Source organism: Podarcis pityusensis (genome assembly GCF_964106645.2).
Source record: "Podarcis pityusensis genome assembly, chromosome: 3".
NCBI classification, from domain to species: Eukaryota; Metazoa; Chordata; class Lepidosauria; order Squamata; family Lacertidae; genus Podarcis; species Podarcis pityusensis.
In genome coordinates, this window is record NC_138026.1 from 111088321 (window position 1) to 111214195 (window position 125875).

At 45.7% G+C, this 125875-nt stretch overlaps 2 protein-coding genes across 5 annotated transcripts; both read left to right on the forward strand.

Moving 5' to 3' along the window:
- Positions 1-16769: 16769 nt before the first annotated feature.
- ACYP2 (acylphosphatase 2) lies at positions 16770-91859 on the forward strand. 4 transcript variants are annotated; one of them, XR_013984809.1, is made up of 6 exons: positions 16859-17086; positions 20470-20486; positions 22500-22609; positions 54995-55045; positions 59159-59288; positions 90498-90600. XR_013984809.1 is itself a non-coding variant. In XM_081001232.1 (5 exons), exons 1-5 carry the CDS (start codon positions 17035-17037, stop codon positions 90509-90511), a joined length of 441 nt encoding a protein of 146 aa, XP_080857358.1. In that variant the 5' UTR covers positions 16770-17034; the 3' UTR covers positions 90512-91859. The 4 variants fall into 4 exon arrangements, 3 of the variants coding, with proteins under 3 accessions (XP_080857358.1, XP_080857360.1, XP_080857359.1); XM_081001232.1 differs by lacking the exons at positions 54995-55045; positions 59159-59288 and adding an exon at positions 86339-86586 and having other exon boundaries at positions 16770-17086; positions 90498-91859; XM_081001234.1 differs by lacking the exons at positions 54995-55045; positions 59159-59288; positions 90498-90600 and adding an exon at positions 24109-24458 and having other exon boundaries at positions 16861-17086.
- Positions 91860-104682: 12823 nt separating this feature from the next.
- On the forward strand, positions 104683-120766 carry CIMIP6 (ciliary microtubule inner protein 6). Its single transcript, XM_081001138.1, is given in 6 exon segments — positions 104683-104872; positions 110055-110268; positions 111778-111934; positions 116738-116853; positions 120150-120335; positions 120337-120766. Coding segments are annotated over 6 exon segments (978 nt in total). The 5' UTR covers positions 104683-104816; the 3' UTR covers positions 120586-120766.
- The last annotated feature ends 5109 nt before the right edge of the window (positions 120767-125875 follow it).

A 125875-nucleotide genomic window follows, 5' to 3' on the forward strand; every position in this document is an offset into this window, starting at 1 on the left:
AACAACTGAATACATAAAAAGAAACTGGTCACCTCAAATTAGTTATCCACCACAGGGTTTGAGCAAGAAAATACTGTCTGTTTGGTTCCACTGGAGAAAATAAAACGACCCCCCCCCCCAAAAAAAATAAACAATGTATAAATCTGTTTCATGGCAACTATTCCATGGAAATCTGCCTGAATACCTAACATTACTGACCGGTCCCAGAATTCTTAATGTTTTCATCTAGGACTTCGTGTTTCTTTCACCTTTGCAAGTAAGTTTTTTTGCTTGAATATTTGCATTAAAAAGTTAGACTCTCTTCTCTCTCTCACTCTCTTTTCTTAAATAGTGCTTCTGCCAGATTGACCCAGTGTGACAAAGAGTATGTGGGAGTGTACGTGCTCACCCTTTTCTCTGCATCTTGCATACAAATATGGTATTAATGGCTGCAAAAACCGTCATTCTCTTCTGTGTGGAAACTAAAGCAGCACGATAATTTTTCTAATTGCAAATTTTGCTGACAGAATTACTCAAACTGAATGGCACAACGGGGGTGAAATATCTATGAATCATCCCTTGAAATTGCATTTTCAGAAGAGCTGAATTAACCAAAGTAAGATTGTTAAAAATGAAAATAAGGGTTTGTTGAAAATCTGGCCGTGGGTGTGGAATAAGAGAGGCTGTTAAAACACGGAGCCTGATCCTACCAACGTTTACTCATCAGTATGTCCCACTGTGTTCAACGGAGCTTACTACAAAGTAAGCAAAGCTAGGATTGCATCCTGAGACCTCTTTTTAAAATATATAAATGTAATGATTTTCAGTGCTCTTAAGCAGGATGCAGGCATCCCAAAACACAATCTACCTAAGCAATTAAGGTTGATTCACATTTCAGTTAAAGTCTCGTTGTTGTTATTATTATTATTATTTTATTTATAGTTTTCCATTTTACAACAAATACTACATTTCCCACATCGGATTCCAATATTCATGAAATAAGATAAAGTCTCATCCACCTGACAAGGTGAAGTCCACCTGGAAAGTCACAATGATCACAGGAAAACAGTCAAAAATTCAAGAGAGGCTGGCTTTGAGAAAGTAGGAAGGAAGTAGTGATAAACAATGCAATGTAATGGCAAATCTTGTCTCAGATGCAAATTTCTAGCTGGTCTCATGCAATATGGAGAACAACAATATTGGTATATCTGTGTTGTAGTCAGACACAGGTCAGCATGGAAGAGGCAGAGCACCATTGTTAGTTAAGTTAATTCTTTATTCCAGGAAATGAACATACAACTCAGAAACACTTCCCAGTAGGTCTTGCCCCTATGGAGCAGTTGCCAGGGCTGAAAGTCCCTGCCTTCAACCCTTTCTAAGGCTCCTCCTCTCCTGAATGCTTCCCAAGCAGGTGTATCTACGCACCTCTGGTCTCTGTTCTGCCAAGCATATAGAAAAAGAGCTGTTTAAGATACTACGTAAGAAGAAATAGCAGTAATTTAGATAGGTTCAAAGCTTCAATGAACATTTTCAGCCATTTAATCAGAACAGCAAAGAACTTCATGCCATAGCACAGGGATTGGCCTCGTGAAGCCAAATGTGTCACAACAGCTCCAATACCACACATGCATCATTTGTGTTGGCCCGGTGTTATGTACTGAGTTGAATAGGATCCAAAGCAGTCTGACTGGTCCTAGAACAATAGGATCCAAAATGCAGCAGTCTGATTGGTTCTAGAACAATAGGATTCAAAATGCAGCAGTCTGATTGGTCCTAGAACAATGCAGCAGTATGATTGGTCCGCAGAAGCCACCCAATCCAGCTCCAGCTGGAAGTGAATCCGCAACCTGATTGGCCTACAGGACAATCCAGGAAATAGCCAATCACGTGCGGCCCATTGTGTAAATAATGTATATAAAGCAGGTATTTGGGGGGACTTTCATTCCTCACTACTATGAGCTGAATAAAGAGCATGAAATCCACACTTGACTCCCGAGTATATTTCACCCAGATATGTCTCCGAGTCATTCTGAGACTTCAGAGGCACTCTTCAGTTGCAAAGTATCCTAAGTTTTGAAAAAGAGTCTGTTTTGTGCCTGGGAAACCCAGGTTTCATGTTGCCGCTGAGCAGGTAGTCTTGGGCAACTTGCATTCAGTTTAACCTAAAATGAGGCTCAAATGAGATTAGGAAATATTATAACCTGCCGTGTTCCTTGAGGGCAGGACAGGAAAGAAAATCTAATTAAAATGAGCATGAGCACATCTTGGTTATTCAGCTTCAGGTCTGAATGTACTTGTTGCAATCACGTCGGCCTTGTTAACTTTCAGTGTGTAACCACTGAGGGTTGTATGCAAGTATATGCTGTTGTCGTGTTAGTTATTACACTTAGCTGCTCACTGCTTCCCTTTCCCATCGTTTACAAGCATTTTTGGTGATGTATGAAAATAGACAAGCCATAGGCTGAATTTTCAGAGGCACTCAGTTTTTTCAGAGGCACAATTTTTCATAGGTGATTTTCAGTTGCACTCAGTCCTCACACCCCTCATTTAGGATTTTATTTAAAGAGGAAAAGTCTTTTCTTTACAGTTTAGCAGGGACCAGTTCAGCAAGATTTTGTTGGCCTGAACGCCAAAGGCGCACAGATAATATACACCTTCTCTCCTTACTGCAGCTGAGTGTGGGAAGAACCTGAAAGTATTAATCACTTGGAATCCCTCTGGTTATTGTTAATACTTCTGCCAATCTATTGCATTGGCAAATTCCTTTACATATCACAGTGTTTAATAACACCTTTTCTATAAGAATGGGGTGGGACAGGTGAGAGAAAGAAGCCAGACAGCTGAAGAGACACACAATTTAATATGACAATAACAGGCTGAAGAGAGATTAAACATTTTAGGCGAAATCATAACAGGTTTTTCACCAGTGGTGTGACAACATCCTCTCCCCTCATAGGATGCTTTTAACAAGCCAGACTATTGGTCTGTCAGTGTTGTGGTAGCAGTTTTCCAAGGATTCAGACAAGTGTCTCTCTCTGAGCCAGCCTTGTGGGTAGATGCTGGGGAACTGAGCCTGGTGGGGGACTGAGGGGTTGAGAAATGTCCCTATTTTCATCTGAGGAATGTTGGATGGTGTGCTATCTTATGGAGTGCATGCATATCTGCTCTTATGCTGCCCTTCTAAAATGAAAAAAGAAAAGCCTGATAAGTAAAACAAAATGTTTTTAGCAAGCAACAGAGAAATAGATACCTACTGTTTATCATGAAGCATCCCCCCCCCTTTTTTTTAAATGCTGCTTCCGAGTAGCTTTGCACCCACCTTGAGTGTTTCTGCCTAGCTGGAATGCATTTCTGAACTCTAATGCGGCACATTGCTTGTCTGGATAGAGAGGTGTGTCTGAATGTAGAAACTAGCCTGCTGTAAATTACACCTGTAGCTCCACACACTTTTGCTTCTGGACCCACCCACCCCGTCATACGGCCCTTTAAAGATTGCCCAGATGGGAATGTGGCCCTCAGTTTGGAAGAAAAAAACTTTCTATCCCTGCTCTAAAACACTGGTCTTCAGCTTTCCCTTCCTTTCTCTTGGCAAAAATAAATAAATAAAAATCCTTCCAGTAGCACCTTAGGTAAAGGTAAAGGTAAAGGGACCCCTGACCATTAGGTCCAGTCGTGGCCGACTCTGGGGTTGCGGCGCTAATCTTGCTTTACTGGATGAGGGAGCCAGCGTACAGCTTCCGGGTCATGTGGCCAGCATGACTAAGCCACTTCTGGCGAACCAGAGCAGTGCATGGAAACACGGTTTACCTTCCCGCCGGAGTGGTACCTATTTATCTACTTGCACTTTGATGTGATTTCGAACTGCTAGGTTGGCAGGAGCAGGGACCGAGCAACAGGAGCTCACCCCGTTTTGAACCGCCGACCTTCTGATCGGCAAGTCCTAGGCTCTGTGGTTTAACCCACAGCGCCACCCAGAGACCAAATAAGTTTGTTATTGGTATGAGCTTTTGTGTGCTATCTGAAGAAGTGTGCATGCACATGAAAGCTCATACCAATAACAAACTTAGTTGGTCTCTAAGGTGCTACTGGAAGGAATTTTTTGTTGTTGTTGTTTCGACTACGGCAGACCAACACGGCTACCTACCTTTCTCTTGGCAGATCAAGATGAGTAGATGACAGCAAAGGCTGCAAGGTTTTTAGCTGGGGCAATCAGAGTAAGATCCACTATTTGATGGCTGATTCAGGACCCTAAACTAAAATTTATATAATCAACTTTTTATTTCTGTTGTTTGTATATCGCATTGTTCTTTTGTTGCTATGGCCAATGGCTGACACAAATAAAGTTTCATTCATTCATTCACTGGTCTTCAGCCGATGGTTCAGATCCTACAACTATGTGACCCACCATCATGACTCTTGCCAGATATATTGATTTTATTTTTTAAGGCAATAGCTCCCATTATGCATTCTCAAGCTGAAGGTCTAAAAATGTTGAAAATCAGTGCTCTAAGGTTCATTAAAAATAAGCTGCACTAAGTACTATAACAATCACCTTGTTTTTACAAGGTGGGAACTGTCTGTTGCGTTACAGTCTGTCAACAAAAGTGGTTATTTGGTGGTGGGGAAACAGAACTTATCCCACCCTAAAAAAAAAATCACTAGCATATTACATTATTAGTGCAAAGTGAAAAATCAGCAGTACTGTTCTGGGGGGCGATGCAGCTTAAAATGGATGACAGCAACAGGTGCAGCTCAGCAGTGTTCAGTTGCAAGTTTAGACAAGGACATACTACAGAAATTTAGGTCAAAAGCTGCTGTCAATATAAGGCTAAGGCTGCAATCTTAAGTATACTGGTTTGGAAGAATAAAGCAGGGCATATTTAGGATCAGATGACTGCAGGTTTTTTTTCTTTTCAGAGGGTGCAACGGAAAGATTTTCAGAGGTTGCTAAGGGGTGGGTTTGTACTGAAGGTTGGTTTAGGATTGAAGTCAACGTGTTTGAAAAGGTAGGCAAATGAGGAAGATTCAGGACAGGCAAAAGAAAATAATGTCACACAGCGCATAGTTAAACTCTGGAATTTGCCCCCGCAAGAGGCAAGGATGGCCAGCTTGTATGGCTTTAAAAGAGGATTAAACAAATTATTATTATTATTATTATTATTATTATTATTATTATTAAAATTTGTATACCGCCCATCAACTGTAGATCTCAGGGTGGTTCACAACATACAATATAAAAAAGACAAAATACATAATAAAAGTAAGAACGAAAACAAATCCGTAACACCCCCTCCCACAACACATTTAAAAGGGCAATGGATGTAAATCAGCCAAGGGCTTAGTTGAAGAGGAACATTTTTGCCTGGTGCCTAAAGATATATACTGCATTTTTTTTTTTATTTGTCCTGGGAGCGTCTTTAAACCTCTTTTGTTGTCCACAAGTATTTCCTTTCCTCCACAGTCACTTATGGACACACCATTCAGACCTTGTTCTTGGAAGACAATCTTACTCAGCTACGAGTGACAGCCAAAGAAGAAGAATAAAGATTTATAATGAAGGCGCCAGGCAAGCCTCCCTGGAGAGAGCATTCCACAAAAGGGGAGCCACTGCAGAAAAGGCCTGTTGTCATGCTGCCACCCTCCAGACCTCTCATGGAGAAGGCACACAAAGAAGGGCCTCAGAGGATGATCTCAGGGTCCACGCAGATTCATATGGAGAGATATGGTCTTTGAGGTATTGTGGTCCAGAGCCAGATAAGGCTATCAGTGTCTATAAACCCTGATGGCTTTGTTTCTACCTACACTGTGTAGCAGGAACCCCCCCCCCCCAAAATCATTCAGTTTGTACAAACTTCACTCACACTCACACACTACATACGCTACGCTTCTTTTATAAATTCATAGAAAATCAACCATACATCGGATTTGCACTGTTCCACTTTTATTTTACTCCATGAAGGAAAGACTACAAAATGGGGAAGGTTTGATACAGGGCAGCCATAATCCCTTCACCATCCCAGGACATCCACAGGAGCCCTGCCCAGTTGCTATGCCAACCCTGATGGTCCTAGACAGAAGACAATCAAGATCACAAAGAACTTGCATATGGGAGTGGATTCAGCATGGACTGGAACAAAGGACAATGATCAGATCTTCCCTCTGGGGGCAGGAAACTGCCAACTCCCCTTTGTCTCCTGGAAGTGACTCATGGGGAGGGGGAAAGGAGGAACCAGCCAGGTGACAGGACACTCAGGTTACCACCACAACTCCTCCCTCAACCCCTCCTTTCTGTGATGTATGCATGATGTTTCTGGGGGTGGGCTTGACCTACAGGATGGGAATTTCAAAAGTTTTTATAAGGTCTTGCACACCATTTTTCTGTGTCTTTCCTCTCTCCTGCAAGTGAGGGGAGCACCCTGTTGCAACAGTTCAATAAAGGCCAAGCCTACAGGCTGCTGTTTTGCTCCAAATAAAAAAAATCCTTCCAGTAGCACCTTTAAGACCAACTAAGTTAGTTCTTGGTATGAGCTTTCGTGTGCAAGCACACTTCTTCAGATACACTGAAACAGAAGTTGCCAGATCCTTCTATATAGTGAGAAGGTGGGGAGGGGTATTACTCAGAAGGGTGGTGGGAATGGGAGATTGGCAGATAGCTGAGATGAGCCTGCTGACGACTCTTAACGACTGTAATAGGTCTTACAGGAAAAGGCAAGGGGTGAGAAGGTGAGAAATGGCTTAGTCATGTATAATGGGATAAGAATCCAATGTCTTTGTTCAAACCAGGTCTCTCCATGGTTTTAAGTTTGGTAATGAGTTGCAATTCAGCAGCTTCTCTTTCCAGTCTATTTCTGAAATTCCTTTGTAGTAAAACAGCTACTTTGAGATCTTGTATAGAATGTCCTGGGAGATTGAAGTGTTCTCCTACTGGTTTCTCTGTTTTGTGATTCTTGATGTCAGATTTGCTCCAAGTTATCCTGGTTGGTGTCTTTACTTTTTGTCCAAGGGAGCCCTCGGATTTTTCTGGTAACAACTGTCAGAGGCAATGTGCTTCTGAATACCAGTTGCTGGAAACCACAGGAGGGGAGAGTGCTCTTGTGCCCAGATCCTGCTTTCTGTAGGTACCTAGCTGGCCCGATCCAGCAGGATCTTCCTATGTGGAACTGAAAATCACCATGGTTGACACCTCTCCCTGCCTCTTTATTTGTTAATCCTACCTTAAATGAACAATTTAAAATTTCATAAACAAACACAGGTTGCAATATTTTAACAGGCATTTCGGAAACTGGTTATAAAAACACCATAATTTAATAACACAGGGAGAGGCTGCTGGATCAGACCAATGCCCCATCTAGTCCAGACCATGTATTCTTCTGTTGTGTAGGAATACAGTGGTACCTCGGGTTACATACGCTTCAGGTTACACTCTCCACTAACCCAGAAATAGTGTTTCAGGTTAAGAACTTTGCTTCAGGATAAGAACAGAAATTGGGCTCCGGTGGCGTGGCAGCAGCAGGAGGCCCCATTAGCTAAAGTGGTGCTTCAGGTTAAGAACAGTTTCAGGTTAAGAACGGACCTCCGGAACGAATTAAGTACTTAACCTGAGGTACCACTGTAGTGCAAATTTTGTTGATTTACTCCTTTCACATTCATACCCTCATGCAAGATCATCATGTCCCTTCCTTGGTTGTTGTGGTTTTCCTAAACTAAAAAACCCCACCTTAGGCTCCCCACCCATATTAACACTTGCATTCCATACATCAATATGTTAATTCATATCTTGTCATATGGAAGATGATACAAGCCCTGGATAAGTATCCTTGTGCCTTTTCCAGCTCTGTGATACCATTTTTTAAAAAAAAAAAGTGCCTAGAACTATCCACACAATTCCAAAGGTGACCATATATTTATTTTTTTTAATTGGCATTCTTATATTTCCCATTAATTTTCAATACTTTTAATAATACGTAATTCCTAGCATGGATTTTGCCACATCCGCTATTGAAACACAGTGCTCTGAGTTATCCACTGTTCTCAAGACCTCTTCCCTGACATTTCACAGCCATTTCAGACCCCATCAGTTTTTATGTGATTCCCCATATGCATCAATTTGCAGTTACCGACACTGGAATCTCATTTGCCATTTTGTTGCCGAATAATCGAGGCTAGAGAGAGCCTTCTGGAGCTTTTCATCATTAAAATGGCAGCCAGGGCTCGAGATCCGAAAGTGTGAGCCTCATTGGCTAGATAAACCTAACTTACACACGTTTCTATGGCCACCTCATTTCCATATTCTCTTTGACCCTGGGTATCATGCAGCTGTATGCCAGAGATGTATACTTTTCTATTGCACGGAACTACTATTTTATGCTTTGAATTTACAAGCATGATTGCTATCTTCAGACAGTATAAACAGAAAGCAAGTATTTTCAGAAATGCCTCAAGCTCTGCTGTTAACAATAATGCAGAGCTCTGAATAGTTTAAGAGCAGTTTTTGAATTGATGAAGCTGAATGTTTCGGAAACCTATTATTGCTGGGGGCACCACATTTTTTGTTTAAAAAAGGAAATGGTTTAAATTCCCCCCTCTTCTCCCAACAAGCTTCTACTAAGCCACTGGGAAAATGGCAATACCTTCAATGATAAATATTTCACAGGCTATGAATCAGTACGAAATCCATCTGTCAAGTTTTCACCACATCTTGGTTGCCGTTGGCATGAAAAAGGCGTCGTTGGTTCCTCCAGACTCTTATAATGGAGAGCTTCACATCCTGAGCTGAAAATCCCATCTGCAGAGCTTGCAACCCTAACTTCTTCCTTCTTGTTAAGTGGGAGGAATACCGATTGATAGTATTCGAAATAGCACGGCCACCTGGCATTTCCTGGCATTCAAGCTGGAGAACAAACGGAGCGCTCCAAATCTGAGAACTGTGAAGGAAACACAACCCTCCCATTGAAGAGAATTTCCAGCGCTGCTGGTTATCAGCAGGGCAAAACTGTCCACACATTTCTGCCCTCGACAGCTTGCTGCTTTAGCTCAACTCACACCAGAGCCATCAATGCCACCTTCCATTTAGGAAGTTTTTCAACCAGCCTACAAGATGTGATGATTCTGAGCTGCATTCTAGGCAAACACCTTCTTTTCATTAATAATTCCTATTACAGCGACTAGGAAATAAACACCTTCTACCAACATCTCATCTCAGGGATGATTCACACCCTGGCTGGCACTTTCTTGATCTCCTGCCCTCGGGCAGAAGATATAGAAGCATGATTAGTCGCACCAACAGGGTAAAGAACAGCTTCTATCCGTGGGCTGTTAGGCTGCTGAATGAAAAGATAACAACAGGGCAACTGACTTTCGGTGGGTGTGCGTCAGTAAACGAGGGGAATTAAGACTAAGAGAGCTGAGTGGGGGGTGCTCGTGTAATCTCACTGTATACAGTGGTACCTTGGGTTACATACGCTTCAGGTTACATACGCTTCAGGTTACACACTCCACTAAGCCAGAAATAGTGCTTCAGGTTAAGAACTTTGCTTCAGGATAAGAACAGAAATTGGGCTCTGGCGGCACGGCGGCAGCAGGAGGCCCCATTAGCTGAAGTGGTGCTTCAGGTTAAGAACAGTTTCAGGTTAAGTACGGACCTCCGGAACGAATTAAGTACTTAACCCGAGGTACCACTGTATACGTTGTACAAGTGACAATAAAGTATTTCAATTTCAAATTTCTTTGCATGCTACAATTCCAGGACTCGCAAGGAATTAACACTCAACCGTGCCCAGGGATCAGACTGCAAATTACTTGATATTACTTTCCACCTACGGTTATCTTGTCATACTTTCAATTGGAAGGCTTCCTCTAAAATGCTATTTTGGCAAGCCTCCTGAGTGCTAGTGCCTCTAGCCCCCGAAACTAATTTTAACATATCACAAAATCAACCTAGGAAGGTAGGCATGAGTAAATTCAAATACACCATGAGCCAGAATCATTTATCCATTATTCTCTCCTTGATAAGGAAATGTCAATTACACCTATCTTTCAATAGCCACCCATCTGGATAGTACCAATAGTGACAATGTGCCTGTGTGCCATCTTCCTTTAGCAGTGAACCAAGCTGTTCCTTTGAGACGCATTTCCCCCTCCCTCTCGATATCTCTACAAGTACAATGGGAAGCCAGATTGCACAGCTTGAGCTGATTCTGTAACCATCCCTGTACATACATAGATGGTCCGCTCTATGGAAGACACAAGATCTACCCACCCGGAAAGAATGGCAGATGAAGGTGATGGACTACATGGAAGTGGCGGAAATGACTGGCAGAATCCGAGACCAGGGAGAAGAGTTGGTGGAAGACGATTGGAAGAAATTTAAAGTTTATTTACAGAAACATTGTAAAATTAAGGAATGTTAGAAGGATGTTGGAATGAAGTAATGTGGTTTTAGCAGAAATGCTATAAAGGATTAAGAAAAAATAGATTGCTAAATGGTGAAAGGAGGGAAAGTAAAGTTACATTATATTAAGATAAAATAGAGGACAAAAACTGGAAAAGATGGAAAGGACTTGCTGAAATAGCTAGTTGAACTAGAATACAAAAAAGGGAGGTGTGAGGAGGTCAAGGAAATAAGCAAATGAAAGATAAGTTATGGGAAGATTCATTGTATTTTTTTCTTTTTTCTTTCTTTTCTTTTTTCTTTTTTATTGTGATGTGATGTTTTGTCTTTCTTTAATATGCTGTTTTTAATTTCTTCTTTTTGTAACCTTTTAAAATTTAATAAATATTTTTTTTTTATAAAAAAAAACATAGATAGTCCACTCTGGGCCTTTGTGCATCCACACCAAAAGAACCTCTTTCCAGAGTGCTGTGAGAATAAGCACCACTTCATTCTGGTAGACCGAAGCCAGCAATTAGCCTGCAAAAATCTGGTGAGTCTGCTAGTCTGTAAACCACCACCTACTCATTAGTTTGCTGCATCTTTGGTAGCTCAGTCAGCAGAGCATAAGACTCTTAATATCAGGGTTGTGGGTTTGAGCCCCACGTTGGGCAAAAGATTCCTGCATTGCAGGGGGTTGGATCAGGGATGTCCAACCAGTTAAATTTTGGGAAATGATATACAATGAACTGAAAAAAAAAAGTTTAAAATGACATTTGTAAAAAAAACCAGAAGCATTTTTGTTAGGGATTGTAGGACAAGACCTGCCAAGAAAAACAAAGAATTTATTTATGTATGCTACAACAGCGGCAAGAATCTTGATAGCACAAGGATGGATGAATGAAGAAATCCCAACAAAAGAAAAATTGATGAGCTATGTAGAGTTGGCGGGACAAGGACAACTGTGACTTTAAGGAAGAATGGGAGCTTTTTACAAATTATCTAAAAAGACAGCAAAATGAACTGGACTCCTTGGCAGGTTTTGAATAAACATACACAAATTTATTGGCTGATAACATGATAGATAGATAAGGTAAGGATACGTATAACTTTATAACATGCAGAGAATAATATGTGTAGAGAAATCAGAGAGGGAAGAGAAATCAGCTGAGGGAAGTCCCTGGTGGGAGGGGGGAGGGAGGGAGGGAGGGATGGAAGGGGGGTAGGAAAAAGGGAGGAAATAATGTATGAGATTATACGGTTTGATAATTTGTTATGCTGAAATTGTTTAATTTTTTTTAAAAAAGGGATGTCTAACCAGTAGATTGTGATCTACTGGTAGATCCCCAGCTGATTCTGGTAGATCGCGGGGACCTTATCATGTACAAAAAATTATGGGAAAAAGCTAAAAAAACTCTGTGCAATCCTCCCCCCCCCAAAAAGCTGAACAATTCTGGGCAATCCACACACCCCCATGCACACTCCTCCTCCCTCCAATGACAATGGGTAGATCACTGCCAGTTTTTTTATACTGGGAGTAGATCGCAGTCTCTTGGGAGTTGATCCTACCTGGACTAGATGATGACCCTCATGGTCCCTTCCAACTCTGTTGTTGTTTAGTTGTTTAGTCATGTCCGACTCTTCGTGACCCCATGGACCAGAGCACTCCAGGCACTCCTGTCTTCCATTGCCTCCCGCAGTTTGGTCAAACTCATGCTGGTAGCTTCGAGAACACTGTCCCACCATCTCATCCTCTGTCGCCCCCTTCTCCTTGTGCCCTCAATCTTTCCCAACATCAGGGTCTTTTCCAGGGAGTCTTCTCATGAGGTGGCCAAAGTATTGGAGCCTCAGCTTCAGGATCTGTCCTTCCAGTGAGCACTCAGGGCTGATTTCCTTCAGAATGGATAGGTTTGATCTTCTTGCAGTCCATGGGACTCTCAAGAGTCTCCTCCATTCAAAAGCATCAATTCTTCGGCGATCAGCCTTCTTTATGGTCCAGCTCTCACTTCCATACATCACTACTGGGAAAACCATAGCTTTAACTATACGGACCTTTGTTGGCAAGGTGATGTCTCTGCTTTTTAGGATGCTATCTAGGTTTGTCATTGCTTTTCTCCCAAGAAGCAGGTGTCTTTTAATTTCACGACTGCTGTCACCATCTGCAGTGATCATGGAGCCCAAGAAAGTAAAATCTCTCACTGCCCTTCCAACTCTACAATTCTATTATCTCTGGAATGCAAGCATGTGGTCAACAACACTGTGGCTGAATGGGGACTAATTCAGCTACAGGCCAGTCAATGCACAGAAATGTGATTCTAGTCCTCATGGTTACAAAAACAAAACAAAACTCTGAAAAGCCTGCAAACAGTGACCATATGATCTAAAGACCTGGAAGTGAAAAGGATTGACAAGCAATGTCCTTTGACTGTGTTGCATTTCACATTTCTATTGTAAGCTGCACTGTGAGGGTTTGCCCTGAAAATGCGGTTGCAGCTAAAGTAAAATAAAGGTTCACTTAAAAGCCAATAACACCTAAATAAAATGTCATTTGTTCCATTGGTGTCAGACACACAATATTTCAACTTTTGGAGCTGCTGTCCTATGGAAGTGAATGCATTACATGAAACGCAAATTGTGGTCTGAAATTTTCTGTCAATCACAGAATCCACTCAGCAAGATTTGGTTGAAATGCCTGCTGGGAAGAGTGCTAATGCCTCACAATCTTGAGCTGCTAATGAGAGTTTCTTTTGTTGCTTCTAGGAAGAAACACAGGGCTCATGTCGTTAATGAAAACGCATTAAATAGCGTCAATCTTTTGCACTGGCAACCCACCACTACTGAAAGCCACGACTGGGGCAACCCACACACTTTCCTGTTGCTTTCGTTCTTTCAGGAGTCCCATGTTTCCCACCTGGTTTGTCATCACAGTGTGAAAAGAGCAACAATTAATCCCCCCATTTCCTAGGAAACAACAGTTCTACCAAGTACCAATTCTGATGGCTTTAAATAACCCCAAACGTTGAGTCTTTGGGAATCCAATCTGCAGCAGAACTGCAAACTTTACAAAAGTTTTAGTTCCTTTCTGGATTTATGATCCAGATTGGAGTGTGGAATTCATGACTTTTTAGTTAAGATTTTAAAAGATGCTTTAAAGGTTTGATCACTTTAACAAAAAGTCCCTTCTCATAACATCAGAAGTCAACATCTCTTCTCAAAGTATCCTGTTGACTGTGACACCCCACAAGGAAGGCATTGAGGAACATAGTTGCCTGATTCCACATGGTGTGTCAAGGGGGAGAAACGGAGCCATTTAATCTACACCTTTTAGAGTTGCTTCCCATAAGCTCAGCAATGTGCTAGATATTTGAACCCGTACAAACCTGAGACAATGATAACTTTATCTGATTCGGATACCGTGACAGAACCCAGGCGTACCTTTCTCCCAAGTGTCACCTCGGACAAATAGGATGTTGATGGACAAAGTCTGTCTTTGTCTCTGATGATGGAAACTCTGCTTACCATCTTCCAATGATAGAAAAACCCAGGAGCAGCCCATTCATTCTAAATATCAGGAAGAACTTTCTGACAGTAAGAGCTTTTTGACCAACTCCCTCAGGAGGTTGTGGACTCTCCTTCATCGGAGGTTTTTAAAGCAGCGGTTGGATGCCCATCTGTCTTGAATGCTGTACTTGAGATTCCTGCACTGAAGGGGGTTGGACTAGATCAGGCTTCCTAAAACTTGGCCCTCCAGATGTTTTGAAACTACAACTCCCATCATCCCTGACCACTAGTCCTGCTAGCTAGGGAGCATGGGAGTTGTAGGCCAAAAACATCTGGAGGGCAGAGGTTGAGGAAGCCTGAATTAGATTATTCCCATGGTCCCTTCCAACTTCAATTCCATGATTCTAGGAAATTAGGTTAGGCTCAAATGGTCCATTATTATTATGCTAATTGAATATCTACGTACCTTGGTTGTCGAACAGAATCCATTCCGGAAGTCCGTTCGACTTCCAAAAACGTTCGACAACCAAGGCTTCCTGCACTCAATCGGAAGCAGCGTCAGACGTTCGGCTTCCAAAGAACGTTTGCAAAACAGAACTCTCACTTCCAGGTTTGCAGCGTTCAGGAGCCAAAACGTTTGAGTCGTGAGTTGTTCCGAGATCCAAGGTATGACTGTACACAGTTCTTGCTGCCTATACAGTGGTACCTCGGGTTAAGTACTTAATTCGTTCTGGAGGGCCGTACTTAACCTGAAACTGTTCTTAACCTGAAGCACCACTTTAGCTAATGGGGCCTCCCGCTGCCACCGCGCCGCCATCGTGTGATTTCTGTTCTCATCCTGAAGCAAAGTTCTTAACCCGAGATACTATTTCTGGGTTAGCGGAGTCTGAAACCTGAAGCGTATGTAACCTGAGGTACCACTGTATTGGGTAGTTTTGTCTTCCAATGGCAGAACCCAGGCATAGCCCGTAGGAGAGGGGTGAGGAACCTGTGCCCCTTCAGAGTCTGTTGGGCTGCAACTCCCATTATCCCTGACTATTGGCAATACTGGCCAGGGCTGATAGAAGGAGGTTGCTGGAGTGTTTTGCCTGTTACAACCCCTCCCCTTAGCCCAGGCATGGCCAAACTTGGCCTTCCAGATGTTTTGAGACTACAACTCCCATCATCTCTAGCTAACAGGACCAGCGGTCAAGGATGATGGGAACTGTAGTCCCAAAACATCTGGAGGGCCGAGTTTGCCTATGCCTGCCTTAGCCTATTGCTCTGGCAGTGTGCATATTGTAGCCCTCCATTGCTCTTGAGACTGTTCTGCTTCATATCCCTTTAATTCAGACACAGGCAAATTCGCCCTCCAGATGATTTGGGACTACAACTCCCATCATCCCTGACCACTGGTCATGTTAGCTAGGGATGATGGGAGTTGTAGTCCCAAAACATCTGGAGGGCCAAGTTTGCCGATGCCTGCCTTAAATTCCTCCTCTGTGTCCAACTCAAAATCAAAATCACCTTTGAAAAAATGGGTCCCATGTACCAGTTGAGCTGAAGGGGATGGTTTCTGTTCCTTTAAAGCTGTCAGTTGCTCCTCTAAAATTTGTGCACGGTTTGACTTGCAATGCATTCCTGGCAAGGGGCAGCAACCAACAAAGCATTTTCCAACCATTCTACACCAGCCATATCTGGATCTCCCTGCATAATATTATTTTGTACTCACAAAAAAACCAAACTGAGAGTTTACCCTGCATGTGCTTCAGGAAGAAAACTGACCTTTGTTGGTTGGGAATTTAGTACAGTATGCAAAGTGCGACCTTTGAGTCCCCAGGATGCCTAGAATACTCTTTGGGTGTTAGTTAAGGTTATTTATTTGGTATTGCTTCTAAATTTATCTGATGTTCTCCGCTTCCTCTCAACTCAGCTCTGATTTCTGCTAGAAACATTCCCTAATTTTATCTTCAGATAGTACCTGATTAAATAATGTCAACTAATCATATGCCTTTCTTAAATTAGTCAATTAAATCTGCATACATTGGTGTGTGTTTGTGTGTGTGGCATTTTCAGAATTAAGGAAAACACATCCTTTTTTAAATGCTGGGAATTATGTAGCAAAGCATTTTCTCCTGCATATGAGAGAGAAGGGCAAGTCCCCCACATTGTGTATACTTTTTAAAATTCTTATTTTAAAAAAGCAACAGCTGCCAAATTAGTTGGGTGCTATTCTGGTTAACTGGATTATTCATCCATTACTTCCTTACTACTTCCTTACCTAGTATCCAAGACCCTACTAAGGATGAGGTAGCTTATGCCAACCGTGACTGAGCTAGCCCTCTTCCCAGGTTCCATAGCGGATTATTCTGTATAGCCTTCTCCACGATTTTTCCCAACCCTCTTTTAACGCCATCCAAGTTGCTGGCCATCCCTGCCTCCTGTGGGAGTGAGTTTCATAGTCCAACTATTATTATTATTATTAAAAATAATAACCTGGCACTGAAAATAACAGAGGTGGTGTCAGTCAAAGCTGCCCTGGGAACACAGATGTGGCCAGGATTTTTTGGGGTTGGGGGGAGGCTTTATGCTTTTTTTGCGGAGGGGGGCAGAACCTCAATTAGTTAAGTATTTTTATTTATTTTTATCAATAAAAATCCCTGCCCCCACCGGGCTACGCCCATGCACGGGAAATTATCTTATATGCTCGGTACGGGAAAGGTTTTCAAAGCAGGGGTCGGAAAGGGCAGTGCTCTCCATCAAGTGGCAGGGAGTTCCAAAGGGCAGGCGCCGGCAACGCTAAACCAAGCGGCCGGGTTCTTTCGCAGAATGCGGAGCGGGAGTGAACGCGGTATCCCTGTCGCAAGGGGCCCAGCCTGTATCCCTTCCCCCCTGGGCCACCTCCCATCCCTCCAGCAGAGAGCTTAGGGAGAAGTTTACGCCTCTCCCGACTTCCTTTCTCCTCAGAGACAGAAAGGGATGCCGGTGGCGGCTGCGCTCCCGGACTAGGCGGGCGGTCGCTATCCCGCGAAGCTTGAGCCTCCCGACTTTCCGTCGCGACCTCCGCCAGCTGAGGCTGCTGGAGCCGCTCTCGCGTCTTCTCCTCGGCGCTCTCGCTGCCCTTTCCCCACCGGTGACGCTGCGCGGCGGGGGGGCGGCGGGTTGGTCTCCGGTGCCGGGTCTGGCGGTTGGACGCTTCCCTCACCATGTCTCGGGTCCTCAAGTCGGTGGATTACGAAGTGTTCGGCCGGGTGCAGGGTGATTATTTTGATTATTATTGTTGTTATTAATAATAATAAAGGCGGGGGAGGGGGAGTGTATTCGAATTACCAGGAGAAGAGAGGGGAAAGGGAGAGAGGGCGCATGCGCGAGGTTCCCTCAGGCTGTGGAAGCTTGCCGAGAGGGGGCGCGAGAAAGGGAGCGAACTCGCATGCGCGAGTACCGTCGCCTGAGGCGCACGTGTGGTTTACGGGCAACGTTCGGAGTGCCTTACGCGAGCCAGAAGTGGAGCTTTCCCCCCCCGCCACGCAGGGACTCTGCTGCGCATGCGCAACGTGCAGAGAAAGCGAAAACGTGCAAGGTTGTTGCGTTGGGTATCTTAACGTCCATTGATTTCGGATTATGAGAATTCCACCCCCTCCCCCACGCACGCACATACACTTTCTTTCTCCTTCTTCGTTTGCTGGTTTCAGGAGGAGCATTTCCCTCCCCCCCAGCCTAAGACTGCAACTGTTATTATTTTAAATGGCTTAATAGGGTGGTTGTTGCTGTTGCTGTTATTAAGGAGAGGAAATGCAAGAACCTCTGCCACAAAGAACCCTTCAGCGCGTATTTCGTCAGTGAATAACGTTGCACACTGCCTGGTTGGCTAATTTTAAGTGTTGGTGCTGACCTTTAAAGCCCTAAACGGCCTCAGTCCAGTACAGTGGTACCTCGGGATGCGAACGGGATTCGTTCCGGAGCCCCGTTCACATCTGGAATAAAACGTAAGACGCAACTGTGCGTGCGCGGGTCGCGTTTCGCCGCTTCCACGCATGCGTGTGACGTCATTTTGACCGTCTGTGCAAGTGGCTCCGTTGCTTCCGGGTCGCCACAGAGCGCAACCCGAAAATACTTATCCTGAAGAGTATTTATCCCGAGGTATGACTGTATATCTGTATATCTGAAGGAGCGTCTCCACCCCCAACGTTCTACCTGGACACTGAGGTCCAGGCGCTAAGGGCCTTCTGGCGGTTCCCTCACTGCAAGAAGCCAAGCTACAGGGAACTAGGCAGAGAGCCTTCTCGGTAGTGGCACCCGCCCTGTGGAACGCCCTCCTAGCAGATGTCAAAGAGAAAAACAACTGCCAGACTTTTAGAAGACATCTGTAGGCAGCCCTGTTTAGGGAAGCTTTTAATGTTTGATGCATTACTGTATTTTAATATTTTTTTGGAAGCTGCCCAGAGTGGCTGGGGAAGCCCAGCCAGATGGGTGGGGTATAAATAATAAATTATTATTATTATTATTAACATTGGTAATGAATAAGGGAGAAGCAGAGTAACAAAATGGATCAAAGGGGGGAGGGAGATTAAAGACGAGGTGTAAACAGGAGCTGTTGTGCCTGTAGATTAAAGACATGTTTACTCACAAGCAAATCCTATTGAGTTTAAATAGGTTTGCTCCCCCATTAGTGGATTTAGGATTACACAATCCTATAGATGCCCACTCTGAAGTAAGCCTCATTGAGTTCAATGGGACACTCCCAGTCAGTGTGCATAGGATTGCATTCTAAGGGTGGCACCAGATGATAAGGGCATTTCACCGTTGTGGAGCCACTACTGAAAATTTATTTACTTTTATGTTTCTTACATTTAAATTCTGCCTTTCTTCCATCATGGAACCTCCCAAGGCATGTGGTTCTCAGGCAGTCTCCCATCCAGGGACAGAACAGATCTGAACCTACGGTACTTTGCTTCAAAGTGGTGGAGATTATACACTGGGAAGACATGGGAAAAATTATCTTCTGTATATAGGATCCATAGCTTAAAGGGTGCCAGGATAGAGAGTGTGTGACTAGATGTGAAGAGAATCCATAACATAGAAGTTAAGAATGTATGTACAATGACTTTGGATCCACCATGTATAAAACAAATACAGTGGTGCCTCGCAAGACGAAATTAATCCGTTCCGCGAGTGTCTTCGTCTAGCGGTTTTCTCGTCTTGCGAAGCAACCCTATTAGCGGATTAGCGCTATTAGCGGTTTAGCGGCTATTAAAGGCTTAGCGGCTTAGCAGCTTAGAAAAAAGGGGGGAAAGCGAAAAAAAAATCTCAAGACTCGCAAGACATTTTCGTCTTGCAAAGCAAGCCCATAGGGAAATTCGTCCTGCGAAGCAACTCAAAAACGGAAAACCCTTTCATCTAGCGGGTTTTCCGTCTTGCGAGGCATTCGTCTTGCGGGGCACCACTGTACTGTAACTTTATATTATAAGATGTTGCAACTTCATTGTTAAATTTATTTGCTTACATAATTCAGCTCATACTGTATATATGAGTTGGAAACCCAATCCTAATCAAGTTTACTGTGACACAGTTCATCGCGTTACATTCAGCAGAGTTTCCTGCATTGCAAGTATCCTTAAATTTGCAGCTTTCATCCACAGGTGCTCAACCAAAATAAATATGGTGTAAGATACAAGGAATGGTAACCAGTTTCATACACTGGGCAAGATACATCTAAAGAGATATTTAATCCCATTGATTTCACTGGGAAACAAAGAATATGCCATTTAAAGTAATGGGTCTGTCTGTTCCCTCGTGCTAATTGGCAGCAGGAAGCAGGATAATCAGGGAGGAGAATGGAAAAAGTGAATGCAACAGCACCAGGTAGTGGACAAAAATAATTGTGGCTGTTATGTTTCCTGCATGGTACTGACTCCATCCTTTTCCCCCAGCTGCAGAAAACAGGCTAGTCAAAAGAAAATCTTTAAAAATGACATTCTCTGGTCTCAGTTCAGCTCTTGTTGCATATAACTATTCAATTATGTTTATTTTATATATCCTGGCTCAATGAGACTTTCAGGGCAGCTGGTACACACACACACATACACAAATCACAAATAAAACCACACAAATGCTGACAAAAATATATTCTATAAGATTCTTGTAAAAACAAACATTTATTGACTTATTTCATTTTAGATTTACATACATGTCGCACAAACAACTTCAGCAAGTAAGCTCATTAATTCTTACCAACCCAGCAAGTAAAATAACCAGCGAACTTTTAAATAATATAAAACAACTGCAACAAAACCTATAAAAGTAGATAAAAATGCCCCCTGCATACGGCTGTGTATCTTCATGAAATTCAGACACATTCATAAAGATCAGTGGCACACAGCTGAGCTTCATGATGGAAACACACACCCATTTCTACAGCAAATCTATATCTCGCTTGCTACATCAGAGGACATAGGAGTTATTAATAATCATCTGATAATTTGCAAATAGTTATATCGAGCACAACAAAAACTTTGTGGCAAACATGCACCACTTACTATCAATGTTTCTGGCATCCTGTTTCCTGAATATACTAAAATGTTGCTGTACTAGTTTGAATAAAAACATTTATTTATTTTAATGTTCTTTTTATTCTTTCCTAGGTGTCTGTTTCAGAATGGTAAGACAACATGAAGTACATCAATCTTTCATCGCTACTGTTATCATATTTCTAAGAATAAAAATAAGGCCTGTGGCCTGTACAGAGACCCCAACAGTCTATAATGCCAAGTTTTCAAAGCTAATCTGAACAGTTAAGTATTGTGTGTCTGTGGTATGTGTTTTAACGGAGATCCTTTTTTATAAAATGCAGTAGAACCCTGATTTTATGAAAACTAGTTGTATGAACAATACATTTATGAGCCATCTTACTCAACCAGATGAGAAAAAAGCACCACGGTACGTGTGCATGAACTTTAACTTTGTGCAAAGGTCTCATAGACTTAAAAGTTTTTGCCCCTTGATCTTCCCGTGGCCCATACTCTCAAACATACAGCATGGAAAGATTGCGTATGAGCAACACGCCGTTTTTTACAGTGACCAAGAAACGCAAGCGAACTGTGCTCACTTTCCAAAGCAAAATAGAGATTGTGGAAAGGTTGGAGAAAGGCGAAACAGCAACAGTGTTGGCGGAGGAGTTTGGAATTGGGAAGTCCACAATTTCGCAACTCAAGAAAAACAAAGACACTCTCCTGCATTTTGTCTCAACAATGGGGAGCGAAAATGGCAAAAAGAAGCGGAAGACGATGAAATGCGCAAAGAACTCAACGTTGGAAGATGCTCTCTATGCTTGGTTTTCCCACATGAGAAATATTGGGGAGCCGGTCTCAGGCCCACTTCTATGTGAAAAGGCCTTAGAAATGAACAGGAAATTGAATGGCAACCCTGACTTCAAGGCTAGCTCAGGATGGCTGGCGCGGTTCAAGTCTCGCCACGGGATTCATCATCTCGGTGTTCATCATGAGAAGCTTTCTGCTGATCAGCCAGCCACTCAGTGCCTCAAAAAAGAATTTACAGATTTCAAAACAGAGGAGGACTCTGACGCCGAGAGCATTTACAACACTGTTGTTGTTCCTGGACCCTCACATTCGGAAGCTTACAACGCATTAGAAATAGCTCTGCAGTGGCTGGAAGATCAAGAAGAAAGTGATGTGGTACAGCTCCTGTTTTTGAAAAGCCTGAGAGATTTGGCTGCAAAGAAGATAGCGAATTCTCTCAAACAAAAATAAGATCGGAACTTTTGGCAGCAAGAAAAGACAATAATAAAAACTTGATTCTTGACATAGTCCAATGATAGATCTGTTGCTGTTGATAATGCACTGTATGAATGACTGAAAAATAAATCAGTAAGCATTTCAGTTTGTCTTTCTCACTCAAAGCACTGTAGCTGCTGTAATGCTCAAAAGCACAGTTTTCTGAACTTTATTTTATGAACTCCTATCTCCTCAATTAGTTCATAAAATCAGGTTCTACTGTAAATGTGGACACATGTTCCTGTTAAAATACAATGCCCTTGAAAACTATACAAGGCTCTATTCCTCTATTGCCTCTATTCAAAGCTTGTGGAGGACCAGTGGTCAGGGATGATGGGAATTGTAGTCCCAAAACATCTGGAGGGCCGAGTTTGCTTGTGCCTGATCTTACATCTGTGTTTAATAAGCCAGATACGAAGCAGCCTTTTGGTTTTGTACACAACTCCTTTGCTCTCTTGGTTGCACACCTGGATGCAAAGCAAAGATTGCTTGCTCACCATAGTTTCCTGTTTTGCTGAACCAGGAAACTATGGTGGGCAGTTTCTACACAAGCCAGGAACCTAAATCATCATTTAAAAAGTTGGTTTTTGAATCATGGCTTGTTTCACAGCCAGTAACCATAATTTCTTGGTTTGGATGAAACGGGAAACTCTTGAGACTTCTACACGGCATCCAGACATTCTGCAAAGCGAGATACGACTTTTGCGGGCTGTAACTCCATGTCTGTTGGTCCTCTTGAATCCTTAGGAAAGAAATTGTGCAGAAAGAAATGTGATGTTTTAAGGCTGAGCAGAATTATATGATTTCAGATACTGCATAAAATCTGTGTATCTTCTTCTTCTTTCCACCCCCCCCCCCCGTTACCCACAACCCTCAACCAGTATACAGAAGATAAAGCTAGGAAAATGGGAGTAGTTGGCTGGGTTAAAAATACCAGACAAGGGACGGTTACTGGCCAGGTACAGGGTCCAGAAGATAAAGTACAGGAGATGTAAGTACAGTGTTTCCTGAAATGTGTGCTGTGCTGGCTTCACTAACTTGCAGGATTGGTTAAAACGCTTCTGCCGATTAACAAAATGGTTTGGGGAAATGATATTGAAGCTCTAAACTGGACTTCCTCCAGGTCTTAAATGAAACAATTTGCTCACTTGGACTTATATTGAACCTTGCGTTAAGTAAGTAGTTTGGTCAAGCCAAGGATGTCTGTTAGCACAGTGGAGCTCCTCCAGTCCATGGCACCCCCTGTATCAGCTCTGGGGATCCTCTGGATCAGATTTGGGGATGGCGAGAAGAGGGAGAATGTTCCCATTGTGCTAGTGGTAATCTGCACACATGAAACTATTACGTTGGATACTGCCCTAGATGTGTAAATTACAGAGATTGGCTCTGTTGTCACTTCCAGATGACCAGCTTATTAAGCATTCACCCTAATTCATTTGCACGAAGTGTGTAGAGGAAATTAGACAACATTGGCTGTTTATCGAGCATTCATTCTGATGGGTTTTTTGGGGAGGTTTTCCAGCATTGCGTCAAATAATTATTACCCCATACTTTTCAGTGCATTTCCCTGTCACACTTCTTATTGCAAATGTCTGATTTGATTTGATTTTATTATTTATCACATTTATATACCACTTTTATCTTCCAAAAATCTCAGGGCAGTGCACATGATTCTCTTCCCCATTTCATCCTCACAAAAACCCTGTGAGGTAGGTTAGGCTAAGAGATGGTGACTGGGTCATTTGCTTCATGGCCGAGTGGGGATTTGAAGCCTGCTCACCCAGTGTTGTGCAAGAGCTCCATATCTGCCTTAATTGTACCACCTGGATTTGCTGGCATATGACTGAATCCCGCCTGAAAATAGCAATGGCTTACAAGCGTCCAGAGACAGAACAGTCTCTCGCCAAATGGTTTCCTATTAAGGGAACCAGCAAAATTGCTGCAGCTGTGGCTTCCGTTTATGGAGGTGACATGTGACTTCTGAGGACACCCACCTTCCTAAACTATCTGAAGTGTGCCCAAGCCCTCCAGAAGGAGGGGCTGTTCATAGAAGACCACCTTAGGGCTTCCATTTGCTAGCCACTGTTAAGGATTCCTATTAAGAGTCCTCCTTCCTTTGATATATGGGACGCGGGTGGCGCTGTGGGTTAAACCACATAGCCTAGAACTTGCCAATCAGAAGGACGGCGGTTCGAATCCCATGACGGGGTGAGCTCCTGTTGCTCGGTCCCTGCTCCTGCCAACCTAACCGTTCGAAAGCACATCAGAGTGCAAGTAGATAAATAGGTACCGCTCCGGTGGGAAGGTAAACAGCGTTTTCGTGCGCTGCTCTGGTTCGCCAGAAGTGGCTTAGTCATGCTGGCCACATGACCCGGAAGCTGTACGCCGGCTCCCTCGGCCAATAAAGCGAAATGAGCGCCACAACCCCAGAGTCGGTCACAACTGGACCTAATGGTCAGGGGTCCCTTTACCTTTTCCTTTGTTATATAGCTGTTTCCAGCTTTCTAAAGCCCAGGAGATGGGGATCTGTGGACAACCAGCCCGTGTCTCTTGGCCCCAAGCAAAGGATGGCATTCAAGGTGGAGTTGGGGTCCGCTGAGATCCCTTTTGGTTTGGGAGCTTGCTGATGACATCGTAGGCAAGCACATGTGATCTTTGATGAGAAGCTTGGACGCAATCAGCTCCACACACACCCATTTGGCCATACATCATCAGTAGCCCCAGTCGTGCCTATGGGTTAAGCCTAAGCTATAGGAGTCAGAAGAAACAATGTGCGGAGCTTTTTCATTGGAAAATATTGCAAAGCTGTTTGAAGAATGAACTGAATCTGCACCATAGGGAGAGCAGGGGTTCCATAGAGTTCTGAATTTCATAGAGTTGTTTTTGCAAATAGCCTGATGCTTTCCAGATATTTAGACTGCAACTCCCATCAACCGAGATACACATCTGTGTGATTATTTTGCATGATTTGTCCTGCAGTTTTTACTATGGATCATTGTTTACTTTGGTTGTGATAATTAATCTAGTGGGTCAAGGAACTGTGCTTGGCACAGAAGTTCCAGCCCCGAACACTGACAATTTTATTCACACACCCCTCTGACCTCATTCATCAGCTGCTGCTCACACTTTTGAACAAATCTTCAGAAAATGAGAGATAGAAACTTGGTGGGTTTTTATTAAGTTGCACCCCAAACCACATTCTGAATTTCTGCATATTCATGGCATACATGCATTCATTATATAGCAGGCATAGTCAATATGGTGTCCTCGAGAGAATATGTGACTCCAACTCCCATCATCCACAGCCAGCATGGCCAGTGTTCAGGAGTGGTGGGAGTTGTAGTCCAACAACATCAAGATGGTTCTATATGGCTATCCCCAGAGAACATCCTGGATGGCCTGGGATGGATCCTGAATAACTTGAGCAGTCCTGCTGGAAGGTGAGGGTGCAGTCCCTTTTGTTGCCGGTTCCTCTTATAACGGTGTAAAAACAGAACTCCAAACGTGGCCAGGTGCCAAGACGAAAAGGGTGAGGGCAGAGGGTGGAGACTTGTTAGTCTAGTACTTGGAAGGAAGAAGACGAGAGTACTGAGTAATGCTGGGGAAACGGAATGCAATAAATCAAAGGCATTCTAATTCTGTTGTGTAAGGCTGATTAGAGGCAATTAGTTTGGTAGAAATGCTGTGTTTCTGCCAAGATTGCTGATCGTTTCGCATAATACGTGATGGGGCTGTTAATTTATGTGTTGTTTTAATTTCGAGATAGGAATGTCATATTTTTTTTTGGTCTGGGGACGCAGATACAGAGCCAGGGATACGGTGCTTTAAAAAAAGGTGGCGGAGCAGCTTTTGAACTGATTGCATGGGGGAAGTTGAGAGGAGCTGATTCAGAACAAATCATCAGGTTGAGGGGGGAAATATTTATGATTGTTCAGGTGTGGGTGAGGTAGAACGAGACACTTAGAGGGCAGGAGCACACAGCAGCAATTCGGAGAGCCAAAGCTCTGTAAGGTAAAATGCATGTATCAAACACATTTGGAGAAAGGCCCTATTTATGTGTTGATGTGCGAATGCTTGAAACTTCCAAGCCAAGATGCTTGAGTTCGAGGGTTGGGTCTTAAGAGAAGTCATAGATAGAGTCGGCATAAAGGAAACTTGGTGGATTGGAGAGAACCAGTAGGACACGGTTATCTCTGAATATAAACTGCATAGGAAGGGACAGAGAAGGGCATTCTGGAGGTGCTGTTGCTCTGTATGTCAAAGAGGAAGTTTGAAACCCCACAGAATCGCTGTGGGTGGTGATACCAGGATCCAAGAATAATTGAGCACTGGAGGAGGCATGTTGTCCTGGCTGAAACGCTCAGGGTCACCTCGAGATGGAGAATGAAAACGAAGAAGCATCCTAAAGAGGAAATGCTGGAGTAATGGTTGAACTTCAGTTCCCTTCAGCAACCCTGGACTTATAAGTGGCACCCAGAAGCTGATGCAAGCTGTAGGTGTTGTTAAACCGATACTGAGCACAGCACTATCTGATTTAACGGATATGTATAGAATCGTAACTGTAGAGTTGGAAGGGACCTTGATGGTTATCTAGTTCAACCCTCTGCAATGCAGGAATGTAAATGGACAGTTGCCGAGAAAATGCGAGAATGTTGATCTTCTAACAAAAATACGTACCTTGTCTCAAAGATCAGCCTCTGAGGACTGGAAAGCGATTTGGGGGATCCAGGAACTTATAGTTTGTTTAGCGTAACACCTGTTTTAGGAAAACTCATGGGAAGTATTATCGAACATAAAATTAGAAAGCTTATGGATAAACAAGTCTTGCTGAAGCTGAGCTAGTATGGCTTCTCAAAGGACCTAACTTTCTGAGCTCTAGGTGGAGCTGTTTGATGGGTAATGGTAACATGCACTACACTTCTCATTGATGTTCACCTATTTTTAGCTGCCTCCTGAGACAATCTCTTCTTTCCCTGCAACATGGGATCTTTCCTCCTACTGCGTCTTAATAGTCCCTGTGTTGCCAATCAAAAAGGGCCATAGCTCTGGTAGAGCATCTGCTTTGCTTGCATTAGTTCCCAATTTCAATCTTTGGGTAAAAAAAGGTAAAGGTAAAGGACTCCTGGATGGTTAAGTCCAGTCAAAGGCGACTATAGGGTTGCGGCGCTCATCTCGCTTTCAGGCCGAGGGAGCCGATATTTGTCGACAGACAGTTTTCCAGGTCATGTGGCCAGCGTGAGTAAACCGCTTCTGGCACAATGGAACACTGTGACAGGAACCAGAGCGCACGGAAACACCATTTACCTTCCCGCCACAGTGGTACCTATTTATCTACTTGCACTGGTATGCTTTCGAAATGCTAGGTTGGCAGGAGCTGGGACAGGGCAAGGGGAGCTCACCCCGTCGTGGGGATTCGAACTGCCGACCTCCTAATGGGCAAGCCCAAGAGGCTCAGTGGTTTAGACCACAGTGCCACCCGCATCCCCTTATCTCCAGGTGGGAGTAGGAGAGAAGCCGGCCTCAAATCCTGGAGAAGCTCTGCCACTCAGTGTAGACAGTACTGAGCTAGTTGGACCAATGGTCTGACCAAGCAGCTTCCTAAGAGAAGCAGCAGTTATTAGTGCCCCTTTTATTTTCATTGATTGTGGGGAGATAATCATGGTAAATACATCACCAAAGCAGAATGCTGTCACAAGCAATACAATGTGCACTTTTCTGCTCCTCCTTTTTCTTAGGGGCAGGGCATTTCAGAAGGGATGTCCTTTATAGAGCAAGGAGAGGATACTGGACTCTTGCATCACCAAAATGCCACCTGTTTCATGTCCTTTATTATTGCTATTTTTAAGAGCGCACGTCAAGCCAGCACACAGAAAGACACGGCCGTTCTTTAAAGCATAGCCCACATTAATGCATCCAAATGCCAATGGCTTGTCCTTAGAAAAGGGGTGAGGAAATGTCTCCGTCCCGAGGGCCACATTCTCTTATGGGCAACATTCCGAGAGCCACATGCCCTTGAGGGCCAGGGGCAAAAGTGGGCGGGGCATTGAATGCAAACTTCACTTTGGTACAGTAGGTTTGTTTTGACACCCACCCATCCTTCTCTGTCCTCCATCCAGGGAAGCAAGAGGCATGATATGAGCTCAAGGATACATTCCAGCCCGGCAAAAGTACTCAAGGAAGATGCAAAGCAGGGATGGGGAAGGGGCATAGCTGTCAACCGTCCCTTATTTGGCGGGAAACTCCCTTATCCCAGCGCCGTGTCCCGCTGCTGTCCCTTATTGATGATGTCCCTTAAATTTCCCGGATTTCAAAGGAAGCAGCTCCTCTCCCTCCCTCCCTCCCTGCCGACCAGGGAGGAGGGAGGCTCCAACTGTGTTGCTTGGCTGCGTTGCTCACCCAATAAAGAGTCTAAGAACGACTGGGGGGTGGAGCTTGCATGCCTTGTGCCAATCAAATTGGCCGCGTTGCCTGGGGACTCGCCTTTGCTCAGCGCTTCCCATCAGAGAGGTGACGGTGGTTTTCCTTGCTGCATCCCCTTTGCTGGGTTGCTGCGCTGTGGGAACCACTGCTTGAGGCTTCGTTTGGCTGCTGGCTGGGCTTTCTGCCTTTGGCTGGGAGGGGCTCAGAAGTTGAACCTCCCTGTGCTCTGAAAATCCCTTATTTTGGCTGCTGATCCCTTATTTTCAAGGCTGCTGGTCCCTTATTTTCAAATCTGTAAGTTGACAGCTATGGGAAGGGGTATGGCTCCGGAGAGTGTGTGGCCTGGGGAGATTCCTTGTTTGGTCCCCAGGCCTGAGGTTCCCCATCCGTATCCACAGTCCCCAAAGGCTAAACTGAACAAGCACATCTGCAGTGAATGTTGAAAAGGTCATGGCTGCAGGTGGAACCATCAGTAGGGCCTGTCCAGCAGATCTCAAGGCATGGCTTGGCAAATAGTGGAAGAGGTGCTTGTGACGTTAACATATGAGAGTGCTGGAGGTGAATTAGTTAAACAAGTTATCCAATCAGAACCCAGGGAGTGGAGTCAGAGGGAATATAAAACCAGCTCTGGGAGGGGCGAAAGGGGAGTTCGTTGGGAGTTGGGTGGTTGGTTGGAGTGGGAGTGAATTGGGATAGAGTCTGTGGGTAGGCTGAGTTAGTGTAGTGAAATAAGCTGAGTCAGGAACAGTTAGGGGCTAGGAAGACAAGTAAATATCTGAGAGGTGGTTTAGTGAGTGAGAGCAGGTAGCGGAATTTATAGGTCTGGATAGGCACCCCATGATTGTAATTGACCAATACCGTTTATGAAACCACACGCTTGTTAAACTGCAATAAATAAACAGAAGTTTATATTCCAATTTAACCCTGGCTGGACTCAGTATTGTCCCAGGTAGGACCTGGGTGGTGGCAGCAAGAAATAAAGTGGTGGCACAGGGATCAATAGATGGTGAAACGTCCGGGGACCCTGTGTGATCGCCACAGTGCTTACTTATATATACCCTCATTCTCTTTGAGCTCAGCCCTCACACAGGGAGGTAGAGAGAGATGCTCAGCTGCTGGTAGGCACCAGCCATCAAAGTCATTGAACGATCGTTCTCTGTGGCGCAATGAGTCGGTGCATCTGGCTGTTAAACCAGAAGGTTGGTGGTTCAAGCCCACCCAAGGATGGCTGTGGGCAGGATTCCTGCATTGCAAGGGGTTGGACTAGATGACCCTGGGGTCCTTTCCAACTCTACAGTTCTATGATTCTGTGATCCTCTCCAAGGTATTAGAGCTCACTAAGGAAACCTCTTTAGCTATTAGACTTTGAGACATCCTTTCCATGAAGTTTTAAAAGTCAATTCAAGTGCTTTGCAGTCTTGGGTCCCCAGACACTGCTAGACTACAACTCCCATTATCCTTGACTATTGGCTAGACTGGTTAAGGATGATGGGGTTTGTAGTCCAACAACAGCTAGGGACCTGTGGTTGACGAAACCGATTTTATCACTGTTCATTTAACTGCTTCAAAATATTTCAGGGCAAAAACTGAGAAGACTCCTGTTTGGTTGATTTTTGCTTTTTGTTTTGGAGAGGCACAAATGGTGAGGCGTTCATAGCTGTGCTTTTTGATCTGTAGTCCAAAAAAGAAGCTGTTCCAATTGTTGCTATAGTAACCTGCCATGATACGACAGGCCTTCCTTTTTTGGTGCGGAGCTTGTTCCACGTTTACGTTGCAGCATAATTCTCATTTCCAGAGCAGGAGGTAGGAAGCTTGCTGGAGGTGGAGGTAAATTTATTTTCCAGAGCAAGGACAAAATGTAAATTTAGAAGCGATTGAAAAAGGCTGTTCTTTGTTCCTGCCAGGGGCTATAAGTAGTAACCGTGTTCCTAAAGGGTATCATGGCTGATGGAAAATTTGAAGAGGGAGCTGGCAATTGATGAATATTGCACCTCAGCTGAATTAACACCATTGGGATTTTCAATAATAATTCCAGCAGGGTTGCAAACTGACCAGGAAAGAAATGGCCTGGCCTGTGCTTTGTCTGCACTCTCTTAGTACCTTGGTCTGAAAAAAGCAGGTGAAGCATTCATGCAGAAAAGCATCACTACCTTCTAAAGCAGGCTTCCTCAACCTCGGCCCTCCGGATGTTTTGAGACTACAATTCCCATCATCCCTGACCACTGGTCCTGCTAGCTAGGGATCATGGGAGTTGTAGGCCAAAAACATATGGAGGGCCGAGGTTGAGGAAGCCTGTTCTAAAGTCTGTGGAGCAAGCTGCTGCTAAAGGTACAGGAACAGCATCCAGGAAAAAAAAGTTGGCAATGCTAGATTTCTGTTTTGGTCATGTCCCACTGTACCAGAGCCTTGGAAAGAGGAGGCTTGAGGCTTAAGAAACCAAACCAGCTGCTGAATGTCTGTCCAGCTACTGTGCCTTTAATAGCAACTTGATCCGCAGATACGGGAAAGTTATGATGCTTATCTGCAAGCCATGACAAGGTTCACCTGGTGATTGATTAAGCCACTGTTAAAGACAGAAGAGAATATTCAAGCTTGGTCAGACTATAGACCCATCTCATCAAGCATCCGGTGTCCAGTTGTGGCCAACCAGATGTTTTGTGGGAAATCATCTGCTGACAAGGCCACAGGCATGCCCTTCCATCAGTTGCCCCATCAGTGAGGTGGAAAAGCACCCACTTCAGCCACCAGTGCTGCACTCCCACAGAGAAACTGGGAGGCTTGGTGTCCAATCCTGACATCCACTGAAATATGCATGTGTTGAAGGGGCTGTGTTCAATGTGGGAGACACTGAGGCAGTGCACCCTGGGCAAGAAGACTTATGCACTGTGTATTCAAGGGGGGAATATATACGAAGACTTTATGTGGGCGCCATAGGAGATACTGGCAGGCACACTGGCACCAGTGGGCACCACGTTGACAACCTACTGCCCCAAGGCAACCAATCAGCATGTAAGGATGTCTTGCCCTGAATCTACTGTTCAACCATTCCATCGGCTGATTCCAAATTCCAGTAATTTGATGCAGCAAACGTTCTGGTCGATGCTTATCCTTACTGCTTCATTTGTTGCTTGAGTTGAACTGACTACTGATCTGTTTCCAGGTTCAGTTCAAGGACCCTGAAAGCCCTGAATGGATTTGGATCAGGCTATCCAAATGACCGGGGACGCGGGTGGCGCTGTGGGTTAAACCACAGAGCCTAGGACTTGCTGATCAGAAGGTTGGCGGTTCGAATCCCCACGACGGGGTGAGCTCCCGTTGCTCGGTCCCTGCTCCTGCCAACCTAGCAGTTCGAAAGCATAAAGCGCAAATAGATAAATAGGTACCACTCCAGCGGGAAGGTAAACGGCGTATCCGTGTGCTGCTGTGGTTCGCCAGAAGCGGCTTAGTCATGCTGGCTACATGACCTGGAAGCTGTACGCCGGCTCCCTCGGCCAATAAAGCGAGATGAGCGCCGCAACCCCAGAGTCGGCCATGACTGGACCTAATGGTCAGGGGTCCCTTTACCTTTACCTTATCCAAATGACCGTCTCCTTCCCTATGATCCTATGCACCCTTGTAAGATCTGCTGGGAAAGCACTGTTATGTGTCCTGAGGACTGTAAATGACATTAGAATGCAATAAGAAATTGGATGAATGGTGGAGGTTTTCCGGGAGCTTTTTTAAAAGAAAATTGCAAGTGTGGTTTGGATCAGGACCTTTGCCCCTGCAGTGCCCTCCTCCCACAGTGGCTGCATGCTCTTAACCCAGGCATAGGCAAACTCCGGCCCTCCAGATGTTTGGGACTACAATTCCCATCACCCCTAGCTAACAGGAGCAGTGGTCAGGGATGATGGGAATTGTAGTCCCAAACATCTGGGGGGGGGGGTGTGGAGTTTGCCTGTGCAGTGCAGGAAAGCAAAGCTGACAATTTTGAGTTCTTCTCTAGAGTTTCATACAAACCAGCATCCACACACAGACACACAATTTCTTTTAGAATTTTTGCAAGCCCTGGTTGATCATGTGCATTGCTTGCAGAAGGGCCTAGGTCAGCTATACCCAACTGGGTGCCCTTCAGGTGTTTTGGACTACATATCCCATCAGCTCAAGCTGTGTTAGGGTTGATGGAAGTTATGGTGCAAAACATTTGGAGGGTACCAAGTTGGGAAGGCTTCCATAGGTTCATTAGTCCCCAGAATCTCTTGGATCAAGCAATAGTCAATGATGAAAGATTTCTTCCTGAGACTGACCCTTAAAGAGCTGCTACCAGCCAGAGTAGACAATGCTAGCCTAGATGAACAAATAGTACCCCCAGGCAAAAGTCATCTTTCTATGTTCCCGTTTTCTTAAACTTTGTCTGATATTGTTTGCACCCAATTTGAAGGCCTGTGTACCCATTTTAAATGCTGGCAATTAAAATAATCAACATATATTAACGATTCTCTCCAAATTCATGGAAACCAAATTCCCACGGAGCTGCTGTCCCTCATTTGTATGAATGTGACAAAATTCTTTCTGCCAGCTGAAGGCTTAATACAATCTCTTAATTAGGATTTTGCAGACCGTCTCCTTGCAGAAGCTGAATCATGACATTTTCTTGGCTCTTAAAGGTCATTTTGCATGGAAATGCCACAAGCTTTGCTAGCTAGCTAGCAATTGTATATTAGTCCATCCTCCCCCCCCCCCCCACTTTCTAATGCGTTCACAGCAGAGTTGTGGAGTTTATGCTCTTAGGTGCGTCCCAAAAGCCATTATTAACTATTCCAAAATCTGTAATTAACTTCCATAATTTTAACGAATGTTACTTCCAGCTCACCTTCCATATTAATCTTTTTCTACAGCATCTCACACCCAATTTTGGACATACACCTCTTCAGGGAGCATGTCCATATTAATACTGGCAACAAACAGCCCAATCTAGCCCAAAGAGTTATGTCTCGTTGATTTCCATGGGAGAATTAAGCAACTGTTTTAAGGCTGCAGTCCCTGTACCCAGGTACTTTGGTGTAAGCCATAGAGAACTCAACAGGAGTTACTTCTATGCACCCTGGCCTACAAGAAGCCCACTTTGCAGCACTCTTTGTAGACAAAGTTGCTCGGATCCGCTCTGACTTGAGTGCTGTAGTTGAATCAGGTCCTGTGGATGTATCTTGCTGTTGCTTGTCCTGTGATGATGAAAGCATTTCAGTTTGTGGACCCTGAGGATGTGGGCAGCATCCTTAGAGAGGCGAGAGCCACCATGTCTGTGCTATAACCTTGCCCATCCCGTGAGGTAGGTTCGACTGGGAGTCAGTGACAGGCCAAAGCTCACCCGGTGAGCTTCAGGACTGAGCGGAAATTTGAACCCTGGTCTCCCAGGTCCTAAGTCCAACCCTCTAACCCAGAGCTTTCCAAACTTTTCATGTTGATGACATACTTTTTAGACATGCATCATTTTGCAACACAGTAATTCCATTGTACTAGCAAACCAGAGGTTCAACTAACCCCTTTCCAGCCCCAGGAGGCGCATGGGGAGCGTTCGCGCGACACACCTACACCCTGTAGCCGACACACAGTTTGGAAAGCTGTGCTCTAACCACTATAGAACACTATCTTTCATCTCTCTCTCTCTCTCTCTCTCTCTCTCTGTGTGTGTGTGTGTGTGTGTTGTGTTTCCCAGATTCCCCGCAGGCTCCTACGGAATGCTCACCTATCCTTCCCTCTGTTATGTACTGAGTTGAATAGGATCCAAATTGCAGCTGTCTGATTGGTCCTGGAACAATAGGCTTCAGAATGCAGCAGTCTGATTGGTCCTAGAACAATAGGATCCAGAATGCAGCAGTCTGATTGGTCCTAGAACAATAGGACCCAGAATGCTGTAGTCTGATTGGTCCACAGGAGCCACCCAATCCAACTGCAGGTGGAAGCGAAGCCGCAACCTGATTGGCCTACAGGAGAATTCCGGAATTAGCCAATCACGTGGGGCCCATTGTGTAATAATGTATATAAAGCAGACATTCTGGGGGAACTTGCATTCCTCACTACTATGAGCTGAATAAAGAGCATGAAATCCACACTCGACTCCGAGTATATTTCACCTCTCTATTCATTTTCATCCCTGTGCCCTCAGAAGGCCTCCGTTTCAATCTTTCCACCCCCACCCCCACGTCGCTGGGAGGATCAGGCGCAGGCTGCCCTGGCAATGAACTCCCCCCCCCCCATTATTATTCCATCAGTTGTTTTTGGCTCCAGGCTCTCCGTCCCACTCCCTTTGAGAAAGCGCGAAGGAGAAAAGAGGAAAGGAGGAGACCGATGGCAACAGCACGAAGGAGGCCAGGGAGAAGCACTCAGGAGTCAAGAGCCCGAGCCGCTTGGCATGCAGAGCGCGCTGGCAGTGTCAGGGCATGAATTAAAGCCCACTATAGTCGAAGGCTCTTCAATGCACTCGTGCGTTAGTCAGTTTGCTCCCTGTGTCAGCACTTTCCCCAGCTTGGAGTGCCTTTGTGTTCTTTAGCTGAGCTATAGAAGCTGCCCTTTAAAGGGAAGAACATGAAAGGGGCCCCAATACATCCATGGCAGCTGCTCTGCATACAGAAAGCCCTGGTTTAATCCCTGTCCTCTCCAGATGAAGTGGATTTTGGATAGCCGGGTTACTAATAATAATAATTTATTTATTTATTTATACCCCGCCCATCTGGCTGAGTTTCCCCAGCCACTCTGAGCGGCTCCCAATCAAGTTTTAAAAACAGTACAGCGTTAAATATTAAAAACTTCCCTAAACAGGGCTGCCTTCAGTTGTCTTTTAAAAGTAAAATAGTTGTTTATTTCCTTGACATCTGAAGGGAGGGCGTTCCACAGGGCAGGGGCCACTGCCCAGAAGGCCCTCTGCCTGGTTCCCTGTAACCTCACTTCTTGCATCGAGGGAACCGCCAGAATGCCCTCGGTGCTGGACCTCAGTGTCCGGGCTGGATGATGGGGGTGGAGACGTTCCTTCAGGTATACAGGACCGAGGCCGTTTAGGGCTATTAAAGATCAGTACCAACACTTTGAATTGTGCTCGGAAACGTACTGGGAGCCAATGCAGATCTCTCAGAACCGGTGTTATCTGGTCCCGGCGGCCACTCCCAGTCACCAGTCTAGCTGCCACATTCTGGATTAATTGCAGTTTCCGGGTCACCTTCAAAGGTAGCCCCACGTAGAGCGCGTTGCAGTAGTCCAAGCGGGAGATAACTAGAGCATGCACCACTCTGGCAAGACAGTCTGCGGGCAGGCAGGGTCTCAGCCTGCGTACCAGGTGGAGCTGGTAGACAGCTGCCCTGGATACAGAATTGACCTGCGCCTCCATGGACAGCAGTGAGTCCAAAATGACTCCCAGGCTGCGCACCTGGTCCTTCAGGGGCACAGTTACCCCATTCAGGACCAGGGAATCCCCCACACCCGCCCGCCCCCTGTCCCCCCAAAACAGTACTTCAACCTCAATCTGTTAGCCGCCATCCATCCTCCAACCACCTCCAGGCACTCACACAGGACCTTCACCACCTTCAAATGCTGTCTGTGCAGTAGCAAGGAGAAATGAAGCCGTTTGGACCCGTGGTCTTGTTTAGGGGATGGACGAATCCTATCAATTTTTGTTTTGCCTAAGTGGCTCATTATTCCAGCCTTTAATTCAGTTTGCAACATTCCCTCGCTCCCTCCCCTTTACGCCTTCCCTCCCACGTAAGTTGAATATCTATGTCTGATCTTAAGCTTAAGCGCTCTCAACAGAAATGGACATGCTACTTTGAGGAAGAACTGCATTTCCCCAGCAGCAAAGTCATTGCATCCAGCGGAAATGCTGTTCCCCTTGCACCATGGGCACTTCCTGTAGAGGAGACACCTGGAAGCTGTACAGCAAATCATTAACAACACATTTACTGAAAAAAGAATGAATGAATGATCAGATGACGGGAGAACTAATTAGGAAAGCGATTCACAAGACTATGAATTTAATTATTTTCTAACATTTATATCCCACGTGGCATGGAACCCAAGTCGGTATGCATGTGCTTGCCAGGTAGTCGCCTATCCAGGCACTGACCAGATCCTGACCTGCTTAACTCCAGGAAAGTGATGGCCTCGTGTGTCTTCAGACTATACTCTGTTTCTGCAGTTACCAAGATCCAAAGATCTACATTAGACAAATTTATGGACTTAGGTTTATTGAGTGTGATTTTTTAAAAATTTTGATTCAGAAAGACTACAACATCATATCTAAATATGCTTTTCAAATTTCCCCAACAATCTTCTTATTCTTCTTTGGCAATCACTTGTAGCCGAGTAAGATTGTCTTCCATAAACACAGTTTTAACAGTGAGTCTGTAAGTGACTATGGAGGCCAATTCTGGATCCACACATCCTTCCCATTGGTTTCTGGGTGGGAGTTCATCATGGTAATAATAATAATAATAATAATAATAATAATAATAATATGTGTGGATTTGCCAAGTGTGCCTTCCTCGTAGCATGTTTCTCCCTTGCGTCCTGAGTTCAAGTGTCTTCAAAGCCCATGACACCTTTGGTAAAGGCTGTTGGAGTGCTTGCAGGCAAGTGTTTCCCAATTGTTGGTGTTTATACTACTATTATTATTCTTTTAGATTTGCCTTGAGACAGTCCTTAAACCTCTTGTTGACCACCAGCATTATGCTTTCCATTTTTAAGTTTGGAATAGAGTAGTTGCGTTGGAAGACGATAATCAGGCATCCACACAACATGACCTGTCCAATGAAGTTGATGTTAAAGAATCATTGCTTCAACACTGGTGATCTTTGCTTCTTCCAGTACACTGGCATTAGTTCATCTGCCTTCCCAAGTGTTGTGTAAAACTTTTAGGAGACACCATTGATGGAATCTTTCGAGGAGTTGGAGATGGCGTTTATAAGTGGTCCACATTTCACAAGCATACAGTAAGGTTGGTGGTACAATAGCTTTGTAAACAAGCATTTTGGTTTCCCAGCGAACGTCCCAGTCCTCAAACACTCTGCACTTCAATTGGGAGAAAGCTGCACCCACAGAGCTCAGGTGATGCTGGATTTCAGATGTGGAAGCTATCATACTGGGCTGGAAAGAACATTACCAACATCTCCTTAACCGCAACTCCCCAACAGTGGTTTGTGAGGAAAGCTGCTTCTTCCAAAAACTGAAGTCCAAGTTCTTCCGTGAACAAAGGGTGTACCATTTTTCAATGTTTGCCAGTATTCCAAGAGTGGGGAAATCCAGCTCACCCACTTCCAGCATGGAGCGCTCAACAAATTATCCCCCCGAGGGAAGGCTGCCCTGGACGAGTGAAAAAGAAAGGTCTCCCACTCCCAAGTTCACAATTCGTACTGAAAAGTACAAACCATGCTAAACCCTTGATTTCATATGTGGGGAATGTTCGCTCGTTAATTTCTTTTGTTCCCTAAGCAGTCATCCTTGGTGAAGAGGAAGCGAATGTTTTATCTTACATGTGTCCTATGGCTTCTTTCCAGTGAGTTGGCTTCAGTTCTCAGGCAGGTCTGAAAATCCTCACTTCCTGTGCTCTCTGCTTTCCGAGCCACCAGGACAATTTTCCTAGAATCGTTACCTCTGGGAAATGAAACAGAGCCTTCCTTAGATTGGCAAGCGATGGAGGGTGGAGCAAATTCTTTTCAAATGTCCTCTTCTAAGAAAGCGAAACTCTCAGGGACTTCAAGTTGTGCCAACTGGGATTAATTGTCTGAATGATTTACAGTGTGAGGTGGAGTTCCTATCAGTAAGGGTCCACTCCTTGAACAGGGTGGGCCTCTAGCTGTCTGTTCTACCCTAAAAAAAAGAAAGAAAGAAACAATGAGAGAGTTTTTGGACTTAAAATTTCTGGAAGAAATCCTGAAACAATTCACTCTCTGCAATGAAGTCCTTCGTATTATTGCTTCATTGTCCATTCTTCCTCTTAGAGTCAAATCTTCCACAAATAATATTTGTACTCAGAGTGGCTTGCAGAAAATAAAAGATGGCGTCCAACTCCCCCCTACTGTCAGTGCAAGGAATTTTGCCTGTGCAATAAGACTTCCTCCCTTCTCCTCCTTGTGTGCATGCACTGTGCCTTTTCCAAATCTGCTCCGGGGGGTCCGAGTAATCTCCCAAACAGATTTAAGGGGTGAAATATACTCGGAATCGAGTGTGGATTTCGTGCTCTTTATTCAGCTCATAGTAGCGAGGAATGAAAGTTCCCCCAAAATATCTGCTTTATATTCATTATTTACACAATGGGCCACACGTGATTGGCTAATTCTGGGATTTCTCCTGTAGGCCAATCAGGTTGCAGATTCACTTCCACCTGGAGCTGGATTGGGTGGCTCCTGCGGACCAATCATACTGCTGCATTGTTCTAGGACCAATCAGACTGCTGCATTCTGAATCCTATTGTTCTAGGACCAACCAGACTGCTGCATTTTGGATCCTATTCAACTCAGTACATAACAAGGATTATGCAGTAGGAAAAGAGGGAAGAAAGACCCATTGTGGTAGTATAAATCCTTCCACTGATGAAGCTTACTTTGCACTATACAGTGGTACCTTGGTTTAAGAACTTAATTCGTTCTGGAGGTCCGTTCTTAACCTGAAACTGTTCTTAACCTGAGGTACCACTTTAGCTAATGGGGCCTCCTGCTGCCGCCCCACCGCTGCCGCATGATTTCTGTTCTCATCCTGAAGCAAAGTTCTTAACCCGAGGTACTATTTCTGGGTTAGCGGAGTCTGTAACCTGAAGCATCTGTAACCTGAGATACCACTGTAGTTCATAAACAGGGCTGTTCGTAAACCGAGGCACCACTGTATGTGCTTAGAAGTAACACTATTATACATGAAAATATAATATTATTTTAAAAACAGCTTTAAAATGGGTTTTTTGTATTATTCAATAAGTCATAGGTACAGTACAGCAACAATGCATACTGGGGTAAAGCGTTCAGAAAAAAGCAGACCTTAGTGAAAATAATGTAGAAAAGTGCATTATATATTAGGGAGAACCAGTTCTATCGTAGCACCCACCTGACAGGTACCGGAACTGAGTTCTGATGAGTTCCAGCTGAATAAAAAAGCTCTGGGGAGAACTGTTTTGCAAAGAAAACAAGCACGTTAGGCAAAATTCCATACAAAAATGTGTACGTAAGGAAAAAAATTGTAGTTAATTGATGAATTTCCACGAGTAATTAAGAAAAAGCAAATTGATGTGGAGAACTGAACTTAAGTGTGGGGAAAGGAGATATGGGAAGGAACCAAAATCGACAGAATCATCCATCCCTACTATACATCCATATTTTTTTTATTTTTAGTACAGCTCATTGATTTAAAGATTGCAGTTCAGTCCGCAGCTCTTCAAAAGAAGCTAGGGTCAGCACAAGATACATTTCTGCTTGAGGGAAAGAGCAAGTTGGTGCCCCCCTCCAGTCCAGAAAAATACTGGACTGATATTGGAATCTTACCTCAGTAATGGCAGTCAGGTAGCCAAATCTGAGGGCAACAGCTTGGGATGGGTGGGTTATGGGAGGTATTGTTTTTTTGCTAATACGTTATGTATTTTGTTTTTATTCTGCATTTTTGTGTTTTAAACTGGTGACCTTCAGATGAAAGGTAGTATATTAAATGAATGAATGAATGAGGGGTGCAGGACAGACCATGTAACATAAACACATCTCTGTCCAACAATAGGGCATGACTTAAGTGGTTAAGATACCTGAAAGCGGCCCTGTTTAGGGAAGTTTTTAATGTTTGATCATGTTTTTCCTATTCTTCTGGGAGCCACCTAGAGTAGCTGGGGAAACCCAGCCAGATGGGTGGGGTATAAATAAGAAAATTATTACTATTATTATTACTATTGTTGCTGTTAAGTAGGAACACCTGGGAGACTATCCCTGCTGCCTCCCAGCATTTGCCGCCTGAGGCAGTTGCCTCACTTTGCCTGGTGCTAGGGCCGGCCCCATAAATAGAATTGTAGAATCATTCATCAGAGGATTACTTACATGATTTGCACACGCTAATTGCTTTGACTGAAGGGGATCCAGTTCTTTTCACCTCAGACTGCAACTGCTCACATGCCCTATAAATCAACCTTTCCAATAAAAGCCACTGTCAGTGTGAATAACACTGGCCTTTAGGGCACCATAAAACATGTCACACTATCTAAAAAGATACGGATTCTTTTCTGTTAGGTTCCTTCTGGGGATGCAGGTAGGAGCAGGACGAAATCCTTTGTATTCCTGCCCAACTTGTATATGAAAGTTTGCACGTGTGGTGTTGCAGATAAAGATGACAGCCAAGGCCTAATCTTTCATAATAAATATTTAGCACTGTTAACAGTGCTATTTGTGGCTTCTGCCAAATGATAAAAGAATGGCATTAGAATCCATTGTGCTTTGCTTTCTCCATTTTATCCTCACGCCAACCCTGTGAGGTAGGTTAGGCAGAGAGATACCAAATGGCTCAAGGTCACTCAGTAGGCTCAGTGGGGATTTGAACGCTCGCCTCCCCAGGTCTTCCACATCATATCCCATCACCCCAACTGCTGCACCACAGTAATAAAATTAAGCATTTCTTCTGTGCTAGATCAGCTGGTGTTAATTGATCTCCATATTGCATTTGCTATGTTTCTAGATGCCCATCAACCAAGTTCCCTGAATGGTCTGCAACAATCAATTAAACAGGCAAATCCAATCCAATCATTAAAACTTTATTAGTGCAACAAATAACAACAATAACAACAACATAGAACCTAACATAAAACAACATGAAATTTAAGTGTAATGACATCAGCTCTCTGTTCACATCTGCCTTTGAGAGAGGGAGATGAATTTCAAGGAAGGAAGGAAGCTGGGCAACCATAAAATTAATATAGTGGCTAAGAAGGAGGCTTGGACTGTGACAGGCTTGCCAAAGTGAGATCTTGGAGAAGATGTGATTTGCACAGCTCCATTTATTAGCCACTACTGTTTGTGGTGGGTGGCGCTGTGGTCTAAACCACTGAGCCTAGGGCTTGCCGATCAGAAGGTTGGCGGTTCGAATCCCCGTGACGGGGTGAGCTCCTGTTGCTCGGTCCCTGCTCCTGCCAACCTAGCAGTTCAAAAGCACATCAAAGTGCAAGTAGATAAATAAGTACCGCTCCGGCGGGAAGGTAAACGGCGTTTCCGTGCGCTGCTCTGTTTCGCCAGAAGCGGCTTAGCCATGCTGGCCACATGACCCGGAAAAACTGTCTGCGGACAAACGAGATAAGTGTTGCAACCCCAAAGTCGTTTGCGACTGGACTTAACTGTCTGGGGTCCTTTACCTTTACCTTTTTACTGTTTGCTAGCAGATCTTCCAGGTTCACACTGTTTAAAGATGGTCAGTGAACAGCAACCATGTCCCCAGATATAAAGGGAAAGGAATACCATCACTAGGTATTTGTAATCGTCCACCATTAGATAAACATCTACCTTGGCTGGGGCTGTCATTCAAAACATCTGGAGGGCGCTAGGTTGGCAAAGTTTGGATATATATTATCGCACCAGAAGTAGTGATGGCCACCATCTTGGGATGGCTTTCAAAAAGGATTAGTGTGGTGTAGTGATTAGGAGCGGTGGATTCGTAATCTGGGGAACCGGGTTTGCGTCTCCGCTCCTCCACATGCAGCTGCTGGGTGACCTTGGGCTAGTCACACTTCTCTGAAGTCTCTCAGCCTCACTCACCTCACAGAGTGTTTGTTGTGGGGGAGGAAGGGAAAGGAGAATGTTAGCCGCTTTGGGACTCCTTAGGGTAGTGATAAAGCGGGATATCTAATCCAAACTCCTCTTCTTCTTCTTCTTGCGGATAGGGCTACCAGCCACCACGACTGTGTTTTCCCTCTTCTGTTGGAGTCAGTGTGGTTCTGAAAACCAGTTGCTGGGGGCGTAGCTGGGAAGAGTACTATGGTGCTTGTGGGCTTCCCACGGACATCTGATTGGCCACTGTGTGAAAAGGACGGCGAAGCAGATGGGCTGTTGACCTGACTTTGCTGGCGAGAGGGAGACGGTGTAGCATTGTGGCTAGGACATTCATCCTTCCGCTTCCAATGTGTTATCTCTGACATTCTGAGTTAACAACTTCTCTCGGAAGTTAGCATTTAAAGGGCACGGCTGTAAATAGCAGCTCGGTCTTCAGTGGGTGGGCATGTTACTCATCCATACCAGGGAACTCCCAAACCCATCTGTGAAAGCGTCAGCTGCAAGCAGCTTCCTTTCTCAGATCATCCTTATTCTTTCCTCTAGCATTTGAAGAAGTGTTTGACATCTGCCCTCCCTAGGAGAATGCATATTCTTGCAACACGTAATCTTGGGGGATTCCTGGTTTTTCACTGGTTCCTCATTCTGTTGGATCACAAGTCTTGTTGTTGTTGTTGTTTAGTCGTGTCCGACTCTTCGTGACCCCATGGACCAGAGCACACCAGGCACTCCTGTCTTCCACTGCCTCCTGCAGTTTTGTCAAACTCATTTTAGTAGCTTCGAGAACACTGTCCAACCATCTCGTCCTCTGTCGTCCCCTTCTCCTTGTGCCCTCCATCTTTCCCAACATCAGGGTCTTTTCCAGGGAGTCTTCTCTTCTCATGAGGTGACCAAAGTATTGGAGCCTCAGCTTCACGATCTGTCCTTCCAGTGAGCACTCAGGGCTGATTTCCTTCAGAATGGAGAGGTTTGGTCTTCTTGCAGTCCATGGGACTCTCAAGAGTCTCCTCCAGCACCATAATTCAAAAGCATCAATTCTTTGGCGATCAGCCTTCTTTATGGTCCAGCTCTCACTTCCATACATCCCTACTGGGAAAACCATAGCTTTAACTATACGGACCTTTGTTGGCAAGGTGATGTCTCTGCTTTTTAAGATGCTGTCTTAGCCTGCTGATAATGCAAATATTATATCATTCAGCTTTTGCTACGAAAGCATGCATAATCCCAGCAGCAGAGAGAAGTTCATCCAAGGACGGTTGACGTTACACAAAGTCAGCATCAAACCAAGTGTCATAATTGGTGTTCTTAGCAGTCAGAACCGATAGGTAGCTTGATGGGAGATGCAATAAGTGGAGAGCTACTCACCTCAAAAGCTGTGTGTTACCTCCTCTGTCAGAGACAGTATGTCTCTGTGTACAAGTTGTTGGGGATCGCAATTGGAGAGAGTGATCTCATGCTCAGATATAAGCTTTCAAGTTGGTTGGTCACTGTGAGAGCAGAGTACTGGACGAGGTGAGTTCGACCTAATTCAGCTGGGTTCTTCATGCATTCTTATGCTTATGGGAGGAAAAACATGGTGTACAATCTAATGCTCATTGCTGGAGCTAGGCAAACATAGCTTGGAAACAGCAGTAAAATTAATTGCTTGTCCTCAGAACGCTGAAATATTTTTTTCTCTCAGGCCTCGGTCTCCATCTTAGTCCGCCCACAGGCCTCCTGTTTCCCATTACTATTGTCAATTTCACATTTAGCTATGGGAATGAAAGCCACACGCCGTAGTAAACATTCTTTTAAAATCACACAGCCAGTTCCTGTAATTTCATGGCTCTTAAGGCTGAGGATCATTCTTATATAGATAGTTTCTCTCTCTATTTAAAGGTGAGACAGATTTATGGATGATTCAAAAAGGTATTAGGAACAGGCAAATCTGCCGATTTTGGTTTCAGTCAGTTCCTCATTTTTCCAATCTAAAATCCAGATTTTTACATCAGGGCGTGACTCCCCTCTCCCAAGTCCTTATGAAAATTCATCAACATTTTAGTATTAATTTCTCCTACTGTGCACATTCGTATGTCGCTTCCCTTAAACCCCCCTAATATAATGAGTTTTTGGTATGTTTTCTCTAATATATGCCTTTTTGTGCATGCTTTATTCTAGCATATGCATTTTGGTACACATAACTTGGCCCAAGAACTGCATTACAAAATTCAGAGAAGTGTGAATTTCAAAGTATGGCTGTGTTTTTGTTCTGCTGCTGTTCCAGAAAGTGTGAATTAGGTAGATTTGCATTAATTGTCAACTGAATCAAATTTCCCCCCATCACTAATAGTTATTAGCCCCAATAGCTACATGGAACAAAGCACATGGAAAAACCTGCATGGGCCCTGACCTGACTGAGAGCCTGGAAGCGTTGGGGCCTCCTGGTCCTATATTGGTTCCCAGCCTGAACTTCTACCATTGCTGAAACAATAGTTCTCTTCCTGACTCCAAGCTCCAGCCTTCCTTTCTGGCCTGGGAATAGGAAGGGCAATGATAACGAAGGATGAATGTGAGCCAGTTAATTTATTTAGATGTTATTGTGTTTGGGGGACTTCATTATATGAGATAGACATATACAGAACACGATGTAACATACAACATGGTCCCGAGAAATGAAAAGTCAACCCCTGCAGATCTATAACTCCTGATTTGTATAATAACTCCTGCCGTACAAATAATAGAATTGTAGAGTTGGGAGGGACCTCAAGCGTCATCTAGTAGAACCCTCTACAACTCAGGAATCACAGCTAACACATCCATGATGGATGGCCATCCAACCTCTGCTTTGAAACCTCCAAGGAAGGCGAGCCCACAAGCTCCTGTGGGAGACTGTTCCACTGTTGAACAGCTCTTACTATCAGAAAGTTCGTCCTGATGTCTAGTTGTAATCTCCTTTCTTGTTACTTGAAGCCATTGATTCAAGTCCTACTCTCGAGAGCAGGAGAAAACAAGCATGCTCCATCTTCCATGTGACAGCCCTTGAGATATTTGGAGATGGCAATCATATCACATCACAGTCTCCTTTTTTCCAGGCAAAATATACCCACCTCCTTCAACCTTTCCTCATAAGGCTTGATTTCCAGATCCTTGATAATCTTGGTTGCCCTCTTCTGTACACGTTCCAGCTTGTGAATATCCTTCTTAAATTGTGGTGCCCAGAATTGGACACAGTACTCCAGGCGTGGTCTGACCAAGGCAGAATGTTGTTGTTGTTGTTGTTGTTTAGTCGTTTAGTCGTGTCCGACTCTTCGTGACCCCATGGACCAGAGCACACCAGGCACTCCTGTCTTCCACTGCCTCCCGCAGTTTGGTCAAATTCCTGCTGGTAGCTTCGAGAACACCATCCAACCATCTCATCCTCTGTCATCCCCTTCTCCTTGTGCCCTCCATCTTTCCCAACATCAGGGTCTTTTCCAGGGAGTCTTCTCTTCTCATGAGGTGGCCAAAATATTGTAGCCTCAGCTTCACGATCTGTCCTTCCAGTGAGCACTCAGGGCTGATTTCCTTCAGAATGGAGAGGTTTGATCTTCTTGCAGTCCATGGGACTCTCAAGAGTCTCCTCCAGCACCATAATTCAAAAGCATCAATTCTTCGGCGATCAGCCTTCTTTATGGTCCAGCTCTCACTTCCAAGGCAGAATAGAGTGTTACTATTACTTCCCTTGATCTGGACATTATTATTATTAATAATAATAATAATAATAATTATTATTATTATTATTATTATTATTATTATTATTATTATTTTATACCCCAGCCACTTTGGATGGCTTACAGGACAAAGAAATTGTAAAACATAAAAAAATTCCTGATACAGGGTTGCCTTCAGATGTCTTCTAGTCAGAAATTTTTATATTTCCTTGATATCTGATGGGAGGGCGTTCCACAGGGCGGGTGCCACTACCGAGAAGGCCCTCTGCCTGGTTCCCGGTAACCTCGCTTCTCGCAGTGAGGGAACTGCCAGAAGGCCCTCGGAGCTGGACCCCAGTGTCTGGGCTGACCGATGGGGGTGGAGATGCTCCTTCAGGTACACTGGGCCGAGGCCGTTTAGAGCTTTAAAGGTCAGCACCAACACTTTGAATTGTGCTCAGAAACATACTGGGAGCCAATGTAGGTCTTCCAGTACCAGTGTTCTATGATCTTGGTGGCCAACCCTAGTCACCAGTCTAGCTGCCGCATCCTGGATTAGTTGTAGTTGATGCAGCCTAGAGTAGCATTAGCTTTTTTTGCTGCTGTATCACAATGTTGACTCATGTTAAGCTTATGGTCCACAAGGACCTATGGTGCCACCTCATACTGTAGATATTTATGGTCGTTTGGCTTCAAAAAGGAGATTGTAGAGCTGGGAAAACTTCAGGAAAAAAGGCAACCCAAATGTTCAAGGGGGTGGAGCAGCTCCCCCACGAGAAAAGATTGCAGCATTTGGGACTTTGTAAAAAGGCAAGGAAAAGGCGACATGATAGAAGTTTATGAAATGATGTGCCTTGAATGGAGAAATTGGATAGAAAACCGTCCTCACCCCACCCCCAAATCATCAGAACTTGTGGTGGGCATCCAACGAAGCTGAATTTTGGAAGATTCAGGACAGAGAAAAGGAAATACTTTTTCACACAGCTTATAGTTAAATTACATACGTCGCTGCCAGAGGAAGCTGCGACGGCCGCCAACTCAGATGGCTTTAAATGAGGATTGGACAAATTAATAGAAGATAAGGCTCGCGGGTGGCGCTGTGGGTTAAACCACAGAGCCTACGACTTGCCGATCAGAAGGTTGGCGGTTCGAATCCCCGCAACGGGGTGAGCTCCCATTGTTCGGTCCCAGCGTCTGCCAACCTAGCAGTTCAAAAGCACAAAGTGCAAGTAGATAAATAGGTACCACTCCGGCAGGAAGGTAAATGGCATTTCCGCGCACTGCTCTGGTTTGCCAGAAGCGGCTTAGTCATGCTGGCCACATGACCCGGAAGCTGTCTGTGGACAAATGCCGTCTCCCTCGGCCAATAAAGCGAGATGAGCGCCGCAACCCCAGAGTCGGTCACGACTGGACCTAATGGTCAGGGGTCCCTTTACCTTTACCTTTAAGGCTGTCCATACACTGCAACCTTGAGGCCTCTGTTCTACCTCCACTGCTGTAGGCACCTTGCCTCTGAATATCAGATGTTGGAAATGTCATGCGTTGTTTCAGTTAGGTTCTGCTTGCAGGCTTACCATTGGCATCTAGTTGGCCACTGCAAACTATATGGGCATTTTGGCGTGATAAAGCAGACCTCCTCTTCCTTTTTCTGTTAGGCTTCCTTTGGCGATGGATATAGCCTTTACAACGCCACTTTGGATGCAGTGACACGAGTCACTGCCAGAACTACCATAGCTAATGCAGATTTATGGGCTCGAGACAGTGCTCTCACTCAGTTCCCCTTAGGACACTCCAGTCCTACCAGCTTAAATGTCTGCTGGGGAATAGCTAACAAAGAGGCTCACTTAAAGCTGCCGGAGCCTCTACCCCCCCCCTTCCACTGCCCCTCCGACACAAAGGCTCTCAAGAGTGCATGGGAGTTATTTAGATAATAAATGGCTTGTAGCTTCATTGCAAAGAAGAGGGACAGTGTGTTCGGAGCGAAGATTCTTGGGGAGGGCTCTGGAGTAATGGTGTGAAAGAAGAAAGGAACACACACACAACAAATGGAAGGCGCCAAATTATTAATCGTTATTGATCAGGTGTTAAGTGGCAGCTTGGCGTGACAAAGAGAGCACGGGCTATTTAACAAATAGATGTTATCTGGCCATTGCAAGGGTGGGCAAAGGGAGGAGTGTGTGGTAATTAGCAGCATGCAGCCAGGCATCAACAGGCTCTACAAGGCTTGTAGCCAGGGTGGGGCCAGTGGATGTGAAGCATTGCTTCACCCACCCCACCTATGCCAGGAAGACTTCATCTTTGTGAGGTCTACTTTGTTGTCGTTGTTTTCTCAAGCCACAAGAGCCGCCAAACAGCCAGGCACAAAAGACATGCAATTAGACATCTGCACACATCCAAACCTACCCAAACTCTGAGATCAGCTCCAGAGCTTCCTGTTTCATGGCCCATCACTAGCAAGGGTACTAGGCCCAGGATTTATTTTGTTGGTGGCACCACAGTTGTGGAGTTCTTCACCCAGTTTGATCTCTTTGCACATTTAGACTACAGTGGAACCTCAGTTGTCGAATGTAATCCGTTCCAGAAGACTGTTCGACTTCCAAAACGTTAGACAACCTAGGTGCAGTTGCTGGTTGGCAAAATCCATTGAAAAAATTGAGAAACGTGTCTTGGAAGCTGTTCGATTTCTGAAGATTGTACGAAAATAGAAGCATTCACTTCTGGGTTATTGGCATTCGGGTTCCAAATTGTTTGGCTTCCAAAGCATTCGACAACCGAGGTTCCACTGTACCAGTGAATACATTTGTTGCACAAGGATCACAGAATTGTAGAGCTGGAAGGGGCCATAATCTACTCACTGGATTGAGTTCCATTCCAGACATGGGTCAAATAAACAAACAGTGGCAGTCTCTGCTCCTATTTCCATTCTCATCAGAATTCTCCAACAGCCCTACCCACAATAACAGGCAGCATAAAGAGAGTCAGAGCTGACAGGTCTATGAGTAGATTTCCCCCCCTGTTTGTTTTTTAAGGCAGCGGCATAAATGCATAAAACAGTTATTTATGCCAATGTTGGTAAGGGTCATAAAAATGCATAGGAAGTCTGCCTATAAAAGTTATCCAAAAAAAAACAAAAAAAAAAAAACCCCAAGAAGCGCCAACCCAGATATCGGTTGCTGTTAATCAGGGTTCGGATTCTTCAGCTTGGAAACAAATTATGATGGTGAAGGTGCCGCTAATTTTATCAAGCAGCAGTCTGACTTCATGTGAATCCACAGGAGCAAACTTGTATTTTGAAACAGTTCTTGTTGTGTTGCGTCACTGTCACCTGAGTAGAAGTAATCTTGGAGATTTCCACATCCCCAGGATTTGATCCACTGATGGAATCAGATGTAAATAAAGCACCCGATATACATTTCAAATGCGTGTGGTGGGGCTACGACACCCAATGCTATCTCAGCAGGTCATAACTGAGGAAAGTTCAAGGTCTCTTATAGTTCTCCTTGGCCATAAAAGCCAGTGCGTTGTAGGGAACATGTTCTTTGCTTGCATGTAGCAAGCCCAGAATCAAACTCCTGCTTTGAGTAATCTTCTATTGAGCAGGGTCAGTCCAAGACATTTGGCAGCCTGGGGCAAAGGAGAAGGTGATGCTCCCCTAAAGTCCATCCATGTTCAAAGGCTAACTAAACTTGCAGGTGACTTAGTGGAGGCTGGTGCTCATTGGCATTGGTAGGGCAGAAGTCAAAGAGGTCAATTGCAGGTGGAGCCAACTCTTTCTGGTTTTGTCCCCATCCTCCTGTTAGGATTTTACATAACCAATGCTGGTTAGTGTGATTAGTATAAATCACATGAGATGTCTGAGAAGAGTGTGGGAACGGAAGACTATCTTATCTCTTCCGTCTGAGAGTGTTATTGGACTGTACTTTTGCTTTTGCGGTGTGCTTTCTATTTCTGCCAGAGTTTGGAGAACACAGACGTGATTATGGACTCTCTGTATATATTGTGAATAAAATGTAGTTTAGATCTATGGATGTCTCTATCTTCTTGCTGTGTGATGCCAGAAGACCTGTGTGCACTTTTCATATGAGAAGTGTCTCAGAGGGGCACTCTGGAGTGAAGGGACATTGCCATTCCAGAGACGAGCCTACTGGGAGACGCTCAGAGGTACTGGGGTTCTGCCGTCCCCTCCAGGAGCTTTTGCCAACACCTCCCTGATGAGTTCTACAAAGTCAACATGGAGGAGGCTAACAGGCAGTGCTCTACCTCTAGGCTGGTTGTAAGTAAGGAGAGAGGCTGGGAATGAGTGCTGACTGGGGGTCAACAGCATTGCTTCCACATAGCAGCTGCTGGAAACCCCAGGAGGCAAGAGTGTTCTTGTGCCTGAATCCTGCTTTGCTGGTTTCCCATGGACATCTGGTTGGCCGCAGGATGCTGGACCAGAAGGGCCTTTGACCTGATCCAACAGGCAGTTCAGGTTCTCCATAGCACCTGAGGTTAGCAGGTAGGCTACAATCAGTTCATTGACCTCGGCTGCTACCAATAAACCTCCCCACCCGCCCCACTACACATGAAAGCTTCAGCAAGAAGCAGCTGATTTTAATGCGCCAAAGAGCCTGTTGGATATTCAATCAGCCGCTGAATGGCTGTACCAGTGGGGTGGATCCAAGCTGTTTCTCCCAGGCTCTGAGGTATGGAGACAGTGGGGAGGGATCACATCATTTCCCCCATTCCCCCTGCTCTGCCACTGCATGAAGACTCATTTTTTTTCATGTCGTAGCCAGCTTGGATCCTTTCTCTCCCAGGAGAGGAAAAGGGAAGGTTAAATGCTATAAGTAAACATAGGATAGAAAATGCTAGGAGCTTGAAGCAGCCCCTGATAATATAAAGCAGAAGTACTTGCCTTGATCTCTGCTTCTGAACTATTTTCTTTTTACATTAAAAAGGGCGGGTTTTCTAGTATGTATCACATAAAACTTAATAGTTCTATATTCCTACACTAGATGTCACTGTACCAGCATAGGCTGCTGGATGATAACAGACTTCATATTCTAGATCCTTCTTTCGTCCGTTGGGTTGATTTTCGGTTCCTCCCCTTCATATTGGTTTGGGGCTTCTGAAGAGCCTTGCGGAGTGAAGACCAAGCATGAGTCTTTGATTTGAAGCTCATCTGTGACCAACATCACCATTTTCTGCACATTACTTGCCTGGGCCAGCTGCAATTGAGTGCTTCAAGTTTCAGCATGTTCTTGAGGGATCTGCCTCTTTGGCTGTGTGGACTTACCGAGTGCTTGGACCAAGTGAATGGGATGGTGCATCATTCTATTTCAAACAGGGGCTGAATGTGCCCCCCCCTCTGGTCTTTATCTGGCCCCCAGCACTCTCCCCAGGCCATAATTTGTTGTTGTTGTTTAGTCATTTAGTCGTGTCCAACTCTTTGTGACCCCATGGACCAGAGCACGCCAGGCACTCCTGTCTTCCACTGCCTCCCGCAGTTTGGTCAGACTCATGTTTGTAGCTTCAAGAACATTGTCCAACCATCTCGTCCTCTGTCGTCCCCTTCTCCTTGTGCCCTCCATCTTTCCCAACATCAGGGTCTTTTCCAGGGAGTCTTCTCATCTCATGAGGTGGCCAAAGTATTGGAGCCTCAGCTTCAGGATCTGTCCTTCCAGTGAACACTCAGGGCTGATTTCCTTCCAAATGGAGAGGTTTGATCTTCTTGCAGTCCATGGGACTCTCAAGAGTCTCCTCCAGCACCATAATTCAAAAGCATCAATTCTTTGGCGATCAGCCTTCTTTATGGTCCAGCTCTCACTTCCATACATCACTACTGGGAAAACCATAGCTTTAACTATACAGACATTTGTTGGCAAGGTGATGTATCTGCTTTTTAAGATGCTGTCTAGGTTTGACATTGCTTTCCTCCCAAGAAGCAGGCGTATTTTAATTTCGTGACTGCTGTCACCATCTGCAGTGATCATGTAGCCCAAGAAAGTAAAATCTCTCACTGCCTCCATTTCTTCCCCTTCTATTTGCCAGGAGGTGATGGGCCCAGTGGCCATGATCTTAGTTTTTTTGATGTTGAGCTTCAGACCATATTTTGCGCTCTCCTCTTTCACCCTCATTAAAAGGTTCTTTAATTCCTCCTCACTTTCTGCCATCAAGGTTGTGTCATCTGCATATCTGAGGTTGTTGTTATTTCTTCCGACAATCTTAATTCTGGCTTGGCATTCATCCAGCCCAGCCTTTCGCAACTCAAGGCCATAATACCTCTTCCAAATCATGCCCCTCTCTATCCCTGCCCTTTGTCCTCCTCAGACCTGTTTGTTTGGCTGGAATATGTCCTTGAAGAAGGAAATCCCTTTAAGTCCGTGAACCAAGGAACTGCTGTTTGCAGCAAGGAGGCGAATGGGGGGGGGGGGTCTTAGGAGAGACTTCAGTCTTCTCACCATCTACAGCTACCCCCTTCCTCCTGCTAGCCTTGCACCTGCTGAGCCTCTCACCACTAGGCAAGCCAGACCCAGCAGCTGAGAGCAGCAGTAGTCTTGTGACCTCTGCACCTCCAGCCAATGTACGTCTTCTGGCTGTAGCTACAAAGCAGAGATGGGGCCCTCACCACTACAGTCGTTGAGTGGCTGATTGAATATCCAACAGGCTCTATGGCACATTAAAAGAATATATCACGGATCAATGTGGAAACAAGACAGATTAGATTTAGGGATGAACACATGCACAGCTGTGACAGAAAATAGACTGAACGGTCCATTCCTACTTTCACCTGAACATGCAGAGGATTCTTATTCACACATATGTTAAGGGGATGGAAGCATTAATTAAAAGGGAAAGAATGGCATGGAACACACCCAGATTTTCAAGCAACCACTTTTATTGAAACCCAACAAACGTGGCAATGATGCTTATTGCCATTGGCTGCATCAGGCACCCCCAAACTCGGTCCTCCAGATGTTTTGGGACTACAACTCCCATCATCCTTAGTTAACAGGACCAGTGGTCAGGGATGATGGGAATTGTAGTCCCCAAAACAGCTGGAGGGCTGAGTTTGGGAATGCCTGGGCAACATAGTCTAGGTATAGGGAACCTTTGGTTCTCCAGATGTTGCTGAACTACAACTCCCTTCAGCCCTAGCAAGTATGGCCAATGGCAGCCCCTAGAGGGCAACAATTCAGCAATATTTGGAGGGCTGGATCCCTACACCTGATATAGATTCCCTGAAGCAGGGTGCATGGTTTTAAGTTAGTAAGGGTCAGGGGTGGGGGAACATGGATAGTCTACAGGTCAAATAATAATAATAATAATAATAATAATAATAATAATAATAATAATAATTTATTATTTATACCCCGCCCATCTGGCTGGGCTTCCCCGGCCACTCTGGGCGGCTTCCAAAAGAATATTAAAATACTATAATACATCAAACATTAAAAGCTTCCCGAAACAGGGCTGCCTTCAGATGTCTTCTAAAAGCCTGGTAGTTGTTGTTCTCTTTGACATCTGGTGGGAGGGTGTTCCACAGGGAAGGCGCCACTATCGAGAAGGCCCTCTGCCTGGTTCCCTGTAACTTGGCTTCTCGCAGTGAGGGAACCGCCAGAAGGCCCTCAGTGCTGGACCTCAGTGTCCGGGTAGAACGATGGGGGTGGAGACGCTCCTTCAGATATACTGGACCAAGGCCGTTTAGGGCTTTAAAGGTCAGCACCAACACTTTGAATTGTGCTCGGAAACGTACTGGGAGCCAATGTAGGTCTTTCAAGACTGGTGTTATGTGGTCTCTGTGGCCGCTCCCAGTCACCAGTCTAGCTGCCGCGTTCTGGATTAGTTGTAGTTTCCGGGTCACCTTCAAAGGTAGCCCCACGTAGAGCGCATTGCAGTAATCCAAGCGGGAGATAACCAGAGCATGCACCACTCTGGCGAGGCAGTCCGCAGGCAGATAGGGTCTCAGCCTGCGTACCAGATGGAGCTGGTAAACAGCTGCCCTGGACACAGATTTGACCTGTGCCTCCATGGACAGCTGTGAGTCCAAAATGACTCCCAGGCTGCGCACCTGGTCCTTCAGGGGCACAGTTACCCCATTCAGGACCAGGGAATCCTCCACACCTGCCCGCCTCCTGTCCCCCAAAAACAGTACTTCTGTCTTGTCAGGATTCAACCTCAAATGAGGTCATGGGCCTCTTCCAGAGGCCACTTCTGGGGGCAGAGGCAAAAGTGGGCAGGGCAACAGATGTGAGCCTCCTCTTTGTACGGTAGGCATATTGTAGCCTTGCAAAAGCCAGAGGTTTCTGCACATGTAGCTCTGGGGAAGGCGGAAGAGGGGCTACCCCAGCAGTTCTCTCAAGCTGTTGATGGTCCATTAAGTGTGTTCCTTGGCCTGAACTTCCAGGCATCCCCATCCCTGTTCTAGGTGATTTAGGTGTTTCCCAGCCTTGGGTCTCCAGCTGTTTTTGGACCACAACTCCAATCATCCCTACTTAGCAAGGCCAGTGGTCAGGGATGATTGGAATTGTAGTTCTAAAACAGCTGGAGACCAAAGGTTGGGAAACTCTGATTAGGTTGTCCAGGTGCTGAACAATGGCATATTCATTGGTTTTGGCCATCCCCGTCAGTCACCAGGCTTTGCTATGTACATGACTATGGAGATGAATGCCTTGTCTATAGGACCTTTTCATTTTTCAAATCTGAAATTTACTCTAGAATATGCTTCTTTGATTGTACACAATGCGTGGCTGGAGAACAGCCTTGCGAAATCTGGAGCAGTGCAAATTTTGACAGGTAGCTGGAGATGGGTTTCAGGTTCCGTATTGTTTCAGAGTGCAAATTAGGCAGGCTTGCCTTTCAATGCAAACTTAATCAAATATCTCCACTCACCTTCCCTCCTAGAGAAAAAACCCATCTCTCCATTTTGAGAGCAGCTTTTGCACTCTAAGCTTGTACAGTTCTCTGCTCCTGCACACTCTTTGAACATGTGCAAAAGCCGAGCAGGAGAATGACAGACTACAGCTCTATGCTGTAACAACTACCTCTTCTCCTCTGTATCTCTTGGCACATGTGTAAAGACTTTTGGTGGAAAGAAAGAGAGGAGAATGTGATTTGCCACATCTTTTTGTGCGTGCCAAAATACTGTCCGATTCCCAGACGTGTCTGGGAAAATCTTGACGTACGGCAACCCTAACATAGGAACCTTGTATGCCTAAACTGTGGGGTCATATTTCAATTTATTTTTATTTATTTCTTTGTCCAAACGACAGGTTGAAAGAGGCATGATAGTTTCCAGAGCGTCTCTTGATTCTTTCAAGGACTTGCCACTCAGCCACCTGCCAGTTTTCTCCTCCTACCTTCTCTCTGTGTTTTTTTTTTTTTTTAAATTCCAAAACATTAGCAGCCTCTAGCAATCACCTTATCAAGGTTTTCCATTATCTGTAGGCACTGGAATGCCTGGAATCCATCGCTGGACTCCACAAGCCCTTCACCACAGTTGGCCTTACTTTACTTGCTTCTCAAATTTAGTTGACTTCCAGTTGTGTTCTGTTACCCTAGGGATTCATGCCATGAAGCCAGGAATGAGTGCTATTTAAATACTAGTGACAAGTGAGTTGCTAATTCCTGATATTTTTGTTGCATGGCTCAGTGTTCAGTATTCGGCAGTCAACTTCGTGTGCAAACAGTGCCTACGTCATTACCGCATAGGGGGATAATTCCTTGTTTTGGCATTTTGTATTGCGGTGGGGCTGCTGCTTATCCTTTCCTTTGCTCTGGGGTCTAAGCTAAGGTTACCAGATTTTTTTCAGTGAATCCGGGGACACTTCAATCAATCAATCAATCAATCAATCAAATACTACACGTTCAGGACGTTGATGCTGCAGCAATGGCGGTGGCAGAGGGGCGGCCGCCGCCTTGACCTCAACCGCCACGTTTCCCCTTCTTCCGAGGCTTCTATCTCCGTTCTCCATGAGCCTGGGCAGCCCCTGAGTTGTTGGTTCTTTGGTGGTGGTAGGGAAGCAGTGTGCAGTGCGTCAGGCATGGAAGGCGGAGAAGGAGGGCCAAGAGTGGCAGCGGCGGTGAGGCTTGGGCACTGCGATGCCTCCCTTCCCATCAGAGCAGCCCCAATCCCATGCCTACTTGCGTGCAAGCAGGAGGGGGCAGGGATCCCTCAGCTGGGAAGGGAGGCTTCCCGTTGCCTAACTGAGAGATCCCTGCCCCCTCCTGCTTGCACACAAGCTCTGATAGGCAGCGTGAAGCCTCCCTTCACAGCTGAGAGATCCCTGCCCCGCTCCTGCTTGCACGCTAGTAGGAGCTGGGAGGCTGCTCTGATAGGCAGCATAAAGCCTCCCTTCACAGCTTAGTTGCTGGGGTCAGGGAAGGTGGAGACAGCCCGGAAGCTGCATCTTAGAGCCTCTGCACCACCATCATATGGGGACTTCCGAGCAGCTCCTGAAGCCAGCCAGAGCCAACTGCTCCGGGCTGCTGAAACTGCCGCTGCTGTGTTTCCCGGGGACATTAGATGAAATCCGGGGACATTCCGGGGATGGAATTTGCTCGGGGACTCATTCGCAAATCCGGGGACTGTCCCCGGGAAACGGGGACATCTGGTAACCCTAGTCTAAGCACATCCCCACTTGCATCAAACAATGCATCCAGCCGGTTCACTGGAACCCAGATGAGTATTGTAATAGAGGGGCAAATGCACTTCTAGATGCAAACTTACACCCATAATAGCTGCATGTGTAGAAGGACATTCTTCCTTCTTCAATGCAGCAATTGTGTTCTATTGATGTTTCCTTACCTTTGCTTCCCAAAAATATTGTTGTCAGTGCTCCCCCCCCCCCAATGTTTAGGGGTATTTTCTTACTCATATTGAAATACTGCCCCTCAATGAGGCCAAACTTAGATTCAAAAAATGTTTAGGGGTATGTGTACCCCTGCGTCCCCCCAGAAAAAAGCACTGATTGTTGTTATTATTCATTTAACTATTTATTAAATCTGCATCCGAAGATCTTTGGGGCGGTTCACAGCATAAAAATACAAAAAATACAAAAATAAAAACATGAAATACATAATAAGAACAAGAACAAAACAACCCCATAACCCCCACTCCTACAAAAAAGGACACAGAATATTAATCAGCCAAAGGCCTGGGCTGAAGAGGAATGTTTTTACCTAAAGCTGTATCATGAACTCACCAGTGAGCCTCCTTAGGGAAAGCTTTGCAAAAACCAGGAGCCCCCACAGAAAAGGCCCATCCGCATGTTGCCACCCTCCCAACCTCATGTAGAGGGGACACACAACAAAGGATCTCAGAAGATGATTGCAGGGCCCAGGTTGGTTCATATAGGGAGAGGCAGCCCTTGAGCTGTTAAAATCTTTATTGGTCAATGCCAGCACTTTGAATTGGGCCCAGACACTAACTGGCAGCCAGTGCAGTCAGGCCGGAATCGGTGTAATACAGTGGTACCTCGGGTTACGTACGCTTCAGGTTACATACGCTTCAGGTTACAGACTCCGCTAATCCAGAAATAGTACCTCGGGTTAAGATCTTTGCTTCAGGATGAAAACAGAAATCGTGCAGCGGCGGCGGCGCAGCAGCAGCAGGAGGCCCCATTAGCTAAAGTGGTGCTTCAGGTTAAGAACAGTTTCAGGTTAAGAACAGACCTCTGGAACGAATTAAGTACGTAACCAGAGGTAACACTGTATGTTCAAACCTTCTTGCCCTGGTGAGCAACCTGGCCACCGGTTTCTGCACCAGCTGAATTTTCTGAAGCATCTTCAGAGGCAGCCGCGGGTATAATGTGTTGCAGTAATCTACCAGACCATAGACAACGAAAGTGAGGCTATCCCTGTCCAGATAGGGGCGTAGCTGGGCCACCAGCCAAAGCTGATGGTAAGCACTCTGTGCCACTGAGACCACCTGACCCTCAAGCGACAGCAAAGGATCCAGGAGTAACCCCCAAGCTACGTACCTGCTCCTTCAGAGGGAGTGTAACCCCATCAAGAGCAGGCAAGCTCCCACCCATCTGGTCCAGGGAACTGCCCACTAGCAGTGCCTCAATCTTATCTGGATTGAGCCTCAGTTTGTGAGCTCTCATGCAGTCCATTACTGAGCCAAGCAATAGTCCAGCACATCCCCTGCCTCACCTGCAGATGTAGAGGAGAAGAAGAGCTCCATGTCATCAGCATGTTGCTGACAATGTACTTCAAAACTCTGGATAACGCCACTCGGTGGTTTCGTATAGATGTTAAACAGCATAGGGGATAACATCAATGAAATATACTCTGAGTCGAGAGTGGATTTCATGCTCTTTATTCAGCTCAATGGTGAGGAGGAATGAAAGTTTCCCCAAAATACAGTGGTACCTCAGGTTAAGTACTTAATTCGTTCCGGAGGTCTGTACTTAACCTGAAACTGTTCTTAACCTGAAGCACCACCTTAGCTAATGGGGCCTCCTGCTGCTGCCGCGCTGCCAGAGCCCGATTTCTGTTCTCATCCTGAAGCAAAGTTCTTAACCTGAAGCACTATTTCTGGGTTAGCGGAGTCTTTAACCTGAAGCGTATGTAACCTGAGGTACCATTGTATCTGCTTTATATACATTATTTATACAATGGGCTGCACATGATTGGCTAATTCCGGGATTCTCCTGTAGGCCAATCAGGTTGTGGATTCACTTCCACCTGGGGCTGGATTGGGTGGCTCCTGCGGACCAATCATACTGCTGCATTGTTCTAGGACCAATCAGACTGCTGCATTGTTCTAGGACCAATCAGACTGCTGCATTCTGGACCCTATTCAACTCAGTACATAACAATCAAATCCTGAGGAACCCCACACTGAAGGCTCCATGGGGCTGAAGAGCACTCCCTAAGCATCGCCCTCTGGAAATGACCATCCAAGTAGGACCGGAACCACTGCAAAGTAGGGCCACCCACCCCTAACTCAGCCCAGTGGCGTAGCGTGGGTTGTCAGCACCCGGAGCAAGGCAAGTAATTTGCGCCCCCTAAACCGTGGATTTTAGTAGGGGCAGAGAGCTGCGAGTGCGAGCGCGCCCCCCCGATGTTGCGCCCGGTGCGGCCGGCCCCCCCTGCACCCCCCACACTACGCCACTGACTCAGCCAATAGTATCAAAAGCCACTGAGAGGTCAAGGAGAATTGACAAGGACACATTTCCCCTGTCTCTCCTGACTGAGGTCACCATACAAGGCAAGGAGTGGTGAGAAGTTCCAGGGGCCAAAAGTCGTCGAGAAAGCGCTAATGACTCAGGTGGTAATTGTTCATGGATGCACAAGCAGAACATAAACAGAGGCAAACAGGATTCCCACCTCCCGCAAGCATCAGATTCCCAGAAAACTGTTTGTACAGAACTCCAAGGCTATGCTTATGGGGTGACTCCACACTAGGTTTTTCAGTTAATTTGCATGTTTGTTTTATTCAGTTTACATTCCATGTTTGTGTATTGCATAGTAAGTGCAAATCAGGTAAAGGTAAAGAGACCCCTGACCATTAGGTCCAGTCATGGCCGACTCTGGGGTTGCAGCACTCATCTCGCTTTATTGGCCGAGGGAGCTGGCATACAGCTTCCGGGTCATGTGGCCAGCATGACTTAGCCGCATCTGGCAAACCAGAGCAGCGCACGGAAACGCCGTTTACCTTACCGCTGGAGTGGTACCTATTTATCTACTTGTACTTTTGACGTGCTTCCGAACTGCCAGGTTGGCAGGAGCAGGGACCGAGCAACAGGAGCTCACCCCGTCACGGGGATTCGAACCGCCGACCTTCTGATTGGCAAGTCCTAGGTTCTGTGGTTTAACCCACAGCGCCACCTGTGTCCCTGCAAATCAGGTAGGTTCACATAAAAAATGTGAATTGACCCGAGTTCCCACCCGCCTCCCTAGCTGCAAGCCGTGGATTTTCACCCAAATGTTCACCAGCTTGCCACATAGTTCTGGCCCCAGATTCACGTGCGCTTATTTTGCTTGTGGAGCGCATGGATGGACTGCGGTGCGTACGTGTGTTCCTTTCCTCTGCAAGATGTATCTCTCCTTCCTGGAATATCTTTTTACGTAATCGCTCGGCGCTTCCGTCCCAAGGACCAATAGCTCTGGGCAAAGTGATGCCTTCGGAGTACTTAACAAGTTTCACACCTAACGAATCCGAACACTTAAGAGAGCCCAAGGGACGCTGCTCTTGACAGTCTTATGGGTGCCCTGAGCTAACCTTGCAAAGGCGTCGGGGGAAGGCGGATGCGCGTGTAAAAAGGGTCAGAACTGAAAGCTTTTTGCCTTGGCAGTTTTAGATGAATGAGGGCTTTCAGTCCGAGATGCGTTCCCCTTCCTCCCTGCCACCTTGAGTGCTGTTCAGAGGAGCACCAGCATGAAACAATAGCACTTCAGAGGACCTCCAGAGAATCCTCTTAAGTATGCTCTGCCTATTCCTTTCCGGCACCGCAGCAGCCATTTCTTCTATCAGACGCGGGAGGGCGAATGAGGGCGTAAGGTCCCCTCACGTGCAAAGTAAGTAAATTGAACTGGGAGTGCGGGGAGAGGTCTGCTTATCCAATGAAAAAAATGCACAGAGCTGCCCTGGCCATGGGAATAAATGGGAAAGCCTGTTCATATAGCAGCTGCATGTGCCCACTAGAGCATCATGCGTCCCAGGTGTGGCGCAACGGATTGAGCACAACAGTCCACTTCCGCATTCAGTTCTTCATTTCATTGGGCATCCCATGTTACTTTAGAAGTGAGAGGAGGGGTCTCGCTCCAAGAACAGAGTAGAAGCTCTGTTCAGTCCACAACTGAAGGTGGATCCATCTATTTCGCTCTTCCCGACGTGTAGAAAAACACATATCTTGGGGGAATGTGTATGATAATCATATATTTGTGAAAATAACGTACAGAAATCATTTATACTGGGCAAAGTTGTCTGTCTTCTGCTTGAAGACCTCCACTGAGCAAGAGCCTATCATTCCTTTAGCTAACTGGACCCAAGGTCAAACTGCTGTTACTATGAAGAGGTTTCTCCTAACGTTCAGCTGAAATGAAAGCAAATGTAAAGGTAAAGGGACCCCTGACCATTAGGTCCAGTCGTGACCAACTCTGGGGTTGCGGCGCTCATCTCGCTTTATTGGCCGAGGAGCCGGCGTACAGCTTCCGGGTCATGTGGCCAGCATGACTAAGCCGCTTGTGGCAAAACCAGAGCAGTGCACGGAAACACCGTTTACCTTCCTGCCGGAGCAGTACCTATTTATCTACTTGCACTTTGCTTTCGAACTGCTAGGTTGGGAGGAGCAGGGACCGAGCAATGGGAGCTCACCCTGTCGTGGGGATTCGAACCGCCAACCTTCTGATCTGCAAGTCCTAGGCTCTGTGGTTTAAACCACAGCGCCACCAACGTCCCGAAAACAAATGTAGTAAATAATTAAAACAGGACATTCTTTGCACTGTAAAAATGATCATTTAGAAAGGAGATTTGATCAGGCATACTTCCAAGCTTTTTTCTCTACAACCTTAAGGTCTGGAAACTTGCGTCTTTTTCAACAAAAAAGAAAACTGGGATCCTAAGGCTGCCAAATTCTGCACTGTTTACCAGATGCCGGACTTGTGTTGTCATTCCGTAGATGCAAATAATAGTCACATGTCTGATTTAAGGCACTGTACTGTGCAAGGGGTCACCTTATGCACGGGTTACGTAGGTGCTGTTTTTATGGAGACCAAAGATCAGCTGGCTGCATTCTGACATGCATTCCTTCTCCTGCTGCTGCCTGCCCTTTTTCCTTCCCTGCCTGGTGAGCATACAGCCTTTCATTCATTCAAAGGTCTAGCTTTAAAAGCCAGATCCGAAGCTTCTTCTTTTAAATTCCAGGACAGCCAGAGTAACCTTTGATTCCACACTTCAGTTTTCAAATGGAAAGACTGCAGGAAGAAGCAGACAAAGGGGGAAAGGGCAGAAACAGACAAACAGAGTGATAAAGGTGGGGTTAGAGAGCCTCCTCTTTTGCTACATTCCACAAGTCCTAAATATTTCCAATTTTTCATAGTTTTCTGTCCCACGAGCTGCAAAGTGATATATTTTTTTTAATAAACCTGGGCTTGCCTTGATTCAATAAAAACTATAGATGCATGCAGTTAAAAGTAAAAAAGTAAAAAATTATTTGCTTTAAATCTCTCTCTACTTCCTGGTGCATTTAAAAATATATTACTTCTAACCGCTTTAGAGAAAAGTAGGAAAGTAGTATCTATTAATATTTAATTGAATCAGATCCTTCCAACTCCCTGCTGCAACCACGTGATTTGCCTTTGTCTTGATAAAGAAGAGTGCTTCCTTTTCGCCGCCATATACATATTTGATTTCTTTGTGCACATAGCTAGATCTAAGCCCAGTTGCCTTACTTAAACTGCGGGTGAGGAACCTTAGATGTCCCTCCCCACGTGTGGTTTACGAATGTCAGGAATCCACTCCCTAGGATCGGAAATGTCTCTAAATTAACTCTCCAAGGGTGCGCTAGCAAATCCTATGATCTGATTGCTTGCACATTTCCTAGGTAAAGTGCTGTTTGCCAGGACAGCTGAGGCAGCTATGTATTATTTAAACATTGACTGAGGAGGAAGGGGAACACACCATCATGCATTAATCAGGATCATGCGTATGAATTTGCTTATTGCCAAGAGAGCTTTGATAGGCGCAAGGAGCCCCCGGACAGTGGGGCAGAGGAAGATCCCTGCTGGGTCAGACAAAAGGCCTATCCGGTCCAGCATCGTGGAACTTTAGAGTTGGAAGGGATCATGAGGGTCATCTAGTCCAACCCCCTGCAATGCAGGAATCATTTGCCCAGCATGGGGCTCGAACCCACAACCCCAGGATTAAAAGTCTCATGCTCTATCAACTGAGCATGTTCCCCGCCATGGCCAAGCAGATGCTTCTGGGAAGTCTACAACCAGGACACCACATCAGTCTCCCTCTCCCATTGTTGTTCTTCAGCACCTGGTACAGTGGTGCCCCACAAGACGAATGCCTTGCAAGACGGAAAACCCGCTAGACGAAAGGGTTTTCCGTTTTGGAGGTGCTTCGCAAAACGAATTTCCTATGGGCTTGCTTCGCAAGACGAAAATGTCTTGCGAGTTCCTGCGGGTTTTTTTTTCCTTTTCCCCCCTTTTCCCCAAGCCGCTAAGCCGCTTAACAGCTGATCCGTTAAGCCACTAAGCCGCTTATCAGCTGATCCGCTAAGCCACTTAACAGCTGATCCGTTAAGCCACTAAGCCGCTTATCAGCTGATCCGCTAAGCCCGCTAAACCGCTAATAGCGCTAATCTGCTAAACTGCTAATGGGCTTGCTTCGCAAGACGAAAAAACTGCAAGACGAAGAGACTCGCGGAACGGATTCTTTTCGTCTTGCGAGGCACCACTGTATTCAGGCTTGTTCCTTCTGGAGGTGATATACAGCCATAATTGCTATAAGTCATAAATAGCCTCATTCCCTGATCCAAAACACTCACCCACATGAAAACAAAGACCACCACAGCCAACCACAAATGAACAACCACACCCTAGGCCAACCCCAACCTCTCTCATCACCAAAGGAACACAAGTGAACAGCAAAGAACCTGCACAAGCAACGCTGACACAAAACCCTACATATATTAAGCAAAATAGAAACATCGCCACCCGACCCCACCCATCTTCCCCCCCACACCTCTTTCCCCCTTTTCTTCCCAATGTCTCAACAAATGAAACTGATTTGCAAAAATGTTACATGGAAAAATATATACAGTGGTACCTCGGGATACATACGCTTCAGGTTACAGACTCCGCTAACCCAGAAATAGTGCTTCAGGTTAAGAACTTTGCTTCAGGATAAAAACAGAAATTGTGCTCCGGCGGCGCGGCAGCAGCGGGAGGCCCCATTAGCTAAAGTGGTGCTTCAGGTTGCAAACAGTTTCAGGTTAAGAACGGACCTTTGGAATGACTTAAGTACTTAACCTGAAGTATCACTGTATATACGAGAGAGACATTGCACACACTTTTGTAAATCAAGAAAATCTTTAATTAAAAAAAAAAAAAGGCTCATTCTGCATGAATCTGTCCGGTCCCCATTTAAAACCACCTGAGCTAGTGGCTGTGGCCACACCTTTCATTAGCAATTTTTTTACTTTCACTATCCATGACATGTGTGGTGTGACATCATCATCATCATCATCATCATCATCATCATATTTTTTATTATACCCCGCCCTCCCCAGCCAAGGCCGGGCTCAGAGCGTCTTACAAGCAATAATAAAAACAAGATGAATGATTACAACTTAAAAACAAAAATAAAATACAACATTAAAATAATGGAACATTAAAATATTAAAATGTAGCGTCATCGCAGGAGGAGAAGGGAAAGAAAAAAGAAAGAGAGGGAGGGAGGGAATCAAATTGGCTCCAAGCCAAAGGCCAGGCGGAACAACTCTGTCTTACAGGCCCTGCGGAAAGAAATCAGATCCTGCAGGGCCCTGTTCTCATGAGGCAGAGAGTTCCACCAGGCCGGAGCCAGTGTTGGAAAGGCCCTGGCTCTGGTTGAGGCTAATCTAACTTCCATCATGATGTCACGTGGCCTCAGAACCTGGTGGCACCGGAAGTCAGGTTCCGAGGTCTCGCAAGACTTCCAGTGCTTTGTGAGGCATCACAAGTTGCGTAGGGGCCCCGTGGTGTAGGTGCTGAGCACCCACAACAAAAATTTTGTGGGTGCTTGGGGCCCTGGGGCCCCCTAGAGATGGTGTCCGCACGCTGTGTGAAGGACTTCCTTTTCCTGTCTTCGTCAGCTGCATTAGATGGCCACAGGCTCTCGTTTCAAGAGAGAGAAACTTCTCTCCATACAGCTTGTCTTCAGAACATAGCTTCCCCATTAATCCCAGTGGAGCCCATGGATCTTCTGAGCATTCAAATCAGGTCTGCCCAATGAATGATGAAGTGCATGCTCACATGAGCTCTCTGTACCCATCAGGATATGCACATTGCAGTGGGTCATTGTGTGGTGTGTGTCTGTTTTGAAGTATGAGCCCAAGCACATGTCAGTTTCTGATTTCAGCTCTAGCTGCAGATACATCAGAGGAACCCCAGGAAATGATGCCTCTTCTCCAGCAGGGACATATGATGGACCATAAGAACAACACTGATCTGGCAGTACGGAGGCAATCAAATATCAACCAGATTGGTAGCCAAGCCGCAACACTGGCAGGTTATCCTTCTGCAGGTAGAGTCAGAAGCCCCTTGTGTTACCTCCAACATTTATTCTGTGAAAATAGGGACATCCGGTGGCGCTGTGGATTAAACCACAGAGCCTAGGACTTTGCGATCAAAAGGTCGGCGGTTCAAATCCCCACAACAGGGTGAGCTCCCATTGCTCGGTCCCTGCTCCTGCCAACCTAGCAGTTCGAAAGCATGTCAAAGTGCAAGTAGATAAATAGGTACCACTCCGGCGGGAAGGTAAACAGCACTTCCATGCGCTGCTCTGGTTCGCCAGAAGCAGCTTAGTCATGCTGGCCACATGACCCGGAAGCTGTACGCCGGCTTCCTCGGCCAGTAAAGTGAGATGAGCACCGCAACCCCAGAGTCGGCCACGACTGGACCTAATGGTCAGGGGTCCCTTTACCTTTACCTTCAAGGAAAAGCGGGACATTCCAGAATTAAATCAGAAACTGTAAATCTGGGATTGTCCCTGGAAAATAGGGACACGTGGATGGTTTCTCTGCCTACAATAACACATTCTGGCAATTTGCAGTGGTGACACTGAAGCCCAGCAGAGTGCAATCCTGACAGGCAACCATAGTGGTACAGAGTTCAAGGCACATGGGTCCTGCTTGCAGAGTCCAAGTTCAAGACCTACAGCATCTTATCACCTGGCCTCCAAGCAGGTGCTCCACTGATACAGGACATTTCCACATGAGCCACTGTGGGGGGAAATGGCAAGCACAGCTCTTCCATAATGTTTGATTCAAGCCGTTCTCTAACCCAGACCCTCAACTTCCCCATTTATTTATTTATTTATTTATTAAAACAATTTTTATTGAATGATTTTATGTTACAAAAAACAATACAGCCATACTACCACTAAATATAATTAAGAAATAAAAATTACATACATCGATATTTAGTTTGTTATTTGTTATTTACCGTCTTATTTCCTCCCAAACATTTCATACAACAACACACATATGTGCAGACACCCACACACCCGCACCCACACACAAAATGATAATAATGAAAGTAAATATTTTTTCCCCTTTTATCTTCCAAAATCTTTTCTTCAACTTTGACTTCCTGTCAAGTCCCTTTGCATATATTTTATCTTACATTTGAATGTACACAAAACAATAGACCTTTCTATATAATTTTTCTAATACATTCTGAAAACATAATAAATCCTTAATTGTTGTCCACCTCCTTTTAGTTCCTTTATCACTCGAATGCTAGCACAGAGTCAAAACTATTATTGTATTTTTGAACGTATCTTCTATAACCATCCCATTTAACTTCCCCATTTATTTTAAGAGAGACTTTAGGGCAGCTCCACCTGTGCAAAAGCGTTTGTGTGAAGTTGTCGCCTCCACCGAAATCTCGCAAGGAGCCTTTTCTGGGTGGGTGAGTCCCATGTCTACTGGGGTCTCTGCAGGGTACGTAAGACATTGCTAGATGAGTGCACAGAAGCTTAAAGAAAATAAATAGGAGAGACTGAATATCTGCAAGTTGGTGAAATCCAAAACGCCCGCCCACACCTTCTTCTTGCTCAAGTGCAATAATTCGTATCAGATTCAGGGTGGAGTTCGATGCAATTTCTCTGCCACAATTTCAGCTGGAAGAACCAAACGCTGCATAAATAAAGGGCCGTTTCTCCCACATGAGTACAAAGGGAAATGATGTAATCGGAGCAGAACCATTTGTACCACAATAGCAGAGGATCTGTCAGCACTCACTCCTATAAACTCTTACTTTTCAGGGGTTTACAGCTAAGCTCAAAAATATTTGGGCTGGATTGTAACTTCCTGTGCTGGGCTGCAAGCCTGAAAAGATTTCTTTTTTGAATTAAATCAGAATCATTTTTATGTTTTTTAAAAAAAATTAAATTGCTTCCCTTCACAAAGAGAACAACAAACAACAAACAAAAATGCTGAAATTGGATCCTAGCCATTCAGTGGGGGGTGGGGGGTGGGATGATGGAGGACCCCTTGCCTGCTGTAGATTTGAAACAAAATGCTTGAATGCATGTCTTATACTTTCAAACATATCGGGGTGAAATCACAATATGCATATTCCTGCTAAGTGATGATGGATTACAGGACTTTGTTGAAATGTCCTGGGCTCTTGTCTCATATCCGTAGGCTTCCTGGGACATAGTGCGTGGCCTTGTGTTGAGTCAGAAGTACAGTACAGTGGTGCCCCGCAAGACGAATGCCTCGCAAGACGGAAAACCCGCTAGACGAAAGGGTTTTCCGTTTTGGAGGTGCTTCGCAAAACGAATTTCCTATGGGCTTGCTTCGCAAGACGAAAATGTCTTGCGAGTTCCTGCGGGGGTTTTTTCCTCCCCCCCCTTTTTCCCAAGCCGCTAAGCCGCTTATCAGCTGATCCGCTAAGCCGCTAAGCCGCTAAGCCACTTAACAGCTGATCGCTAAGCCGCTTATCAGCTGATCCGCTAAGCCGCTTAACAGCTGATCCGTTAAGCCACTAAGCCGCTTATCAGCTGATCCGCTAAGCCGCTAAGCCGATTATCAGCTGATCCGCTAAGCCTGCTAAGCCGCTAATAGCGCTAATCCGCTAAACCGCTAATGGGCTTGCTTCGCAAGACGAAAAAACCGCAAGACGAAGAGACTTGCGGAACGGATTCTTTTCGTCTTGCGAGGCACCACTGTACAGTGGTACCTTGGTTCTCAAACACCTTGGTTGAAATATACTCAGAGTCGAGAGTTGATTTCATGCTCTTTATTCAGCTCATAGTGGTGAGGAGGAATGGAAGTTCCCCCAGAATGTCTGCTTTAAATACATTATTTACACAATGGGCCCCACGTGATTGGCTAATTCCGGGATTCACCTGTAGGCCAAACAGGTTGCGGATTCACTTCCACCTGGAGCTGGATTGGGTGGCTCCTGTGGACCAATCAGACTGCTGCATTTTGGATCCTATTCAACTCAGCACATAACATTGGTACTCGAACAACTTGGAACCCAAACACTGCAAACCTGCAAGTAAATGTTCCGGTTTGTGAACTTTTTTTGGAAGCCGTGCGTGCTCTGTTTTGAGTGCCACGCTTCCATTTTGAGTGCCACACTTCCGTTTTGAGTGTTACGCTGAGGTCTGTCTCTTTTTGCTATTTATTTTGCGTTTTTGTTTTTGAGGCTCTTTTGGTTTTTGTGACTGTGTGGAACCCAGTTCAGCTACTGATTGATTGGTTGTGTGACTGCAGTACATTGTTGATTGCTTTCATTTTATCGATCAATGGTCTCGTTAGATAGTAAAATTCATGTTAAATTGCTGTTTTAGGGGTTGTTTTTAAAAGTCTGCAGCAGATTAATCCGTTTTGCATTACTTTCTATGGGAAAGCACGCCTTGGTTTGGAATGCTTTGGTTTTGGAACGGACTTCCAGAAGTTTGAGAACCAAGGTACCACTGTACATCTTGTTCAGCATTGTCTCCTCTAACCAGCAACTATTCTTCAGGATTTCAGACACAGAATCTTGCCCAGATCTGCTTGGAGATGCCGATGTTTGAAACTGGGACATTCTGTCTAACACTGAGCTATAGGTCTTTCCTTACATCTTTAAACTCACATTCCTGCCAGCACATATGAGTTAACATGTATGTATGTATGTATACATATTCCACCCGTCCTCCCAAAAAAGCCCAGGGCAGCAAAACCCACCTGTGATTTTAAAAATGCAATTACGGAAATAAGAAACGCAATTAAACAATTTAAAACCCATTAAAGACACCTGAAAACAATTGGAATCAAGCGTTTAAAGCAAATTTTAAAAAGAGGTGTCACCAAATCACGTGTCTGTACAGGTCCCCGAAACATAAAGGTTTTCAGCAGGTGGCTAATAGAGTTAAGTGATGGCAGGGAGTTCCAAAGGTAAAGGAATGCCACAGTAAAGGAATATTTCCTTACAAATGTGGAAAACAATGTGTAGAAGTGCAAGTTCCGCAGATCCGATTGGCACGAATGGGGCAAGGCGGTCCCTTAAGCAAATTGGTCTGGTATATGCATCATTGTATGCAATTTTGCATAATATAATGCCTTTATGTATGCTGCCTTCACTAATATAAGAATTATTGTGCACACTTTCCCCCAATGCACACTTTTCCTGCATCCATTTATTTGGTTAAAGGTAAAGGGACCCCTGACCATTAGGTCCAGTCGTGACCGACTCTGGGGTTGCGGCGCTCATCTCGCTTTATTGGCTGAGGGAGCCAGCGTACAGCTTCTGGGTCATGTGGCCAGCATGACTAAGCCGCTTCTGGCAGCACACGTAAACGCCGTTTACCTTCCCGCTGGAGCGGTACCTATTTATCTACTTGCACTTTGACGTGCTTTTGAACTGCTAGGTTGGCAGGAGCAGGGACTGAGCAACGGGAGCTCACCCTGTCGCGGGGATTCGAACCTCCAACCTTCTGATCGGCAAGCCCTAGACTCTGTGGTTTAACCCACAGCGCCACCCGTGTCCCATTTATTTGGTTAGAAGAGTGCAAATTTCAAGGGATAGCTGCGATTCAGTTTGCGCACTGGTTCAGCATGTGCAGATTTGATGCAATTCCTCCCCATCCCTGATCAGAGACGATGGGAGGCGATGCCTCTGAGTTTCTAAAGCCACAGAAATACTCCGGGCCTCCTTCCAGCCCCTGTTGGAAACTGTCCCTGGAAACCGAGCTTGGAGTAGTTAGTCGTGTCCTCCTGCTTGGAGAACGAAAGAGCCAAACGTGATATCACTTATATAATGCGAACAGCCCTTCATCATTTATTTAGCATATAAATAAATAAAGCACAAGGAAATGGCAGAAGCCGCGATGAGTCTGGCGGATTAAACGCGGGCCACCAGACAGTTTCCTTCTTCTTTTTTTGCAGCTTTTCTGACCTGGCTGTTACGACACTTAAGCATCCAGATTTGGTGGCTGAAAGGACCTTTCACCACCTTCAGCTGATCTGTCAGGTGCAACCCTCCCTGGACTGGAAAATCCTGGCCACAGGTTATCGATGCACTCAGGGTTGCCATCTCACCCTCAGGATTGTGGGTGCCCAGCGCTGCTACATGGATGCGTAATGTGACATGCACATGCCTGATGTGTGACATCACACGCAATATGTCCCCTTTTCCCTAGGGAGGGGCGCGGACTTGGAGGCAGAGAGACTGCCTCCATGTACGAGCTCCACCCCCCAGAAAATGGTGCCTTGCTGGCTGGCTGCGGAGGGCGGTGCTGAATTGCTTCTCTCTCGGGGGCAATGCTTTTTTCATTGACTTTGTGGGTGCCCAGCCCCCACATTTACCGTATTTTTCGCTCCATAAGACACACTTTTTTCCTCCTAAAAAGTCAGGGGAAATGTCTGTGCGTCTTATGGAGTGAATGTGTGGTCAATCGCTGGCTCCCTTTCTGGCCCTGCCCCCTTGCCCAGGCCTCCATTGTTGAATGTTCTGCAAGTGACTGGCTGATTAGATTACCTGTCTGGAAACTGCAGAAACGGTTCCCTTCCTTTCCTAAAGAAGCTGCAGAACTGTGAGTTGAACCCCATTTAATACAGGATTTTTTCCCTTTGCAATAAAAGCTCAACAACTTTGAACTGATGCTCAAAAAAGGGTCTTTTCCCCTTTGCAAAAGAAGCTGCACAACTTTGAGCTGATCCTCAAAAAACCGGGGCTTTCCCCCTTTCCCCCTCTAAAAACTATGTGCGTCTTATGGTCGGGTGCATCTTATGGAGCGAAAAATACGGTATATCATTGTGGGTGCCCAAGCACCCACAACCCCTTGGATTTGGCTCCTATGTATGCACTGATAACCTGGAGACTTGATTACTATAACATACTCACAAGAACAGGCTGTTGGCGACATAAGCCGGTGAGGCGTAATGGTTAGAGCGTTGGACCCGGACCTGGGAGACAGGGGTTCGAATCCTCACCTGGGCATGAAGCTCACTGGCTGACTTGGGGCCAGTTGCTCCATCTCAGCCTAACCCAGTGGTGTCGCAAGGGGGGGGCGGTGTGCCCCAGGTGCCATGTCTGGGGGGTGACAAGAAGGCACCCCGCGGGGTGCTCACCCCGCTGCTCCCGGGCGCAGCAGCCAGGCCCAGACAGAAGGGTGGGGGCCATATGGGCCACTTGGCCCGGGCCTCCAATTCCAAAGGGGGCCTCGGTCAGCAAATTTATATTTTCCATCATGTCTCTATATGCAGATACGGTTCAAGCCTTGAAATAAAATTATTTGTCAGCATAAATTTTGTGAAAATTATTTATATACAGTGGTACCTCGGGTTAAGTACTTAATTTGTTCCGGAGGTCTGTTCTTAACCTGAAACTGTTCTTAACCTGAAGCACCACTTTAGCTAATGGGGCCTCCTGCTGCCGCCGCACCGCCGAAGCACAATTTCTGTTCTCATCCTGAAGCAAAGTTCTTAACCCGAAGTACTATTTCTGAATTAGCGGAGTCTGTAACCTGAAGCGTATGTAACCTAAGGTACCGCTGTACTTACTTATTTATAAGGCTTCAGTTATCCCCAGGCTAAAAAAAGGGGGGGCACATTATCTACCTGGCCCGGGCCTTTGCCTGGCTCTGCAAGGCCCTGGTGGTGGCGCAAGCAGCCATCGTGCCACTGCAAGCCGCGAGCGGAGGATCCTGCCACCGTCCGTACAGCACTCAGGCGGCACCAGCGGCAAACCACTATGTACAACGCATGTGCGGTGTCACACGCCTGCACTGTACATAGCGATGCCGCACATGTGCTGTACATAGCAGTTTGCCACCGCTGGCGCCCGAGCGCCGTACGGACGGCAGTGGGATCCCTCCATCGCCACTACAGCCGCAAGCGGAGGATCCCTCTGCTGCTGCGAGCAGAAGATCCCGCCACTGTCCGTATGGTGCTTGGGCGCGCCAGCGGCAAACCTCTTATGTACAACACATGCGCGGCGTCGCACGCATGTGCTGTACGTAGCAACGCCGCACATGTGCCCTATGTAGCGACACCACGCATGTGTCATACGTAGAGACGCCCCACGTGCATCATACGTAGCAGCGCAACGCATGCGCAGCCGGCGGTTTGCCCCGCCCCGGGTGTTAGTTAGCCTTCGTTCGCCCCTGGCCTAACCTACCTTGCAGTGTTGTTGTGAGAATAAAACAGAGCCTTGAGCTTCTTGGAAGAAAAGGCGGGGCACAGATGCAATGCATACAAATAAACAAATAGTTTCCCACTTGCTAAGAAAGCTTCACTGGCTGAAGATCTGCTACCAGGCCAGGTTCAAAATTATTCCGCAAAGTCCTGAATGACTTGGGCTCAAAGTACCTTAAGGACCACGTGGCTCCTCAGTCACAGAGATCTTCTGATGGAGAGCTTCTGGTGGCTCCCTCATGCCCCATAGGAGTGGGTGGCCTTTACCAGCAACCAAGCTTTTAGTATGGCGGCCCCTGCCCTGTGGAACTCCTTGCCAATAGAAGTCAGTGGGAGTCTTCCCTGCTTTTGTTTAGACACCTTTTTCAAACTTGTACTTTTTAGACAAAACCTTTGGAACCTGGTTTATTCTCCCCCCAATAGAATTTATTAAAGTTTGAAAGAAAATATACAAACGTTAATATTAAATACCCAATATCGTTTTGTCATAAAAAACCAATATAAACAAAAATACAAACCCAAGGGGGGCGGAGAGAGAAAAGAGTAAAAGAGAGCGAGAGAAAGAGAGAGAAAACTTCTGATTCTTTGACTGTCAGCCATATACAGACCAATATATAAACCAGTATTTTCTTCAGTCCTCAAACCCAGATATCATAAGTTCATTTTCTTTTTCACACAAAAAAGTCTATAAGGGATTTCTGATCTTTAGTAAATATTAACATTGATTCCCCCCTGCTTAAAGATGTCAGCTTTGCCATCCCAGCTAAGTCCAATAATTTTAACATCCATTCCTCCATGGTAGATAATGATGAATCTTTGGAAATTGTTTATTGACCTGTGACCAACGTTTTTGCTGATGTTATTATTGCAATATTGTGCTTCATGTTGAATATCGCCTTGTTATATTTCCCATGGAAGCGCCAATAATATTTAAATAAAGAACACAAAGAATCAGGGACAGCCAATCGTTCCACGTACTTGGACAATCTCTCCCTTCCTCCTTCCTCTTTGATCTGCACCTCCTTCCTCCTCCGCCTTTTGATCTGATATTCCAAAGTCTGCCCTCCTCCTTGAAGTATAATAACACTCTTCCATCTATGGTACTCACATTCATGCTTTTTTAAAAAAACATTTTCACCAATTAATTTTTATTACTTCTCCAAATTTTTAACGGATTAACAACAAATTGCCGTAATTCAAATTTAACACAAATTTAAAAATTGACTTTCCACCCCCACTTCAAGCTGCTTCTTTCCCCTCCCTCCTTTGCTGCTCACAATAAAATGTTTTATACGATTCATACTGTGATCAAACAGCTTCTTAGAACAACTGGGTGGACCCGGTGTTAATCTTTTATCGCTGAGGCAGCTATCGAGGCAGTTCGTATGTTTCTCGTCTTTGTATCTCCTGCGGCTAAATGTAGGAGCCAGCTGAACAGAAAGTCGTTGCATTTGAAGTGATCTGGAAGTTTGGCTCAAGGCAGGAATAGGCAAAACTGCAGCCATCCAGATGTTGTTGGACTCCTCTGCCCACGCCAGCATCCGGGATGATGTCAGGTCAGGGATGATGGGAGTTGGAGTCCGGCAACATCTGCCAGCCACTTGGTCCTCGTGTCTAATATGTGATGACTCATTCCCATATGCAGGGGTGTCCAGGAGGGCCAGATTTGATGAAGTGAAGGGCCATGAGGGCCGACCAAAGTTGTTAACCTATCCTAAAGGATTTTACTCCAGGAAATATACTGCCACAGGGGCCAGATTAAATCGACTGTCGGGCCGGATTAGGCCCCCGAAATGGACTTTGGACATGCCCGTCATATGGAGTACATTACTTGATGCTTCTGTCATCAAGTGACAACCAGCTGTGCCATTTGGACTGGTGTTATGCTCTATTTGCATGTCAAGGCCCCAAGCCCCTGCTATTTGATGAATAATAAAACACACGGACACCAGTATTTTGGGTTAATGGGATAATTAAGGCCACAACGTTATTGGTAACAGAATGTGAGTGGTGTTGGCTTAGGCACTGGAATTGAACCGACTATATCTGACTCCTGCCCACCATGCAAGTACCGTATTTTTTGCTCTATAAGACTCACTTTTTCCCTCCTAAAAAGTAAAGGGAAATGTGTGTGCGTCTTATGGAGCAAATGCAGGCTGCTCAGCTCTCCCAGAAGCCAGAACAGCAAGAGGGATTGCTGCTTTCACTGCGTAGTGGACCGGCCCCCTGCTGAAAAAGTTTGCTGACCCCTAGGATATAGGCTATCCTATACCCACTTACATGTCATTACGCCACATTGAAATCAATGGAATTTTACAACTATGTTAATCAGATATTATTTATCAGATCAAATAAGGTACTCCAGATATCACTGGCCCTACTTTGTTCTAAACCAAAGACAGGAGACCAGATGGTTGCTGGAATACAGCTTCCATTAACCCCGCCCACTGACTGGGGTTGATGAAAGCTGGAGTCCCAACATTTTCAGGACTGGGTTTCCCATCCCTGATTCAGAATAAGCTTTAGCTATGGTAAACCCCAGGCCAATGGAAGTTTTGTGGGAAATAATAATTGGCCAAGAACTCAAACAAGGGATAATGAATCAGATTCGTTAGTGGCCTTGTTCTTTGTGAGCATTAATGCGCAATTAATCAATATTCCGCTTCCACTCATGCTAGTTGCAATGCTTGGGGGCTGGTTTTTTGTTTGTCTGTTTTGATATAATCGTATACAATTAATGAAGCGCTTTTTTTCTCCAAGTGAAATCTGAATTTAATTGTAAGGCTTTATTGGGAACGATACATGAAGTATTCATTAATTCAAAGAGTCTCTTTTCATTTACATGTGCGGGGATCCTGATTTTTCTTTCTAGGCATTGCTAAAATAATATTTGCTACAGACTGTAAAATGCTACATATTTCTATAGGGAACTGGCTCTCCCTTAGGGCGACATTCCTGCAAAGCACATAATTTATGCTGAAAACTGTGGTAGGATTTGGCAGCTTACAGCTGTAGGCAGGATGGCAGCCTAGGTCTTTAACAAATGCTGTTTGATGTCTTTCATTTAAATGGTAAATCACACAGTGCGGCATTCAGTTTAAGCTTTTACAAAGGAGCGTGGGATGCAGAACGGATCATAATACGTGTGAAATATTCCCCCCTTTCTGCCTTAAATTGTTTTGTAATTCTGGATCGTGAGCATGTTGACCTTCAGGAAAATGCACACTTTGCTGAATGCACAGAAAAGCTGTCTACCGTATTTTTCGCTCTATAGGATGCACTTTTTCGCCTCCAAAAATTAAGGGGAAATGTGTGTGCGTCCTATAGAGCGAATGCAGGCTGCGCGGCTAAGCCCAAAGCCAGAACAGTTCTAGCTTTGGGTTAGCTGTGCAAAGCCTCCGCAGGGCAGCGGGGTGCCTTCATCCCGCTGCCCTGCAGAGGCTTCACGGGCTGCCCCAGAAGCCAGCTTGGGGATGGCTGTGCAAAGCCTCTGCAGGGCAGCGGGGTGCCTTTACCCCGCTGCTCTGCGGAGGCTTCAAAGGCTGCGCTCCGGGGGCTTCAGGCAGCTATCCACAAGCCTTTGGAGCGCAGCAGGAGTTCCCGCTGCGCTCTGAAGGCTTGCGGATAGCTGCCTGAAGCCTGGAGTGTGAGAGGGATTGGTGCACACCGACCCCTCTTGCTCTCCAGGCTTTGCTTCGCTGGAGAGGCGTTGCACAGTTTTCCTTCCCTGCGTAGCGCTCCTTCAGCGAAGCGGGAGGAGAAATGGAAGGGGCTCCGTTTCTCCTACCGCTTCGCTGAAAGGGCGCTGAGCAGAGAGGGGGAGAATTATTTCCCCCTGTTCTCCCCCTCCTATGGTCCAGTGCGTCCTATAGAGCGAAAAATACGGTATGTGCTGCAGCTGAGTTGCAGAACACATGACTTGCATGCAAATGGTGGCAGGATCAGTTCCTGGTACCTCTGTGTAGAACTGAGAAAGACTCTGCTCTACAACCTTGAGACAGCCAGTGTAGATCAGAGGTGGCTAACCTGTGATGCTCCAGAGCTTGCTAGACCACTTAGGAGGCTGCCTTGTACCAAGTTAGTCCATGGGTCCATCTACTTCAGTGTTGTCTACACTAGCTGGCAGCAGCTCTCTGGGGTTTCAGGCGGCGACTCTTTCCCAGCCCTTCCTGGAGAGGCCAAAGGGATTGAACCTGGGACCTTCTGCATGCAATCAGATGCTCGGCCACTAACCTGCGGACCATCCCTGTACACCATAGCTGTCAACTTACAGATTTGAAAATAAGGGACCAGCAGCCTTGAAAATAAGGGATCAGCAGCCAAATTAAGGGATTTCCTTTTCCTACACCATGTGCCCCCGCTCCAGACAGACCTTTTCCCCAGCAAGGGTGAGTGGGCCGTCGATGACGTATCCGTCCAATTCCGAGCACAGGTATGTTCAGCTTCTGAGCCCCTCCGAGCCAAAGGCAGTAAGCCCAGCCAGGAGCCAAACAAAGCTTCAAGTGGTGGTTCCCACAGCGCAGCAACCCGGCAAAGGGGATGCAGCAAGGAAAACCACCGTCACCTCTCCGCTGGGAAGCGCTGAGCAAAGGCGAGTCCCCAGGCAACACGGCCGATTTGATCGGCACAAGGCATGCAAGCTCCACCCTCCAGTCGTTCTTAGACTCCTTATTGGGTGAGCAACGCAGCCAAGCAACACAGTTGGAGCCTCCCTCCTCCCTGGCTGGCAGGGAGGGAAGGAGAGAGAGGAGCTGCTTCCTTTGAAACCCGGGAAATTTATGGGATATCATCAATCCGGGACAGCAGCGGGACACGGCACTGGGATAAGGGAGTTTCCCGCCAAATAAGGGACGGTTGACAGCTATGCTGTACACTACAAATCCCATCATCCCTGTCTACTGATCAGGCTAGCTGGGGGGCTGTTGGGAGTTGGAATCCAACAGCATTTGGAGGACCACAGATGAACCACCTCAGCTGCAGACAATACTGAGCTAGAGAAATATGTGGTCTGATTCAATGCAAGGCAGCTGCCCAGATGTCAGAGACCAGGCTGAGGAGTACTGTTCTGATGAGGAATGGTGGGAACCTCACCCTTGCTCTGCTCCTGACCAGGATCCTGAAGCTGCCCAGTATAGATGAGTTGAGCAGTATAGATTTGGAACAGCGGTTTGCAGAGGGGCATAGTTCTGAAGACAAAACTTGGGACGAACTGGGGGTGGGGGAATGAACAGCAAAGTGAAGAAGAACTGGAAGGGAGAGAGCTAACAGACACTCTCTCTTGCTGGAAAGTGTCCAGCCTATCAGTCCGAGGTCACGGAGAGCAGATTAGGTGGCTAGCACGGTGATTGCCAGATCAGGTTGCAAGGCACGGAAGTGACTAGGGGGGAAGTGGGTGGAAACCTTAATTGGGGACACCATCATTCCGAGAGTGGCTGCTTTGTTCTTTTGCTGTGATAACTAAAGACTCTTTAAACGGTAAGCGACTCTTTTCGCTTTGTCCTGCTTATCTATGGCCAAAGGGGGGGGGGGAGGAAGCCGAGTCCCCGAAGGCTGACACTTGTTGTTGTTGTTTAGTCGTTTAGTCGTGTCCGACTCTTTGTGACCCCATGGACCAGAGCACGCCAGGCACTTCTGTCTTCCACTACCTCCCACAGTTTGGTCAAACTCATGCTGGTAGCTTCGAGAACACTGTCCAACCATCTCGTCCTCTATCGTCCCCTTCTCCTTGTGCCCTCCATCTTTCCCAACATCAGGGAGGCTTCTGGAGCCAAAGTACTGGAGCCTCAGCTTCAGGATCTGTCCTTCCAGTGAGCACTCAGGGCTGATTTCCTTCAGAATGGATAGGTTTGATCTTCTTGCAGTCCATGGGACTCGCGAGTCTCCTCCAGCACCATAATTCAAAAGCATCCATTCTTCAGCGATCATCCAGCCTGACACTATATGAAACAAATTGAAACTGAGCAAGGTTTCTACTGGGCATGTGCGTGCTAGAGGCCAGCATTACAATTACAGTGGTACCTCGGGTTACATATGCTTCAGGTTTCATATGCTTCAGGTTACAGACGCTTCAGGTTACAGACACTTCAGGTTACAGACTCCGCTAACCCAGAAATAGTACCTCGGGTTAAGAACTTTGCTTCAGGATGAGAACAGAAATTGCGTGGTGGTGGCACGGCAGCAGCAGGAGGCCCAATTAGCTAAAGTGGCGCTTCAGGTTAAGAACAGTTTCAGGTTAAGAACGGACCTCCGGAACGAATTAAGTACGTAACCAGATGTACCACTGTATATTTATAAATAAATAAATAAAGACATTCTTATTTAACCTTGCCTTTTATCTATTAGGAAAATGCCCGCCTTCATTCCCAGTACATTTCCGAGCTCAATTCAAAGTGTTGGTGCTGACCTTTAAAGCCCTAAACAGCCTCGGCCCGGTATACCTGAAGGAGCATCTCCACCCTGATCGTTCTCCCCAGGCACTGAGGTCCTCTTCCAATGGTCTTCTGGTGGTTCCCTCACTGCGAGATGTGAGGTTACAGGGAACCAGGCAGATAGACTTCTCGGTGGTGGCGCCCGCCCTGTGGACATCCCATCAGATGTCAAAGGAATAAACAACTATCTGGCATTTAGAAGACATCTGAAGGTAGCCCTGTTTAGGGAAGTTTTTAATGACTGATGTTTTAATATATATTTAATCTTTTGTTAAAGGGGAAACACAGCCAGATGGGCGGGGTATAAATAATAAATTATTATTATTTCATTGATTTAAGTTTCTGTCCCGCCCCTTCCTCCGGGAATCACTGGGCGGTTTACAATCGCTGTTGTTCAAACTGTTGGAAGGTTGCAGTGCCTGCTATGGCAATGTAAAAACTCAGCCATATTCTGGGATGTGATAGATAGATAGATAGATAGATAGATAGACAGACACAATTGTGCATTTGAGTTACTGCATGTCAGGGATTCTAAAATCCCTGCTTCTCTCAACTATGTGAAGTTAGGCATGAGCGGGGAAACCTTTTTTTGTCGTTTCTACTGCTAAACAGTTGGGAGTAAAAAGAAGAAACAAACAAATTATTGCCCATTCCTACAAATCATCCAGAGATGTACCAGTAGACCCCTCGCTGCATTCTGCCTACCTCCACTCTAGAGAGATGTCACGCATTCCCTGTGATCTTATGTGATTAATAGCCTCGTAAGCTTTGCCCAGCACTGTGTCCTGGGTTTCCTCAATCCTTTAGAAAGAGGAGGCATGGAAAACTTAACACCAGCCTCCCCATTTTTGCCAAACGGGTGAATTTGGTTTCCATGGCAGCAGAGACAGGCAGATTTTGACTTTAAGGGCATTGACAGATGAAAGCATTCCGCTTCAGCAGACAAGGCTCCCCAAGTCTTGAGAGCGACACATTCAATTCCTTTCAGTCCTGTCACGGCTAAAATGGCCACTGTTTCTTTAATGTGAATAAAGCTGGGTCAGCATGACTCAGCGGCTTGCAGCAAGTTGTATATATAAGTGAGAAATGTTAGTTTGTTGCCGAGGCTGAGGCTGGTGTTTGGGTTGGTTGGTGCTGGTGTGTATAGTTATTCAGTCGTGTTTTGCACAAAGACTTTTAAGAATAAAACTCTGCAAGGATATTCTCGTGGACTCTTTTTGTGCCGACAAGGAGACTGAGGAGACAAAGGGAGGTCAGAACCCTTTCCTTCTTTTTTGCTTTTTACAAACACTGACAGGTTATGGGCCCAGTGTTTCTGAGCATGTGCAGAGTGCAGAACGACTGACAGCATCTCAGCAGGGAGCTGGTGAGTCCTGGTGGTGTATGGAGCCAGTGGCTGTGCGCTGGAGCAGTTGGTGGCAAGCTGTAACTGTCTGCAGTGACGCTGGAGCGGCGAGGATCTGAGGATCAAGAAGGCACTCAGCGTCGGCTACTGGAACAGTTTGAACTGCTGGAGGACCACAGTAGGCGACTCACAGAGTGGCTACACCAGTTGCAGAGCCAGGCGGGACCTGAGGGTCAACAGAGGCAGCTGCTAGAAGCCGGTGAGTGCCATCCAGGACCATCCAGTGGGACTCTAAAGAGAGAGTCAGGAGAGGTTGCTGGAGGCCCTACAGAAGGGGCTCAGCAAGCACCAGCAGAGATGGCAGATTTCCAGTCTTCCCAAGTTGTAAATATTGGGGGAGGCATCCCTTTTGAACTTCTCTCAGAGAGCAACTGGCTGAGTTGGTCAATTAAAATGCAGCAGTTGTTAAGGAGAGATGGACTATGGGACTGTGTTGAAACTGAGGTTTTGAGGACTGAGAAAAAACGGCTAGATGAAAGGGCTCGTGCCCAAATTATGCTGTGTTTGAGCAACTCTCGGTTATTGCATGTAGCAAATGCCAGCACAGCGTTAGAGTGCTGGAATTTATTAAGGGCAATGCATGTCAGAGAAACTGCTGGAATTATAATTTCTCTGACCAGAAGGCTGTTCAGGACTGTTATGAAGGAAGGTGAGAGTTTGGCAACTCATCTTCAAACGCTGAAATCTCTGTTTCTTCAACTACAGCAGAGAGGTAAGCGTTATGATGAGACTGACCAAACCTACATTATCCTTTCAAGTTTGCCTGAAAGCTGGTTGCCCGTGATTAACAGCATGGAGAGTATGCGTCCCCGAGATCTGACCCTAGAGTATGTGGTTGGAAGATTGACCGAAGAAGCAGAAAGAAGGTCAGATAGACAGGCTGAACTCCAAGAGCGGAGGAGTTACAGCCGAGAGGGCCAGCAGCAGAATCTGCCAATGGAGCAATGCCAAGGTTTGGACCTGGCCATGGCAGTGAGGAGATGCTATAGATGCAACCAACCCGGGCATCTCCAACGTCAATGCAGGGCAAGACTTCCAGGAGACGACGTGGAGCAGAGACAGCAATCGACGCAGAAACGTAAGCAGAAGGGGTTCTCTTCAGAGAAGAAGAACACGCGTTCTGCTCAGTTTGTGTCTGCATTTTCTCGAGAGGAGAGGAAGATACCTCGAGGAACATGGTTGCTAGACTCTGGGAGCAGCAGGATTATCTGCAACCGTCAGGAGGACTTTAAGACCCTGGGGAAGCCAGCTGATGGAAAAGACTCAATCTATCTTGCTGATGGTCGTAGAAGCAAGATTGATGGCCAGGGAACATGTTTCCTGCAGTGCTTGAACACTACTCTACCAGAGACTGTTTGTCAGCAGTTTGGACTATTGTTTACTGTCTGTAAGCTGTTTGATTAATGCAGGGTATAGTGTTAAGTTCACGCAGGATGGCTGTCTGATAAAGAATGGAACTCAGGTATGTGGCCATGCAAAGTTGGAAAATGGGTTATATGTAATGCAGGACAAGCCTGTTAAAGCAGCCCAGGTGGTTCAGGATAATTTGCCAGTTCATAAGGGGTGTGTACATGAGCTGCACAGAAAACTGGGTCACACCAATTTCCGTGTGCTTTCAGAGATGCAAAAGGTGTGCAAGAACCTAAAAGTAAATAGCTGTAACTGTTTCCTAGATTGCAATGTATGTAAAATGGCCAAATCTAAGAGGAAGCCTGTGGCTTCTAAAAGTGACAGAGTATCTAAAGAGGTTTTAGAACTTGTCCATTGTGATGTGATAGGCCCTTTCCCACAGAAGACTGAAGGGGGAGCCAGATATGCTTTTCTGGTAATTGATGATAAATCACGTTTTAGTTGGTTGTTTTTGTTAAAGCAGAAATCTGAGTGTTTCCCCACATTCAGAGAATGGGTTGCCCAAGCTAAAAAGCTCTTCGCTCACCCTGTTGTGCAGTTGCAAACAGATAGGGGCGGAGAATTTCTGAACAAACAATTTGGGGCATGGTTGCGATGTAAGGGGATCACTCATCGCTTGGCTAACCCTTATAGCCCTGCTGAAAATGGTCTGTGTGAAAGATGTGGGGCTGTAATACAGTCAGTAAAGGACTGCCTGCTAGTGGATGCAGGATTGGGTCACAACCATAGGCTGTGGGGTGAGGCTTTTCTGACAGCGAACTTTTTGATTAATAGAACCTGGTCTAGCTCTATAAAAGATATTCCATATCGTGTGTTGTTTGGGAAAGAACCAGAGTGGACAATGCTCCATAACTGGGGTGCTTGGGCACATGTAAATATCCCCAAAGCTCAGCGCCAGAAAGGGGGCGCTAGAGCGCAGAAACTGGTTTGTGGGATATCAGTCCTATGGCAAAGGGTGGCGTTTCAATTTACGCCTAGGACGCGTGGTTCTGTCACGAAGTGCAGACTTTGCTGACCAGGACAGATGGACTGCGATCCATGCCAACCCAGATTGCCTACTGCCCCTGCAAGTAAGAGAAGAGGCTTCTTCTCAGCCATTGGCAACACAGGAGCAGGATGAGGAGGAGGCACAGATTTCCCCAAAAGATGTGGCAATAGGTAATACTTCTTCTTTAGAGGAAGAGGAAGAAGAGCCAGAGATAAGGGGGGAAGAAGAAGTAGTTGTGCCTAGACGCTCCCAGCGTTCAAACATGGGTCTACCTCCTCAGCGTTTGACCCTAGGAGGAGTGAGAGTATGCAATGTGAGTTGTGTGGAACCACAAAGTTATAATGAAGTCTTAGACTTACCCCCTGGGGAACGTGCTTTGTGGGAACAAGCTATGAAAGAAGAAATGGACTCTTTTAAACGTAACAAAGTGTTTGAGGTTATAATGCCGCCACCTGGTGGCAGAGTGGTGTCATGCAAGTGGGTTTACAAAAGGAAAACCCTTGTATCTGGGGAACCACGTTTTCGAGCCAGATTAGTAGCCAGAGGGTTCACTCAGATTAAAGGGGAGAGTTATGATGAAGTGTTTTCTCCCACTGTAAAGAGTGAAACTTTTCGTTTAATGCTTTCCATTGCTGCTGTAAGACAACTAGCAGTGCACCATTTTGATGTTGATGCTGCATATCTGCATGCAAATTTAGACCATGAAGTGTTAATGAGACAACCCCCTGGGTTTGAAGAGGAGAATGGTGCAGTCTGGCGTTTGAAAAAGGCTGTTTACCGTCTCAAACAAAGTGGAAGGTGTTGGAACCAGTGTTTAAATGAAGCCCTTGTAAAACTTGGTTTTAAAAGGAGTGTGGCTGATCCATGCCTGTACACCAAGGGGGCAGGCAACAAATATCTAATGCTCTTAGTCTTTGTTGATGATTTGCTTGTGGCAGGGAGTTCCACAGATGAGATCCAGAAGCTCACAAGTCAACTGGAAAAGAGGTTTAAGCTTAAAGCCTTAGGGCCTGTAAGCAATTACTTGGGAGTAGAAGTAAGGCAGGAAGCAGATGGAAGCTTCCTATTGAGCCAGAAAGAGAAAATTCTTCATTTGATAGAGCAGTTTGGCATGGAAAACTGCAAGCCAGTTCAGACTCCCATGACACCAGATTTCCCAAAGACAGTGTGTGATGATGAATTTGATCAGCCTGAGTTGTATCACTCAAAAATAGGATCACTGTTGTATTTAAGCCAGTGGTCAAGGCCAGACATTGCATGTGCTACAAATGTTCTGAGTCAACGTGTATCTAAACCCAGTACTGCCGATTGGTGTGCTTTGAAAAGGCTTATCAGATATCTAAAGGGGACATTAAATGTATGTTTGAAGATATCTAGTACACAAGATGAAAAACTAGAAGTGTTTGTTGATGAGGGCTGGGGAAGCTGTGTAGCTACCAGAAAATCTACAAGTGGAATGGTTATGATGTTTGCCAATTCCATAATTGGATGGAGGTCAAAGAAACAAGGATTTGTTGCGACCTCATCCTGTGAGGCAGAATATGGGAGCCTGTCGCTAGCATGCAATGAAATCATGTGGTTTATACAGATACTAAAAGATCTAGATTGTAAAGTAGATTTGCCTATCCAAGTGTATGAAGATAGCCAATCGTGCATTGCATTAGCCGGCTCGGAAATAATGAAATCTGCATCAAAACACATTGCTATCCGTCATGCAAATGTGAGAGATTGTGTACAGAATGGGGTGATCAAACTGGAGTATTGTCAGTCACAAGATAATATTGCTGATTTGTTTACCAAGCCTTTGCCAGCAACATGCCATAATGAATTGATGACAAAACTGGGTTTATGTATATAGTGTATGTATGTATTGTTTCTGTTGGGGTTTTTCGCATTTAAGAAACAGAAGGGTGTCACGGCTAAAATGGCCGCTGTTTCTTTAATGTGAATAAAGCTGGGTCAGCATGACTCAGCGGCTTGCAGCAAGTTGTATATATAAGTGAGAAATGTTATTTTGTTGCTGAGGCTGAGGTTTGGGTTGGTTGGTTGGTGCTGGTGTGTACAGTGGTGCCCCACAAGACGAATGCCTCGCAAGACAGAAAACCCGCTAGACGAAAGGGTTTTCCGTTTTTGAGTTGCTTCGCAGGACGAATTTCCCTATGGGCTTGCTTCGCAAGACGAAAATGTCTTGCGAGTCTTGAGATTATTTTTCCGCTCCCCCCCCCTTTATCTAAGCCGCTAAGCCTTTAATAGCCTTTTAGCAGCTAATCCGCTAATAGCGCTAATCCGTTAAGCCGCTAATAGGGTTGCTTCGCAAGACGAGAAAACCGCTAGACGAAGACACTCGCGGAACGGATTAATTTCGTCTTGCGAGGCACCACTGTATAGTTATTCAGTCGTGTTTTGCACAAAGACTTTTAAGAATAAAACTCTGCAAGGATATTCTCGTGGACTGTTTTTGTGCCGACAAGGAGACTGAGGAGACAAAGGGAGGTCAGAACCCTTTCCTTCTTTTTTGCTTTTTACAAACACTGACAAGTCCATGGTTCTCGTGACATGAAGTGGATCACCCTTCGTGGTAATTTCTAGGGAAGACTTGAGCTCTTCCCCGGAAAGTTTTAGTCTGAATAGGGAGTGCTTAGTTATAACCACCTGGGAGTAATTTTGTGACACAGCCTATTGTCTTAAGTCAGGGACAGCCAACATGGTGCCCATGAGACACTGTTGGGCTCCAACTCCCATCAGTTGCAGCTAGCATGGGAACCTGTGTCTCTCGTGTTTGCAGGGTTAAGAACAAGACTGAAAACTGCCTAATAACATTTACCATGAATGTTCCATGCTGTGTGCTAATTACAGGTAGGTAGCCGTGTTGGTCTGCCGTAGTCGAAACAAAATTTAAAAAATCCTTCCAGTAGCACCTTAGAGACCAACTACGTTTGTTATTGGTATGAGCTTTTGTGTGCATGCACACTTCTACAGATACACGGAAACAGAAGTCACCAGACCCTTATATATAGTGAGAGGGTGGGGAGGGGTATTACTCAGAAGGGTGCTGGGAATGAGTGACTGGCTGATAGGTGTGGTAAACCTGTTGACGACTGTTAATGACTGCAACAGGTCTTACAGAAAAAAAGCAAGGGGTGAGATGGCTAAAAATAGCTTTATCATGTATAATGAGATAAGAATCCAATGTCTCTGTTTAGACCAGGTCTCTTCATGGTTTTAAGCAGGGGTCAGCAAACTTTTTCAGCAGGTGGCTGGACCACTGTCCCTCAGACCTTGTGGGGGGCCGAACTATATTTTGAAAAAAATAATAATAAACAAATTCCTATGCCCCACAAATAACACAGAGATGCATTCTAAATAAAAGGACACATTCTACGCATGTAAAAACACTCTGATTCCCAGACTGTCCGGGGGCCGGATTGAGAAGGTGATTGGACCGGATCCAGCCCCCGGGCCTTAGTTTGCCTACCCATGGTTTTAAGTTTGGTAATAAGATGCAATTAAGCAACTTCTCTTTCCAGTCTATTCCTGTGTGCGGAAAGTTTATTTGAACAATAGGTAGTTACTACGATCTGCTCAGACTCATGGTTCATGGTTTGTAATCAATCACTGACTTTGTCTGCATTGCCTTCGTATGCGGTGTGTTTGGGGGAATCAGAGCTCAGAAGTAAACCACCAATCCGCAGGACGGAAGATACTAATAATAGGGTTTCTCTGGAGTAAACAGGATGCAAATTTCTCACTTAGCCGGTGCTGAAAATCAGCGTAATGGAAGCAAAGAAGGAGAGAGCATTGATTTTTTGATGAAATATTGTGGTGCATATATACCCCAAAGGCTTTGCATTAAGACTAGGCAGAATCCTGACATTTCCTAACCTTTTGGTGCCCATTGTTGAATTTTAATAACATGCTTTTTAATTTTGTCCGCTTTCTGGTTGAGACTTAATGTGTTGACCCTGCCAGACCTTTCCGACTACAGTGATGATAATGTATTTGTGTGTGTTTATAAGCTATATCAGTGTCTGCAGAGAGGGCTTTATGAAATCCATAACAACCCACTATATAAAATACGCATTGATTGAGATCCAGCGCCATTAAAATCAGCAGGAATTTTGCCATGGACTTTAATAATGTTGCAGGCCAGCCCAGTCTCCAAGCAATGGGAGGTCCCAGGGGTTTCTGCCACACTTACTTGGGGTCCATGTTTTCTTTTGGAAATGAGGCACAGTGGAAATTGTGGCATCTTTCATGACATATGATTTATTTGCACATACCATATTTTCCATCTATTTTTGTTGTTGTTTAGTCGTTTAGTCGTGTCCAACTCTTCGTGACCCCATGGACCAGAGCACGCCAGGCACTCCTGTCTTCCACGGCCTCCTGCAGTTTGGTCAAACTCATGCTGGTAGCTTCGAGAACACTGTCCCACCATCTCGTCCTCTGTCGTCCCCTTCTCCTTGTGCCCTCCATCTTTCCCAACGTCAGGGTCTTTTCCAGGGAGTCTTCTCTTCTCATGAGGTGGCCAAAGTATTGGAGCCTCAGCTTCAGGATCTGTCCTTCCAGTGAGCACTCAGGGCTGATTTCCTTCAGAATGGAGAGGTTTGATCTTCTTGCCATCCATGGGACTCTCAAGAGTCTCCTCCAGCACCATAATTCAAAAGCATCCATTCTTCGGCAATCAGCCTTCTTTATAGTCCAGCTCTCACTTCCATACATCACTACTGGGAAAACATAGCTTTAACTATACAGACCTTTGTTGGCAAGGTGATGTAGACGCTGCTATATATAAGACTCCCCCCTATTTTGGGGGACTCAGTTCTAAGAAAATGAGAGGAGATGGCCCAAAGTTGTTGAGCCTTTCCCTCCATGCAGCTGCAGGCAGGATACACTCCCTAGATCGGTTCCCGGTTGGCCAGAGGGCACCTTCCCCCCTGCTGCTGCACACAGGAAACAATCCCGGGAGTGCTTCCCACGCACAGCGGCATCAGGGAAAGCTGCACGCCGGCAGCCAGTGCCCCCAGATCTCTCCCCATGTGCAGCAGCATCTCCTCCCCCATGCCACTACCCAGTTTTTTGACATTTTTGTGTCAAAAAACCTCGTCTAATACATGGGAAAATATGGAATATACAACCTGAGCTTACGACAAAGGGGTTCACAGCATAAACATTCCAAGAGGGCCTTGCTTCGTCCATAGGTACAGCCCTGAATCCAAATTGTCATCAGCCACTCTGCTCCGCCTGCTGCTTTGCGTCTTAGTCACAGAACTCTCTAACCTCTGATTTTATCTTCTAACTAACTCTGGGTTAAGAGAGGAGCCCTTCCCATTTGCCATCTGGCACAGAGCCCCCTCTCTTTGGCTTACCTTATGTCCTGTCATCTTCCTTTAGTTCCCCTAATGGCCCATCACCCCAGGCAATTTCCTGGGCACCGGAATCTTAACCTAGCTTAGTTATAGCTATAACATTCAAATGGAAGCATGGGAGAGGCTCTGGAGGGAAGATTTTAAATGTACGTCATGTTACGATCTAAAAGAAAACTGTATGAAAATGCTTTACAGGAGGTATTTGTTAAATTAGCCAAAATGTTTAGATCTAGGCCAAACACCTGTTGGAAATGCAGGGAGGCGGGAGGCACATTAATGCACATGTGGTGGAACTGTAAAAAGATCAGAGAGTTTTGGAAAATGATCTGTAATGAACTTAAGAAAATGTTTAAACACTTTCCCTAAAAAGCCCGAAGCCTTCCTGCTAGGAATTATGGGTAACGGAATCCCAAAGAAGTTCAGGAGAGTTTTCATGTACTCCACAGTAGCTGCCAGAATTCTAATTGCAAAAAGCTGGAAGGGGGAAGTTATCCCATCCAAATCAGACTGGCAAAATAAATTGAGAGAGTATGCTGAACTAGTGAGAATATCAGCAAGTTTACGAGACGTTACAGATGAAAAAATTATTAGAGAATGGGACATATATAGAGCTTACCTGAAAGAAAATTGCCAAAATATCAATCCGTTGGTAGGTCTTGATTGAGTTTCTGCGTGTAATAGGACAACTTTATAAATTTAAAGCAATCACATTAATGTAGAGAAGATAAAGTTAAGTGTGTAACTAAAGAATGTGGTTTGGGAACACAATGGGGAGATTGGAGGTCATGCCAGATTTAATCACAAATTGATGTACACAATAAGTAACAATTTCGAAATGAATGTTTGTTTATTTTTACGTTGTCTTTAACATCTATTGACTATTCACGTTATACAGTTTTAAAAACAATAAAGCAGTTTAAAAAACCAAAACAAAACCTAGCTTAATTAGCTGCTAACATTTGCTGATTCCAAGGGATTCAAAGTATCTAGCACACAGCTTGATGCACACAGGTCTGGCTTGAAACACATGGGTCTAGCACCCAGTTTTAACACGCCAAGCATTGATTAAATTCTAACACCTACTGGAGCCAGGAATTTACAGGAGTCTGGAACTCACAAATGCATAAGATGTGGACTGTCCCCCATTTTGAAACTGCTGTATTATGGAGTCGGTCAATTAGTCCATCAAGTCCAGTATCCTCTGCTCTTGATGGGCAGCAGCTGGTTCCTCCCACCATTCCTCTGTGTCCAATGACAAAGAAGGGGTTAAATGCCACAACCACATAAGATCAGGCCATTGAAATTACCTAACCTGGGGAGAAAACAGTAAAGACCTTATGAAGAGAGCACAGCAGAGGTTATATTTTCTGAGAATCCTCCGGAAAAATAATCTCTCAAAGGAGCTGTTGATGGCAGTTTACCATTGTACTGTGGAGAGTGTATTAACTTATGATCTGTGTGTGTGGTTTGGAAGCTGCACAGTCAGGGAAAAAACAGTGCTGTCCAGGGTTGTAAAGACTGCGGAGAAAATAATTGGGTGCACTCTTCCCACCTTGGATCAAATCTACGCTTCCAGGTGTCATAAGAAAGCTGCAGAGATAGCGCAGTATAGTGTGCACCCAGGAAATGATCTCTTTCAGCTTCTGCCTTCTGGAAGAAGGTACAGGGTTATAAAGACTAGGACTAGCTGCCTTAGAAACAGTTTCTAGCCAAATGCGATTTTGGTTTTAAACGCAGTGTAAGGTAGTCTTTGTGGGAGTATATTGTATTTAATTATGGGGTATCAGAGTTTTTGGGGGGTTAACCAGGCTGGGATAACAGGCTTGTTGGTTTTTGAATGTCTTATGTAGATTTTTTCAATTTCATTGTTCTGTATGGGACAATGACAATAAAGATGATCGTATCATATGCAAGGAAAAGAACCAGAACATCATGCATATAGAGAGCTCAGTTCTCCAAGCGCTGGTCCTCATGCAGACAAAACAGCAACATCCACACAGAAGAGGCACACTGGGGTAGAAGTACCACCCAAGGGGGGGGGGAATTCTGAAGGGACTGTGCCCCCCAAATGGCTCAGTGAAGACTGTTGAGGGAGGAGGGGAATGAAGTATTTATTTGTTCTATTTCACAGGATTTCTAAACTGTTTAGTTATTTTAAAAAATCTCTAAATGGTATGTAAAGCACAACATAAGAACAATAAAATAAAAACAGCTAAATCATGAAAGCCAGGAAAACAGTTTTACGGGTAGTATTATGATAGATGTAGGCAGGAATTTATTACTAATAGGATCTCGTTTATGGGTTGAGGAAAACCTGGGGGGGGGGGGATATGCGTCTTTTCAAGATTGCTGAAGAAGGAATGTTTCACAAAGAGGGGAGGGAAGGCCACAGGGCTGGTACAATGATGAAAAAATGCCAGGAGTAAAATTTCCCCAGATGACCCAAGTGATCTTTAGGGATGGGGAAGAAATTTGATTTGGTCGAAAGGAGAACCTGCTAAATTAACATGAAATAGCTTGCAGAAACGTGTATAATAGTCAAAAATTGCATAAAGATAAGTAAAAATACTATATGCACTAAAATAATGCAAATTTTAAAATGAGGATTCTTTTCTTTTTTAAAAAATCACAAATTGATGCAGAAATGTGGAGAACTGGATTTAAGAGTGGGATAAAGGGTGAGAAACTTGGAAAAACTGAAATGGGCAGTGAAATATACTCGGAGTCGAGTGTGAATTTCATGCTCTTTATTCAGCTCATACTAGCAATGAATGAAACTTCCCACAAAACATCTAGCTATATATACATTATTTGCACAATGGGCCTCGCGTGATTGGCTAATTCTGGGCTGCTCCTGTAGGTCAATCAGGCTGCAGATTCACTGGATTGGGTGGCTCCTGCGGACCAATCAGACTGCTGCATTCTGGATCCTATTATTCTAGGATTCAGCTCAGTACATAACAGGCAGATACTGATTTTACAGGTCTATACAGGGATAGGAGGTCTTTCGAACCGTTATAGGGAACCCGTGAAATACAGAAGCAGAGTGACTATTATCCAGGAAATCTTGCAGTGCTCTAACCGGTCTGCCCTTTACTTTCTCCTTGCAGGAAGGCCTGGCTGACCAACGTCGGAAGCCCAAGCTCACGCATCGACCGGACTAATTTTGCTAATGAGAAAGAGATCACTAAACTTGAGTTCACGGGCTTTAGCACAAGATACTAGCCAAACAGAATAACACCAAGCTTATTGTACTGCTTATAGTAATTAATCAATTGAAATTATTGTTGATGTTATCATTATATTATTTACTTAATTGAAACACTATAATAATATTAATTATAATATTGATTGATTATTATTATATTGTTAGGTTTCTGCTTTTGCATGATAATGTTTCATGCTTCTCTGAAGTGCACAATCCCACTTTTTGGAACCTTCCTGAATGTTAGCAATTCTCCTGTTTGCATTCAGTAGGAACTGCTGTGCGCTGTAATTTTAGAGAGACATTTTTTTGAAAAATGACGTCTTTACAACCACTGGCTCCCCCAAGCTGAAGCTGCCCCTACAGATTTCAAAAAGGCAAATAGGAGCCTCTCTCGAGGCAAGTTCTTAGCAAGCCCAACTAAGAGTGTGATTGCATTTAACAGTGGCTGTTTCCTCCTTCTAAAGAACAGCTGGGTTGGGTTGGGAAATGAAGTTCTGAGGCTAATAGCAGTTTGGGGGATGTGATTTTCGCTGGCAATACGGCAATGCGAGAAGGGTTGACACACCAGGCTCCCAATTCTGATCACGCCACCACCCATGGCTGCTATTGGAAGAAAACATGGCACATTAATGCATTTAACATCTCATCCAGACTGACCCACAGCCCAACTCATAACAAAGCATTAAGCACACTGGTTCCAATAGGATAACTGCATCAGATTGTGCCCTTGGCAGTTATTGCTGTGTTTATTTACAGAACAACCCTACCCATCTTTACTTGGAAGTAAGTACCACTGCATCCAGTGCGGCTTACTCCCGGGTAAGTGCTGAGTTCTTCCCTATAGGGTTCCTCAGCTGTATCTGGTTGGCTTCACATCACAGAAACTACAACGCCTTCTCTGTCTCTCTCTCCCTCTCTGGCCTATCTTTCAATATGTTTACCTTGCATTCTGATCCAAGTGACTTAGACAATGTTAAAACAATATGAAAACTACCCAATGCCCTTAGTTCTCTTGTTTGAATGACTACTCCTTTGCAGCAGTAGCTGCAGGCCGTTTAGCAACAAGAACACAGTTCTTTCTAGGAAGGAAAGTGGCAATAGCCAATCAGAACTGCAAACTGCAAAACATGCTTTGCTCTTCTTCGCGAACCTTCATAGCTTGAATCCAGGGTTCATCCATCTATAACAGGAAAAACCCAAAACTGTTCACAATTGCCTGATGGAAATGTGGAAAATGAATTAAATAAAAAGAAAATAAAAAATGTGTTTCAGTCTTATCTCTGTTTTAAAGGTAAAGGGACCCCTGACTGTTAAGTCCAGTTGTGAACGACTCTGGGATTGCGGCGCTCATCTCGCTTTATTGGCCGAGGGAGCCGGCGTTTGTCTGCAGACAGCTTCCGGGTCATGTGGCCAGCATGACTAAGCCGCTTCTGGCGAACCAGAGCAGCGCACGAAAATGCTGTTTACCTTCCCGCCAGAGTGGTACCTATTTATCTACTTGCACTTTGACGTGCTTTCGAACTGCTAGGTTGGCAGGAGCTCACCCCGTTGCAGGGATTCGAACCGTGACCTTCTGGTTGGCAAGCCCTAGAATCTGTGGTTTAGACCTCATGCAAATTCCTTACTAACCCTAGCAATGTGCTGAACATGCCATGTGAAAATTATGAACAGCAATTTTGATGGTTGTTTTGCACTTGTATCAATAAGCACTCATGAAAACATGAAGGAGATTTTGATGCACCATAGTCAAACTGGTGTGACTGGAAGATGCTGCTCATTGAGATCTCCACTGTCCTTTGTGACACTGGCATGTAGCAAGAATGCAAGGACACTGGCTCTTGGGTCTCCTCCAGATGACCCGTTTATGGAGAATTTGTTCTTATTTGCCTGCGCAAAACTACCAGGGAGGTTAGACTCCTTCCAGTCTTTATGGAACATTCAGGGTGGTTCTATGATAATGAACATTTGCCCTGCATTCATCTTTCTTTGCTTGCAGGGTCTTCATACATCTTTTCTCTAATCATCCACTCTTTCTGTACTTTTCTGATGCATTCCCCAACTGCAAAATGTCCCTTTCTTTTTTAAAGTGGATTTGTTGGGTTAGGTTGGTAGAACTATTTCATCCATTTTAATTGCACAAACTTAAAGTTCCAGGACGTGCTTGAATTCTTCCTACAAAACAGCAGCAGTCCGGAGGCATCTTCTCATGTAGAACCAAAGGAGTCATTCTCCAGCACTGTTTTACTGATGTCATTCGTAAAGCATGAATTCAATTTTTTAAAAATAACTAAGAAATGGTCTGCCGTGGCGGAACAGCCTGTGTGTGGAGAGCACTGTTCCTTCTGACTATTGGATTTATTTTCATTGGGTCTTTTCTCCATGCCTAGCCCTGTGGATTTCCTTCAAGTTCTTGCCTGGGTTGCTAATAAGTTGTTATCGTTCCAGATACACACAGCTTTTGTGATCACCCACAAGCATCCTTTGTTGAGTTCCTAGAGGGTGACCCTTGTTAAAGCGAAATGCAAAATGGCAAAGATCAAGTGTAGGTCTTGTTCAATAGCCGGAATATCCTTCGGCTGGAGACTGTGATCCAGAGCCAAAACGATGGTGATGTTGAGTTACAGGGCACACACACACACACACACACACACACACGGCTCAACGTATTATTTCCACAATTCATTATCACTGTGTTGTGGTGTAAGGCACGGGGTGGGCAGACTATAGGCATCGTGGATCTACTTTGTTTTTTTACTAGAACCTCAAGACCTACCTACCAGGTGCAGAAGACATACAGTGGAAGAATGTGGTGCCTCTGACCACATCGTGAGCCGAGGAATTTGTTTTCAGTACTAGAACTGAAGCCAGTTCTGTTCCACAAAAAGGCTACTCCTGCTTAGCTTGCTTCATGTCCTCAGTCTAATTTAGGTGGGGAAAGTAGATTGGTTGTTGCTATTGTTAAACAACTGGGAGTTACAAGCTGCAAATTTACTACAAGGTCCACTGCAAATCACCCAGAGATCTAGAGATCTACTAGTACAGTGGTACCTCGGGTTACAGATGCTTCAGGTTACGTGATTTCGGGTTGTGCACTGTCTTCTTATGAGATACCGGAACGGGTTACTTCCAGGTTTTGGCGCTCACGCATGCGCAAAAGCGCTAAATCGTGCTTTGCGCATGTGCAGAAGCGCCGAATCGCAACCTGCGCATGCGCAGACGTGACACTGCAGGTTGTGAACATGCCTCCCGCACAGATCACGTTCGCAACCCGAGGTTCCACTCTATATCCTGATATCATAGAATTGGAGAGTTGGAAGATACCGTGAAGGCCATCTAGTCCAACCCCCTGCAATGCAGGAATCTTTCACCCAACATGGGGCTCAAACCCACAACCCTGAGATGAAGAGTTTCATGCTGTACCATCTGAGCTACCCCACCTTCCCCATTCCTGCTGTGTGGGATAAAAAGATGAAGGACCTGTCTAAACTGAGTTCTACAGGAGTCTCTTAGGCATGAAGGCCGAACAGCTAATATACATGTGTTGAGTAAGCTCTTCCATGGATCTCTCTTTTTTGCTACCATTGGTAGTACTCAAAGCCCTTCTCATCCCTGTGCAAAGATTCCAGTGCACATACAAGCAGAATAATCAGATTGTCTACCAAATGCTCAGGAAGGGCTGGGAAATACAGCCAGATGATCAGCAGAGGACTGCAAGCATTAGATGTGTCGAAGCATGGGATCAAGGAATTGAGTAAGCAAGAGTAGAGGAAATGAGCACATCAGCCACCAGGGGAGAGTAATATAAGGGCAGGCACTGAGAGAGATGGAATTGGAGGGTTATATCCTGGCTTTGGATGAAGAGATACATGAAATATGTGGGTGCTCTGCATCCAGCAGTCCAAGGCATGAGGCTCTTTTCTCTAACCTGTTGCCCTCCAGAAGTTGTTGGACCACAAGTTGTTGTTCCCTGACCATAGGCCATGCTAGCCGGGGCTGATGGGACTGAAGTCCAACAAACAGGAAGATATATAAATTGAAATCCAACCTCTGTGTGGTGGAGAGATAGGAACAACAATACATATGTGGTGGAGGTGTGAGGAAATTAAGAAATTTTGGATAGTAGTACACGAAGAACTAAAGAAGATGTTGAAAATATCAATAACAAAGAAACAAGAGACATATCACCTTGGATTGATAGATGATGAGATACCATGGGGGGGAAAGAACTTTCCTATATGCAAGTACAGTTGCTAGAATAGTGATTTCTGCTAGGTGGAAGTCACAAACTATATCCACAAAAGAGGAATGGATTTGTAAACTAAATGAATATTTAATTTTGGCAAAAGTGAACTGCTATAATAAGAAATCAGTTGAATCAAAAATTTAAAAAGGAGTGGAAATGTTTTGATGAAGATATGGCAAAATATTGCTCAAAAAAAGATATGCTAATATGCCTCGATTAAAATGTGAAGTACTGGTTGGAAGAAAAATTAGTAAGGAAAGATAATAAGAATATATGGATGATTTGAGAAGACTGTAGAATGCAAGGATTATTGTAAATTGTATAATGTGGAGGAAATCGAGTGGGGGCAGAGGGAAGTGGGAAGAGGGAGAAAAGAATAATATGATGGATTGAGAACATATAAATGTAAATGTATGGGGGGATGGGGAGGAAATGGTGTTGGCTTCGGTACATTTGTATTGTAATGTAATATATGAAAACCAATAAATAAAGAAAAAAGAAAGAAAAAAAGAAAAAAGGAAGATACCAGGCTGGCGAGGAGTAGAAAATGGCACCAGGAAAGGAAACACAAATTTCATTCGTTCATTCATTCATTTATATACTGCCCTTTGTCAAAAGATTCCAGGGCAATGAACCACATTGAAAAACATGACAGAATGATAAAAACATAATAAAAATATAGTAAAAAGCATACTGACACACAGCCTAATCATAAAATAATAATCCTCATGACAGTCCTCCTCCCCACACTTTTACAGGTCATAGATTATTTGATAGACATAGGCCTGGGTAAAAAGGAATGTTTTCACCTGGCACCTGACGACATGTAGTGATGGCGCCAAGCGAGCCTCTCTGGGGAGAGTATTCCACAATCGGGGAGCCACCACAGAAAAGGCCTGTTTTTGTGTTGCCACTCTTTGGACTTCTCTGGTGGGGGAGACAGACATAGAAAAGAACCTCAAACGAAAAGCGCAGGGTCTGGGACTGTTTGTATGAGGAGAGGCTTAAAGCCTTAAAGCCTCCTAGAATAGGAATGGAGACCCAGTGACTTTGCAAATGTGATTGGATTCCAGTTCCCATCAGCCCCAGTCAGCATGACCAGGAGTGAGGGGTGTGGGAGCTGTAGTCCTGTAACACCTGGAGGACCACCGACTGCCCACCACTCTGCCGTAGAAGACCATAGCTATCAACGTTTCCCTTTTTTTAAGGGGAAAGACTCCATCAGGCAAGGTGTCCTTCCACCTCCCTTGCCCCACCCTCTGGCCCTAGGAGTCCTCATAAGGGAGCTGTTCCTGGAGGAAGAACTGTGAAGGGAGAGACTCCATCAGGCAAGGCCTCCTTCCACCTTCCTTGCTCTACCCTCTGCTTCTCAATGTGTATTGTATTGTTTTATGTACTGTGGCTTGCCGTTGTTTTATTGATTATAGTTTAGATATTATTGGAACTGTTGAGTGGATTTCTGTTTAACTTTTATATGTTATTATTATTTTATACTATTCTAATTGATTGTTGAATGTTACTATTTTGATATAGGCTGCCTATTTTAAAGTTATGTTTTATTATCATCACATTTTTGTATTGCATTAGATTGTTATAAGATGTACATGTTTTGTTTCTTCAGCTTGTAAACCGACTTGAGTATTGTAAGATAGAAAGGCGGTATACAGATTAAAAATGATGAATGGTGATGATGATTCCAAATAGGATTCCTCGCAAGAAAAGGGAAAAGTTGACAGCTATGGTAGAAGAAGAGTTTGGATTTGATATCCCGCTTTATCACTACCCAAAGGAGTCTCAAAACGGCTAACAATCTCCTTTCCCTTCCTCCCCCACAACAAACACACTGTGAGGTGAGTGAGGCCGAGAGACTTCAGAGAAGTGTGACTGGCCCAAGGTCACCCAGCAGCTGCAAGTGGAGGAGCGGAGACGCGAACCCGGTTCACCAGATTATGAGACTACCACTCTTAACCACTACACCACACTGGCTCTCAGAAGACAGCTGCGTGCCAGAACATTAGCCCACATAATCAAGCTTGGGGCCTTTGGTCAAGGAGAAGACTCTCACCAAGTCCTCTGTCCAACCTGTTTGGGCCTCTGACATTCCGACAGTATTTGATGCGCCGCAAAGCGACGAGGACGTTTTTGCAGCCACGTCCCCCCACGACGGGGATCTGCTGCTGTACTTTCCCTTACGTGACACCAATCTGTCGCCTCTCATTTCCCTGAAGTCCCCCGGAGCCTTTCCCGGCGCTCCTTTTATTCTTAGAAATCTGTGTGCATGTTTGCTCGCAGAATCCTCTTACTCTGAGAGAGAAAGAGAGAGAGAAAGAACGGGATTAGTCCGGAGAGCTTTACTGATTAATAACATGGGGCTGCCATCTCCTCCCGACTACAAAGTGTCCACTGTCAAAAAAAAACTAACAAAACAAAAAGAGGACAGGGATTTAAGCAACGTTTGTGTGTGCTAATTTGTAGATACGGATGCACATTTAGAAATAATTACCATAATTAAACAGAGATACGCTGCGGCAGCAGAGAAAACTGCGCTCAGGTGATCTGAGTCCCTTCTCTGTCTGCTGTTGATGGGCAACTTCAGGGCTCCTCCTCTCCCATCTTATTGTTCATCATCGTTAAACCAGATTTGCACCAGATAAAGGACTGTCCTCTGACAAAATAAAAAAAAAATCCTTCCAGTAGCACCTTTAAGACCAACTAAGTTAGTTCTTGGTATGAGCTTTCGTGTGCAAGCACACTTCTTCAGATACACTGAAACAGAAGTTGCCAGATCCTTCTATATAGTGAGAAGGTGGGGAGGGGTATTACTCAGAAGGGTGGTGGGAATGGGAGATTGGCAGATAGCTGGGATGAGCCTGCTGACGACTCTTAACGACTGTAATGGGTCTTACAGGAAAAGGCAAGGGGTGAGAAGGTGAGAAATGGCTTAGTCATGTATAATGGGATATCCCATTATACTGCCAATCTCCCATTCCCACCACCCTTCTGAGTAATACCCCTCCCCACCTTCTCACTATATAGAAGGATCTGGCAACTTCTGTTTCAGTGTATCTGAAGAAGTGTGCTTGCACACGAAAGCTCATACCAAGAACTAACTTAGTTGGTCTTAAAGGTGCTACTGGAAGGATTTTTTTTTTATTTTGACTATGGCAGACCAACACGGCTACCTATCTGTAACTGTCCTCTGACAGTCTTTCAAATAGATTCACTAGACCACCAGGCTCCTTTGCATTGCCACAAAGGGACATCAAGAAAGAGGGGAAGGTTGAGTTGCGGAGCCGGTGGCCCTCCAAATCTTGCAGGACAATTCCCAGAGTTCCTAGGGAATTCCCAGAATTCCCTGGGAAGAGGGATTCTCTTAATCCAGCCTGAACTTTGGCTCTGTGAGCGGAATAGCACCATTAACAAACTATACCTCCCAGAATTCCATAAACGTGACTGTTTAAAGTGGTAACTTTAAAGTATTGCACGATTGTGGCTTAAATGAGCAACACACTGGACTGTTTTGCGGTAGACCTGCCATCTTTTAAAGTGACGTCAACAAGTCTCCTCCTGCAAAATCTCTTCCTCATAATCACTCACTTTGCTTTTCCTGGTGGGGATAATTTCTAAGTCAACCAAGGCTCTGTAACAGGCTCCCACTCTGACGTCGCTACTTGAAATGCCCGAATCTAAAAAACCTTAAATAAAATATGCTTCCAGAAAGGAAGCCCCCATGGATAATGTATTAGGACAGGCCTCTGACACACCTTAGGTCAGTGGACCTGCTTATACTCCAACCCAGAGAGGAGAAGCAGCCAAGAAGGTTTCCTTCTTTTCCTTAGAGAAATATGAATGTATTTATAAGCTTCTCGTTATTTTTTCATTGACCTCCCTCAATGCCTTCGAACAGCAACATTGCAAGCCAGATTGTGCAAGCAGAGCTTTCGCAGAAGGAGGCTCCATTGGGCTTCCATGGCTAATGAGCCCTAACAACAACAACAACAACAACAACAACAACAACAACAACAACAACCTCATGGTTGTCTGATTCTTTCAAAAACCATCAAAACTCGTAGCTGCGGCTGGCTCCTTTTGCTTTGCCCTGAGCTGCCAGCCAGTTTTGTCAGGTGAACCCCAAGTCCAGTTGTCGTTTCGGAAAGGAAGCATTTCTCTCCTCTAACCATGTTTCGTCAACACACCCTGCGTGGGACAGATCTTGCGTTCGCAAACTGTTCCTTCTGTCAGGGACAAGTACAAAAGGTACATTCCTTTTCATCAGCCCATTAGGGGACTGCAAGATTACAGGGCCCAGATAATGGATTTAGGTCATCAGCATTGCTGTATTGAAACTGCAGCTTAACTCTGACAAATAGCGCCTAGCAGCCTATTCTTCCTGCCCCGCTGCCTATTGTTGGAAGTTGGTTGCACCCTGTCATCATTTTGTTTTGGAAGAGTCAGCAAACTTAGATAGCCATGTTGAAATCCTGCTCTCCCAGGCCTAATCTATGTCAGTTATTTATGTATTTATTTGTTGTTCTTTTGCAGTGTGTGTGTGTGTGTGTGTGTGTGTACACACTGCTTTTTGTAGGGGACGAGACTCTCTAAGTCAGGCATAGGCAAACTCCGGCCCTCCAGATGTTTGGGACTACAATTCCAACATCCCTGACCACTGGTCCTGTTAGCTAGGGGTGATGGGAATTGTAGTCCCAAACTTCTGGAGGGCCAGAGTTTGCCTATGCCTGGTCAAGAGTGTCAAATCACTCCAAAAGTTCTTTAAACTTTGGAATTTCTTTAAAAAACACAGTATTTCTTTAAAAAACACAGTATCAACTTGACTGCAATGCAGGTATTCCATCTCATTCTCTCTTCCACTTCTCATTTCCTAGCCACCAGCCAACTTTCTGTGGCCGCTAAACAAGTCATATCCTCAACGGGCTGTTTTTGGGCTTGCCGCCTCTTAGTTCCATGCCACCAAAAATATTTGCAGTGTTTTGGTACCCCTGAGCCTGCTGTACAGATTCTTCTCTCTTGCACAAGCATCCCTGCTCAGAGACCCGAGTTCAAATCCACACCATTTAAAGAGGGCCGCCCCGCCCATGAGGAGGTCAGAGGCAGCCATCTTGGGTGGTGGAATCCCACAGGAGCAATGCTGCCACCATAGAAGCAGAGAGAAGTATTGCCCCTGCCCCTGCTTCTCCTCACTTTTCCCATGGTGGTAGTGGGGCAACCCCTGCTGCCGCTGGAGAAGCAAGGAAAAAGCAGCTGTGGCTTATGCATTCTGGCAAGATTTTGCAGAGCTCTTGTGAGATTTTGCCAGAACCCCCAAGCTGCTGCCACGCAACACCAGAATGGAGGCTTCGGCGACCACTTTAAGTGTCATGGCTTCCCTCAAAGAATTCTGGGTACTGTAGTTTACTTTACCCGGCACCATTAACAAACCACAGTTCCCAGATTCCTTTGAGGGAGTTCACGGCTCAGCATTTAGGATAAAATAAATTGCTCGTAACTCAATACTCTGTGCTTAGTTCAGCGGACCCAAGGAAGATGGCAATTAATCTTATTACGAGAGCTAAATCATCTATTGTTTTGCAACCATTCCTAAACCGTGCACATTTTATTTTTAAAAAAGAGAGATCTGCATACAGACTTATCTTAAGCCAAGTATGACATCCTCTTTCCCCAAAGGCTGATGAATCTTTCTCTTGAGTGTGAGGTCAGTAAGCATTTTGTAGCCGGAAAAAACTCCCAGAACCCTTTGCAGAGCCCTCTGGGGGGTTTCCTGCTGAGTTTTACACCAGGTTTTCCAGGAGGCTGAGCAAGGATCCAGATTATTTCATTTTAAGGCAGCCCAGAGAAAAATGCCGTTATTTATTTTATAACGTCCTTCTGGCCGTGACGCTATTTATTGCTGGAATATATGTGTATATATATATATATATATATATATATATATATATATATAGTAACTAACAGCCACCATGTGCGTAGCCGGGGGGGCAGGGAGGGGCAGCCCCCCATCAATAAAATTCAATAAAAATACATAACAAACTGAGGTTCTGTCCCTCCCTAACAAAAGGCCTGCCCCCCGCCAACACAAATCCTGGCTACACCCATGACAACCGCCACACCTCAGCAACGACAGGGTTTATCTGTGGATTTTATATATATTTATGCTCCAGCACACACCACTGGGTATATGTTGAAGATGTTCTCTGACAGCGTAATGCCACAGGGGATCCCTGTAACCAAGCATGCATAACAGAGACTGGCTAGCCGGGGGTGGGGTGGGGGACAGAGGGACAAGAACACACTGAAGGGGAAAATGGGGTTTAGCTTGCTGGACGAGATGCTATCCTTCTTTTGAACAAGAGGTTCTCCACAGAAAAATAAATGTGCAAATTATAATGAAACGCCTTCTTTGTTTGGGGGGGATTTTTTTTAAGCATGAAAATATATATATAGCTGTAATAATAAGACAGTTTATAGTACGATTGCTTAAGCCAGGGGTAGGCAACCCATGGGCCGGATGCGGCCCAATTGCTTTCTCAATCCGGCCAGCGGACAGTCCAGGAATCAGCGTGTTTTTACATGAGTAGAATGTGTGCTTTTATTTAAAATGCATCTCTGGGTTATTTGTGGGGCCCGGCTGGTGTTTTTACATGAGTAGAATGTGTGCTTTTATTTAAAATGCATCTCTGGGTTATTTGTGGGGCATAGGAATTCGTTCATTATTTTTTTCTTCAAAATATAGTCCGGCCCACCAAATGGTCTGTGGGACGGTGGACCGGCCCAAGGCTTAAAAAGATTGCTGACCCCTGGCTTAAGCATTATAGTTGAGTGGTCAGCCCGTTCCTGTTCACTTTGTAGGGTTTTTAACACACAATAACTTGTTCCACTGTGCTTAAGCTTTTGATTTGGATTCCTTCAGCCAATTTTCCAGGTCTGCTCTGAGGACTTCAACGGTAGCCTGTGTCCCACAGAAATGTAGCAGGCAAACCATTTCCCATCAGTTTACCTCCATGCTGGCTCTTGGTCACACCTGAATGTGACACTGGTGAGCCTACTCATTAGCAACTCAGGTGCAAGCAACCTTGGATACAAGTATCATGCTTTTAAAGATTCAGGTGGATAGCCGTGTTGATCTGTCACAGTCATAATAAATAACAAGATGAGAGATGAAAAAACATTTTTTAATAATTCCAGTGGCACCTTTAAGATCAACTAAATATAAGCTTTCAAGGTATGAGCTTTCGTGTGTAATACACACTCCGTCAGATACTCTGAAGCAGCGGTCGCTTCAACCTTATAACTGTTGCTGACCGTTGTGGCAGTTGGTTCCAAGGGATTTTTAAAGGGATGGATGACCAAAATTAGCTTTAGTATGTATAATGGGACAAACAGGACAAACTTTATGCCAAAGGATAAATGGGCACAAATTTGACATCAGGAATCATAAAACAGAGAAACCAATAGAACACTTCAATCTTCCAGGACATTCTGTACAAGATCTTAAAGTAGCTGTCTTATTGCAAAGGAATTTTAGAAATACACTTGAAAGAGAAGTTGCTGAATTACAACTCATTACCAAATTAAAAACAATGGAGAGAACTATGGATTCATGTCCCATTATACATGCTCCGGAAGTCCAGTCTTCTCTTTTTCAAGATAAACATACCCAGCTCCTTCAACCGTTCCTCATAAGGCTTAGTTTCCAGACCCTTGATCATCTTGGTCGCCCTCCTCTGCACACCTTCCAGCTTGTCAATATCCTTCTTATCTTGTGGTGCCCAGAAGTGGACACGGTATGGACTAAACTAGATTCCTCTCGATACTCACAAGCCTTCTCCAGAAGTTTGTTTTCCAGCTTCTAATACACACAGATATACTAGCTCTGGACAGAGATGTTCCACTTGATTGTCAGAGAAGAAGAAGAGAAGAGTTTGGATTTGATATCCCGCTTTATCACTACCCAAAGGAGTCTCAAAGTGGCTAACATTCTCCTTTTCCTTCCTCCCCCACAACAAACACTCTGTGAGGTGAGTGGGGCTGAGAGACTCCAAAGAAGTGTGACTGGCCCAAGGTCACCCAGCAGCTGCATGTGGAGGAGCGGAGACACGAACTCAGTTCACCAGATTACGAGTCTACCGCTCTTAACCACTACATTACACTGGTCACCTGAAGACCTTGCTCCAACAGGACATCCCTGTGGACCAGGTCTAAGTTTTGTCTTCTGGCAATCTGTTTCTAGCAAAGCAGCACAGACTGATAGCCTGCATAAAATAAAAGCAGTGGAGAGTGAGTTGGTGGGAACTCTAAAATAAATGGCTGTGGCTGTGAACAGAGGCAGATGGACTCTCATCACTTGGTTTCTTCCACTTTGCAAGGATGTTCCACCCCTTGGAGAATATGGACGTTGGAACCGGCTGGGTGAGAAATACATGAAAAAATCAGTTTAGAGCAGGAAGCTGTTCCTGGCAAACTCACTAGTGGATGTCTTCCCGGATGCTGTGATTATATAAAACTAGGGGGCTACTAGACAGCAATTAATGACTGCCCTGAGGAGTGAGTTTACGGGTGAACAAAGGAGCAAGGCAACCTTTCTGTGCTAGGGAAGCTAATGTTTATTTATTAGTGCTATGTCACAATGCTTTGATGAAGATATTTCTGTAGGCAAATTAGGGATTCTTCGTTAGACTCGGCTGTTCTGTCACCATAAAACAATAAACCGTCATTTTAAAGAAAGAATGAAAACTGTGTGTTGCACAATTTTGATTCGGTTGGCCCAGTTATATAGATTTGAGGTGAGACATGTTCTGGGACAGCCCAAGAGATCTGGGCGCAAACACCATACATTTAAAACACTAACGTCTCAACAAATGAAACTGATCTGTAGAAAATGTAACTTGAAAAAAAGAGAGACATTGCACATACTTTTGTAAACCAAGAAATCTTTAATAAAAAATATGGAGAGGAAAAAAACCATTCCCCAATGAATCCTGGGAGCTGGAGTTTACCCCTCACAAAGCTACACCCCCCAACACATTTAACAAACTACAGCTCATCCAGCCTGAAATAAATATTATCCAATATGGATTTCCCCACTAATTAACTCAAAGCACAATCCATTGGGAAGTTCCCTGGGGCTTGCGCAACACAATGGCTTATGTCCAGCGGGCCAGATCTGTCTGCCTCTCCGGTTTCCAGTCCAGTTTCCAAAACCCACCAGCTGAGGCATTCGCCTCTGTGCTACAACCTGAACATGGGAGGAGCAAAAGTAAGTGCTGAGGCTGAAAACGCCACTTAATTAATAGATGTCTCCTTAATAATTTAAACGTCTTAATTTTGAGGTTTTTAAACAAGGGACACACACACACACACACACACACACACGTACATCACATTTCAGCCACCAAAGAATCCTGAGAATTGCAGTTTGCCCCTCACGGCGCTACAATTCCCAGCACCCTTAAGAAACTATGTTTCCCAGGATCGGGGCAAGGAATGTGCTCTAAATCTATGGTGCCCAGGCTGCCTAGGTCCGATGCAGTTTGCAACACAACCCTCTGTAGGGCTACTCAAAAGCAAGTCCCCAGGATTGCAGCCCTTATCTTGGAATATCTCCATCCTAATCACACTTAGTAACTGAGATCCAGTCGCAATGCACGAGGTGCGGGGCTTACTTCCGAGTAAATGCGCAGGAGATTGTCCCTGGCTCTCCCGGCTTTAAAGCATGAACAGGTACATACTAACGGACGGCCAGAGGGGCGATTCTGATTGGCCAAGGGGAGCGCGCACCGCCTACATTCCGCCCTCCGCGTTCTGTCCCCGCCTTTCTCCGGGATGCAGTCGCCTAGCAACCATCCGGCATCAAAGCATCAAAACGCGGCGCTGCATCTGAAGTCTCCCTGTCGCGGCGTTCGAAGCTGCGCGCCCTCCCACGCCCCTCTCCCCCTTCTCTTGGGTGCCAAGCCTGCTAGCACCATGTTGTACGAGATCCTGGAGATGGGGCGGCGGAAAAAGGCCCCCCCGCGCTACATGTAAGTTGCTGCAGCATCCCCTGCCAGGGGGCTCTGCGGGAGTTGGCTTTGCAGAGGCAGCCCCCCCTTCCATCCCCCCCCCGGAGTCAGGAGATATTGATTTTAAAAGGCCCCCAGATATTCAGCCCACCCTTGTGCCAGGAGGGTGCCAGGGCTGGTTTCAAGAAACCCTGCATGAAGGGTATTGTGGCAGTGCTGGATTTACATACTGTATAAGCTAAACAAGCTATAGCTTAGGGCTCCACTCTCTTGGGGCTCCCCTCAAAAATTCACTCTTAATATACTTCTTCTTAATCATAGAATCATAGAGTTGGAAGAGACCACAAAGGCCATCGAGTCCAACCCCCTGCCAAGCAGGAAACACCATCAGAGCACTCCTGACATATGGTTGTCAAGCCTCTGCTTAAAGACCTCCAAAGAAGGAGACTCCACCACACTCCTTGGCAGCAAATTCCAAATAATCGTATTTCAGTTCAACAATTACTTTGATAAAATACATATTTTGTTATGTGCAAATGGCTTTAGATACCTGTTAGGTCCATAAATTACCATATAGCATATATTTAACACAAAAAACAGCAACAAGTTGTTGTTGACAAAGGACAGCTGGACATATAAAGGGCCCCATTACCTTCAGTAGCTTAGGGCCTCATCAAACCTAAATCCGGCCCTTACTGTGATGATCTCCGCAAAAAGGTCGGTGATCACGGTTTTAAGAGCTTTGAAACTTTGCTGTTTTCAAATAATAATAAAAATTAAAGCTTTTAAATAATCTTTAAAAGTTTGCTGCTTTCAAAAATAACAAGAGAAACCTGCCGGAGCTTCTCGGCCCTGAAGAGCTCTAGGAGAGGTAGGTTTACAGTGTCTACTTAGAAGTAAGTCACAGTGGTTTTAGTTGGGGCTTACATCATTGTAAGTAGAGGACCACAGCTTCAGTGTTTCCTGTGTGCAGTGGCATAAAAAGGCATCACTTCCTGAACCTCAGCTGCTTTCCTGTTAGCTGTTAAAAGGCTCCCAAGTCTTGCTTGATTGTAGAGAGGTGGCCGCTCTGTTTTCCAAATCTCCATCTCTCCTTCCAACTAATAATTCAAAGTATTCCTTTGGTCATATGTCATGAAGCAGTATTGCAGTCTTTCTGCATTGTTGTTGTACTGTACCTACAACTTATTGAATAACACAAAAAAACACTTTTAAAGCTGTTTTTAAAATAAGATTATATTTTCATGTATAATTGTGTTACTTCTAAGCACATACAGTGGTGCCTCGGTTTAAGAACAGCCCTGTTTACGAACTATTTGGTATACAAACTCCACAAAACTGGAAGTAGTGTTCTGGCTAGCGAACTTTATCTCCGTCTGTGAACAGAAGCCGAAAAGTGGAAGGGCACCAGCGGCGGGAGGCCTCATTAGGGAAAGCTCACCTGGATTTAAGAACGGCTTTGGTTTAAGAACGGACTTCCGGAACAGATTAAGTTCGTAAACCGAGGTACCACTGTACTAGTTTCTGACACGGCTTTTGATGGGCATCAGGTAAAAAAATTCAAGTGTATTCCATGGTGGCAATGTTCCTAAGCCAGGAATGCAGTTGCAGAAATAATTTTGTTTTGTTCAAGAAATTTATACCCCGCTTTCTACAATTTGTCTCAAAGCGGCTTAAAAGAGTAGAGCATAAAATACACAGAACTTAAAACATAAGCTAGAATATCAGAAGACGGCAAATGCTGGAACAGCATTCATATTCCAATAGTGAAATAAAACCATTTTAACCTGGCACCTGAAACATATCAGGGACTGTGCCTGCCTGATTTGTAGTGGGAGGGAGTTAGGCCCACAGCAATAAAGGTACCTTACTCTTGCTGTAACAGGCTTTGCCTGTATTCCTATCCCCCAGCTCTCACACCAAAGCCAAATCAAAGCCACCGTGTTTTGTCTTCACAACAAGTGAAAACAGTGCAAGTAGTCCTCTGAGGATAATTTGGGGCAAATGGTTAATTGCTTTTTTTAAAAAAAAAAAACCCTCATTATTCTCCCCCCGCTCACAAAAGCAAACTCCTAAAGCAACTTAACAGCAGTAAAATATACCCATACTAAAACCAAACTCACAAAACGTATTAAACCTCCATCAGGTGATACCGATTTCATAAAACCATTTATATTTTTCTTACCAAAACAAACAAACAAACAAACACATACCTCCCACTTGCCCCCAAAGCTTTCTAGTACATAAAATAAAAACAAACCCTTCTAGTTCGTAAGTTAGAACAGATGCACTCGGTTATTTGAGACCAATTTTCTTCGCTCACAAGAGCTATGAAAAATGATGCAGCTATCTAACCCTTGGCATTGTCCACCCAGGCACCTGTTCCCAAACGAACAGCGTGTCATGATAGGCAACTGTCAGAAGGCCGCTGCTGGCCACCCAAACTCCCTGCTCGCAGTGAGTAATGCTCTTCTGTCCCAGAGCATGTCTCTGCATCAGCTGTGATTGGATAATCCAGTCACATCTGGTGCAGAGGTGCAGCAGAATTGCTTGTCATCAGCAGAGGCTGCCTGTTTCATCTCTCCATGAGTCCCTCCTCTTAATATTTCCAAAGAGGCATGCCTGGGTTGGCGTCAGGGGTCAGGGATAATTCTTCTCTTCTTGCCATCTCTACCTGTTCTTCTCTCCCTCTGGCCGAGAAAACAGGTAACATGGGCAAGGAAAAGAAATAGCAGCTGCTTCTGGCTCTTCAAGGAGAGGGCATTTAGAGCTGCATGCAGAAAGGCTGAAGTCATTGCTTTTGTGACTTGGGACAAGCTTCTTGCCCCGTGGCCCCTGAAAACAAAGTGATAAATGAAAACTGGGGCTTCCCTCTTTCCTGCACGGACAGATGCCCCTCTCTGTCCTCATGCAGCAGCAGGACCTGCCTACCCATGGGGCAAGAGATCCACCAGGGCAGCAGATCCCAGTGTTCTGATGTTCCTGATGTAGATCTTCCTGGTATTCTTCTTCTTTGGCGATCACTCGTAGTCAAGTAAGATTGTCTTCCATAAACACGGTTTTAAAAGTGAGTCTGTAAGTGACTGTGGAGGCCAATTCTGGATCCACATGTCCTTCCACAATGGGAACATAGGTTTCCAGGCGGGAGTTGATCACGGTGTGGATTTGCCAAACATGCCTTCCTCTTAGCATGTTTCTCCCTTACGTCCTGAGTTTGAGCGTCTTCAAAGTCCATGACACCTTTGGTAAAGGCTGTTCTCCAATTGGAGCACTCACAAGCCAGTGTTTCCCAGTTGTCAGTGTTTATACTACATCTTTTTAGATTTGCCTTGAGAGAGTCTTTTGTTGACCACCAGCATTATGCTTTCCATTTTTAAGTTTGGAGTAGAGTAGTTGCTTTGGAAGACAATAATCAGGCATCCGCACAACATGACCAGTCCAATGAAGTTGAGGTTGAAGAATCATTGCTTTGACACTGGTGATATAGATCTCCCCTCACCCCTCCAATCTGGGACTCCAATCTGGGGTCCACCTCTTGGGCCAGCCTTGACTGAAAGTCTGTTCTATCCATTTAGAAGAGTCCAGAAACCCTGAAGTAGAAAGCAGTCCTGCGCATGCACACACACATGCCAAAACACATGGCATATATAGATAGATCTAACAATACGTTCAATATCTTGAGAGCTTATTGACCTTGAATGGTGCTTGAAAACTGCCTTGTAGTAGGGCCCTTTGGAGACGACATCACTAAGTGCCTATAAAATGCAGGCCGGGGGCAGTGGAGTGGGGAAGAGGTGGGGGTTTTCAGCTGAGAAGCAGGCACCAGGAGCAGATATGGGCCATTATTCGAGGATGCTATCAGGGGTGAGGAGGAAAAACCCATTAGAGACAAGGTGATGGAGATGCTGAGTCGACCCTCCAGTGTCAGAGCTCAAAGGGAGATGGGTCGTCTTTGGCTTGACTTCCCAGCAAGCCGTTAATAAATCTGGGAGGAAGGGCTGTTGCTGTTGGAGGGGAAGGGTGAGGAACAGGAATGCGAAGCCTGGCAAGGTGGAATGTTGAGTGGGGACAGGCTCGCCCATTAATTTTAGAATGAGCCCTTCCTGAACAGCCGCTTATCGAGAACGAGGTATTTCGGACGCCCAGTTGCTGGAAGGCCGCAGACAAGGCACGGCAGACTCGGAGCAGGAAAGAGCGCAGGAGCTAAGGGTGTGTTCTTATTTCTGTCTTGGAGTCCAGCAAAGTGCTCCTTCCCCCTGCCTGCTACATGCACTTCACATCGGTTCACATCTGTATGGCTTCGTTTCTGATTGCATACACCAAAATCAACAATAAATTTACAGCAGCGAAACAAACGTTAAACGCATCGCAAATCGGTAGATCAGATTTATGAAACCTAGACAGCATCTTTGCTTTTGAATTATGGTGCTGGAGGAGACTCTTGAGAGTCCCATGGACTGCAAGAAGATCAAACGCATCCATTTTGAAGGAAATCAGCCCTGAGTGCTCACTGGAAGGACAGATCCTGAAGCTGAGACTCCAGTACTTTGGCCACCTCATGAGAAGAGAAGACGCCCTGGAAAAGACCCTGATGTGGGGAAAGATGGAGGGCACAAGGAGAAGGGGACGACAGAGGACGAGATGGTTGGACAGTGTTCTCGAAGCTACCAGCATGAGTTTGACCAAACTGCGGGAGGCAGTGGAAGACAGGAGTGCCTGGCGTGCTCTGGTCCATGGGGTCATGAAGAGTCGGACACGACTAAATGACTAAACAACAACAACATAGCTGGATCACCCTTCGGGGAAACCCTGAGTGGACAGGTGACTTTTCAGTAGGAACCTTAATGCTGATACTGGATGCCAGTATATATACACCAATTAACACAAGAAACGTTGTTTTCCTTGCTTGCTAGCTATGCTATGTTACCGAACTCCCATTACATTTCCCACCTACTCTGTTTTATTTCCGTTTTACCTCGCCCGTATTGCTCAAATGCATATTGCATTTGTTGTTGCAATTATATTGTGATGGAGAGGCATTTTTACTAAATATCCATGCACTTTAAAAAAACGCCTGCTGTTTTAACTTGAGGGAGATATCCACACTTTAGAGCTTCAGAAGTGGTTTTTATGTGTGTGTTTTTAAAACCAGCGTCATTTCCAGGGTAGTAAGTGCTGTCCTGCTTTCTCATATTTTTTTCAGCCCAGATTCCTACAGAGTACTTAACCTCGAGTTCCCAGAAAGGAATAAGGTGCTAGCTAAAACCGAAGAGGAACATACGCCAAAGGAACAGCAGTATAAGCTGGAGTGCCGTAATAACCCTCAGCCGATACACGCAAAATGCATTAAGCTGAATACCAAGTTTTTAAATAAGCCAATATTGTATATGGACACAGACAGCACAAAATCAAAGCAGGTGAGGATGGCTTAGTGAAAGTGAGATCATGGTCCAGTTTAGCCACAGTGCTAAACCCAGACTGGGGAATCTTAGGCCTGAGGGCCAAATGTCGCCCTCTTGGTTTCTCGGTCTGGCCCTCAGGACTCTCCCCAGGCCACAACCCTCACTGGTCCTGCCCTGTACCCTCAAATATGTTTTGCCTGGTCCTGCCCTGTACCCTCAAATATTTTTTGCATTAATAATAATAATAATAATTTTTTATTTATACCCCGCCCATCTGGCTGAGTTTCCCCAGCCACTCTGGGCGGCTTCCAATCGAGTGTTAAAAACAATACAGCATTAAATATTAAAAGCTTCCCTAAACAGGGCTGCCTTCAGATGTCTTTTAAAGATAAGATAGCTACTTATTTCCTTCACATCTGAAGGGAGGGCGTTCCACAGGGTGGGCGCCACTACCGAGAAGGCCCTCTGTCTGGTTCCCTGTAACTTGGCTTCTCGTACTGAGGGAACCACCAGAAGGCCCTCAGTGCTGGATCTCAGTGTCCGGGCTGAACGATGGGGGTGGAGACGCTCCTTCAGGTATACAGGACTGAGGCCATTTAGGGCTTTAAAGGTCAGCACCAACACTTTGACTTGTGCTCAGAAACGTACTGGGAGCCAATGCAGATCTCTCAGGACTGGTGTTATGTAGTCCCGGCGGCCACTCCCAGTCACCAGTCTAGCTGCTGCATTCTGGATTAATTGCAGTTTCCGGGTCACCTTCAAAGGTAGCCCCACGTAGAGCGCATTGCAGTAGTCCAAGCAGGAGATAACTAGAGCATGCACCACTCTGGCAAGACAGTCCGGTTTTTGTGTACAAGAACCACAAATTTCTGCAGGAAGGTAATTGGCACATCAATTTGCTTTTAGAACTGCCTGCCATTGCTATGTGGCCCCTGGAAGCTTGAAGAAGGTTCCCCACCCATGCACCAAAGCATGGTTTCGTCAGAAGGGGCGGGGGGAGAATTTTGGGAATTATAGAGCAGAACTACCTAAATTGTATAGAAATTTATTTATGTGTGCTACTACAGCAGCAAGAATGCTACTTGCACAAAAGTGAAAAGGAGCAGAAGTCCCAGTAAAGGAAGAATGGATACAAAAACTTATGGAATATGCAGAAATGGTGAAACTTACCGGAAGAATAAGAAATAAAGATAGCAAGCTTTTTATAATAGAATGGAAATGGTTTATTGACTATTTACAGATAAACTGTAAACAGATAAAACATTAGCAGGATTATTGTAATAACCTGCAGTTTCACAAGAGCATATATTTACAGTAGATAATGAAAGAAGCAAGTTAAATGTATATGCAGAAGATATTAAAAAAACATACATTTAAGGAACCGCAGAAAGGGGGGGGGAGGAAGTCAAATTTTGAAATGTTAAATTGATTGTAAAATTAATGAAATGTATAAACTTGGAAAGTATAAATAATGGCAATTCTATAGGCTAGTTGTTGACAAATTAATTTATGTTCCCTGCAAAGGATCATTGGTGGCCAAGCAGCGAACCCTTTGTTGTGCCGTGCCCTAAACCACCTTACGACAAGCAGAGCACTCAAAGAAGTCATTTCCAGAAGCCAGCCTGCAGATTGATTCGGCCCCTTAAGTTCGGCAATAAGCGGCAACCTTCGCGTGGAATAGGTAAGACTTTTAGGGGAAAGCTTCCCTTCCCTTCCCTTCCCTTCCCTTCCCTTCCCTTCCCTTCTCTCTTTCCACCAAAACTAGACAAGTAATATAAAGGTGGTTCAGCTTCTGCTTCTGTTGTTGTTGTTTAGTCGTTTAGTCGTGTCCGACTCTTCGTGACCCCATGGACCAGAGCACGCCAGGCACTCCTGTCTTCCACTGCCTCCCGCAGTTTGGTCAAACTCATGCTGGTAGCTTTGAGAACACTGTCTAACCATCTCGTCCTCTGTCGTCCCCTTCTCCTTGACCCCTCAATCTTTCCCAACATCAGAGTCTTTTCCAGGGAGTCTTCTCTTCTCATGAGGTGGCCAAAGTATTGGAGCCTCAGCTTCAGGATCTGTCCTTCAAGTGAGCACTCAGGGCTAATTTCCTTAAGAATGGATGCGTTTGATCTTCTTGCAGTCCATGGGACTCTCAAGAGTCTCCTCCAACACCATAATTCAAAAGCATCAATTATTCGGTGAAAAATTATTATTTCAATAATCAATTCTTCGGCAAAAGCATTATGCTTTATTAAATCTGCGTGCCGCCCTTCATTGCCAAGATGACAGGGTGGTTCGCAATATAAAAAATACAAAATGAGATTGCAAAATCCACAATGAAACAAAAGCAAGCCAATAACCCCTCTCCCATGAACACATTTCAAAGGCCATAGAATGTCTGGGAGAAGAGAGGTTTTTGCCTGGCACCTAAAGATATTTAGTGAAGGCGCCAGGTGAGCCTCCCTGGGGAGAGCATTCCACAAATGGGGAGCCACCACAGAAAAGACCTGTTCTTGTGTTGCTGCCCTCTGGACCTCACGTGCAGCAGGCAAACGAAGAAAGTCCTCAGGTGATGATTGCAGGTTCTGGGTTGGTTCAGTTGCGGAGAGGTGGTCTCTATCAGTTTGGCTGATATGATGTGGTCGAAACTATGACCTGTTGCATGCACAAGTGTAGTCGGAACAGAAAACAGCCAACAGATGTCAAGTGTTGCTTGACGGAAACGGAGATTGCTGCAGTAGTACATTTGCTTACAAAATCAGGCTCCCTCGTGGCTGTTATTGAACTGTTATTGAACCTTTTGCCACCTTCAGGCAGACCACATGCTCCGCCATTGAGTGATGGCTCCAAAATCTGCGCACATTTCGCTGACCTAACATGTATTGATTCCTAATTCTCAGCTTCAACCACCTCCTGTGAATTCCGGTTTCAAGCTGATTCGTGATAGTGGTATTACACAGCAGAGGCAGATTTGCAGGAGTGCGACCGTTCGCCTACAGTGGGTGCTGAGCCAAGAGGCCACTGTGGGGGTGCCGCAACAATTGCGAGCAATGGGAGGCGAGAGGTGTGGTGGGAGCACCAAATTTTGGTGTTGGCTTTGTTCCCCATAATCTGCACACACGTCCCATCGTCAGCTCTGTGTACAGTGCTGCAGAAGCCTGCAGCCAGAGAGATGGTAGCAGAAATGAGTTTCTACACCCTAGGCAACAACGATCCTATTCCAGTGCCTTAAACTCTTCCATTCTCAGTCTCCACTTAAATCACCTTCTCCTGATCATACAAGCAATAGGCACCTTTCAGTTCAGTTCGATTGATGAAACACAAAGAACAGTAGCTCCCAGTTTGGGGGCTTTCTGTCCCATCCCCCCCCCCAATCAGGCTGCAATGTTAGCTTGCAGGTCTTTCCTTGTCCTTAGATCTTGGATTAGAGTCTTTATGGCAGTATTAATTTAAGCAAGTTCTGCTGACTTTGGCGATTCAGTCTGCAGAAGCCATCACTTGTGGCCTTCGTTTCCCATTGATTGGCAAAACCCTTTTTTTAAAAAAAAGTGATGTAAGGTACTGTATTTACTTGAATGTAATGTGCACCTTTTTTGGCCAAATTACACCGCAAAAATTAGAGTGCACATTAGATTTGGTGGCACATTTACATTCTCCAGCAAATGCTTTTTTGGTTTCAAGGTCTTGAAAATTGAGGTGTGCATTAGATCTGATGGGGCATTGTTGTTGTTGTTGCTTAGTTGTTTAGTCGTGTCCGACTCTTCGTGACCCCATGGACCAGAGCACACCAGGCACTCCTGTCTTCTACTGCTTCCCGCAGTTTGGTCAAACTCATGCTGGTAGCTTCGAGAACACTGTCCAACCATTTCATCCTCTGTCGTCCCCTTCTCCTTGTGCCCTCCATCTTTCCCAACATCAGGGTCTTTTCCAGGGAGTCTTCTCTTCTCATGAGGTGGCCAAAGTATTGGAGCCTCAGCTTCAGGATCTGTCCTTCCAGTGAGCACACAGGGCTGATTTCCTTCAGAATGGATAGGTTTGATCTTCTTGCAGTTCATGGGACTCTCAAGAGTCTCCTCCAGCACCATAATTCAAGAGCATCCATTCTTCGGCGATCAGCCTTCTTTATGGTCCAGCTCTCACTTCCCTACATCACTATTGGGAAAACCATAGCTTTAACTATACGGACCTTTGTTGGCAAGGTGATGTCTCTGCTTTTTAAGATGGGGCATTAGATTCACATAAACACAGTATTTCCTTCTGCTTCTCCTCCCAGGAGAACCTTCGGTTCTGCCTTTAGTCAACTTCTCCGCAATAATTCAGCCCCACAATAGCTGTTCAGCTTGTTTGCGAACGATGACGGATGGCTGAGCTATAGCAAGCAGCACATAGCCAGAGCGTGACAACTCCAGTCACACTTCCATGTTTACAAGGGCGGTGGCGAGGATAGCTTCCATATGTGAGCGTGTTTGTTGGACTGCCAACATGGAGCCAGCTGTTTGTCTGGATTTGGGCTGGTGCTCTTCAAGGCAAGGGGACAGCGTCTCGGCAGAGATGCCGGGCTTGGCAGAACTGGTCCCTAAAAGGCTATATGCACACACAAAGAAATATTCTGCAGAAATCCATCGTGGCTCCTGCAAGCCAGATTTCTCATAGAAGCTGGAGACAATGCTTTGAATGTATAGGTCAGCATTTGGGCTTTGCATTCTTTGAAACAACCGACAGCTAACCTTTCCCTGGGCATTAGTGTAGCTTCGCAGGGGCTGAAAAGGACATCCTGGGTCACCAAGCCGAACGTGAATGCATTGTAGCCGGATTTGCTAGTCCGGCTCTTAAGCCACTCCTGACAGTTGTTTATCCAGCCTCGCTTTGACCTACTGAGCCACAAAAGAAACTGTGTCTGTGGACCAGTTCTGAACGGTGGAGACTTTTTTTTCGGGCTTCTAGCCAGAAATGCTGTGATGCAGGGAGCCTTCAGATGCGTGTTGTGAGGGTGTTGTATAATGTGGAACAACAGAAGCCTCAACAAGTTATCTAACAGGTTATCTCCCATTGCAGTTATCTAATATCGCAGAAATTCAGTAAGATGAAACCTTACCATTTCTTAAATGTTGTTGTTTAATAAAATACATCAGCCCTACTGAACTGATTGTTCAGAGCCCAGCTCCGAGGGCCTTCTAGCAGTTCCATCACTGCTGGAAGTGAAATTACAGGGACCCAGGCAGAGGGCCTTCTCGGTAGTGGCACCTGCCATGTGGAACGTCCTCCCATCAGATGTCAAGGAGATAAAGACTACACAACTTTTAGAAGGCATCTGAAGGCAGCCCTGTATCGGGAAGTTTTTAATGTTTGCTGTTTTATTATATTTTTATATGTGCTGGAAGCCTCCCAGAGTGGCTGGGGCAACCTGACCAGATGGGTGGGGTATAAGTAATAAATTTATTATTTTTATTATTATTATTATTATTATTCACCTGGGACAGATCAGGAAAGTGGCGTAGCTCAGGGGTAGAGCATCTGTTTTGCATACAGAAGGTCCCAGGTTCAGTCCCTGCCAACTCTATGTAGGGCTTGGAGAGAACCCTTCTCTGAAACCCTGTTGAGATGCTACCATTCCGTGTAGACCAGTGGTTCTCAACCTGTGGGTCCCCAGATGCTGTTGGACTACAACTCCCACAAACCCTGAGCTCTGGCCTTGCTAGCTAGGGGTGATGGAAGTTGTAGTTCAACAACATCTGGGGACCCACAGGTTGAGAAAGGCTGGTGTAGACAATACTAAGCTTGATGAACCAGTGTGTGCTGGTCCCGAGGGATAACCGTGAGGCCGGTCCGTGGTCAAAGGTGCAACGTGGAGGCAGTCCATCGTAGCTGAAGCTGGGTGTAGGGCAGGGAGTCGGGTGAAGTCAGGAGCTCCGGCAGAGAAGCAGGACAGGGTGCAGACAGGAACAGGCTACCGACAACGTTGCTCCCGCAACTTGGGACTGGGGCTGGCTGGCTTTTATCTGCCCAGAGGCATAGGGCGGCCCCGGTCCACAGGTGACTCGCCTCTCCTGGCCTGGAGGCGAGCACTCCTCCTGTGGGAACTTAGTTCCCTCCGCCTCTCTGCCCTGAGCCTCTGCAGCTCAGGAGAGGCTGGAGGGTTACCGGACCCAGAGGCAACCTCAGCTTCCTCTGACAGGGCTGAGAGTGGAGCACCTGCAGGCAATGGGTCCTCCATCACCTCAGGAGCCAGAGCAGACTCAGCTGGTGCCTGCACCTGAGGATCCAGCACAGGTGAGGACCCTTCAGGTTCAAGCCCCAGCCCTGGCTCAGCTGGTTCTGGAGGCGGGGAATCCTGTGCAGGCTGGGATCCCTCAGGTTCAGCATCCGAGTCCGAATCCCAGGCCATCACACAGTGGTCCAACTCACTATAAGGCAGATTCCTGTGTTCCTGTCTCCCGCATGCAATGTAGCCATGCAAACCACCTGGAAGCAAGACTATACTGTGCATTTTCTGTCACAGTTCCACTCGCAGCTCCTCCATTGCCGGGCCGCCTTCCGAGAATTTTCCAAGAGCAGATCACTTTCAAATACGACTACAATGCCAGAGCCACCCCCTGCATCCCCTATCAAGGGAAGGTAAGGCCATGTGCATCCTGTGCTCTGGACATTCAGCAGGAAGCCAGAAGGATGTGTTTACCCCTAAGGCCTCCAGCACATTGTTCTGGGACTAGGGAATGTCATTGCGTGCGTTGCAGTCACCGGCTTTGGGTATTTGCAAACGGCATGCCTGCTGTCAAACCAGCCCGATGGCCTTAGAAAGACAGGGCAATGTCTTTTTTGCGACTTGGTTGCCTTACAAAGAAGATCCTGGGATGTTGTAGCAGAAGGCAAGAGGTGGGCAGGTGCTGGTCTTGACCTTTAAAGCCCTTTGTGGCTTAGGGCCCTCATATTTACGGGACCACCTCTCCTGGTATGTCCATGAATAACCATAGTTTAGAGGTCCCGGGCCCTAAGGAAGTCAGATTATCCTCTACCAGGGCCAGGGCCTTTTCAGTGATGGCTCCGACCTGGTGGAATGCTCTGTCCCATGAGACCAGGGCCCTGCAGGATTTAACCTCCTTCCATCGGGCCTGTAAGACAGAGCTATTCCACCTGGCCTTTAATTTGAATTCAGCCTGATCTTTTATTTCCCTTCTCTTCCCTCCCCCTCCCTTTTTATGAAGATAATCCACTCTGAGATCCCACAGCTAATTCTCCCCTGGCCTCCTCGCTGGCCCAAGTAGGACCAATTCAGCCAGCTAGCCCGGGGGATGATCTAATGCTTATTTCCCCTAAATTGATTTCTGAATTTTGAATTTTATTGTTATTCATGTTTTTATACTGTATTTTATTCTGCTTTTACAATTAAGTTTTTGAAATTTGTTGTTAGCTGCCCTGAGCCAGGTTTTTGAACTGGGAAGGGCAGGGTATAAATAAAAATGGATTATTATTATTATTATTATTATTACCACTGTGGTGTGAGGGACCAAGGACTTCCTAGCACCCTCCACCTCAAAGACTAAATTCAGTGCAGGAGGAAGAGTTTTTTGTTGTTGTTAAACTTCCCCCTTCCCACATGCTGTGGTCCTGATGTAGTCCCTTTAAAGCCCTAAATGGTCTCAGCCCAGTATACCTGAAGGAGCATCTCCACCCCCATTGTTCAGCCTGGACACTGGGGTCCAGCTCTGAGGGCCTTCTGGCGGTTCCCTCACTGCGAGAAGTGAAGTTACAGGGAACCAGGCAGAGGGCCTTCTCGGTAGTGGCGCCCACCCTGTGGAACGCCCTCCTTTCAGATGTGAAGGAAATAAGTAGCTATCTTATCTTTAAAAGACATCTGAAGGCAGCCCTGTTTAGGGAAGTTTCTAACGTTTGATGTTTTATCGTGTTTTTAATATTCTGCTGGGAGCCGCCCAAAGTGGCTGAGGAAACCCAGCCAGATGGATGGGGTATAAATAGTGAATTACTACTACTACTACTACTACTACTACTACTATTAAAATTGGAACCTTGTGTGTGTGGCACCTTAGTATTACCTGTTGATTCCTGCATTACAGGACGTTGGAGTAGATGATGATGATGTTGATGATAATAATAATAATAATAATAATAATAAATTTTATTTATACCCCGCCCTCCCCGGCTAGAGCCGGGCTCAGGGTGGCTAACACCAATAAAATCATAGTAAAAATGTAATAGGGGGCAAAAACAACAGCAGCAACAACACCAATTTAAAATACAGGTTAAAATGACTCTTGAGGAGTCTTCCAACACTACAGACATGGTTTGCTAAGTGTAAGAATTATTATCCCTCAGTATGCCTAGGACTGAGGCTCCTCCAGTGTCCCAGCTACATCATTGCTGCAATTATGGTTGTAAGCAACCCCCAGGGAAGGTATGAAGTCCGATAAGAAATTAAACTTCCGCTGAGATTCTCTGAAGCAGGGGTTTGCAGAGCTGGAGATTGCCAAAGGGCTGGATCTAGACCTCCCCAAGCCCCACGGCCAGGGCCACTCAATTTCAATATCTTCAGTCTAGTAGGAGCTGCCTTTCAAAAACTTCTTTGGGACGTTAATTCCAGTGAAATTTTAATTTAGTAATTTGATTTTAGAGCAAACATTGCCTATTTGAAAAGCCACCCGGTTTCTGGTAATTTTGATTATTCCTTGGTATCTCCCAGTACCAAACTTTCTTTAATTTGGAGATACGTGAAAATTGACAGGCTGTCTTCTGCTTTTATCAAAAGATGCTGGTTTTAAAGTCCACATTAATTTTGTCGTACCACAAATACCCATTCCATCCAGTCATGTCCGATTTCCAGGAACCACTCATTTCTCAACTCCTTCATTAACATTAAGCAACAGGCTGCAAAGTACAATTTTACGTTGGTATGCCAATCCTCCCCTTTCCTTCGCATCTTGTAATACTTTAACACGTGGTGTTTTTTCCCTTGCCATAAAAACTTGATTTTTTTTATTTTGCCATTGTCTGAATGGTAAGTCATTAGCTATGATAGACATTGTTTGGAACAAAAACATCATTCTGGGCAATATATTCACATTTTATCACAAAAATTTGACCCAGTAGAGACAATTTTAATTTCTCCCATCCTAGCATATCTTTTTAAATGTCCGTCCATGCCTTAACATAATTATTTTTGTCTGTTTGACATTGTCTGTCAAGTGCTTCTGTACTGAGTGGACTTCTAAGTTGGTAACCAAGAAATGGTTATGGGATGAATCAGGATTAATGCTGGAGAAGAGAGAGATTCCCACTGAATCAGGTTTCCAAATGGAGAAGCTTGTTCTCGGAGACATGCTGCAACAAAACAGAGCCCTGTTTGTTTCACTTTGGCTTGTTGTTGTCTCCCACCCCCGCTTTTATATATATAAAATCAAATTAATCCTATTCTTCTCATGCAACCCTTAATGGCCAAAGTCATTTGGCAAGAGCTCATAAATCTTTGGCCTGCATCAGCCAGGGGTTTGCAATTGTATCCATAGCAACCCGTGTGGCAAGAAATAAAATTTGACGGGGATAGGCACTGCCCTGCGGAAAAGAAAATGCCAGTTTGCAAGAGCACCGTAGCCATTTTCAAATAAAAAAAGCAGAACTGGGCGGGCAGGAAAAGGGATGGCATTGGCAAGGTCTTGTCTCCTTCGTTTTCACCTGTTGCTTTCCCCCCGACGCCTTTCCTTGTTTTGCAAAGCAGGCAAGATGATGGCTCAGCCGTTCTTTTTCGCTCCCAGCTACATCCCAGCCCCCGTTGGCCAGAGGAGAGGCCTGAGAGAGAGAGACCAGCCAGCGCTTGAGCTAATAAATGAATTCAGCTCACAGCTGCATCTCCTCACCGCCGAAGTCCCCCTGCTTAACATCAACCTTGTTTCCCTTTCCAGAAACGCGGCGCTTTTGTGTGGACGAAGATAAAACCGGAGAAGGGGGAGTCGGTTCCTGAGAGGACCAGAACCCAGCCGGGCGCTGGGGGACCCGAAATGCTGGAACAGCCAAAAGCAGAGAAAGGGGACTCTGCGGAAAGTTGCATGACCTCAGCCGGCCTCCGCCTGCCAGATCCCCCAGAGACGCCCCCCAGACTCCAACCTACGCTTATCAGAAGCAGATAGCGGCGCAGGAGCCAAAACAGATCCCGGAGCCCCGGAGAAAGGACAGGAGGAGGGTTCAGGGATTTCTCAGGCAGGGGAAGGGGATGTGAGCCATCCCTCCGGGGAGAAAAGGCCTCTCAGCCCACCAAAGACGGGCTACCTTGAGAAACAGCAGGAGGACACCCCCATCCATGAAGCCACACAGTCCCCGGCAGAAATTCAGAAGGCCTAAGAGGTCCAAGCGCGGGGGTTGGCCTGGTGTAATTTCAGTAACGCCAAACACAAACTGACACCAGCAAACGGTCTGAGGCGACGCGCTCTCGCCTTTACATAACAACAGCTGCAGCCTGCTTTGATGCCTCTTGAAAATGAGAGTCCTATATTTATACATATATAAAATCCTATGAATCTTTTATTATGGTTTCTCTCCGCCGTTGCAGTTAGGTGATTTCCCTGCCCACCCCCTCAAATCAAAATTATCTGGATTATCTGCTCTCCTGAATATCGAGAGCGACTAAGGACGCCGCTAATGAATAATGAGCAATTAATGTCAACAATTGTGTTGCTTTGCTTCCGACATTTTGACTCTTTGCAAGCGTTGGGTGGTGGGGTGTTTTGGGTTCCTGTCTGATACCTTTAAACTGTGGCTTCTTGGCAAGAATGGCAAGCAGATCCTAGCAGTAAATTTTTTTTTGATGTGCTGCGCTGTCATCCTGTGATGAGCAGAAGCCATTGTTATTTCTGTTGGAAACAGTGACAGAGGAGACAATGTCTATAAGAATGTAAGTTATGTTCCATTGCTCAGCCCAGTCAGGAAGGACACAGTTACGACAACCTTCACTTTTTGATGTAACAGTTTCCTGGAACGGATTTGTTCTCAAGGTCAGGGCTGCAGATCTGATTTTAAATCTGTATACAGGTTCCTCTTCACAGTACCCACAATGCTATACCTTGCATTTCACACTTTTAGCAATGAGCAGGGGTCAGCAAACTTTTTCAGCAGGGGGCTGGTCCACTGTCCCTCAGACCTTGTGGGGGGCCAGACCCAGAGATCCATTTGAAATAAAAGCACACATTCTTTTATTTCAAACACCAGGCTGGCCGCACAAATAACCTAGAGATGCATTTTAAATAAAAGGACACATTCTACTCATGTAAAAACAGGCTGATTCCCGGACTGTCCATGGGCCGGATTTAGAAGGCGATTGGGCCGCATCCGGCCCCCGGGCCTTAGTTTGCCTACCCATGCTTATGAGTGCCAGAATAAATGAAATGTGCATAATATCTCTCTTCTTCAGTGGAGATGAACTATTACCTATCCTTATTGAAAGATGCTTGCCATCTCCTTCCCATTTCCATTTCTTCTTTCTGCTCACTCAGAAAGTGCATATACTGATTCACAGAGAAAAAGATGTGCCATATACAGTGGTAGCTCGCAAGACGAAAAACTCGCAAGATGAATTTCCCTATGGGCTTGCTTCGCAAGACGAAAAACGAAAACGTCTTGCAAGTTTGTTTCCTTTTTCTTAAAACCGTTAATACCCAGGGTGACTTCGAGGAGCAACTCATAGCACGCGGTGTGGTAGCCTTTTTTGAGGTTTTTGAAGACTTTGGTGATTTTGAAGACTTTGGGAAACCATGCTTCACAAGACGAAAAATTCGCAAGACGAAAAAACTCACAGAACGAATTAATTTCATCTTGCGAGGCACCACTGTAATGTGTTTAGCATGTCTAGTATCTTAACAAGTGGAAACTGCAAGAAATTCCATTTGAGATGCCAGCGGGCCATGCAAGAGACTCCTTCTAGTCCCTTCCTCACCCAATGTTTCTGTCCTATCAACAACAACAGGCAGTGAACATTCCATGCCCACCGAGCATGCTCAGTCCTTAGTGAACTGTTTGGGGGCTCCCTCCAACTTTTCCCCCCACATGTTTTTTTTTGTGCTTCTGCAGACCTCAGGATTCCCCCAAGCCTGCTGATATACCTCCCTCTTGTTTGAGAGTGTTGCCGTTTTAGTTATATGGGGGATTTTGGATAGGTAAGTGTGTGGCTCCATCAAACAAATACCTTACTAATGATCTCCGGAGGGGAGAATGGATGGTCAGTTTTCAGGATACTTTACTTGGAGTCGTTCTATACACCCTGGAGGTTAATTTCTAAGTATACCCATTTTTTACAAACAAATACATTTTCCAACACTTTTGAAGAACAGGGAAATTCTATGAGATAAACCCCGAAAGACACTGCATCCAACTCAAAGGTCCGTAGAGCCCAGTATCCTGTTTCCAACAGTGGCAAGCCAAATTCTTTGGAGAAACTTAGGGAGGAGGCCTTAAAGGCAACAACATTAGAATCACAGAATCAGAGAACTTTAGAGTTAGAAAGGGCCTTGTGGGTCATCTAGTTCAATCTCCTGCAATGCAGGAATATGCAGCTGTCCCATACGGGAACCGAACTCATGACCTTGGCATTATCAGCACCATGCTCTAACCAACTGAGCCACCTCCAGACCACAAAGAAGCGTAGGATCTCTGTACATGGGGTTATCAGGACTGATGCCTCCCCCTCTATGGATTTCTCTCTTTTTAAAAGCTTCTTAAGGCTATACGTGCTAGATGCTTGTGTAGCAAATGTGCCTAGAGGGGGAACAGGATCGTCTGCTCTTCCCACCTCCTATGTGCAACTAGCATAAAAGCTTAGATGCATGCAAGTTATATATGTGTAGGGTTTGTCTTCACCATAAGGAACTCTGTCAGTCCTACCTACATATATGGACTGTCTCCCATATGCAATCCACGGTGACAGTCCTTAAGGCTGGTCATTGTGTCTAGAGGCAATGAATTCTATTGACCTAGCCGTTCACTGTGGGAACATTAAATGTTGATGCAGCCGGTCCTTGCTTTTCCTGGGGGCGCCCATTCACTCAGGCAAATGTGGAAAGTATTCTCCAAGTTGTCATAGCTTGTGCCACCTTGGTGCTTGTGGGTGCACAGGTGCCCGCAGAGGCCTGCTCTGGTACCCGCTCAACTGAAGCTCCGTGGAAAGAAACGCATTGTATTCAATAGAATAGGCACTTGGTTCTGGAGGGTTTGTCTGGTTTGCAAATATAGCCCAGGAGCTCAAAAGGGTTGGAACCCCGTGATCTAAGTGATCAACGCAGGTATGCTACTGAATGGTAGCTGTTTACATGACCGCAGCAGCGATTTTCCAGCGATTCAATCCCCAGGTAGGGCTGGAGGAAGGAGGAGGAGGAAAGAAAGAAGAAGAGAGAGGGGAGGAGGGAGGAGGAGGAGGAGGGAGGAGGAGGAGGAGGAAATTGTTTATACCCCCACCCATCTGGCTGGGTTTCCTCAGCCACTCTGGATGTGTGATGGCCTGGGATTCCGATTCGGAGGATGAAACAGAGGAATCCCAGCCTGCACAGGAGTCCCCGCCTCCAGGGCCGGCTGAACTGGGGCAAGGCCTAGATGCTGAAGAGCCTGCACCTGTGGCAGTGCATCAGGAGCTGGCCCCAGGTGAAGCCCTTCTGGCCCCAGAGGGGCTTGACGACTCAGTGGCCACAGGTGAGCCTCCTCCAGGGCCCAGTAACCCTTCGGCCTCTCCTGATCTGCAGAGGCTTAGGGCAGAGAGGCGAAGGGAACTGGTTGCCCCCAGGAGGAGTGCTCGCCTTAAGGCCAGAGGAGGCGGGGCTCCTGGGGACCGGGACCGCCCCTGGCCTTAGAAGAGGATAAAAGCCCAGTCAGCCCGGCCCCAGGTTGCGGGAGCAACGTCGTTGTTGGCTTCGGACCTTCCTGTGTTCCTGATCCCTGCTCGGCCTCCTGTTCCTGACTATCCGGTACTCCTGTTCCCTGCTCGGCTTCCTGTTCCTGACTATCCGGTACTCCTGTTCCCTGCTCGGCCTCCTGTTCCCGACCATCCGGTGTTCCTGTTCCCTGCACAGCCTCCTGTTCCAGCGTTCCTGTTCCCCGCCCGGCTCTCTGCCTCGGACCTTGCCCCTCTTCGTGTGGACTCTGCTACACCCAAGGTACCTTACCCCCGGGACCAGCACAGTTTGCTCCCGCCACACCCGCACTTCCCCTTCGTAGGGGTGCGTTCGGGAAGAGCCAGAGGCCATGGCTGAACAGGCGGCTGCACTGGTGGCTTTGGCCCAGGAGAACCAGGCCTTGACTCACACCGTGCAGCAGCTCAGCGACGCGGTTGTGGCACTTCAGCAACGCTTGGAAGCCCTACCGGCTCCTGGGGCCGACGCCCCGGCTCCTGGCAAGTACCCAGTGGCTTTGCCTGAGAAATTTGATGGAGCCCCGGCCAGCTTTCCCATGTTCCTGGCCCAGGCCAAGCTGTATATTCAGGGGCGAGCCCGGAACTTTCCTGACGACCGCACCAAGGTGCACTTTTTGATTAGTTTGTTAAAGGACCAGGCGGCCAAGTGGGCGTTGCCGCTACTCAGGCAAGACTCCCCCTTGCTGGCAGACTATACGGGGTTTTGCAATCGTTTGGAGGCCGCGTTCGGCAACCCCCAGAAAGAGAGTCAAGCCAACCGGGCGATTCGGCGTTTGAAACAGGGCAAGTCCACGGTGGCCACATATACCACGGAGTTTCGGCTGTTGGCACAGGACTTGACCTGGAATGACTCGGCACTGCGGGACCAGTATCTCGAAGGGCTTTCGGACGAGGTACTGGACCAGTTGGCCACAATGGAACGCCCCACCACGCTGGACACTCTCATTCAACGGAGTCTACAAATAGACGACCGGTTGGAGGATCGTCGTCAGGCCCGGGGTCGCCGACACTTCCAGTTCACGGCACCAGCTTTTTCCGGCAGCCCCACGGTCACAACTGATTTAACGGAGGAGCCTATGCAGCTCGGGGCAGTGCGGCCACGCCTTTCCCCCGCAGAGAAGGCGCGGCGTCGGGAGGGAAATCTCTGTCTTTACTGTGGCGGAAGTGGACACTTCGCTCTGTCCTGCCCTGAGAAACGCCAGCTGCAGGGAAACCGCCAACCCCAGTAGCTGATGGCCCTAGCTACCGGGGGTCCCAAACCGTACAGAATGGGCCCGCACCAATGGACTTGCAACATCTTATGGTTTCGGTACGTTTATACCCTCCAGGTGGGCCCTGGATCCTCACCCATGCTTTGGTAGATTCAGGGGCAACCCGCTCCTATATGGACGCTGCTTTTGCCGCCCATCATCAGGTGCCACTTCGGAACAAGCCAGTACCGGTCCAGGTGGAAGCGATTGACGGACGACTTCTGCGTTCAGGTGCCGTTACTCAGGAGACCCAGCCCCTGGTCCTGTGTCTCCAGCAGCACCGGGAGTTGCGAACTTTGGACATTGCCTCTATGCCCCGCTTCCCCCTGGTGCTCGGGATGGACTGGCTGGAAGCCCACAACGTTCAGATTGACTGGGTCAAACGGACCGTGCACTTCCCAGACCCATGTTCCCATGCTCAATCCGGAACGCTGGCGGCCGCGCCCTCAGAGGAGGCAGCACCCACGCTCCCAGCCGTGTACCAGGACTA

What these genes read in the sequence shown, in the direction of transcription:
- ACYP2 (XM_081001232.1), top strand. Translation starts at nt 17,035, where the DNA reads ATGTCTCGGGTCCTCAAGTCGGTGGATTACGAAGTGTTCGGCCGGGTG. An exon ending in GAAGATAAAGTACAGGAGAT is followed by an intron (nt 22,610 to 86,338) that starts GTAAGTACAGTG and finishes TTAGTCGTTTAG; the next exon opens with TCGTGTCCAACTCTTCGTGA.